This window comes from Peromyscus leucopus, chromosome 7 (assembly GCF_004664715.2).
Source record: "Peromyscus leucopus breed LL Stock chromosome 7, UCI_PerLeu_2.1, whole genome shotgun sequence".
NCBI lineage: Eukaryota > Metazoa > Chordata > Mammalia > Rodentia > Cricetidae > Peromyscus > Peromyscus leucopus.
The window spans coordinates 98,548,296-98,691,512 of NC_051069.1; the positions used below are offsets into that span (position 1 = coordinate 98,548,296).

A 143,217-nucleotide genomic window follows, 5' to 3' on the forward strand; every position below is an offset into this window, starting at 1 on the left:
TGGACCACTGGGACCTGAGCCACAGACAGCTATGGGTCACCATGTGGGTGCTGGGAATTGAACCTGAGTCCTCATGAAGAGCAGTTAGTGCTCTTAACTACTGAATCATCCCTCTACCCCACCCTACCCCCTTTAAAGACAAGGTCTTTCTATATAGTTCTGGCTATCTTGGAAACTCACTGTGTAGACCAGGCTGCTTCTGCTTCTTGGGTGCCAGGAACAGGTGTGGACCTCCATGCCTAGCTCACACTTGATTCTGCGTGAGTGCTAGGGGTCCAACTTAGGTCCTCATTCTTTTTTTTTTTTTTTGGTTTTTTTCGAGACAGGGTTTCTCTGTGTAGCTTTGCACCTTTCCTGGAACTCACTTGGTAGCCCAGGCTGGCCTCGAACTCACAAAGATCCGCCTGCCTCTGCCTCCCGAGTGCTGGGATTAAAGGCGTGCGCCACCACCGCCCAGCTTAGGTCCTCATTCTTTCACAAGGAGCACTTTACCTACTTTCACCAGCCACTGTGTTTTAGTTTTTAGTAGTCCCTGGGAATTGAACTCAGGACCTTGTACATGCTGAACGTGTGCTAAATTAAGCTGCACCTGTAATCCCAACCTGTCAGTTTTTACCCCCATATGGTGCCAAGGTCAAATCTAGGGCTTCAAGCATACTAGGTAAGTACTCTACCACTGAACTATATACCTCAAAACTGTCACTTTTTGTTGGGGTAGACCCTCTATTTCTGTTTGGCTAATTTTGCTTAGCCATCAGGACTCCGGTCACGTGTCCTTCCTGTCTCCCCTGTGAGATCTCCCTACCCTATGTCTTTTCTTGCTGGTCTTGTCTCCCTAGATTTTCAGCATCTTTCTATCTCCAGGGCTCTTTTCCATCCTGTATTAGCTGGTCTACAGTGAGTTCTTGGGAACTGTGGACTGACTGAACTGCTTGGCAGAATAGTGGCAATTAAGTGAAGTCTTTAAAAATAATAATTTGGCTGAGTGGTGGTGGCAGCGGTGGCAGCGGCTGCGCATGCCTTTATTCCCAGCACTCAGGAGGCAGAGGTAGGTGGATCCCTGAGTTCGAGGTCAGCCTGGTCTACAGAGCAAGTTCCAGGACAGTCAGGCCTACACTGAGAAACCCTGTCTCAAACACCCACCAAACAAATGGGATGAGGAGAATACATCCTGCTGAGTGGTCTGAGTCATCAAAGCCACCTAATCCTGTGAGCTGAGGGCCTGGCCACTGGATTCTGCAACAACTTAGTCGGCAGCAACTTAATCTGGTAGTGGGGGCATGAACATGCCCCAGACAACTTTCAGGAGTCCTTTCTCTCTTTCCACCACTTGGGGTCTGAGGGTTGAACTCAGACCATCGGGATTGATGGCAAGTGTTTTTACCTGCTGAGCCATCTTGCCAGCTGGCGGCGGCAGCGGCAGCATAATATTCAGGAAGAGAATGAGCTCCTAGGATGAGCTTGCTTTCAGATGAGTTGAGTTGGAAGGGTAGGTTGGACTTGCTGGTGAAAGTGTCCGGTAGATGATTAGGGTCCTGGAGCCCCTTAGGGGTCCTTCTTAGGAAGAAGCTGTTGTAGCAGGACAGGGGGCGTGAGCTGAGAGAGGATAAGCAGAGACTGGGTGTGAAGAAGCTGAAAGCCTGGCCCCCATTGGGTAAGGAACACGTTTCCATCTTGTGTCTGATGCAGGGAAATGTGGTGGCGCTCGTGCATGACAGCGAGAATGCTGGGGATGAGGAGAATGACGTCCTGCTGAGTGGCCTCAGTCATCAAAGCCACCTAATCCTGCGAGCTGAGGGCCTGGCCACTGGATTCTGCAAGGATGTGCATGGACAGGTACACAGGCTGAGCCGTGGGCTGCTTTGGGTAGAAGGGAAACCTTGGGAGTCCTGAGGTTTTTTTGTTTGTTTGTTTGTTTGGTTTTTGGGTTTTTTTTTTTTTGTTTTTGTTTTTTGGTTTTTTTTGAGACAGGGTTTCTCTGTGTAGCTTTGCGCCTTTCCTGGGACTCACTTGGTAGTCCAGGCTGGCCTCGAACTCACAGAGATCCGCCTGGCTCTGCCTCCCGAGAGCTGGGATTAAAGGTGTGCACCACCACCGCCCGGCTACTTTACTGCTTTTCTTTGGAGGACTTTTCCCTTTTCTATGGGAAGCAAGCAAACACAGCTGCTGTAATGGAGAGGCAGGCCTTGATTTTCTGTTGGCTGGTAATGTTTATTGTAGAAGTTGGTCCCATTACATATGACATGTCTGCCTGAGCTGTGCCTCAGTGGAAGGTAACCAGGAGTCCTTGGATTCCCAGCAGAGCAGGGACTTGGTGGTGCCCTTCATTCTTCTCCCTCTCTGCAGCTGAGGATCCTCTGGAGGAGGCCGTCACAGCCCACAACCCAGCGGGATCGAAGCCTCACTTACCAGTACAAGATACAGGACAAGAATGTGTCCTTTTTTGCCAAGGGAATGTCTCCTGCTATTCTGTGACCTGATTTGAAGACAACTGAAGTGACTCTGGGTGGTTTTGGGTGTGGAAGACAAAGCAGCTGGGCAGGAATGGACCTTCAGACCTTTGGCACACTCTTCAGGCTGGCCTGCAGCTCCACCGGGACCGGGAGGATGGAATGGTGCTGTGAGGGTGTGGGTGCCTTAGTTCCCCAGGTCTCTGCGCAGGAAACACAGTGAGGAGTCTGCATGTGGCTTCTGCTGAGAGGCTGCGTGGTGAACCCAGCAGAATGGTCCTTTGGAGCATCCCGTGTAACTCACCTGCCTGTTTTTGGTGGCTGTGCCTTTAAGAGCCACTGCAGGTAGAATGAAGCAGCCAGGAAGTTGTCATGAATGGCAGCCTTCCTGACTGACAACTAGGATAATGACTGGAATAAAGAAGATTCCCACACCGGCCTTCCTGGCGGTTATCTCTTTTATGTTTCCTTTCCATCTTGCAAAGGGGCTTTTCCTCGAAGTCCAGTGAGAAAATGGGCTTGGAGAGGAGGTAAGGACATTGGAGGCCTGGAGCAGGCTGTGGATAATTGAACTGAACTCCACACTTTCTGGCCTGCATTTCTGGAGACCAGGGGCGGGTATCCCTACCCCCATCCACTGAAGGTGTAAACCTCCTGCTTTTGCCCGTATGCTGGGTCTTAGCCATCAAGAGCACAGCACCAGGGCCTTGGTCATGTGGGACTCTGTAGGGCACAGGTGAGTATGGCTTGAGAAGGGTAAGGAAGTGTCTTGGGACCAGGCTGGAAAGGCCTTGGTGAGTAACTAGCAACTTTCCTTTGAAGATTGTGGGGACAAGAGGAGGGAGTTCTTGGAACCAATGTGTGTGTGTGTGTGTGTGTGTGTGTGTGTGTGTGTGTGTGTGTGTGTGTGTGTGGATGTGGGAGGGGAGAGGTGTTTGGGGGGGGTAGTTTGAAACAAGGTCTCTCTGTGTAGCTCTGGCTGGCCTGGAACTTGCTGTAGCCCAGGCTGGCCTCAAGCTCACAGAGATCCCCCTGCCTCTGCCTCCGAGTGCTGGGTTACAGATGTGTGCACGGGCTAAGAGGAGGGAGCTCTTATCCCAGCATCCTGCAATGGCCACTGGTGCCACCTAGCTTCTTAGTAAAGGTCACCTCGGAGGAAGCACAAGGGACATTCCCTAAATGAAAGCATTGTTTTTACATGTAAATTATTTAGTGGCAACTAGTATAATTAAAAACTGCAGATTGTGTGTGTGTACATATATATGCACCATGTCACACACAGTGTGGTGGTCAGAGAACAATGTTCAGGAGTTTTCTCCCTCCACCATGTGGGTTTCAGGGATCAAACGTGGGTCATCAAGCTTGGTAGAAAGCACCCGGAGCTGTCGACGGCCCTGTTGGTTGTGGTTCACAGTGTTCAGGCTGGTGCCTCAGTCCCTGTTTTGTTGTTGTGAAGAGACACCATGACCACGGCAGCTCTTAGAAAAGAAAGCATTTAACTGGGGGCTGGCTTTCAGTTTCAGAGGCTTATTCCACGGTCATCACGGAGGGTCCGCGGTGGCATGCTTGTTGCTGGAGCTGAGGGCAGAAAGAGTGAGAGGGAAGGAGGGAGGAGGGGAAGGGAGATGGGGGAAGAGGGGGAAGGAGAGAGAGAAATTGAGCTTTTGAAACCTCAAAGCTCACCCCAGCAACACACTTCCTTCCTTCAACAAGGCCTTAACTCCTAATCCTTCTAAAGCTTTAACAGTTCCACTCCCTGGTGACCAAACCACCACAGGAGGGGAGCAGCAGGGGACCTATGTCTCTACCCGCAAGATCACCTGAGCTGCGCCTGAGATTACCAAAGCTCCTCAAGCACATAATAGGTGATAATGAGTGAAGGCATTGCTCTCCAACACAAACTCTATTGTCCCTGCCAAATGCTGGGCCTTGCCAGCAGGAAAAACCTGGAGAAATTCAGGGGTGCGGTTGGCTTGGCTCAAGTGGCAGTGGACTTCTGTGGAGCGCACGTGGATCCCACTGGACTAATCAGTGATGAGGTCTTGAAGATGCTCCACTTTTCAGGGAAAATGTGCAGGGTCTGGCTGCCAAAGAGAAAGCTGTTTTCTTTTCTAAACAGAGTCTAACTATAGCCTAGGCTGGCCTTAAACTCATAGCAATACTCTTGTCCCAACCTCTTGAATCTTGAGGTTAAAGATTTATGGCATCACATCTGGCTATTTATTTTTACTTTTTACTTATTTTGGATTTGAGACAGGTTCTTTCCATGTAGTTGTGGCTGCCTTCAAAGCACTATGTAACCCATGTTGGTCTCGAACTCCTGTCCAGCCTCTTAAATGCTAGGCTTAAAGGCTCTGTCACTCATCTCTGATCCCATTTATTTACTTGTTTTAGTTTTTGGTTTTTTTTTTTTAAGACAGGGTTTCTCTGTGTAGCCCTGGATGTCCTGGAACTTGATCTGTAGCCCAGGTTGGCCTCAAACTCACAGAGATCTGTCTGTCTCTGCCTCCTGAGTGCTGGGGTTAAAGGTGTGCGCACCACACTGCCTGGCACTTGTTTATTTATTTATTTATATTTATTTATTTGTTGGCAGAGTCTCACTATGTCACCACTGCTAGTCTGGGACTCTCTATTTAGACTAGCCTGGTCTCGAACTCACAGAGAACCATCTGCCTCTGCTACCATGCCCAACTATTTAATTTGATGTGAATCCCTAGTGCTGGCAGAGCCGGAAAAGGGGATTGAATCCCCATCAGCTGGAGTTGCAGGTGCTCATCAGCTGCCACGTAGGTACTAGGATCCAAACCTGGGTCCTCAGCAAGAGCAGCTAGTGCCTTTTAACCACTCAGCTACCTCTGTAGCCCATTTGATTATTTTAAAATAGTTTATTTCAAGCTGGGCATGGTGGCCCAATCCCTGGGGGGAACAGAGGCAGGAAAATCTATTAGTTCTAGGTCAACATGGTCTGTCTACATGGTGAGTTCCAGGCCAGCCAGGGCTACACAGTGAGATCCTGTGTGAGAAAACCAAAACATTATAATCTCAAACAAATAAACAAAAACCCAAAGATTTCATTTTTGGTCATAATTATCTATATGCATGTGTTGCTGTGTGAGGGTATATATACATGAGTGCAGGTGTCTGCTGAAGCCATCTCGTCCCCCAGAGCTGGAGTTACAGTTGTGAGCAGCAGCCTGGTATAGATATTCTGAACGAAACTCAGGTCCTCTGCAAGAGCAGTATGAGCTCTCAACTGGTGGGCATCTTCTACCCCTGATTCCATCTATTTGAAATCTCCAGAAAGAGCAGATATTTAACCTCTCTGGACCTCAGTTTCATCATTTAAAAAGTGAGAAGATGGGGCTGGAGAGATGGCTCAGTAAGAGCACTGTCTGCTCTTCCTGAGGACCTGGGTTCAATTCCTGGCACCCACATGACAGCTCACAACTGTCTGTAACTCTAGTTCCAGGGGATCTGACACCCTCACACAGATATACATGTAGGCAAAACACTAATGCACATAAAATAAAAATACATTTAAAAAAAGTGGGAAGATAATAGTTCTTATTTCATGGTTTTATTTTTATTAAAAATTTTTATTACATTTACTTATTTTTACTTATTTATTTTGTGTGTGTATGTGTGTGGGTTTGTATGTGCCACAGCACACATGTGGAGTTCAGATGACAACCTGTGGGAGTTGGTTCTCCCCTTCTGTGCACCCCAGGAATCTAACTCAGGTCTTCAGGCTTGACAGCAAGTACCTCTACCTGCTGAGCCGTCTCAGTGGCCCAGTACTTTTTAAATTTATCTTATTTTATGTGTATAGATATTTTGCTGCATGTATATTTGTACACCATATGTGTGCTTGATGCCTGCAGAGGCCGGAAGAGGGCCTTGGGTCCCTTGGAACTGGAGTTACTGGACAGTTGTGTGTGTAGCAAGTCTTTCTCCGTCCCACCTGCCAGCTCCCAAATAACCACACAGACTTATTAATTAGGAAAGCTTAGCTTAGGCTTGTTTCCAGCTAGCTCTTACAGCTTAAATTAGCCCGTATCTTTTAATCTTCCACGTGGCTTGGTTACCTTTACTCCCCATGCTGCCTCCTCTCCGTTTGGCTGGCGACAATGCCTTTCTTCTTCTCAGGGCTCTCTGTCCAGAAGTCCCAACTACACCTCCCTCCTGCCTAGCCATTGGCCATTTAGCTTTTTATCAAACCAGTCACAGTGACACATCTTCACACAGTGTAAAGGAATATTCCACAACAGTTGTGAGCTACCACGTGGGTGCTAGGGAACCTGGGTTTTCTGGAAGAGCAGTGTTCTTAAATACTGAGCCATCTCTCTAGTTCAACCCACCCCACCCCAGTCTTTTATTTACTTATTTTTGCAGTACTGGGGACTGAACCTAGGGCTTCACACATGCTAGGCAGAACTCTACCAAGGAGCTATATCCCCAGACCATATTTTTTTGTTTTCTTGAGAAAGGCTAGTCTAGTCTGAATGGCCTTGAACTTACAGTGATCCCCCTGCCTCTACTGACTGAGTGCTGGGATTATAGGCTGGAAATTGTCTTGTTGTATCCTTGGTATACAACAGATGGTGAAATCCTGCTAGGAAATACAGACGCTGAATGAACATCAATGCAGCATTGAGAGTTGGAATATTTTTAAGTGACTGTGTAACAGTAGTTACAGTGACTGCCACTTACCGGAATCAAGGCATTGTTGCATTCATGTTCTGTTTTAATTTCTTTCAAAAGCCTCAGAGGGTGGTGTTCTTGATAATGTCCTGGGCCTTGGCTTGTAGATTAGTTTCCTGAGGTTAAATAGATTCTCTCAGCCACAGAGCTGTGGCTTCTCTCTGAACTGGATTTGAAACCAAGGAGCCTTGTCCTGCAGCAGCCATTTTTGCTCATTTATGTTGCCAATTGCTATCACCTTTTTTGGCGGCGGCGGCGGCGGCGGCGGTGGTGGTGGTGGTATGCTTTTCAAGACAGGATTTCTCTGTGTAGCCCTGGCTGTCCTGGAACTCGCTGTAGTCCAGACTGGCCTTAAAATCACAGATCTGTCTACCTCTGCCTTCTGAGTGCTGGGATCATAGGTGTGCATCCTCATGCCCAGCAAATGTTCTCTTTAGATCCGTGGTTCTCAACCTTCCTAATGCTGTGACCCTTTGATATAGTTCCTCATGTTGTGGTAATCCCCACCCATAAAATTATTTTGTTGCTACTTCATAACTGTAATTTTACTTACTGTTATGAATTGTTATGTAAATATCTGATATGTAGGGTATCTGACATGCTGACCCCAAAGGGGTTGTGACCCACAGATGAGAACCACTGCATTAGAGGTAGTTTCTAGATAGTACAATCTTCAAGTACAGAGAAGGAGTCTAAGGATTGAGATCAAATGTAACACTAGGCACAGGATGGAAATGTAACTACTGGGATTAGTAAGTGTTTGGGGACTTCCTGTTCCATTTAGTTTGTTTGGTTTGGTTTGATTTTGGTTTTTCAAGACAAGGTTTCTCTCTATAGCCCTGGAACTCACTCTGTGGACCAGGATGACTTTGAACTCAGAAATTCACCTGCCTCTGCCTCCCAAGTGCTGGGATTAAAGATGTGCACCACCACTGCTGGGAAATTTTTTTTTTTCTTTTTGAGACAGGGTTTCTCTGTGTAGTCTTGGCCATTCTGGAACTTGCTCTGTAGACTAGGCTGGCTTTGAACTCAGAGACCCTAGTGCTGGCATTAAATGTGTATGCCACCACTGCCTGACTATATGTGTAATTTTTAATAAAAACTTTAAAAAAGCTGAGCCAGGCGGTGGTGGCACACACTTTTAATCCCAGCTCTCGGGAAGCAGAACCAGGTGGATCTCTGTGAGTTTGAGGTCAGCCTGGTCTACAGAGTGAGATCCAGGACAGGTACCCCCCCCCCAAAAAAAAGACACAGAGAAACCTTGTCTTGAAACCCTGCCCCCACCCCCCAAAAAAATAAAATAGAATGTATATAAAGGAAATTAAGAAAATGGGGAAGGAGTTGTCTGTTTTAGATCAACACATTCAAGGAATACTTGTGTGTGTGTGTGTGTGTGTGTGTGTGTGTGTGTGTGTGTGTGTGTTGAAAATAATACTTTTACCAGGTGGAGGGGATTAAAAGATTTTAATAATTTTCTTTCCTTTTCTTTTTTTGAGACAGGGTTTCTCTGTAGCCCTGGATGTCCTGGAACTCGCTCTGTAGACCAGGCTGGCCTGGAACTCACAGAGATCCGCCTGGCTCTGCCTCCCGAGTGCTGGGATTAAAGATGTTTGCCACTGCCACCTGGCTAAGATTTTAATTTTCTACATAAAAGTTTTACAATGTAGGGGAGGGGGAGATTTATGGAATATTGGCCCTTGGAGGGCAAGCTACCTTTGATAAAATGAAAACAAACGAACAAGCTGTTTCTCACAGTTGAGGCCCTGGCTTGGATTCTCAGACCTGCAAACAAACATAGATACAAACGGGTGCTCAGTCATAGATCCTATCACATGGCTTGGGCTCAAGTCCAAGTCCGAGCACTCAAAACAAAACAACACCCCACAAATAAAAGCAGAAAGATTTTACATAAACCAACAGGACAGAGATGTTGGTGAGAGCAGGAGAAAGCGCGGCAGGGAAGTGAGTCCTTCACCCCCAGGGCTTCTGAGAGGGCAGAAGTGGTATCTGAAGGGAAAAGCCTTGGAGGGAGCGAGCTAAGGATGGGACAGGCCTGAAGACAAGGCCTCCTACCATGCTTTCTGCTCATTTCTGTTGCTTCTAATTTAAAAACAAATAAAATAAAAATGTTTTTTCCTTTGGTTTTTAAGACAAGGTAGTCCTTGAACTACATAGCTCTGGAACTCATGATGAACTTGCAACACGAATTACTTAATGGTCTTTGTATAAAAAACCTGGAGCCTGATATTGGGGTGAATGCTGAAAGATCAGAGAAGCAGAGCAGCCGGCCACTAGAGTTCTTACCTCTACCAAATCCTCAGCCTGAAAGACTTCAGCCGATAGGCCTCTAGCTGAAAGAGCTTCCTCAGCCCAAAAGCCTTAGTTCCTGTCTCCTCACGCCTTATATAGCTTTCTCTGCCCACCATATCACTTCTGGTTTTAGTGCTGGGATTAAAGGTGTGTGCCACCACTGCCAGGCCTCTATGTTTAATCTAGTGGCTTGCTCTGTCCTCTGACTTCAGGCAAATTTTATTAGGGTACACAATAAATCAATCACCACATGAACTCACATCAGTTTGGCCTCAAACTCTTCAATGCCAGGATTGCAGGCACTTGCCCCCAGTCCTGGTGTTTCAGTTCGCTTCTCTGTTGCTACGATAAAGCACTAACCCAAAGTAACTGGGGATGGGGGTTGGGGTTGGAGAGATGGCTCAGTGGTTAAAAGCACTTGTTGCTCTTACAGGGGACCTGGGTTCTATTTCCAGCAACTACATGGTGACTCACAACCATCTCTAACTCCAGTTCCAGGGTGAGCTGAAGCCCTCCTTTGGGCCAGGCACACACGTGATGCAAATAAATACCAGCGGGCAAAACGCTTGTACACATTAAACAATAAGTCTTTTACAAATTCAACTTGGGGAGCAAAGGGTTTCTTTGGCTTACATTTCCATGTCGCAATCCATCACCAAGGGAAGTCAGGGCAAGCACAACAGATAACTATTTTTTTTCTCAGTATGGAAGTTCGAGCTCAAGGCAAGTGCCCTATCGCTGGGCTGCATGGTGGGGGAGTGGGGGATGAGAGTGTTCCAAGGGTTAACTGGTAGCCTTGGACTTCTGTTCCTCCTGCCTGCACCTCCTCAGGGCTGAGATTATACATGTGAGCTACCACCCCCAGTTTATTTGGTGCCGGGGATCAAACCCGGGGCTTTGTGCTTGCCAGGCAAGCAGTCTATCGACTCAGCTACATCCCTACTGAAAACCTGCTTTCTAGAACAACGCTAATCTTACTCCAAAGTCTAACCCGATACAAGCTAGAATCCCAAAGGTCACTTAGGGCCATAGACATTGAATTTTGAGACAGGGTCTCACTGTGTAGCCCTGGCTGCCCTGGAACTTACTGTGTGAACCAGGCTGGCCTGGAACTCACAGAGGTCCATTTGCTTCCTTCTCTTGAGTGCTGGGCTAAGACCTTGGTTCTTGATACTGTTATTGTCACAGTAGAACAGGAAGGAAGGCCAGTCGGACACTTGGAAAGAAAATTCATTCTGGTGTAAAGGGGCTGAGAGACCACACACACACACACACACACACACACACACACACACACACTACTTTTGAAGAAGGTCTAGGAGGATCATTGGGGCTGAAGTGGCCAGAAGGCCATCCCTGGTTTCTGTCTTGCATGGTAACTCTAATTGTGTTTTCTGTGGTGCCTGTGAGTGAAGGAACAGCGTCTGTTTTACCTAGGTAGGCCCTGGCGGGGCGGTGAGTGAGAGTGAAGTGAGTGACAGAAGAATGTTTAGGACAGCAAGATGGGGGTGGGGATGGGGTTCTGACCTTTGACACTCAGAGAGCCAAGAGCTGAGCGTTGGGAGTGTGGTCAAGATCTCTCCACAGGTGGACATATGGAAACCTAGCAACCAGGGTTAGGGCTATTGCTGGGTGCCTGAGACCTGCCTCACCTCCTCCTTCTGTGACATTCACCTCTATTTTCCAGGTCAAATGAGAGAGAGCACATGCTTAATTCAGCACTTGAGCAGGGTAATCACTCAGCATAACTGTTGCTGTTATATTACCTGTTGCACGTGCAAGTTGACTGACCGCAAGTCAGCAGGTGGAAGAGACTCATAATCCTTCCACCTAGGAATAAACACCACGCATCACTATCGCCTTCCAGAGCCCATACATTGTATTTTTAACAAAAATGGACTCATACTCCAGCTTGTTTTTGAGTCACCTTTCATTTTCAGTAAATGCTCATTAAGCATCCTGGATGTGGGAGGCTTCTGTACCTAGTTCATTAACTACATGCATTTGCTACTTAACTCAGTTGCTTCTAATTCCTTTTTTTTTTTTTTTTTTTTTTTTTTTTTTGGTAATGCCGTGGCTCAAACCCAGGGCCCCAGGGTCCAAGGCAATTGCTCTACCATCGAACCACACGCACAGCCCCGCTTCTAATTCTCCGGTACTATAAAGCATGGAACATGAGCCTCTTGTGCATTTACTTGGTGACTTTCTGGGAGTGCGCTGTCAAAACTCTGAAGGGACACTTGCCACCCTATTCCCTTTTCAGGCCACAGGCGGCTCCCGTTCTTCCTCCCGCGGTTGTGTGGCAGGGGACCGCTAGGGGGCGGACCCGAGCCGCTGGCAAAGCCAGATCACGCATGCGCACGCCGCTGGGAGCGCGTGTGGAGGGCGGCGGAGCGGGAGGGGAAAGGTAGGAGTTGAGAGGTGAAGGGGCGGGGAGCTGCGCGGGCGCCGGGCGGCCGGGAGGGAGGGGGCGGGCTGCAAACACCGGACCGCGGGCCAGGAGCCCGCAGGCCGCCCTCCGCCGCTCCGCCGCCGCTGCCCCGGAGCTGCCTCGCTGCCACAGGTACCTCAGCGCGCGTCTCCACGGCGCGGCAGGGCCCCGGCTCCGGCCTCGCGCCGCTCGTGCCCGGGAGTTCCGGGATGGGGGCGAGCCCGGGCAGGGACGCGCGGGCGTGGGCGCTGTCCAGCAGCCCGAGGGCGGCTCCGGAGACCGCAGTCTGGCGCGGGGGCCGGACGGTCGCACGTCCCCTTCCCGACCGCGCTCCCGCCCAGGCCGAGCTACCGGGGTCGCCCTGGGTCTCAGGAGCCTGCCTTGGGGTTGTCTAGGGTTTCCGGAGTGCGGGCTAGACCCTGTGACTCAGTCCTGCGACTCAGTCCTGCCTCTTCCAAGATCCGATAGCGAGGCAACATGTAGATTCTTCGCTGGGCGTGCTCGGTTTCTGGTTTTCTGCGTTGCTTAAACCTAAACTTTGCTCTCATGTTGCTCGTGTTTTCTTCCAGGTGGGTTTGCTGCATCGGGGTTGTGATGCGATAGTGATGGCTGCAGGGAGCCCTGGGTCCACACCGCATCACAGAAAGTTGTTCAGAGGAAGGCATTGAAGAGGGCAGTGAGCCTCTGGCGGGGGGTGGGGTGGGGGGGGGGTGGGGTGGAGGGGGGCGGTTCTGGCAGGAATCTCCCCTAGTTCTGCTAATTCACTTCATCTCTTCTGGTGATGGAGCCGATGCTTAAACTCTCTCTGGTGATCTTGCAATAATTTTTGGGAAGACGTAGGAACAGCCTTGACTGTTATCTTTGTGTGCATTTGTAGAGTTCTCGTGCGTAGTGTGCTGCCCTCGCAGGGTGCTGTGCTGCCGACTGAAGCTTTTATTATAGTCAGGATCAAGTCTGGTTAGTACTGAATGCTTTTTAGGTGTATGCAGAGTGATGCTTAATTGAAGATTGTATCTTTTTAAGTCTGTGTTAATGTATTTCAGATCTAAAGTGTTTTATATATATTTGCAGTGTTTCTGCTTGGCACATGGTCTTTAAAAACAACCAACAGTATATACAAGTATAAACATTATAGTGATTATTCATTTTTTGGAGATGTGGGACTAGGGCGCTGGTTTACCACTGAGCAACAGCAGTGGCTCTTTATTTTGAGTCGGGCTTCGTTGCCCGGGCTGACCGCAAAGTTTCATCCTCCTGCCTCAGTTTCCTGAATATGTGGGATAACAGATTGTGTGCCACTACTCCTGCTTATCACTCATTCTGTTGATCATAAATTGAAATGGAAGAGCTGGCTTGACTTGGAATTCATTTGTTGTTGAATACTCTCTCTTTTGCTACTGTGGCAAAGGAGAGAGAGAGAGAGAGAGAGAGAGAGAGAGAGAGAGAGAGAGAGAGAGAACATCTCCAGAAGTTTCCATGTGCTTTAGAGTCACTGGCTTGGGTACCCCCTCCCCAATTTTAGATTACTGTCCTGAGGTGGGTAAAAAACTTCATCCTTAGCCGGGTGGTGGTGGCACACACCCTTTATCCCAGCACTCCAGGGGCAGAGGCAAGTGGAAATCTATGAATTCAAGGTCAGCCTGGTTTACAAAGCAAGTTCCAGGACAGCCAGAACTGTTATACAGAGAAACTCTGTCTTGAAAAACCAAACCAAACCAAACAAAAAAATTTTATTCTTGCCGGGCGGTGGTGGCGCATGCTTTTTAATCCCAGCACTCGGGAGGCAGAGGCAGAGGCAGGCGGATCTTTGTGAGTTCCAGGCCAGCCTGGTCTACAGAGCGAGTTCCAAGAGAATCCTTGTCTCGGAACTGCCCCCCTCCAAGAAAAAAAAAAAAAATCACAAACCAAAAGAAGAAAAAAACAAACAAACACTTTATTCTTAGTTTGTAGCTAAGAATAAGTAAACACAGAGCCATAAAAATTGTGATTTTCTTGTCATATATAAGCTGCTTAACTGTCCTGTCGGTGAAAGAACTATGCCTGCTGTACATATGTATTTGTTAACGTAGGTGGTAAACTTTAGGGTGTCCATAGTTCAGGATCCCCTCAGATGAATGTGTCTCAGGGAGCCTAGGAGACTCTTAGGTAGAATCATGTGCTGTTTGCTTACTCTGACGACAGGCATCCATTGGTCGGCTGTGACAAGTACTGGATGTGTGGTTTTTGTTCTCTCTCCCATTGAACCAGTTTCCAGCTTGTACGTGGAGGATCAGGCCTTCAAACCACGGCTTCCAGCCTTTGCCACATGAGCTCCTGCCCCCTGTAACTTAACTACCATCTTGGGTTTGCTAAAGAAACAAGATCAGGTGACTTTTGCCACCTAACGTGATACGTCTGGGCACTCTTTATGGAGTTTTTTGAGTGCTGGTGCAGTTGGGCACTGTGCTAGGGGCTCCAGTGTTTGCCTCTCACGTCCCATAGTGAACAGATGGGATAGTAGTGTTAACTCTTTTATCGGTGAATCTCAGGCAAGTTTTCTCACTGGCCATGGTGGGTCGCCAGCCACTTAGGGACTGAGTCTGTGTGCAAACTTGTTTACCTGACCACAGTCTGTGTTTTCCTGTTGATGTGCCCACTGATTTCACAGTCTCCCTGCTGTCCTGTTGGCAGATGGGAGGTAGTCGGAGGTGGTGGGAGTGGAGTAAGCAGCCTGTGCATGGAGTTGAATCTGAGATGGCAAGTTTCAGTGAGACAGGCCTCTCATCTCATCCCTCTTCCCCACTCTACTTGGTACACTTTTCTAATTATTTTTTTATTTTTAATTTGTGGAAAATAACACATAGCATAAAATTTACAATTTTAATGATTAAATGTAGTAGTCAGGGATATTAAATGTACTCACAATATTGTATAGCTGTAATTGCTGTCAGTTTCTAGAACTTTTAAATTATTCTACACAGAAACTGTCCCCATTAAACAATCCCACATTTCCCTGTCTTCCAGTCTTGGCAACCTCTGTTCCATTTTCTGTTTCTATGAGCTTGCTTATGATAAATTCTCTCATCTAAGGGAAATTGTATACTTTTTAGATTTTTTTTTAATTTTATGTGCATGAGTATTTTAATTGCATGTATGTACGTGTACCATATGTATGCCTGGTGCCCACAGAGATCAGAAGAATGTGTTAGAGCCCCTGGAACTGGAGCTAGGGATGGTTGTTAGTGAACAACCATGTGGGTGCTGGAAACCAAACCCTGATCCTCTGCAAGAACAGTTGCCTTTAACTGCTGAGCCATCTCTTCAGCCTCATGTATTTCTTTTGTGTTGGCTCCTTTCACCTTGTTTTCAAGGTTCATGCATGTGTTGTTTATTATATTTCATTCATTTTTCAGATTGAGTTATAGTATTTTGATGTATATCCACTTTTTTTTTTTTTAAGACAACATTTCTCTGCATAATCTGGGCTGTTCTGGAACTCATAGACCAGCCTGGATTTGAACTCAGAGATCCATCTGCCTCGCTTCCTGAGTGCTAGGATTAAAAACAATACTATAAACCCACATTTTAAAAGAACTCTATTTATCTTTCAGTGAACATTGGTGCTATTTCTACCCTTTGGTTATTGGGAATGATGATGTTAGAAACATGAGTGTACAGTTAATCATAGTCAAAAGGCTGAGAATATATAGTAATACTAGTATACAGATATACCTTTGAAATTTTGTCTTTAGTTCATTGTATATTTTCTTCTTCTTTTTTTTTTTTTTTTTTTTTTTTTAAAGATTTATTTATTTACTATATATACAGGAGAGGGTGCCAGATCTCATTACAGATGGTTGTGAGCCACCATGTGGGTGCTGGGAATTGAACTCAGGACCTCTGGAAGAGCAGTCAGTGCTCTTAACCTCTGAACTATCTCTCCAGCCCCTCATTGTATATTTTCTGCATGTTCATTTGGATATACAGTTGTCTCTCAGTATCCATGGAGGATTGATTCCAGAATCCTCTTTAGGCACTAAAATCTGTGGGTTTTGACAGTTTTTTTTTTATAACATAGCATAAAATTCATATATGACCTGCCCAAATCCTTTCTTATCTTATACTTTTTTTTTTTAAAGATTTATTTATTTATTATGTATACAGCATATATGACTGCAGGCCAGAAGAGGGCACCAGATCTCATTATAGGTGGTTGTGAGCCACCATGTGGTTGCTGGGAATTGAACTCAGAACCTCTGGAAGAGCAGTCAGTGCTCTTAACCTCTGAGCCATCTCTCCAGCCCCTTATCTTATACTTTAAATGATCTGTAGGTTATTTGTCACACTTAACATAAGCAGTATTTAAGTTCTTTGCACATTTTTAGATTTATTAAGTTTATTTATTTTTATGTATATGGGTGTTTTGCCTGTATGGATGTCTGTGCACCGCATACATGCAGTGCCCAAGGAGACAGAGGGGTTACAGATCCTTAGAATTGGAGTTACAGATGTCTGTGAGTTGCCATGTGAGTGCTGGAAACAAATCCAGATCCTCTGGTAGAGTAGCCCTGCTTTTTTTTTTTTTTTTTTGAGACAGAGTTTCTCTGTGTAGTTTTGGTGCCTGTCCTGGAACTCACTCTGTAGACCAGGCTGGTCTCGAACTCACAGAGACCCGCCTGGCTCTGCTTCCCAAGTGCTGGGATTAAAGGCATGCGCCAACCCCATCCGGCCTCGTCAGTGCTTTTAACTGCTGAACCATGTCTCCATATTCTTTCTGATTACATGTAGGTATGTGGGTATGTTCTCATGAGTGCAGAGGCTCAAGGAGACGAAAAGCTGGAGTTAGAGTTATAGGCATTTGTAAGTGTCTTATGTGAGGCCTGGGCACTCAGCTCAGATCCTCTGCAATAGCAGTACACACTCCTAACTATTGAGATCGCTCTCCAACCCTCTTTGTGTGTTTTTGAATTGTGTTGAGTTCTCTTGTTGGGTTATAAAAGTTCTTTATATACTCTAGATGTTAATCCTTTGTTAGATAAATGATTTGCAGATATTTTCTCCCATTTTTCTGCCTGTCCTGTGTTCTTGCAGAGCACCTGAGTTTGGTCCTAGCACTCACATAGTGGCTCATAACTGCCTATAACTCCAGCTCCAGGGGATCCAGTGCCCTCTTCTAGATTCCACAGGTTCATGTGTACTCTCCTTATATATTCACAATTAAAAATAAAAACAATTTTTTTTGTTTTGTTTTGTTTGTTTTGTTTTTCGAGACGGGGTTTCCCTGTATAGTTTTGGTGCCTGTCCTGGATCTCGCTCTGTAGACCAGGCTGGCCTCAAACTCACAGAGATCCTCCTGGCTCTGCCTCCTGAGTGCTGGGATTAAAGGCATGCACCACCACTGCCTGACATTGTTTTGTCTTTTTGATACAGGCTTTCTCTGTGTATCCCTGGCTGTCCTGGAATTCATTCTGTAGGCCAGGCTGGTCTTGAATTCAGGGATCTGCCTGTCTCTGCCTCCTGAGATCTGGGATTAAAGGCATGTGCCACCATACTCAGCTTAAAAACAAACAAACAAACAAAAAACCCAAATTAAAAAAAAAAAAAATGAAGGGGCTAGAAGAGGGCTCAGAGAATAAAAGTATTTGCCCCACAAATCTGGTGACCTGAGTTTGACCCCAGAATCCACATCAAAGTAAAGTGAGATAATTGACCCACAAAGTTGTTCTCTGACCTCCACATGGGTGCCATTACATGCACATACACCCCCCATGTAAATCTTGTACATACAATAATAGCACATTAAAAAAAATGTAAGCTGGGCAGTAGTGCATGGCGTGGTTATATCATGTGGAATAGAGATAATTTTACTTTTGAATTCAGATGCCTAAGGAGAAGGCTAGATGAGATGGGGGAGAAGAATTTTGCCTAATGGTTTTGTGTAGTTGTTTTTTTTTTTACTCTTTGCTTTTTGGGGGTTCACCATCCAGCTCCCAAATAAGTACACAGATACTTTTTTCCTTCTTACTCTGTGGGTGGATGTGTGGCTGGCCCCTGGTGTCCTCTCCTTGTTTTTGTCCTTCTCCTTGCTCTTCCCTACCACTTCCTGTCAGCTAATTGCTAACTCAGCCTCCTGACCCCAGGTTAATTTTATTTAATCCAACAAATGTATCATGTCTTTGCATCGTTAACAAAAGCAGCAGAAACAAATGTAACACACCTTTACACAGTTAAAATGATACTCCGTAACAGTTTTGACTAGCACCTTCAATATGATATAAAATAAAAGTGGCAGAAATGGATATCTTTGTTTTGATTTTAGGAAAAGGTTCAAGTCTTTGTTCTATTCACCTGCCAAGTATGATGTGTTTTTTGTTTGGTTCGTTTTTTTGTTTTTTGTTTTTTTCTTCGAGACAGGGTCTCACTATGTATGTCCTGGAACTCACTGTGTAGACTAGGCTGGCCTTGAACTCTCAGATCTGCCTGCTTCTACTTCCTGAGTCTTGGGATTAAAGATGTGGGCCACCAGGCCGGGCAGCTGTGCATTTTTCCCATGTAGCTTTTATGTGTGTGTTGAAGCTTCCTTCTGTTTAGTTTTTAATCAAGAGAGTATTGATTTTTTTTTTTTTTTTTTTTTTTTGGTTTTTCCAGACAGGGTTCCTCTGTGTAGCTTTGCTCCTTTCCTGGAACTCACTTGGTAGCCCAGGCTGGCCTCGAACTCACAGAGATCCGCCTGGCTCTGCCTCCCGAGTGCTGGGATTAAAGGCGTGCGCCACCACCGCCCGGCGAGAGTATTGATTTTTGACACATTTTTTATACTAGTTGAGATGATCATTGTGATTTTTATTTGTTTAGTCTTTGGTGACTTCATACATGCATACAATGAATTTAGATCGTATCTACCCTCACCCCCTCCAGCTTCTCCTAGACCTCCCCCACATCATCCTCCCAACTTCACGTTCTCCTCCTCCTCTTTATGTAACCGTCTAAGTCAGGTTGACTATGCCTCTGTGCTCACGTGTGGGGCATCCACTGGAGCATGGGCAGCTGACCACGGGTCACACCCCTAAGGAAAACCGACTCTTCTTACCCCAGCAGCCACCACCTGTCAGTAGCTCCCCAACTAGTGTTGGGGCCTCCTGAGGCCCTTTCCTGTCCATGCTGGAGTGTTGACCGCTTGATCTTGTCCAGGTCCTGTGCAGTCTGCTGCAGCTGCTGTGAGGTCATTTGTGCAATGGTCATGCCATGTCCAAAAGACCCGTTTTACCACAGTCTTCCTCAGCCTCTGGCTCTTAAAGTCTTCCCAGTCTTTCTTCCTGATGTTCTCTGAGTATGGGGTGGGGTGTTGTTGAGGTGCCCATTTAGGACATCGCACTTAGTTAATTTTGTTTGTTTGTTTGGTTTTTGAGACAGGGTTTCACTGTGTAGCCCCTGGCTGTCCTGGAACTCACTCTGTAGACTAGTCACCGCACATAATTTTTTTCTTAATCTTATTTTTGTTTTGAGACAGAGTCACAGGATAGTCTTGAACTTGCTGTATAATTGAGGGTGACCTTGAACATATGATCTTCCTGCCTTTACCTCCCAAGAACTGACATCACAGGTGCTTGTTGACACATGATTTTATGTGATGGTGGTGGTTTTTGGATTGAGGGTTTCATACATACTAGGCAGGCACTATTCTGAGTTATATTCCAGCTCTTTTCTGTTAATGTGATATATTAATTATATTGTTTATTGAACCAACCTTATATTCTGAGAATAAATCCTAGTTGGGTAATGGAGACAAATATTTTTTGTTTTTGTTTTTCCAGACAGGGTTTCTCTGTGTACCCTTGCCTGTCTTGGAACTCACTATGTAAACCAGGCTGACCTCAAACTCAGAGAACCACTTGCCTCTGCCTTCCAAGTGCTGGGATTAAAGGTGTGCGCCACCACTGCCTGGCTGAGACAAATTTTTATTTTTATTGTCTATTTGATCTATGTGTAAGTGTGGGCTTGTGTGTGGCATATGCATTGTTCTTTTGCTGTGAGTATGGAGGCCTTAGGTTGATGTCAGATATCTTCCTTTCTCATTATTTATCTTCTTACTATTTTTTTAAAGATTTATTTATTGGGCTGAAGAGATGGATCAGTGGTTAAGATCACGTGTTCTTGCAGAGGACCCAGGTTCAAATCCCAGCACTCAGATGGTGGCTCACAACCATCTATAACTCCAGTTCTAGGGATCCAATATGGTTTTCTGATCTCTGAGGGCACCAGACATGCTTGTGATGCACAGACATACATTTGAGCAGAACACTCACACACATACAATAAATCTAATTTTAAAAAACTTTAAAGATTTATTATTTTATGTGTTTGTACCTGGGTGTATGTATCTCTGCAATCCCATTAGAGTTATTAATATTACTTAAAAACAAATTTGCCAGGTGGTGGCGGCCCGCACCTTTAATTCTAGCACTGGGAGGCAGAGGCAGGTAGGTCTCCAAGTTCAAGGCCAACCTGGTCTACAGAGTTCCAGGGCAGCCAGGGCTACTCAGAGAAACCAAACAAAAAACAAATTCACAGGCTGGAGAGATAGAGTGGTTAAGAGTGCTTGCTGCTGTATCATGAGAACCAGAATTTGAAATTCAACTCTACATTGCAGGGGCTTACAAACTTCTATAACTGCAACTCCAAGGGATCCAATGTCCTCTTCCAGTATCTGTGGGCACCCTGGGCACCCCACCCACCCACACGCTCACACCTTCACATAGGCACCCATGAGATACCGACATACACATAAGGAATAAAAGTAAATCTTTTTAAAAAAATTTACGCTGGGCGGTGGTGGCACACGCCTTTTAATCCCAGCACTCGGGAGGCAGAGCCAGCCTGGTCTACAGGGCGAGATCCAGGGACAGGCACCAAAACTACACAGAGAAACCCTGTTTTGGGGAAAAAAAAAATTACAAGCCAGGTGATGTTTATGTGTTGGGGAAATGGAGAGTAGAAAATAACAAATTATAGATGTATTTGCATTTTGGGATATGTCTTCATAGTTAGCCCACCAACACACCACTCATTACTTCTCAGTGTATAGAAGAGTGGGTGGAGATACAGCTCAGCAGTTAAGATACGGCCACTGACTGTAATTCCAGCCTTGGAATAGCCCTGTTGGCAAGCTCTCCGTTTGATTAAAGGACCCTGATTCAGTGAATAAGGCGGAAAAATTTGAGGATGATGGGTAACTGTGGGGATTTTGGAGGCTGATTTGGACTTAGTGACTAGGATGGGAAGCTTGGGGCAGATGGGCAAGAAAGAGCTGTAGGGATGGAGAGTCTCCTCTGATAGAGTTTATTGGGAGGGGCCGCTGTACTCTGCAGCTGTTGTGTTGAGAACATTGAGGGTCCCCAGACTCTGGCCCCTAGAAAAAGGACCCCAGGTGAGCTGCTTCTTCATGGCTTGCTTCTGTTACTCCACTCAGGGATTCATCGTGGGTAGAATGGAGCTGTCTACCATACAGCCTTTATAGTAAGGAATCTTGAAGTGGTAGTGATAGAGCAAAGACTCATCTATTAGTTCTGTTTTGGAGATTAGGTCATATAAATTGTCTAGAGTCTTGGTGTCTTCCATCAGAGCACATTACCAGCAGGACATCAGGCAAGAGTGTGTCCTGACTGTCACACTCTCTGGCTAGTGTGACCTGATGGTGCTGCAGTGTGGCTGGCATCAGGAGTGCAGGTCCTGGCCTTGCTTCTGCACCTCTGGAAGCTGAGAGCACCTTCTTGGGTCAAGGGCTTTATCTGTTGTAATGAAGCCCCTCCAGCTGGGCTGGGTGATTTTAGTTCAAGGGCAGCCTGGCTTGCAGCACTAGTTCCAGGACAGCCAAGGCTGTTACATCGAGAAACCTTGTCTTGAAAAACAAAACAAAACAAAAAAACCCAAACAAAATAGATTCTTTGGGAGCTGGAGAGAGAGTTCAGTGCTTAAGAGTACTTGCTGCTCTTGTAGAGGACCTGGGTTCGGTTCTCAGCATCCACATCAGACAGTTTACAGTTACCTGTGACTCCATTTCAGGGTGCTGGACACCCTGCCTCCTTCTTTGCTCCTTGGGCACCTGAATACATTTCCTCATACACATGTGCAGATGCATATATACATTTAAGTAAACATTTAAAAAATGAAATTAAAATAGGTTCTTTCCTCATATTAGCAGTGAAGAGTCAGTTCAGTCATTTTGCTAGTAATTCCTGGCTAGGTCACAAAGGAATAAAAATAGACCCTTTATTTGTTGATTCTAGATTGTGAAGATCATGCAGATGGCTCTGACAACCATCCCAGTGAGTCCAATTAGGTCTTCCTTGAATGGAGGTGTCGCTGTGCCATCCCAGCGATGACTAAGATGTGTCAAAAGTCGTCCTCGTTAGTGCTTGTGCTTCAGAGTCTCTGAAAGCCACTCACTCATTTTCTGTTTTCAGTGCAGGTAGCTTGGTCTGCTGAAAATTCCTCCAGTTGATTTGGCTAGTTTTGATGCTTAGAGAAGCTAAGTTTCCTGCCCTGAGCATTATTACTTTGCAAAACAACAAAGAAACAACTTTCTTTCCCCGTATGATGAATTGTTTTCACTAGTGGATTAGTTTAACTCAGTGGACCGAACTGCAGTGACTTTCCGACCTGGTCCACTTGAGGCACCAGGTGCACCCGGGGAACACAAGGCAACTCAGCCATGACTCCTCCCTGGAGGGACTGCAGTCAGTGAAGGGCGCTGAGAGTATCCAAATGACCACAGAGCCAGAAATACAGCCACAGAGGCCAGAAGGAGGCTGCTGCATCTACAAGAAGGCGTCCTTCATTGTTTGTGGATTTTTGCCTTTTTTTTTTTTTTTTTTTTTATTTTTTTTTAAGATTTATTTACTTTTATGTGCTTTGGTGTTTTGCTTGCATGTATACCTGTGTGAGGGTGTCACATCCTCTAGTACTGGAGGTACAGACAGTTGTGAACTGCCATGTGGGTGCTGGGAACTGAACCTGGGTCCTCTGGAAGAACAGACATGGCTCTTAACCACTGAGTCATCTCACCAGCCCTGAATTTTAGCTTTTAAAATGCAAAAATTAATTAATAGAGAACAAAACTCAAAAGTTCTAACAGTGTACACAGGAAACTGTCCCTTCTATCCTGCTCTTGTTACAGATCTTCTCCCTAGCGACAGAATGTCCTTGTGTGTCTATTCAGGGGTATTTTATGCATGTACAGTCAAATACAGAGAACTCTTTCTCTTTCTTTTTTGGAGACATCTCTTTGTGTAGCCCTGGTTGGACTGGAACTCACTATGTAGACCAGGCTGGCCTCAAACTCACAGAAATCACCTTCCTCTGCCTCCCAGCTGCTGGAATTAAAGTTGTGTGCCACCATGGCCTGGCTTCCTTCTATCTTTTTTTTTTTTTTCTTCGAGACAGGGTTTCTCTGTGTAGCTTTGTGCCTTTCCTGGATCTCGCTCTGTAGACCAGGCTGGCCTCAAACTCACAAAGGTCTGCCTGGCTCTGCCTCTGGAGTGCTGGGATTAAAGGCATGCGCCACCACTGCCCGGCTCCTTCTATCTTAAAGGTATGTTCTGGGATCAAACGCAGGTCATCAGGCATGTGCAACAAGTACCTTTACCACTGAGCCATCTTGCTGACCTATCTTGTAATTTTATCTTTAAATTTATATTAAGATTATCTTATGTATGTTACATATTTTTACCGTTATGTCTTATGCATTCGGGGTTTATTTTAGTGTGAAATATAGTTTGAACTTAATTCTTTCCAGTGTGTAACTATTTGTGGAATACCTGTTGTTGAATAAGTCATTTTTTCTCTCAATTGTTTAAAATGTCTCTTTATTTTTTTTAATATTTGAAGGCCTTTTTAAAAAAATTTATTTACTTTTATGTGCATTGGTATTTTGCCTGCACATGTTTGTGTGAGGGTGTCAGATGTTGGAGTTACAGACAGTTGTGAGCTGCCATGTGGGTGCTGGGAATTGAACCCAGGTCCTCTGAAAGAGCAGCCAGTACTCTTAACCACTGAGCCATCTCTCCAGGCCTCCTTTGTTTTCTGTATGTGGTATACTTTGCCATATGTACTTGTGGGTCTGTTGGTGGGGTTTTTATTTTGTTAAGTTTAACTATTTTACAATATGTTTTGGCATTGGTAAATGTAGTTGCACATACATACATGCAGACAAAGCACTCACATAAAATTAATTGAGTGAATCTTTTTTTTTCCCCTTTGGATTTTTGAGACAGGGTTCCTCTGTGTAGTTTTAGAGCCTGTCCCAGAACTTGCTCTGTAGACCGGGCTGGCCTCGAACTCACAGAGACTCACCTGTCTTGCCTCCTGAGTGGTAGGACTAAAGGTGAGTGCCACCACCCGACTTGAGTGAATCTTAAAAAATGTTTAAAAAATTTAGTCCTATATGTTTTTCTTGTTTTTTTTTTGTTTGTTTGTTTGTTGTTTTGTTTTGAGACATGGTTTTGCTCTGTAGCCCTGGCTGGCCTGGAACTCACTCTGTAGACCAGGCTGACTTTGAAATGAGAGATCCACCTGCCTCTGCCGCCTGTGGGTGTGTGCCACCATTGCCAGGCTAAGTCCTGTATGGTTTTATTAGGACAATGCTATAGTTTTAGATTAATGTACGAAGAATGACTTCTTCTGAGATTGTGTTTCACTCTGAAGTGCTGGTTGGCTGGAACTCTGTGTAGACTAGGCTGGCCTCCATCCCACTCATCGGTCTGCTGAACTGGGACTAAAAGTGTGCAACACTACACCCAGTATATGGTATTCTTGTGATACTAATCCTTACTGAGAACAGGTGATGACTTTTCTCTTTATTCACATTGTTTGTGTTTCTTAGAGTTTGAAAGAACTTTTGAAGTATTTCTCAGATCTTTGTTTTGCTTATTAGTATTTTGAATTATTTACATCTTCTACTTATTCATGATAGACATGAAGGCATTGATTCCTTTTTAAAATTTGCTGATTTTTCTTATATGTGTGCACTTACATACACTACCATTGCTGTATGTAGGTCAGAGGACCATTTATCTCTTTCCATCTGGTGAGTCCTGGATGCCAACTCAGGTCATCTGGCTTGGTGGCAAGCTCCCTTACCTGCTGAACCATCCTGCCATCTCTGGCGTGGATTTCCTACATGTCTGTTTTCACTAACTTATGTGATTCTTTTATCAACTGTGAAAGATTTTCAGTTGATTTTATTGGATTTTCTAGGGATATAATAATATCTGCAAAAGTTAATTTCCCCTTTCCTTTTCAGTTACATAATTAGGTATGGGTTAATTTTGTTAATTTCATGGGAGTGAGGCAGGTATCTAGATTAGTGACACACCTCTGTCTGTGTCTGTGAAGCTTATTTCCAGAGAGGATTAACATGGGGCCACCCTGCTTAGGTAGCTCCATCGAATAGAAAGCTCCCATACTGAGTAAAAGGAGGAAAAAGAGAATGCCTGCTACTGCTCTGCTTCCTGGTCACCATGATGAAGCTACATTGTTCCACCATTCCCTCTCTGCCATACCAGACTAAACCTCTGACACTCAGCCAGAATAAATAATGTCTAAGTAACAATGTCTAAGTAACGCGGAAAATTGGTCCCAGAGAAATGAGGTTGTTGCTGTGGCTACCACACCTTCTGGTTTGGAAGCCTTGGGAACTGGCATGCAGGAGCTGTAAAGAGTTTGGAGAGCTGGAAGTGGTGGTGCATGCCTTTGGTCCTAGATGCAGGTGGATCTCTGAGTTTGAGGCCAGACTGGTCTACATAGTGAGTTCCAGGACAGCCAGGGCTTTGTAGAGAGACTGTCTCAAAAACAAAACAGTTTAGAGCTGTGGGCTAGGGCAGCCTCTACAGAACCTAGGTGATTCAGGTAGGAGCGCAGATGAGGATGCTGATAAAATGTGGGTGGTAAGGACTGTGCTGAGAGGCTTTGGGTGGGAACAAGGACTCTGTTGGAATTAGATGGAAGACATACATGCTGCATTCTAGCAGGAAAATTGTCTGCATTTGGCCAGGCTTGGTGGAGGTTTATAATCCCACCTCCAGTAAGGAGGTGGAGGCAGAAGGATGGCAAGATCATTGCCTCTAACTAGGTAATGTACTGAGACCATCTCAGATTTTTTAAAAAGTAAAAAGAGGACTGGGGATTGACTTAGTGGTCTAGTGCTGTAAGCTCAGGTTCCACCCTGAGTACCAGAAGAAAAGATAAATTATCTGTGTTTTGTCTGGGTCTGAGATTTTGTGTGAGGCTAAGTTAAGCATGATAGATTAGTGGTGGGAGATGTAACTACACTTGTAGCATGCTTGCCTAGCATGCACAAAGTCCCGTCTACCTTTTGCCTCTGGACTTTTACCTTTCTCTATTCTATATACCTTTCTTTCTTCTTACTCCATGGCTGACGGGATGGCTGAGTGGCTGGACCCTGGCATCCTCCTCTCCTCCTTTTCTCAATTCTTTCCTTTCTTGCTCCTATTTATTCTCTCTACTTGCCAGCCCCATCTATTTCTCTCCCCTGCCCAGCTCTTTATTAGACCAATCAAGTGTTTTAGGCAGGCAAAGTGGCACAGCTTTACAGAGTTAAACAAATGCTATGTAAAAGAATGCAACATATCTTTGCATCATTGAACAAACATTCCACAGCATAAACAAGTGTAACACATCTTAAACTAATATCCACAACAGCAAAGCTTAGCTCATGATGAGCTGGTGGCTCAAGCCCAGAGGCTGCGCCGGGAGATGCGTCTTTGTACCAGGACCTGCATGAGAGACTGTGGGACTGCTAAGCCGTGTTTGGCTCCATTTTTGTGTGTTTGGAACATTTTTTTTTTAAAGCTTTTTCAGGTCTTATGTGGAAATATGTGCCTGGACGTGCGGTGCCATATGTAGGCAGATTTTCTGTCCTGCTATCCAGCTCCCAAATCATGACACAGAGACTTATTGTTAAGACTAATTGAAAGCTGAGCCAGTAGCTTAGGCTTGTTTCAAACTAGCTCTTATAACTTAAATTAACCCCTATCTTTTAATCTATATTAAGTGGCTCAGTTTCCTTTACTTTGTAATGCCCATAGTGTATGTTCTGTGTCCCTGGCATCTCTTCTTTACTCTGCCCTTTTTCTTCCCAGTGTCCTCTCTGTCATGAAAATTCTGCCTAGCTATTTGCCATTCAGCTTTTTATTAAACCAATCACAGTGACATATCTTTACAGTGTAATCAAATATCTCACAACAGGTAGGTTTGTGGTGACCAGTGTATTGTTAATCAGTATTTGATTTGCTCATTTACTTATACTTATCCAGAAAATTGTTAAGGCTTTGTTTTGTTTGAGACGTTGTCTTGTGTAACCCACCAGACTGGCCTGGAACTGACTACATAGCTGAGACTGACTGTGAATTCCTGATCCTCCTGCTCCAACCTCCCAGGTGCTGGGATTTATAGGTCTTCATCACTCTGTCACTCTTGTCACACTTTTTTGGGTGTGGGGGTTATTTGTTTTGCTTTTTTTTTTTCCTGTGGAATAATCCTGTACACTGTGAATATGTATTACTCTCATTGGTTAATAAAAAGCTGACAGGCTGGTAGCCAGGCAGGAAGTTAGGCAAGAAAGCAAAACTGAGAATTATGGGAAGAAGGAGGGCAGAGTCAGGGAGAGACACCAGCCAGCCACTCAGGAAGCAAGACATGCTAGAGGACAGGTAAAGCCACAAGCCACATGGGAATACATAGATTAATAGAAATGGGTTAATTTAAATGTAAGAGTTAGCTAGTAACAAGCCTGAGCTATTGGCTGAGCATTTGTAATTAATAAAGCCTCTGAGTGATAGTTTGGAAGCAGCTATTGGAACAGGGAGCAGGCAGTCAGGACAAGAAAACTTCTGACTACACTTTTTTGTTTCTGTTTTTTGAGACAGTTTCTTCATGTAGCCTTGGCTGTTCTGGAACTTGCTCTGTAGACCAGGCTGTCCTGGAACTCAGAGAGATCCACTTGCCTCTGCCTCCGAAACGTTGGGATCAAAGGCATGCGCCACCACTCCCTTACTTGTGTGTTTTTTTGTTTTTTTTTTTTGACAGGTTCCCATATAGCCCAAGGCTGACTTTAAACTCAGCATGTAACTGAGGCTGGCTTTGGATTTAGGCCTTGAACTTCTGATCTTCTTTCTACCCCCAAAATGCTGGGATTATGGGTGTGTACCACTTAGGTCTCTAAGGTTTTATTGTACCAAGACCTGTTCTAGGCACTGGTGTACAGTCATGGACAAGGAATTTGTTTATAGTCTTGTCAGGGTACAGACCACTCATAATCACAGAGTTTTAAATGCTCTGAAAGAGAATAGGCTCTTTGAGAACAGTAGAGAGAACTACTAGAGAACATACAGTCAGGAGAGCTATTTTTGTATAATGACCTGAGACCTGATAGATGCAAAAGAGCCAGCCTATAAAGAGACAAAGCTTCTGAGAGAACAGGATGTGCCAGGGCCTCGATGGGAACGGGGCTGGCATCTGGATTGGAAGAGGACAGAATTAGGGAGGGGATAGGAGGTGAGGTTGGGGAGGACCAGGACGGGCTGTGCAGAGCTCTTGCAGACAGGGACAGACATCTGGATTTTGTTTTAAGTGTAGAAGGATCTGGCCAGGGGCTAAGATATAATCTAGGCTCTTTGACCACCGAGAGAGGGAGATCAGAAGGCAGGAAAGGTAGCAAAGGGAACAGCTCAGCTGAGAATTGTGTGGGCTCCGGGAAGGGAAAGAGAGGCTGAGGAAAACTACCAAATTTCTGTCTTGGGGTCTGTGCAGATTGAAAACGGGGTGAGGAGTGAGATTAGAAAGTGTGTTTGTAGTCTGTGAGGAAGAGAGGAGAGTGAAATTCAGATAAGGGATCCAAGTGATGCATCACATCTGTTGGTAAACTCATGACTTGTCCAAAGTGAATCAGCTCAGTCACAGTCGTATACTGAGGGCCAGTTTCAGTGACATGGTGACTGGTAACCAGCTGTCTCGTGAGCTGTAGCAACATAGAGAGAGTTGGTTTTTTTTTTTTTTCTTTTTTAATTTTATAATGATCCAGGAAAGGCTCATAGCTACACAGAGAAACCCTGTCTCCAAAAACCAAAAAAAAAAAATTTTATAATGAATTTAATTTTACATATCAGCCACAGATACCCCTGTCCTTCCCCCAATCCACCCCCCAATCCCACTCTACGGAAGGAAATTTCTCTAGTACAGGGAATAGTAAGTGTAGTGACACTGTCCAGATCAGGGCTGTTAGGAAGCTGAGTAGGTGGAGATCCATATCTGTTTGTCTCTGTCTTTTTATTTTATTTTTATCTATTTATTTATTTTTGAGACAGGGTTTTTCTATGTAGCCCTGGTTGTCCTAGACTCACTATGTAGACTAGACTGGCCTCAAATCACGAGATCCACCTGCTTCTGTCTCTCAATTGCTGGGATTAAAGGCGTGTGCCAGCACTGCCTGGCTCTCTCTCCCTTTTACATTTGTACTTTTTTTGGTTTGTGTTTGTGTTTGTGTATGGACAGGTGTGCATGTGGAAGTCAGAGGACGACTTCCATAGTTGGCTGTCTCCTTCCACCTGGAGTCACCATGCTTACAGCAAGCGCTTACGCCGGTTGGGCCATGCCCTGGGTCCCAATCACATTTTCCTAGGGAAATGTGTTAGTGAGCTTTCTGTCGGTATAACAAAATACCTTAAATAGCTTGTTTTATAAAGAGCCAAGTGTTTCTCCTCTCTCCTTTCTTTTTCTTCTGGTTCAGCCTCTTTGAGTACTGGGGTTACAGTCAGCAGCCACCCCTACCCCCCATTTTACACGTCCCATTCCACAGTTGAGTTGCTTTAGGGCCAGTAGAGAGGTAGCATATCACAGTGGAAGCCAATGGAAGAGCACACCTGTTTCCTTCACTACCAGGAAGCAGACGGAAACAGGGAGGCCAGGGTCCCACACGCCTTCCAGAGCCTGCCCCAGTGACTGTTATTTTTAATGGTTGATTTTGCAGCATGTAAATTTTTCTCAGGAATGTGTGCGGTTACACAACTGAAATTCTGTAGATCGTGAAATAAATGGTATTCAAACTAGGGGAGGGGACTAGGAAGATGGGTCAGTTGGTAAAGTACTTGTGTAAGCAAGTGCTAGAGACTGAGTTTGCTCTCTAGCCCCCATGTAAAAAGCTGGGCATGTAGCTGTGCTTGTAGTCCCACCACTGGGGAGGCAGGGTCACGTGGATCTCTGGGACTTAACCCCATCTTGGTTCTGTTTTGACCTAGTTTATGGGATGAAACAAGAGCACTAGTGTGTGTAAAGTGCTTATGATTGCATTTGGTACAAGATAATAACCAAATAAACAATGATGGCCCTGGAACTGCAGCTGTTGTTTTTATTTATTTATTTATTTATTATTAATTAATTAATTAATTTTTATAGCCCAACCGCAGTTTCCCCTCCCTCCTCTCCTCCCAGCCCCTCTCCCCCACCTCCCACCTGCCTCTGTCATCCACTCCTCCTGTTCTATTCAGAAAAGGGCAGGCCTCCCATGGATATCAATAAACCATGATATACCAAGCTACAGTTAGACTAAGCACCTCTCCCGTATTAAGGTATTATTATTTTGACTTTACTATTTACTGTTACTATGCTACTGTTGCTACTTTGTATTAAGTTATTTTGGGAGAAAATTGGACACAAAAGCAAAGTAAAAATTACTCATAATTCCACTACCCAGGAATAAATTCCTCTATATTTTGATAAATTTTTTTTTAGTAATATTGTGAACATATGTTTATACATTTAAATAATGTTTTCCTCCCTCCCTTGTTTCCTTCCCTCCTACCATTTTTCATCTTATGTCGACGAGGCTGGCCTCCAAATCAGTGTGCAGCTAGAAATGACCTTGGTCTCATCTCCTGGCATCATCTTCCCAAGTGCTAGGGCTATTGGCATGAGCCATCATGCTCAACATTATTTTCTAAAATATTGAATGGGTGTGCGTGTGCATGTCCAAGCACTTTATCAGGCCTGGCAAGTACTTTGCCCTCTGAGCCATCTTGTCAGCTCTTTTATAATAATAAGATTATTTTAAAATTTTTTTTATTATGGAAGATTTCATATTGAGAACTATATAAAAATCCCAAGTATCTGTCACACAGTCTTGACAATTACTACAGCTGTGGTCAAGGCTTCTTTTTATTCATCTCATATTTTATTCATAAATATTTTCAGAGGTATGGTCACTTTAATATTCTGAAGTTTATGTATTTTCCCCATTAATCTATGGCATATAACTGTGGATTCAGTTTTCAGTTTTTGATTTTTTTTTCTTTTGAGATAGAATATTGCTGTTGTACCCTGGTTGGCCTGTAACTTGCTATGTAGATCAGGCTGGCCTCAAACTTGCTGTGATCTTGGCCATTTGTTTTGTTCTGTTAATTTTGCTCTTTTTCCATTTCTGTTTCCTTATTTGTTGTTTGAGACAGGGTCTCTCTATGTAGACCAGGCTTGCCTGGAACTATTAAGACCAGGCTAGCTGCAAGCTCACAGAGATATGCCTGCCTCTGCCTTTTGAGTGCTAGGATTAAAGGCTTGTACTGTAAAACCTGATCATAATTATTTTTTTTCTTTATTTATTTTATTTTACAATACTATTCAGTTCTACATAACAGCCACAGATTCCTTTGTTCTCCCCCTTCCTGACCCCTCCCCTCCCTCCCAGCCCACCCCCCATTCCCACCACCTCCAGATCAAGGCCACCCCCAGGACTGAGATCGACCTGATAGACTCAGTCAGGCAGGTCCAGCCCCCTCCTCCAGATTGAGCCAAGCATCCCTGTATAAGTCCCAGGTTTCAAACAGCTATCTCATGCAGCGCAAGGTTGGATAAAGCACAGGGACAAATAGCCAAACGAATGGAAACACATGAACTATGAACCAAAGGCTGAGAGGCCCCCAACTGGATCAGGCCCTCTGAATAGGTGAGACAGTTGATTGGCTTGATCTGTTTGGGAGGCATCTAGGCAGTGGTACCAGGTCCTGATCATAATTATATATAAATATTCTTTGAGAATTTCATACATGTATATATGTATTATGATCATATTCACCACCACTTATTCAATTCTTCCAATAATCCCCCCATGGCCTCTCTCAACTTTGTATTTTTATTTACTTATTTATTTTTTGTTCTTTCTTTGAGTAACTCACTGAGTTTGACTCATGCTGCTCATGTGTGTATTGGTTGGGCCATCCACTGGAGCATGGTCAACCTACTAGGGGTCAAACCCCAAAGATAACTAACTCTTCCTCCCTTAACAACCAGCAGCTGTCCTCAGTAGATCCTCAGGTGGGGTGGGGGATCGTGTGCCCCTCCCTCATCCATGCTGGAATGTTGGCTGGCTTGATCTTCCGCAGATCTTGTGCAGTCAGCCATTTCTGTTTTAAGTTCCTAGGTGCAATGGTCCTGTAATGTCCAGAAGATACTGTTTCATCCTAGATTTACCTGACTTCTGGCGCTTAGAATCTTTCTGCTCCTACTTCCAAGATGTTCCCTGAGCCTTGGGGAATGTGGGGGATCAGGGTATGTGATGCAGATATTCCATTTATGGCTGAGCACCTTGACCAGTTGTGAGTCTCTGTATTAACCACTATTCACTGTACAGAGAAGCTTCTCTGATGAGGACTGAGAGTTGCACTAACCTGTGGGATAGCGATGCTCACTTGAAGGTAATGTGACACATTTAGCAAAATAACACTTGTAGGTTCTCCTGTAGGGCAGTTCCCCTGCCACAGGTTCTTAACCAGATTTATAATTTTAAAATATCAGGCATGAATTCCCTCCTTGTGGAGTAGGCCTTAAATCAGCCAGAAAATGGTTGATTACACCCATAATATTCACCTGTTTGCACCCACAGGCATATCTTGCTAGGTCACTGTTGTTGTGGCTCACAGGGCTCACAGCTGTCTGGAACTGTTGATGACCCCCACTCCCCAGCAGTCTACAAAGTACCTTCTGGTACTATGAAAGTTGGCTACCAGGGAGGAAGCTCCCAGGTCAGTACCAGCTTGATTTCTCCATGTCCTGTGACCCAAATATGTGATGGCTTCCAGAGGAGGGTTTGACATCAAGTTCTGATGAGCAGCCAAGAGCAATGGCAATAGCCTGTGTTGTTTTGGGGTCTCTGGCACAAGGGGAAGCATCCCATACCTGGGACTGAGCTTTTTAAAATTTTTATTATTTTTTTGGTTTTTTGAGAGGGAATATAATAATAACTGAGAAAATGGAAAATACATGCACACAACTTTAGAAAATCTTTTTTTTTTTTTTTTTTGTTCTGAAGCCTGAATTTTATTTTATTTTATTATTTTTTGGTCATTATTTTTTGATTATTATTTTATTATATTTTATTTTACAATATAATTTAATTCTACATATCAACTACGGATTCCCTTGTTCTCCCCCTCCTGCCCCCCTCCCTTTGCCCCCAGCCCACCACCCATTCTCATCTCCTCCAGGGCAAAGACTTCCCTGAGTATTGAGATCAACCTGGTAGACTCAGTCCAGGCAGGTCCAGTCCCCTCCTCCCAGGCTGAGCCAAGTGTCCCTGTATAAGCCCCAGGTTTCAAACAGCCAACTCATGCACTGAGCACAGGACTCGGTCCCACTGCCTGGATGCCTCCCAAACAGATCAAGCCAATCAACTGTCTCACCTATTCAGAGGGCCTGATCTAGTTGGGGGCCCCTCAGCCATTGGTTCATAGTTCATGTTTTTCCATTCGTTTGGCTATTTGTCCCTGTGCTTTATCCAACCTTGTTCTCAACAATTCTTGCTCATATAAACCCTCCTCTTTCTCGCCAATTGGACTCCCAGAGTTCCACCTGGGGCCTGGCCATGGATCTCTTCATCCAGTTCCCTCAGTCATTGGATGGGGTTTCTAGCACGACAATTAGGGTGTTTGGCCATCCCATCACCAGAGTAGGTTAGTTCGGGCTGTCTCTCGACCATTGCCAGCAGTCTATTGTGGGGGCATCTTTGTGGATTTCTGTGGGCCTTTCTAGCACTTTGCTTCTTCCTATTCTCATGTGGTCTTCATTTACCATGGTCTCCTATTCCTTGTTCTCCCTCTCTGTTCTTGATCCAGTTGGGATCTCCCGCTCCCCCAAACTCTCTTTCCCTCGACCCTCGTCCTTCATTACCCCCACTCATGTCCAGGCTGTTCATGTAGATCTCATCCATTTCTCTGTCATTGGGCAATCCCTGTGTCTTTCTTGGGGTCCTGTTTTCCAGGTAGCCTCCCTGGTGTTGTGAGTAGCAGTCCAGTCATCCTTGTTCCACGTCTAGTATCCTCCTATGAGTGAGTACATACCATGTTTGTCTTTCTGAGTCTGGGTTACCTCACCCAGGATGAATTTTTCTAGATCCATCCATTTGCCTGCAAACCTCATGATGTCATTGTTTTTTTCTGCTGAGTACTATAGACAGAGACAACTGGCAGCCTGGACAGTCACCTAAAGTTTCTCAGCACTGTTAGGGCATCCAATTTGTCTATAGGCCTAGAATATCTGACAGACCATTTTCAGAAGCAGGGATTTTGAAAGACCATCTTACTCTGTTTTGGCAGAGTTCTGTAGTCACTTTTCCTAGTGTCCTGCTCATCTGGAAAGGACAGCACTCGTACTGTCAGCAGTAGAGGCAAGGGCAGTTCTTTGCCCAGTAGGCCATTTTTTGCCAAGAAGAAGACAAACTTCCAAATGGAAATGTCTTAGAAGCCCAACATTCTCTCGGGATCAGATGGGTGCTGCCAGGAGCAATCATGTCTCACATCAACAGAATTCTAAGTTATTTAAATGCCATATTCTCTACTTCTATGAAGTGTTTGAAGATTACCTATCCATCTGACCTATATATCTGTAAATCTGGACAACCTAACATAACTATAGAAATGACAAGCATAGGTAACTATAAATCTGTAAGTCTTATCTATCTAAATAATGTAAGGACTAAGCCTTCACAAAAACAAGGTAAACAGTCTGTAAACAAATGTACAGTAAAAGGACAATGACCTCAAACTTTTGACAATGCACAAAATATTTTAAACAGAGGTAGAAATGTATAGTGTAACTTGCAATTTGACAACAATCCTAAATATTTATCAATATACAAAATATCTTAAACAGAGGTAGAACATACATAAAGTATGACAAATACAATTTTACATTTGTATCAATATACAAGAATCCATGCAAGGCGGTGGTGGCGCACACCTTTAATCCCAGCACTTGGGAGGCAGAGGCAGGTGGATCTCTGTGAGTTCGAGGCCAGCCTGGTCTACAGAGTGAGTTCCAGGACAGGCTCCAAAACTGCACAGAGAAACCCTGTCTCAAAACAAAACAAAACAAATCCATAACAGTACAAATTAGCTAAGGCTTATTTTTCTAAATTAGTTTACTAGTATATACAATAATCTAATATCCTATACCTATCCATTCCCTTTTTTCTTTTCTTAAGGAGAATACTGAGTCTAATTTTTATTGTTCTGTCCCTAACCCTATAACCATTATCTATAACCCAGAGAAAAATGAAACCTTTGGGAGGGGGGGCATCATTTTTTTTTAGAATTGCTTCCTGCTGTTTAGGGAGTGACAGTATCTCTGTGGGGTCCTGTAAGAAAGCTCAGATAGTTAGGTCTCAATAGGACTAGCTATAGATTCTGCAGCCAGTCTCAGAGTAACGGGTAAAGTTGTCTGAGATTCTGCCTAGAAGGTAGTATGAAGGACCATCTCATCTTGGAACTATCTTATAGTTTTCAGTCTAAAGTTGATCATTGAGTAATGTTCATGGGTACCATGGCATCATTCTGGATTTGTTGAGTTGTTGTTGTGGGGCCATCTTCCTTCTGGAGACTTCAGAGATTGCTGTTGGAAAGACTTATTTTTTACTGTAGAAAATTTGTTGAACATTATTAATACCAAAGTGGAAAGTTTGGATTTATTTTGGATAGAGAAAGGATTCTCTAAAAGCAAGGACAAGCATAGAAAGAAATAGAATCTTGACAAGAGTGGTCCCTAGATTTTTTGTTTTCTTGTGTCTCACACCAGTTGGCTCTTGCGATATGAGACGGAATCCCCTAATTTTTCTTTTAGCAATATGCTTAGGTTTAGAGAAGGAAAGAGCTACATTCCAACTCCAAAGCTAGCTTGATTTATAATTGAATTGGGACCACAACTATTCTAGAGTTAAAGAAATAATGATGTTAGGCAGTGAGATATTACCTTGTAGTGTATATTGGTACTAATAAGTCTTTTTTTTTTTCTGCTGTAGACGTCTAGGTATCCAAGGTCTTATGGTTTTCAGAAGATAGGTATTTCAACTATCCTGTAAAGACAAAATTCTGTATTATTAGGAATAAATTCAGCAGTTTCAATATGTAAAGCAACTCTCTGCATATTGAGACTCAGTGACTATATTGAGGGGTTCTGTGAAGTCCATTAGTACCATAAGAATGGCATACAGTTCTACCTTTTGTACAGAATTGTAGGGGCTTTGAACCACTTTGCTTAAGTCTCCTGATTTATATCCTGCCTTTCCTGATTTATGTACATCAGTATAGAATGTGGGGACTCCAGAGATTGACTTTTGCCATACAACGTGAGGAAGGACCCATTCAGTTCTTTCTATGAATTGTATTCTCTTGCTTTTGGGGTAACAGTTGTTAATCTCTCCCAAAAAGTTACTGCAGGCTCTTGGCCTGTATTCATTATCTTTCCATAAAGAGGAAATCTCATTAGTTTAAAAGCACTACAGTTTCTGCTGATTCCATTCCTGTCAATTGAGGAAGTCTTTTCCTTTTAGAATCAAATCAGAGATCTTTTCCACATAAGTTTTTAATTTCTTACTTGATTCACATGGTAGAAATATGCATTCCAATATAATATCTTCCCTCTGCATCAAAATTACTGTGGGGGATAGTCTAGAAGGGAATATGACTAGAATGCAGTTAAGTTCTGGATTCACATGATCCACATATGCTTCTTGTATTTTTCTTTACTAGTGCCAGTTCCTTCTCAGCTTTATCTGATAACTCTCTTAGACTATTTAAGTCCTTGTCCCCTTTTAGGGTATTGGCCAAATTTACTAGTCCATCTTTAAGTATTCCAATGATGGCCTGTAAGTTGGAAATGTTTCCTAACAATTTTTGAAAATCATTGAGAGTCCGTAATCAATCTCTCTTGAGTTGTAACTTTTGGGGTCTAATTTTTTTGGAGATCTGTCTTATATCCTAAGTAATTAATAGAATTTCCTCTTTGTATCTTTTCAGAAGCAATTTGTAGTTCCAGTGAGGCAAAACTTTCTTTACTTCTTCATACATACTTTCTAAGGTACCTAACTTTGGATCAGCTAATAAGATATCATCCATATAATGATAAATTATGGATTGTGGAAATTTCACATGAATTATTTCCAATGGTTTTTTCACAAAATATTGGCACAGGGTGGGGCTATTTAGCATTCCCTGTGGGAGGACCTTCCATTGATATCTCTTGGCTGGCTGGGAATTATTATAATTAGGTACTGTGTTCTGCATGTATCCCTGCAGACCAGAAGAGGGCATAAGATCTCATTACAGATGGTTGTGAGCCACCATGTGGTTGCTGGGATTTGAACTCAGGACCTCCGGAAGAACAGCCAGTGCTTCCAACCTCTGAGCCATATCTCCAGCCCCTATAATTAGGTACTGTGAAAGCAATTTTTTCTCAACCCTTTTCTTGTAAAGGTATGGTAAAGAATCAGTCTTTTAAGTCAATAACTATAATAGGCCATTCTTTGGGTAATGGAGAGGACAAGAGCATCCCATTCTGTAGGGAGCCCATAGGCTGAATTACTTTATTAATGGCTCTTAGATCTGTCAGCATTCTACATTTACCAGATTTCTTTCTTTCCTTCTTTCTTTCTTTCCTTCCTTCCTTCTTCTTTCCTTCTTCCTTCCTCCCTTCCTCCCTCCCTCACTCTCCTCCTTCTCCTCCTTCTTCCTTCCTTCCTTCCTTCCTTCTTTCCTTCTTTTTTTCCCCCCAAGACAGAGTTTCTCTGTGTAGCTTTGCGCCTTTCCTGGATCTCACTCTGTAGACCAGGTTGGCCTCGAACTCACAAAGATCCGCCTGGCTCTGCCTCCCAAGTGCTGGGATTAAAGGTGTGCTCCACCACCACCTGGCCAGAGTTCTTTTTAATAACAAATAAAGGAGAATTCCAAGGGATGATAGATTCTTCAATGTGTTGAGCATTTAACTGCTTCTGAACCAGCTGTTCTAAAGCTTGTAGTTTCTCTTGTATCATAGGCCATTGTCCAACCCAGACAGGTTTATCAGGGCTGTTGGTATTTCTGAGAGTTTAACAGCAGCTGTGCTCTGTTTATGTACAGCCTGAATGGTTGATGGCTATTTTTTTAATAGTAGCTTATAATATTATTCTCAGAAACATGAATTGGTCTGTATTCCACTTCTGAGATGGTAGGATTTTAATCTGAGTATTCCACTGTTTTAACAGATCTCAACCCCAAAGATTTACTGCTACATTTGCCACATATGGCTTCAGCCTTCCTCTCTGTCCTTCTGCCCTATGCATTCAACCCATATTGAACTTTGTTTTACTTGAGAGAGGGTTCCAGTCCCTAGAAATTGGACATCTACCCCTTGAAGAGGCCAATTTGAATGCCATGATTTTGGTGTAATTAGAGTCACATCTGCACCTGTGTTTACCAGGCCTTCTAGAACAACACTATTAATTCGTACTCTAAGCTTTGGTCTTTGTTCATTTATGGAAGTCTGCCAAAATATTTGTTTTATGGTGTTTTTTTGGAATTTTTGATCCATCTGTCAGAGCTGTTCTATCATCCAGTGCAATATTGTTCTTTACATTAGATACTGGTTTATTTAATTGTCCTGGAGAGGAATTTCCTCCACAGTGGCTGGAAATGTTTGGACCATGTTGATCTGCATTCATTGATCCAGTGTTGGCCTTTGCCACATCTTCTGCATAATCCACAGGGTTAGGGTCTCCCGTTTGGGTTGTTTCTATAAGAAGCATTGTTTCGCCGGGCGTGGTGGCGCACGCCTTTAATCCCAGCACTCGGGAGGCAGAGCCAGGCGGATCTTTGTGAGTTCGAGGCCAGCCTGGGCTACCAAGTGAGCTCCAGGAAAGGCGCAAAGCTACACAGAGAAACCCTGTCTCGAAAAAACAAAAAAAAAAAAAAAAAAAGAAGCATTGTTTCTAGGAGCACCCTGTGTACAATTTCTTCTCATCTGACCTGGTGTACCACAGTTAAAACATTTGGTACCTTGAGGCCTCCTTCTACCTCTGGAAATTGCCTCTGCTATCCAAGCCTCAGTAACGTGGTTAAGAGACTCAACACCATTTATATATTGAATCCATTCCTCCAGAGATGCTGACCTGACCTTTAAAGGTGTAAGTATTCTTTTGCATTCTGTGTTAGCATTATCAAAAGCTAAGGATTGAGTTAATACTTGAGTTAATCCTTGGTCTGATACGGCATTGTTTACAGCTGTGGTCAGCTTTTGTAAAAAAAAAAAAAAAAAAAAAAAAAAATCAGTAAACTGTTTTTTGGCCTTTGGAAAACCTTCATATATAGCTCAGTTGGTTTCCCTGGTTCTGGAATTTTTCCCCAAGCATTTAAAGCTGCTGTATGGCATAGGGATACTGTATGCTCATCAAAGGTAGCTTGTACATTTGTATCAGTGAAATAACACAAAGAATTTGATCTTGTGAGATCCCAAAACCTCTGATCTTACCTTGTTGTTCAAGGATTTTAGCTTCTTCTCTCAACCATCTTTTCCATTGTAACTGTTGACTGTATTCTAAGACAGCTGAGATTCATGGGTTATAGGCATCTGGTATGATTCTGTTTGTAGAAGACCACGTATTTAACATCTGTTTTACATACGTTGAATGTATAACATAGATGACCATTGCTTCCTTAATGTTTTTTTTTTTTTAAAGATTTATTTATTTATTATGTATACAGAAGAGGGTGTCAGATCTCATTACAGATGGTTGTGAGCCACCATGTGGTTGCTGGGAATTGAACTCAGGACCTCTGGAAGAGCAGTCGGTGCTCTTAACCTCTGAGCCATCTCTCCAGCCTCCCCTTAATGTTTTTTAAATCTCTCATATGAATAGGTTGCCAGATATATTGCACGATGCCTCAGTATGTTTATCACCGGCTGGCTTCTCATGGATGGTGACAGGAGAAGCCATGGTATAAGAACCACCTGGCAATGTTATGACTTGTATGTCCATGCCCTTCTGCTTATTACTTTCTTTGTTATCTTTACAGAGCTTGAAATTGATTAACTACCACCTTTTGCAGCATTTGAACCTCCTCTATTAAAAAGAATTCCAGAGACTTTATGGAATCATACAATTTTTTATGTTCATCTGAAACATATGATTCCATAGACTTTATTCTATCAATTAGTGATGACCTTTCTTCTTTATAAATTATCTGAATGGCTTTAACGTTGCTCTGAGAGTTATTGTTTTACCCATTAATATTCATATTTATTATCAATAGAATTAAATCTGGTTGTCCACTTATTAATGGACTGAAGTTCTTGTGGTAAGTTAGCAGATTCCATAGGAAAAAAAATCTGTTTTCTTTTTTTTTTTTTTTTTTTTTTTTTTTTTTTTTTTTTTTTTTTGGTTTTTCAAGACAGGGTTTCTCTGTGTAGCTTTGTGCCTTTCCTGGGACTCACTTGGTAGCCCAGGCTGGCCTCGAACTCACAGAGATCCGCCTGGCTCTGCCTCCCGAGTGCTGGGATTAAAGGCGTGCGCCACCAACGCCCGGCTAAAAAATCTGTTTTCTTAAATCCTCATTAGTACTCTGCAAAGCCTGAAGTTCTTGTGGCAAATTAGCAGATTCCATACAAAGAATCCTTCTATTTAAGTCCTCATTACCAGTTTGTAAAGCCTGAAATGTCTTATTTTTGCTGTTATTATTAACCCAATTTTTCATTGATACAATGTGAATCACTGTGCTAATTGTCATTATAGTGAACATCGTATATGTCCCAGGAAGGTTGTATATGTCCTGTAAAATTTCATTCATAGTATAAACAAAACAGTTTTTAAACTCCTGAGATGTGATACTGTCTTCCATTTTTTAGAAATATTTAAAATTTGTAAAGAAAAATTTTTTTATTAATCAGTTTAAGGTGTAAATTTATCAAGTAATTTTACTTTAGATGAAATCCTTGAGAGCTGGTGTCCCTGTTCTCGCAATGTTTTTTGGGTATAGTAGTGATGTTCAGCCAGCAGGTTATGCAGGTGTAGCGCCAAAGCAGGTCCTGAAGTGTGTTCTGAAGACCTTGACCTGTATTGAGCTTAACCAGCTACCAAACAAGTTTTAACAAAGGAGTAGCTGCCTGTTGGTGATGGTGCTATGGGGCCAGCTGTGTGCATATGGTGCGTGTGAAATGGTGGGGGCATGCGGCGGTGAAAGCTGACAGGTGGTGGAACCGTGGGTGGGTGGGTGGGCAGTCACCTACAGTGTGTCTGGTAAGGCTGCATGGTGAAAAGGGGGGCAGACCTGAGGTGCCGCCCAAGGGGGTAGGTCTGCCGTGGAGGTGCACTCACTCACTGTCACACTCACATGCACTAGACATAAGCAGTGGCACCATTCAGGTACTCTGTGTTCGGGACCTAGCAGGGGCGGGTCTGAAAGCAGGGATCTATGGTGGTGGGGTAGGGATGGGGTGTGGGGAGTGGGGGTTCGTGGCGTAAGCCTTTAATCCCAGCACTTGGGAGGCAGAGCCAGGCAGATCTCTATGAGTTCGAGGCCAGCCTGGTCTACAGAGCAAGATCCAGGACAGGCACCAAAGCTACACAGAGAAACCCTGTCTAAAAAAAAAAAGAAAGAAAGAAAAAAGAAAAGAAAAGAAAGCAGGGATCTGAGCTATAGCTAGTTCTTGGCAGATCACATGAGCTGCTCACAGTCTGTGGGCAGGGATCCCTGGAAGCTATCTGTGTGGGTAAAAGGCTGTGGATTGTAGTAACCAACAACAGTTTGCTGAAAAAAGTAGAGATTCCATAAGTAGATGACTAGCCAATTTTGGGGGTGGTATGGCATATTGCTATGTTGCTCAGGCTGGTCTTGAACTTACAAACTCAAGAAATCTTGCATCTGCCTCCCAAAAACTGAGATTCCAGATCTGTGTGTATACACCCAACTAACCAGTTGCTTTTTTAAAATCAGAGGTGCCAAGTCAATTCAATGAAAGAAGGAAGTCTAACATTTGGTACTAAAGCAAATTGCTGTCTGTGGTGGTCAGGGGGCGGTTAAAGAGGTAGGGGAGAGAAAACGAATGAATGAACCTAGACTTAAACTGTACATTTTATCCAAAATGAACTCAGATGGACCACAGATTTAATGTAAAATAGTACAAATTTTAGGAGAAAATTACATTATAACCAAGTAGTACCACTTCTAAAAATTAATATACCCCAAAGAATTAAATTCAGTTTTTAAAAAGCATATAAGAGCCAGGCAGTGGTGACATACACCTTTAATCCCAGCATTCTGGCAGGTAGGGGCAGGCAGATCTCTGTGAGTTTGAGGCCAGCCTGGTCTACAAAGCGAGTTCCAGAACAGCCAGGGCTACACAGAGAAACCCTGTCTCGAAAAACCAAAAAAAAAAAAAAAAAAAAAAAGCATACAAGAATGTTTATTAGTAGTGCTATTCACATACCTGGGGGTGGAGGAGGCAGACACTTCATTATTTGTCAACTGATGAATGAATAAGCAAAATGTGACATAACACATTTAGTGATTCAACTGTAAAACTGGAATACTGATAATACCATCCGTCAGCCTTGAAAACACCGTGGAAGAAGCCATTCACAAAGAGGCAGTGTATGTTTCCATTGTATGAAATGTCCAGAATAACAAATCCGTGGAGACTCGAAGTGGATGGGTGGATGTCAGGATGGAAGTGTGACGGCAGCCGGGAACGATAGTTAAGTGGGCATCCAGTTTTTCTGAGGAGTGATGCCGTGCTCTGGACATACACAGTGGTAATGGTTGGCAGGTAGGCCAGCAAAGTTTATTTCTGTCAGCACTTTAAATGGTGAGTGATTTTTTATGGTGTATGAATTTATTTTATTTTTTGGGGTGGGGCAGGTTCTTGATGTATAGCTCTAGTTAGAACTTGATGTATGGACCAACCTAATCTTGAATTTATAGCAATCCTCTTGCCTCTTCCCAAGTTCTGGGATTACAGATATGAGCCATTGTGCCTGACTTGGTATTTTATTTATTTATTTATTTATTTATTTATTTATTTATTTATTTATTTATTTATTTTGGTTTTTCGAGACAGGGTTTCTCTGTGCAGTTTTGTGCCTTTCCTGGAACTCACTCTGTAGACCAGGCTGGCCTTGAACTCACAGAGATCCACCTGCCTCTGCCTCCCAAGTGCTGGGACTAAAGGCATGCGCCACCACCTCCCGGTAATATTTTATTTTTTTAAAAAAATACTCAACAATTTAAAATTAATAATACGATAGGAAATGAGACATTTCTGGCTGGAGAGACACTCAGCAGTTAAGAGCACACATTGCTCTTGCAGAGGATTCGGCTTCAGTCCCCAGCACTCACATGGCAGCTCATGAGTGCTGGTAACTCCAGATCCAGGGATCTGAAGCCTCTGGCCTCACGTGTGCATACCCTCAGACACACATATACACATGATTAAAAATAAGTCTTTACCGTCCCCAAAAAATAGAAAAAGAAAAAATAGAAGAAGAAAATGGACATTTCCTAGAAGAAGGCATACTGGTGGGGAGTTAAATGCAGGAAGAATTGGTCAGTGTTGCCTAAGATGTGCTGTGCATCTTTAATTATAGTTTGGAGAATATTTTGGCCATTTCTTCTGTTTTTTTGGCCTGGGGCTTGAGACAAGGTCTCAGTCTTGGTCTTGAGCTTGCTGTGTAGCCAAGGCTAGTCTTGAAGTCCTGGTCCTGCTGCCTCTGTGCCGGTGCCGCCATGTCGGTTTACTGTCCCCCTTTTGGCAGGCCTGGTGATAGAGCCTACAGCATCATGCATAGGGGGTGAGTGCTCTACCACAGAGCTACAGTCCTGGTCCTCGTTTGGGTTTCTTAGAAATCTCATACTATACATCTGAGCATTCTTACTTCTAGGCATTTATTCCAGAAATGGTCAAAGGAAATGAGACATTCTAGAAGAGGACAGCAAATGAACTGCTTACTGTGTTAGTAGACTGTGTGTATGAATTTCCCCCAAACTTCTATATTTGCAGTCTCGTTTGGGATGAGTTAGGGTCATGGGCACTTAAACTATAGTATTCCTGTCTCTCCCCTCTGTTCACACACTTGCTCCTTTCCTTAATGCCTTTTATCTTATGAGCTCCCTGGTGTGACTGGGTCTGGGCTCATGCTCTCCCAGCCTCCTGAGCAGTTCTGTGCTAGCAGTGTTTTTCTTTGCACGAAAAACTCTAATTTGGGCTCCGAATAGCAGCCTCTTGTTTTTGTTTGTATATACGGTCTTCCCCAAAGGCAGGGCAGAATTGCTTATGGTTTTTTGCTCCTGTTTTGTTTTGTTTCAAAATAGGGTTTCTCTGTGTGACCCTGGCCTTTCTGGAGCTTGCTCTGTAGACCAGGCTGGCTCATCTGCCTCCGCCTCCTGAGTGCTGGGATTAAAGGCTTGTGCCACCATGCCCAGCTTTTTTTTTTTTTTTTTTTTTTTTTGGTTATATTTTTATGTAATAGGTCTATTTGGGCCTCCAGGGCAAGACTGTCTCTTTAAATACAGGGAGAAGGGCTGTAGATTTTGATCTGAAGCAACCTGTAACTCTGGGGCAATGTAGGAAAAACAGGTTATTGGTTCAGGTTGGGTAAATTTTGCTTTGGAATAGCTTTGTATTAAAATTTCTACTGTGTACTAGAGATGTGTAGTGTCTCTTCTTCCTAGGATCAGGTAGGTGAACTGTGTCATGAGCTAAAGTTTGAACTTGTTTCAGATGCTTTGCAGATGAACAGTTAGTGTAAGTGATATCAGTGAAAGTTGAGAGAGTTGGAATGGAAGTGAATGCTAGCTTTGGTGTTTACCTCATGTTATTCTAAATGAAAGAGCTGGACTGCAGAGATGGGTCCCTTTCCTGTGTAGCTGATCTGTATATGAGAGAGGCCAGGAAAGGAGATAAGGATTAGAAGTAGAATTTTCTGGAGGGTTTGGCCTTGGAAAACATTTAAGGGAAGATTTTTGGGCAGCTGGTGAAGGTAGCCCGTCTCCAGGGAACCTCTTGCTATTGTGTCTCTGGCAGGAGTACTTTGTGTTGCTTTGCCTTGGGGAAAGGAGGGAGGGGTAGAGGGATGCTGGAGCAAGAAGTTGCTTCCTCGGGGTCTCTGTATATGCCCCACCGTTGAACAAGTCCTCTGCTGGAGACTTTGTTGACAGTCTTTTGAGGATGAGCACTTGAAAAGTGGAGCTGTTGTGAGCCCTTTCGCTCCCTGTATCAGCAGCAGTCACCTGCTGCCTCTGCTCACTACCTAGGAAAGAGACCCACAGAGACTTCTTTGTGCCCCCTTAGGCTCCGAGACTGGAAAATTGCATGTGTGCCTTTAGTCTAGTACTTGTAGGAAGGTGAATGGAGTGGTGGCCATTCCTTTTGATTTGTCAGTTAGTTAAGATATGACTCCTTTTGCTTCTGATTTCTGGACTTGACACTTGAGGAGGCATCTTTATAGCCTGGGTTGTCATCAGTGAGCTTAATCAAGCCAAGACACATGTCTGAGCAAGTTCCCCATAGCACAGACCAAGGAAACAGCAACATGGAACAGAAGTGAATTTAAACTTGAATACCACTAGAAAACTATATCAAGAAGAAATTCTAGATACTTTAGCTTCTGTAAGAACAACTTATTTTTATTTGATTGGTTTAAGATTAATAGTAAATAACATAAATTAACTTAAACTAAGTTAGGACAAGAAAAAGGATTTATTGGAAGGTTATGGGACGGCTTCTAGACTAGGAAAAAAAAGTTGATGAGCCAGTCTTCAGAAAGGACTGGAGCCAAAACAACCTGGGGATCTTGGGAGCCAACCTCTGTGGGGTTCATAGGCAGTTCTTCTCCATTCTGTTCAGAAACCAGTGAGGCCCAGCTGCTATGGCCTGACTCAAGGCGGTACACTTTGACTGATAACCGGGACTGTGGACCTAGTAGGAGCCTGTGAGTCCCAATGGGCTGCTTTTGCTGCTGTTACTTTACAAAGGAAATAGGCTGCTGAGGCAGGAGCAGTAGGACTCAGCTGCCTTCGGCTCCTAAGGAACGACTGTGGGGCCAGGAACAGAGGCTGTGACCGAACACTGTTGCCTTGGAGGAGTGGAGTTTGATGACTCTCATTTCAAGGTCCTAAGCTTTTGGGTGTTTTTTGTTTTGTTTTGTTTTATTGAGGACAGATCATGCTGAGCAGTCTTTATTATAATCACTTTGTTCAAGGATGTATTTGGGGGCTGTGCATTTCTTTGCCAAGGTTTCTCTCAGTCTGGCTTGTGCGCAGAAGAGGACAGGGAGGATGTTCAAAATACCCACTTGGCAGAGCAACTGAAGGCGATGCCTGTTATACAGGCATGCTTGCTTATGCCCTCTGGGGCTGGGGTGTGTGTAGCTCGGTAGTAGAGCATTTGTGAGGTCCTGGGTTTGATTCTTAGCAGCTGCAAAAACAAAAACGAACAAAAATCCTAATATGGAAAAAGGCTGAGCTAGAAAGGAAGGTCTTTGGCTTGTTTGGTTAGACTGATGGGAGGATTCAGTGTCTAGAGTGATAGGACCTTTCACAGCCCTGTTGTTTGTTTATGAGCCAGTGGCCTGTGATGCCAGACATTCAACAGCCAAAAAACATCCACTTGAAACAGTTGCTCCAATTTCATTGTCTCATGCCAGTGAAAATTAAAGAGGTAGACTCTTGTGGGAGTTTGAAAGTAGACACAAGCTTTATTAGCAGTTATTACAAAAAAAGTTATTACAAAAAAAAGTTGATGAAAATGTGAGAAATCAAAAGCTATAGAAACTCTTGAAAGAGAGAAGGATTTTCAAGAGAGGAAGAAGCCGCTGAATTTTGTTGTTTATAAGTTTTATATAGGATTATGGCAAAGACTAGATGAAGACCAAGGTAACTGCTGTGAGACTGGTTAGTTCTCTGGGTACTATGGGTGGAACCAGTGGAGGGGCCACAGGATCTGTGCACGTCCACCTGGCCCAGCCAGGGCGATGCACTGCTGTACACCGTTCCTGTGCAGCTCACTTAGGAGTGGTTGAAGCCCCACCCCACCCATCTCCAGGTTATTAGTTATTGACCTTAACTGTTTACTTACTGTTAGTCACTTGGCCAGTTCTACCACCCTCCAGCCTTGCAAGTGTCCAAGTGCTGTTATTACAGTACGCTGTGTTTGCACATTTAGATGATCAGCCTGGAGCTTTACCATGACAGAGTGTGACCTCCGTCACAGCCACCATTTGTAGCTACAGTCTTTCTTTGTTGCTTCGTGTATAGCTCCTTTTCTGTGGGGTGCTCTGAGGTGATCTTCCAGGCAGGAGCTTATTAGAAGCCATCCTTACTTAGAGTTTTCTGTTATGATTAGCTGTGTTAGAAGCAAGACTATGTGAAAGGATAATGGTGTCTTACACATGTTTCTCAGTTGCTTCTGAAGGGTGTGGGTGGAGCTGGCCAGGAGCCCCACCCCTCCTCTCATCTGACTAGCTTGGTATCTCAGACCCTGCTTCCTCAGGGTTCTAGACCATGCTGTGCTAACCCTTGATCTTCTCTTAAACCCTAGCCCTGTTCTTACTGCAACATAGATGAACAACTTGCAGTTTTTACCATGGGCTCTCTCTCTCCCCTTAGTAACTGCAGAGAGCTAGCTCTTGTATCAAGAGAGCAGCTTATAGCCACTTACAAAGGTACCAAGGTTGTGTGTGTGCATTTGCCTATATTGACACTTTCTTCAGACTCTACATATCCTGAAACCAGTCCCTAGTCACATAACTGCCACCTCCCATTGGCAGTCCTGGTGTGCAGAACCAAGTAGTTAATGTTTTATTTTACTTTATTGTATGTTTATTGGTGTTTTGCTTGCATGTGTGTCTGTGTGAGGGTGCTGGATCCCCTGGAACTGGAATTATAGACAGTTGTGAGCTGCTATATGGGTCCTGGGGATTGAACCCATGTCCTCTGGAAGAGCAGTCAGTGCTCTTAACCGCTAAGCCATCTCTCATACTTAAGCCCCCAAATATTTAATGTTAATTTACTTTTATCTCTTCTGGTTAGGTACCTGCAGATGATGTCCATTGTAATCGGTATCCAGCATCTTCCAGGCTGATCCATGGTCACTGGTCACTTTCCGGGATGGCAACAAGGTGACTTAGCTGAGGATGACCCTGACTGAAAGGCTTCGTGAGAAGATATCTCAGGCCTTCTACAACCATGGGCTGCTCTGTGCATCCTACCCCATCCCCATCATCCTCTTCACAGGACTCTGCATCTTAGCTTGCTGGTATGTTTCTGATTTGCCCTCTATGTGGTAGAGCTGTACCGTGTGACAATAGACTTCACCTAACCTAACTGTGATGGAGCCTTGGGCACTGTATGTTCTTATTAGTGGGGAGTTAATAAGGATACTCATTGGAGCTGCATACTAGAGAATTCTGGGAGAAATCTATAAAAGTGAATAAGAGAATATTGTTTAAAGAAAAAGGAAACTAGTTCATGTTGGTCTAACAGAGTGATACAACAGATTTGTTCACAGCACCAGTGATGATTTCCTCCTTCTGAGAAACTTCAAGGTCATTGAAAGGCATAATCTTTTCTTTTTCTTTCCATTTCCCTTTAGTGTTAGTTAACAGCAAGAGCCTTCAAGTACTGCGAAGTGAAGTGCATGTAAGCAGCTCACTGGGTACTGTCTGCAGGCTGACTTCAGAGACGTGCTTCTCTATATGCTTGCCATTTCTCCTGTTCACATGGAGCCTTCCTCCCACCCCTCGGGGCTGCTGTGGTGGCAGGGTCTGTAGTAAAAGCCATGGACGCTTGTGGGGTTGCCTGTTTTTCACAGGCCTCGTAGAAGCCTGAAGACTGACTGATCATGACTTTGTAGAATTAAGGGCTTGATGCAAAGTGTTCTCTTAAGCCATAAGACACTGTCAGCCATGTAAAGAGCCCATCTTAATATCGTTTTCTCTAGAAAGAATTCTGTTTTCGACCACAACTCATAGAACCATAGAGGCTATATATATAGCATGGAGGTCCCTAGGACGACTGTGGCATATAATAAATTTCAGTTTTACTCAATTATTGAAAAAAAATAGCCAAATGAATGGAAACACATGAACTATGAACCAAAGGCTGAGGGGCTCCCAGCTGGATCAGGCCCTCTGAATAGGTGAGACAGTTGATTGGCTTGATCAGTTTGGGAGGCATCTAGGCAGTGGGACCAAGTCCTGTGCTCATTCCATGAGTTGGCTGTTTGAAACCAGGAACTTATGCAGGGACACTTGGCTTAGTCTGGGAGGAAGGGACTGGACCTCCTTGGACTGAGTCTACCAAGTTGATCACAATCCTCGGGGGAGGACGTGTCCTGGAGGAGGTGGGAATGGAGGGTGGGCTGGGGTAAGGGGAGGGCGTGGGAGGGGGGAGAATAGGGGAACCCATGGCTGATATGTAGAACTGAATGGTATTGTAAAATAAAAAAATATATATCAAAAAAAAAAAAAAAAAAAAAAAAAGAATTCTGTTTTCCAGGTTAGGGTGTAGCTCAGTGGTAGAGCTTGGTTTGGCATGCTCAAAGCTCTAGGTGCAACTGCTAGCACCAAAAGAGGAAAGGTTTTCCAGATTCACTGTGTACAAGGCTGTGTTAGAACTAGCCTGGCTCAGGACTGAACCTCCTGCTCAGATCTGTTGTCAATGATCCCAGACTGTTCTAATTCACAGTGAGAAAGATGAGTATCATTCATTGAGAGTTTCCTGCCTGGTGCCATGTTGGTGATTCAGGAATATAACGAAATTTCTCGTTTGTCCTCACAGTACTAGGAAATGGTCCACTTATACCTCCAGTCCACAAAGTGGGTAGGAATTTGGTGACGTGCCTGGTTCATACCACTGCTAAAGATGAAAACTGGGCCACGAGAACTCTGGTGCTCACTCTTGTGGCCTCTCTTACCTGCCTCTTCATTCTGACTCAGTGTATATTGGTGTTTAAAATCAATAAAAAACCGAACTGTACTGCATTTGATGAAATACGTACAGTGACACACTCTACATGATGAATTAGGAATGCAGTGAGAACCTAGCTATATTAAAAAAAAAAATTCTGTTAACTAGCCTGTCTCTTTCTCTTTAGTGTTTTACTTTCCTAGGCCTGGTTTATAGGATGAGGCAGGGGTTCTCAAGCATGAAGTAGCATCAGAACCATATGGAAGGCAGGTTCAACACAGACTTGTGGGCTTTCTTTCATCAGGCTTTTTTGAAACTAAAAATTTTCTGCCATGACAGTTCCTAAGCCTGGGGATCACACACTGGGAAGCATTGAGCTGTTTCCATTTCTACCTGGAACTCACTGTGAGTGCCAGGCTGGCCTGGAACTCACTGAGATCCACCTGCCTCTGCCTCCCAAGTACTGAGATTAAAGGTGTGTGTCGTCCCCCCCCAATTTTTTAAAAATAATTAATTTAATTTATGTACATTGGCGTGAGGGTTTCATATCTCCTGGAACTGGAGTTACAGACAGTTGTGAGCTGCCATGTGGGTGCTAGGAATTGAACCTAGCCAGTGAGTGCTTCTAACTGCTGAGCACTCCAGCACCCCAAAAATGTTTTTGAGGATGAACTACTTCCCACCATAGGTTTTTTTTTTTTTTTTTCCCATAGCAGCTTCCCTGATTATATGGCAGGCTAACTGGATTTCTTTAAAAATTGTTCCCTACATTTTTATTTATTCATTTTGTGTGCTTGTGTGGAAATCAAAAGAAAATGTTCTGTCCACTGTGTGGGTCTAGTAGATGGAACTCAAGTTCATCTTTTCAGCAGGTGCCTTTACCCACTGCGCCATCTCAGCAGCTTTAACTGAATGTCTTTTGGCATATTAGTTAATGCATTTGGCGTGAATAGCACAGACTACTACCATTCAAAGGCTAACCAGATGACCTTCTGAAAACGCTAGTCTCTTTACTCTGGAAGCACAGATCTGTTTTGAAGTCCTGAGCAGTTTCTCACAGAAGAGGAGCTTGAGATTCCAAAGTTGAGTGGACTAATTTTACAGAGTGGCACACTGTCAGGCCTGTAGGAGTGTGGTTTCTTCGCCCTTATAGTTCAGGATGCACTCTTGGGAGTGTCTTTTGTGGTCACTGTTTCCAGGGTGCTTTGTCTGAGCCATGCTATAGAGATGTCCATACTTATTTCTTCTCCTCTGATTGGAGCTCACTGAGATCTTAGACCTAGGCATACAAACCTCAGTCTCATGTTCTATTCTATTCTGGGAAGTTTTTCAGTTGGAACAACTCCCTTTCTGTCAGAGTCTTGAGTTGTCTAGAAAAACAAAGCATGGGTAGCACCAGCCTTTAGTAATTGTGTTAGATATTTAGGTTCCATTTAATTGCTGGTTTTTATTCCGTAGATATGATTTGTTAGACGTAGACCCAAAGGACCTCTGCACTTAATATCCTTACTCAGATCCAACAGCTACCCAAGCTATAGCAATAGAGCTGTGTTTACCCCGCTTCATCACCAAGTCCCCTCCAAAAAGAACAGAGCCCAACTAGAGGGGCTGGTAACTGACGATGGCTTAGGAGTGCACCTTTCTCCATCAGACTGAACAACCGGGGATGGAGAAGCTGTGTATGTAGGACTCAGACTCCCCTCAGACAGCACCAGCGGTCTGATTTTCTTTTCTAAGCTGGCGCTGAGGCTCTGGGGTCAGTGACTGAGACCTGAGGATACTCCTTCCAGTAGCCTGAGTGCTGAGCCTGGTAAATGGGCCTTGGCAAATTCTCTCCTGCCTGCTTCTAAGTGCAGTAGCTATTTATTCCCCCCTCTGGGAAAATCTGATGAAACCTGTAGCAAATAGGCATCGTAGCAAAGGGTGTGTTTATATTTCCTAGAGCTTAGGCTACTGGGACCCAAGGGGTGGCCCAGCAAGGAAGGAGACTTTGCCCGAGACTTTCCCTGGTAAGGTATGTATGTGGGGGTGCACTATGAGGTCAGGGAAAAGGGTATATAGGAAGGTAGACTTGGCCAGAGAGGAAATTGCTAACACAATGAGGTCATACTAAGCCTTCTGAGATGACAGGCCTGCAAGAGTGAGAACAGATTTGGTCCCTTTCCCTCCTGCTTGTGGTTTTTTTTTTTTTTTTTTTTTTTTTTTTTTTTTTTTTTTTGTGTGTGTGTGTGTGTGTGTGTGTGTGTGTGTTATTTTGAAACAGTTTCTCTGTGTAGCCCTGAATGTCCTGGAACTCACTCTGTAGACCAGGCTGGCCTTGAACTCCTGCCTCTATCTCCTGAGTGCTGGGATTAAAGGCGTGTGCCCAGCCCCTCTTACTTTTCTTTTCGGGAGTGACTGACACCTTCAGCTGAGGCTGTGTATCTCAGCTCTAGTGATCTGTATTTCTCAACTCCCTTTCTGCCTACACCTCAGGTTGTTCTGTGATTGTCTTTGGGGTCACACAGTGGTCTGTGTAATAGCTTATCTTTGTCTTTTTACACACATTTATATGTTCTTTTCACAAATAAAAAAAAGTCAGAGTAACTTAAGCCCATCTATGCTTATAGTTAGGTGGGCCAGACTGGCAGAAATTGAAGTTTGAAAGTACCTCTGACCTCTGCTCTAAAGCCTAGACTCTGGAGAGGCCCAGTGGCTAGCTCTGCACCTGTTCCATGACACTGGCTAGTTGAACATTCAAAACCAGAGCCTCTTCTGGTCTCACATACAACCCTGTAAAAACTCTCAAAACTTGTAGGAAATAAAAGACTACTTTATCTCCTAAGATTTACTCAAGTAGAAGGTAAAACCCTCCAGTCTTTCACTACCCTATTCTCCTGGTTTTGTATTGTTCACCCCTGGGAAGTGGGGAACAAGTGAATGTGTTGCTCTGATTGATTGATAAATAAAAAGCTGTTTGGCCAGTAGCCAAGCAGGGCATATAGGCGGGACAAGAAGAGAGGAGAACTCTGAGAAATGGAAGGCTGAGTCAGTAGATGCCAGCCCGCCGTCCAGGGAGCAGCATGTAAAGCACACAGATAAAGTCACATTTGTATTCCCAGCACTTGGGAGGCAGAGGTAGGCAGATCTCTGTAAGTTCAAGGCCAGCATGCAAGTTCCAGGCCATCCCAGGGCTGTGCAGTGAGACCTTGTCTTAAACAAAAACAAATGGCTGGAGAGATGTGTAGATGATGTTTTCTCGGGTCCTACCCAGCCCCACGGACCCCATAGCTGCTTATAAAATAATCACTCAGAAGCTTATATTGATTAAAACTACTCGGCCTTCAGCTCAGGCTTACCACTGACTAGCTCTTATATTTAAACTCAGCCCATTTCTGTTAATCTATATGTTGCCATGTGTTCCATGACTTTATCTGTATGCTTTACATACTGCTCCCTGGACGGCGGGCTGGTGTCTACTGACTCAGCCTTCCACTTTTCAGAGTTCTCCTCTCTGCTTGTCCTGCCTATATGTACTGCCTGGCTACTGGCCAATCAGCTTTTTATTTATCAAACAACCAGAGCAACACATTCACAGCATACAGAACATCTCACAGCACCTCCCCTTTTCTGTCTAATCAAAAAGGAAGGGTTTAACTTTAACATAGTACAATTACATATAACAAAACAGTAATCAAGCAAGAATTACAGTTATAATATCTTGTAGCTTGAGTTTTCCTGCCTTGCCCACAGTCAGGACAAATCTCTCTCACCTGTCAGTCCCACAGCCACTCAGACCCAACCAAGTAAACACAGAGGCTTATATTGCATACAAACTGTATGGCCGTGGCAGGCTTCTTGCTAACTGTTCTTATATCTTTTTTTTTTTTTTTTTTTTTGGTTTTTCGAGACAGGGTTTCTCTATGTAGCTTTGCGCCTTTCCTGGAGCTCACTTGGTAGCCCAGGCTGGCCTTGAACTCACAGAGATCCGCCAGCCTCTGCCTCTCGAGTGCTGGGATTAAAGGCATGTGCCACCAACGCCCGGCTGTTCTTATATCTTAAATTAGTCCATTTCTATAAATCTAACCTTGCCACGTGGCTCGTGGCTTACCGGTACTTTACGTCTTCCTTGTCCTGGCGGCAGCTCCAGGCAGTCTCCTTCTGCCTTCCTGTTCTTTCATTGCTCCTCTCTGTTAGTCCCGCCTATGCTTCCTGCCTAGCCATGGCCAATCAGGTTTTATTTATTGACCAATCAGAGCAATTTGACATACAGACCATCCCCCAGCACAGCCAAGTGCAGACCATCTCAGATATCTGCACTCAGGCCCATGGTCCTAGTCATCCTCTATGCGGACCTGCTGGGTAAAGCCACGAGGAACCCAAGAACAGGCTCCCACAGGACATACAGAACATCCCACAGCAATATCTAGTCTATTTGTATTTGGCAAAATTAAAGAAAATATTCCATCTATCCTATATTTGTGAATCTAAAGTTTTATATCTAATTTATCTTTTATCATAACGAAGGAAAATTATAACTATCTAGTCTTCAACTACATCAAAGACCTCAGAAGGATATAATATTACCTAAGTAAACAGGAAATGCATTGTAAGGAACTTCCAAAATTCTGGAAATGACAGAGACAGCTACCTGCCTGGACAGTCATCCAAAGTTCCTTTGCAATGTTGGGGCATCCATCATTGGCCCATAGGCCTAGAGTCTCTCAGTCATTTCTCTCTGTGTCCTGTAGAAGTCTGGCAGTTTTTTCTACAAAGCAGGAACCTGAAGAACCGTCTTGCCTTGCAAAGTTCAGTGGTCACCTTCCTATGGGTCCAGCATGTCCAGTTGATACAACATTTAGTCAAGCAGTCCAGGCAAGAACAGTTTCTTGCCCAAATGGCTATTTTTGCCAAAAAGAAGATAAACTCCATATGGAATGTCTTCTACGCCCATCTTTCTCTTTGAATCAGTGCTGCCAGAAGCAGATGTGTCTCATTGTCCAGAAAGTCTAAGTTTGACTGTCATAGATGAGTAACTATTAATCAATTTCTTAATGATACATTACAATTTTAAATGAGTTGTATACACATATCTTAAACAGAGTAGAAATATACATATAGTACAACAAAATTAACTTTAAATTTGTATTAGTAAACTAAAATTTATACCAAATGTAAAACATTTTAAACAAGTTGTTGCTCTTTAAAAGTAGGTTCAGTAATCTACCCTTTCATCCTATCATATCTATATTTCTATATCATATTCCTTTCTTCTTCTTTTAGAAAGAGATTGACTATGACCAATAACAACTTGTAACCAACAAACTAAACAAAAACAAACATCTGTAATCTATTTTTTTGGAATGTAGGCAGAGTATTCTAGGCTACTTTCTGATGATAAAGGGCGCTGTATTCTTATGGGGATTCTGAGAAAATTAAGAATTATGGTCAAGTCCTGACTGGAATAGTCTGTGAGGCTGCATTGTCTGAGCCAGTTGCCTTGAAACCGTTCTGGATGTTGGATCATCTGGGCCATGCTGTCATCAGAGACCTTTCAGGGGGTCATGGCTGGTCAAACCTGATGTGTCTTAATCTGGAACAAATCCATAGCCTCTTGCTTCCAATGGAAACAAAAGCAGAGCCTCCTTTCCAAAGCAACATATCCTTAGATCCAAATTTTGAAGTCAAGATACCTTTAAAATATATATATTTTGGCTTTATTTAGCAACCTTTACAATCAAATGTCTATCTGCAGTTAAAAATACCAAAGACAACATAATCCAGATTCTCTGTGTAATACCATCTTTACTTATTTTTTATACTACCTTTACTGTCTCTTTAAAGACTTTATTTTTTTAAAACTATTTATTTATATAACTGTCTATTTTCTTCTCTCTTCCAAGCCTACGTACATTAAACACACACTGTAAACCATTTAATTCTTGTTCCATCTGAATCTGCCTTATTGTGAATCTGTTGCTTTAAACTGCAGTGGTTAGTACTGAAGCAGAAGCCTTGGCTGATGGCTGCATCCAACTCAGCTTTTCAACATGGCAGAACTATTTACTGCCAGCTTTTGGAGGAACCATGCTCACTGCCAGACTCTGCGAGGCAGTGGGTCTATGCCTCTATCAAAGCAGCATGTAGCTCAAAATTTATTTTATTTTTTTTAATTTTAATTTTTATTTATTTATTTTTACTAGCAAAAACTATATCCATCACACAGCATAGCACGCAGCTTGGAGACACCTCTGTGCAACATGGCATAGGTCAGGTGTGCATGCCATGAACCCACCATAGAGTAGCTCAAGTCCGCGTATTGTGGTGTCTCGTTGCCCACAAGAGACATGAAGCAGGAACCTGTTTTTGGCTCCATTTAGAATTGCTTATTAAGTATTCTCAGGTTTCAGGTGGAAACTTGAGCCGTTGGACGCCATTTGTAACTGAAGTTTTCTGGTCCTGCGGTCCCGCAGCTGCTCAGACCCAAGTAAACACACAGAGGCTTATATTAATTAAAACTGCTTGGCCATTAGGTCAGGCTTATTACTGACGAGCTATTACACTTACATTAACCCATAATTCTTATTTATGTCTAACCACATGGCTTGGTACCTTTCCTCAGTTCTGCCATCACATCTTCCATGTCTGGCTGACGACTCCTGACTCACTCAATCTTCTACTTCAATAATGGATGTGGCATCCAGACAGGAGCCAGGCATGGTAGTACATGCCTGTAATCCCAACATTTACAGGGTAAAGGTAGGAGGATCAAGAGTTTAAGGCAGCTTCAGCTATGTCGTAAGTTCAAGGCCAGCCTAGCCTACATGAGACTTACCTCAAAATAAACAAAAACCCGCCAAAACATGAAAAACAAGAAGCTGAGGTCAGTAAGGAAACAAGCTCAACACTGCTGTAAACAGCTAGAACAGTAAATGTAAAATAAACAGAGCACTTCACCCAGCAGCCAGAGTACACTGAACTGAATGCATATACTCCACAGAGCAAACCAAGTGTTAGGCTACAAACAGATGTTAATTTTAAAACTTCCAAAATGTGCCTCTTTTGATCACAGTGGAATAAAACCAAAATAAGATCAGTAACAGAAAGAAAACAGAGTTCACAAATATATAGAAACCAAAACCAATGCGTCAAAGAAATAAGGAGTTAGAAAATGCCTTGAGATGGTGAAAATAAAAGTCACAGCCCACCAAAGTATAGTGTACTGTAAGCAGGTCCTTGGGTCAAGGTCCTTCCCTCGGGCACTCCTGACCCCAGTGACCTTATGCTGGTAGGAAAACACCTAGAACTGAGAGGAAGCAGTATTTGGAAAACCTGTTCTGAGGACCTACAGGCAGTGACAGAGCATGTGTTTACCATGCATGAGATAGCGAAGTGTAGCATTCAGGCTGGAGGGACGCAGCACTGAAGCGCCCTGACTGCTGGGGTGCCTAAGGGTGCTGGCGCCACGAGAAACCAACAGGTGACAGACTAATGGGTTCAGGTGCTTCTGGAAGAAAGACTCTGGGTCTAGGATGACCATTAGATTGGTGCCTGGGTGCCCTAGCCCCAAGGACTGGTGGTTAGGTGACAGATGGGCATAAACGGAGAGTATAGGAATGTAATTAACAGGAAGTTGCTTGGGCAGTCCATAGCATGCAGTGACCTGGCCCTAATTCTCAGCTCTGAATTGCGGAACATAAACCCTCTGGTGTGGCTTGAGGTCTTCTCTACTTCCCGAGTTAAGTTTCTTTCTCCCTTGCTTAATGTGCTCTAAAGCCTCTCTGGCCTGTTTTTGCTCCCACTGGAATGCTACTTTTGAGAGCAGAGCTCTTGTCTGTCTCGTGCACCTCTGTGCCTTGCACAATGTCTGGCTGAGTTGATGCTCAAATATTTGTTGAAAGCGTGACCACTGAGAAAAAGTACCAGGCAACTGGCTGCCTGTCACTGGTGACCCGGCTGCCCGGATTGGGCTGTCAGGAAGCATGTCCAGAAAGGAGGCAGAAGCAGACGACACCCAGAGTTCTCTGCCGAGGAAAGCTCTCTCTAGCCAGCCACATCCCCCAGGCTAGACATGGCTTGGATTGTAAGATAACAGCTATAGAGGAAGGAGACCTGCCTTCTCTCAAAGATGCTCTCCTCCTCTTTAGTCTTTTGACAGAAGGTTGTGCTATGTAGCCCAAGATGGCTTGGAACTCACTTTGTGGCCTAGGCTGGCCTCAGACCTAGGATCCTCTTCCCAGGTCTGGGATCACAAGCATGTGCTAGCACACTCAGCCCCAAAGATGCTTTCATGTTGTGTTAGTCTCTGGTTCCATTTGAATTATCATTTGGAAGCTCGCTACTTGGGTTGGGTTTGGTTGACTTAGCTGGGCGACCGTCATTCAGCCAGATACTTGATCATTCTTTCTTATCAATAAATAGAGGGATGGATGATGGCGCTTACCTCCTGTGGAGAAGTTTTCACATGGCTAAAACACTTAAAATGCTTAGAGTGATTCCTGGCAGAAGGGCTGGAGAGATGGCTCTACAGTTAGAACTTGCTGCTCTTCCAGAGGATCCAGGTTCGGTTCCCACACACATGTGGCAGATAAGCATCACCTATAACTCTAGTTCCAGAAGCTCCAATGCCTTCTTTTGGCTTCTGCAGGCACTGTGTTTGTTTGGTACATAGACATACATGATGGCAAAACCTGCATATACATAAAATAAAAATAAATCTTTTGAAAAAAATGTTCCAGCCGGGCGGCAGTGGCGCACACCTTTAATCCCAGCACTCGGGAGGCAGAGGCAGAAGGATCTCTGTGAGTCCGAGGCCAGCCAGTCTACAGAGCGAAATCCAGGACAGGCACCAAAGCTACACAGAGAAACCCTGTCTTGAAAAACCAAAAATAAAAAAATAGTTCCTAGCACATATTAAAAATCTTATGTAAGAGATTCCATCCTCCTCCTCCTCCTCCTCCTCATTATTATTATTGCTATTATTATTAATTTACCTTTTCCCTGGGCTTCTGCTTTTATGACCTAAAATTAAAAGCAGATCATGAAATACATACGTGTAAACCAAAACTCAAGAACCACAAATAACATCAACACTGCACGCTCGCGCGCGCGCGCACACGCACACACGCACAAACACACAAAACAAAAAAACAAAAACAAAAAACAAAACGTAGCCGGCCAGACATGGTAGTATAAATCCTATCATCCAGGAGGCTAAAGGATAGTGAGTTCAGGGCCAGCGTGGGCACATAGGAAGATTTTTATCACAAAACAATCAGTGATTGTAATAACCTTGTTTTGGTTTGGGGTTTTTTTGTTGTTGTTGTTTTGTTTTTTGTTTTTTGTTTTTTTTTTTGGGGGGGGGGAACAAGGAGTCTCCATGTAGTTTTGGTGCCTGTCCTGGATCTTGCTCTGTAGACCAAGCTGGCCTCAAACTCACAGAGATCCACCTGCCTCTGCCTCCCGAGTGCTGGGATTAAAACTGCGCACCACCACCGCCAGACATTTGTTTTTCTTTTTAAAGCTGTAGTTAACAAGGTTACTTCTCGATTTTTTTATTTATAAAACTTTTATTTTTATATATATGTCTGCATTAATGTATGCCACTTGTTTGGGTGCCAGACTAAGCCAGAAAGTCCCCTGGAGTTGAAGTTACAGATGATGTGAGCCACCCAAAAGAATGCTGGGAACGGAGCTCAGTTCCTCTGGAAGAGTAGAACTCTTACTGTTGAGTCAGACCTCCAGTCTCCACAACTCTGTTCTCAGTGGTTTCCACTAAAAACAGCCAAGTGTGCCTTGACAGTGAAGGAGACTAATGCACTATAATATATTTATTTATTCAGTGGATTAGTACATAGCTATGATGTCAGGAATTTTGTGGTAGTGCTAGAGGTTGAACATAAGGCCTTAGGCATGCAAGGTAAGCACTCTACCACTGACTTACTCCCCAGCTCTAATATGTATCCATAAAAATGAGTGGCTCTGCATGCGCCAACATAGATGATAAAAAGATATATATTGAGCCATTCACGAAAGAGTACATACATAGGTATTATTATTATTATTATTATTATTATTATTATTATTATTATTATTTTGTGTGCTTTGGTGTTTTTGCCTGCATGTATGCCTGTGTGAGGATGTCAGATCCTTTGGAACTGGAGTTTCAGACAGTTGTAAGCTGCCATGTGAGTGCTGGGAATTTAACCTGGGTCCTCTGGAAGAGCAGTCAGTGTTCTTAACTGCTGAGCCATCTCTCCAGCCCAGGATAATTTATTTTATATGATATTCAAAAATAGGCAAAACTAGGCTGACAAGGTGGCTCAGTGGATAAAGAGTATTTGCTGCTAAACCTGATGACTTGAGGTCAATCTCTGAAATCTACTTGATGGAAGGGACGAAAGAACCTCCTGTTGTTGCTAATGTTGGGCTTTCTTGCAGGCTTTGTGGCTAAAATAAGTTTGAAACATTCTGATCTGGGTGACTTCTGGCTTTCGTCTCTGAAACTCACGTTAGTAAACGCTGTTTCTTACACAGCCTTAGCAAAGAGAATGCCGGTGGGGCTGCAGCGGCTCCTGTGGCCATCTCAGAGACTGCTTCTCAGACGTCCTCACTCTTCCCTGCTCTCCCTTCTCCCCAGCTACCCGCTGCTGAAGCTCCCCTTGCCTGGAACAGGACCTGTGGAATTCTCTACTCCTGTGAAAGATTATTCACCCCCGCCTGTGGACTCTGACCGCAAACAAGGAGAGTCCAGTGAGCAGCCAGAGTGGGTAGGTGCTCAGCTTGTCACTGAGGAGAGCCCTAGCAGAGAGCTGATTGGTGGAGGCAGACTCTGCAAGAGGCGGCAAGAGTGGTCAGCTTCGAGTTAGTGAGTTTGTGGACTCGCCTGCTTTACGAAGGCACCGGAAGTGTTTAGTTACACAAGTAATGAGCAGCCTTTATTGGAAGAAAACCTTGAATGCTGCCAAGTGTGAATGCCCTAGACAGACGAGGATGTTCAGTTGTCCTCGCAGTCAGCTCAACCTGGGGTCATGCCTGGCCTGTCCACACACCGTGTGCAGGGACCAGATGACATGCCGGCTGCTCCTTGATCCTAGATAGTCATGAGAACAGCGGAGCACCCCCAGGGTGTTCTATCATCAGAACCCCAACACTGCCTGAGGATTGCAAAGTTCGCCTAATTTCCTCAGATCAGTTAGGTGTTCTTTATCTTCATAATCCAATCAGGTGGTTTAAAAAGTACAGGTTTTATTTATTTATTTTTTTAAACAGGAAGGAAGGTTGGGGCCCAAAGTAATTAAGTGCCTCGGTTACTTAATTTATGAGGGTCAACACGGGATTAGAATTCTTTGTTCTCCTAGTCCTAGCCGACTGGACTGGACTGTTATCACTTGGATGAGCTCTGGGCTGAGCACTGATAGGAATGGGGGAAAAATAGTCTCCCTAGTCGAAGGGCTCGAACTTGGGACCCCACTGACTGATTTCTCTGCTCACTGTTCGAAGCTCATGAGCTTGAGCAGCTCATCTCTGGACATCTTACCTACCATGTAAGGACATGGTAGTCCTTACGTGCCTGTCTTTCATGTGTTGTGCTTTGGCCCCATAGGTTGGTGCTGGGCTTGCTGAGTGTTTGGAGGAAAAGCAAATCTTGGGACAGAGCTCCTCTCCTCCACCCCTTGACCGTACAGCGCCATTTTCCCATTTCCTTTCTGGTTAAAGTCAGCTCACTACTTAGGAGTCTGACTCCCCGGTTGCTGAACTAGGATCCCTGGTAAGAGAGGTGTGTTACAGGTACACATTTTGTCCATGAGAAGTTTGCATCTGTGCTCACCAGGGCTGTGCTGTGATGGTCAGGGGACACCTATTCACCAGGACTGTGCTGTGATGGTCAGGGGACACCTATTCACCAGGACTGTGCCTGTGATGGTCAGGGGACACCTATTCACCAGGGCTCTGCTCTGATGGTCAGGGGACACATGGTCTGAGACCATCTAGCTCTGGGCTAGAGAGAGAGCTCAGTGGTCAAAGAGTTCCTAACAGGTTTGGTTCCTAGACGCGCATCAGGTGGCTTTACAACCGACTGTAACTCTAGTTCTAGAGGATCTGATGCTTTCTGGCCTCTGAGGGAACCTTCGCACGTGGTGCACATAAACTCATGCAGACACACACACACACACACACACACACACACACACACACACACACACACACATAGAAGTTTTTTGAAGCCAGGTGGAGGTGGTGAACTCCTTTAATCCCAGTACAGAGGCAGGAGGATCTCTGTGAGTTTGAGGTCAGTCTGGTCTACAGAGAGAGTGCCAGGATACCAGGGCTACACAGAGAAACTCCGTCTTGAAAAACAAAACAAACAAACAAACAAAAACCAGTTTTTTCTTTGTTTTTTGTTTTTAAAGAAACTATTTTGTGTTCTATGTCCCAAATTGGCCATTGGTTCACAATGGAATCATCTTGATGCAAATATTTTACCATCATTAACTGCTTAATGTAGTTCTACTGTGTATTGAACTGATGATATCTAGGTCCCAATCACGTAGTCTTGGTTTATGGATGTTTCTTGACTAGTAGAATTCAGTGGGCCTGTTTATACAGGATAGATGCATTTGTGGGTTTCCCTTCATAACGTTCACTGTCCTTGGGTGCTGACAATGAATACGTGTACAGAGCAGTTTAAGATCTAAACAGTCAGGTAGTTATTTAGTTCTTTCTGTTACAAGCTCTATCCCTGAGTGATGGAGGAGACTCAGGCTTGGTGCTATGGCCCAATGTCATGTAACTCAGTGATAAGTTACTACACTCACATTGGCTACATATGATAAAAAGTGAAGCCCACAGTAGTGTGAGAACCATTTCAGTTACAAAGAACAAAAAATTCACCTCAAAGCAGAGTAAGAAAAGAAGAAAGACTTCCCTTCGCATAATTCATAGGCAGGGGCGGAAATGTCTTCTGTGCTACGTGGCCAGGTGCAGGCACCCATCGCTCACGTCTGTTCTCTTTGGACCAGCTCATCTCCATCTTCCTAACAGTGACTGGAGGAGCCCTGAGTCTGTGCAGCAGCAAATGTAGTGGGTGAGAAGTCCACTCCCAGACCCTGGCCCAGGGCACCTGCTTTGTTGCTGATGTTATCACCTGGCCAAGCAGGACAGATGATGGTTTCTGGAGAAAAAGCTGAGGCCTGGGCACTGGGAGGGACGCAGCAGCTCCACCCATCCATATCACAGAACTTCAGCCTCTGTCTTCTTTCCTTTGCTCTGTTCTTGCTTTGGGGGCGTCTTAGTTAGGGTTACTATTGCTGTGAAGGATACCATGATCACGGCACCTCTTACAAAGTAGAACATTTAATTGGGATGATTCAGTTACAGTTTCAGAGCTTCAGTCCATTGTCATCATGGTGGGGAGCTTGGTGTGCAGGCAGATTTGATGGAGCTGAGAATGCTACATCTTGCAGGCAACAGGAAGTCAACTGACTGTCACACTGAGGGAAGCTTGAGATAAAGAGACCTCAAAGCCCGCCCCACAGTGACACACTTTCTTCAAGGCCTCCTAATGGTGCCCCTCCCTTTGGGAGCCATTTTCTTTTAAACCACCGCACGGTGTAAACCAGGAAGCCTTGGGGACAGCTCAGGGTGCTAGTCCTTGAAGAGGCCGCACCCTGGTTGTAGAGGTAAGACAAAGGGTTTTTGTTGTTTTGTTTTCTTATTTTCCAGACAGGGTTTCTCCGTGTAACAGCTTTGGTTGTCCTAGAACTTACTATGTTGACCAGGTTGGCCTCGAACTCACAGAGATCTGCCTGCCTCTGCCTCCCAAGTGCTGGGACTAAAGGCATACACCATCACCACAAAGCAAGACAAAGATTTTTAAGGTTTGAAGTATATATTTAAATGATATGGTGGAGGTGGGACTCTGGGGGATGGCTCAGTGGTTAAGGGTGCTTATTGTTCTTTAAAGAGGACCTGAGGTCTGTTCCAACGCCCACACCAGGCAGTGCACAGCCATATCTAACTCCAGTCCCAGGATCAGCACCCTCTGGCCTCTGCGGGCACCTTCACACACCTAGAGCACATAAGCTCACACAGTCACGTGCATGCGCACACACAGACAGAGGCCAAGAGCTTTCAGTGGTCAGTGTGGAGCAGTTGTTGCAATACAGTGAAGGATATTGAATTATATACACATGTTAGTATCCTCCAGGAAATGGTAAATACCTGTAAGTCTGTCCTGAATCTGCTTGATTAACTGATTAAATAAATACGTAGGGACAATAGGCAAATTTCTGGGCAGAAAAATTCTGAATAATTTATGCAGATAGTCCTCTCTCAAGAAGTTAGCATATAATTCCTTTCTCTTTTTGTTTTTTGAAACAAGGTTTAATGTTGCCTAGGCTGTGTAGCTGAGGCTGGTCTTGAACTCCTGATTCTTCTGCCTCTCAAGTACTGGAATACAGGCATGTTCCACAATACTCAACTTCTCTGCTTCTTAAGTGTCTAGAGACTTCCTTCCACAGAGCACAGGCAGAGAGGAGTGTGTGCAGCAGAGAACTTGGCAGGCAAGGCCTCAAGCAAGTGATGGAGGTGGAAGAGAGCTGCAGACACTTCTAGATTCTTCTTCCTGGGTGCACGGCTCCAGTCTACTTGAGTAAAACATCCATCAAGTCCAGTTGAAGGACACCCTACGAAATACCTGACCAGCACTCCACAAAACTTTCAAGGCCACCCAAACAAGACAAGTCTGAAAACTAAGAGAAGCGCTTGGTGGCATGGCATGGTCCGTGTTTTCAGAAGTTTCAGTCCAAGTTTAGATGGCTCTGTTGCTTTGGGTCTGAGATGAGGCAGAACATCATGGTAGAAGCAGAGTGGTGGAGGAGCCTATTCTTCTCATGTGACAGGAAGCAGAGGAAGAGGTAGAGAGGCAGGAGCATTTGTGTCTGTCTGCCTGCCTGCCTGCCTGCATCACCAGAGGAAGGTGTCAGATCTCCCAGAGCTAGAGTTATAGGAGTTTGTGAGCTGAAAGAGCAGCAAGTGCCCGTAACCACTAAGCCATCTCTCCAGCCCCCACACAGAACCTAATCATCCTTGCCAGGTCCTTGCTCTGAGTTCAGGCCACTCTGTATTAGACTTAGTGTGACCTATGGCTTTGTAGGATTGGCAAGGGCCAGTTCCTTCTGGGCAGAGGGCTGTGGTTACAGAGAAAGAAAAACAAAGCAGAAACAGTAGAGACTTGTATTTCCCAGTGCGCGGCCTTAGCCCGATGACTTGTGTGCCTTTGTTCCCATATTCATGAAACAAGGGTGATAATTTTCCCGTGTTATACATTGTCAAGGATCAAATGAGAGGATGCAGACTTGGTGCAGTACCTGGCCCACTGTTAATATTCAGCAGATGTTTGTGGCTGTCAGACTAGATCAGTCTGGCTAGCCTGTGCAGAGAGGAGGAAAGGGAAGGTTTGTATGCTTGGACTGCTTGTAAGGCTTGCTCTCAGCTCAGTGGCTTTCTTCAGGAAGCCTGTTGTTTGCACTCGTGGATCCTGCTGCCCCTCTGTGTGCTTGCCCCGCCATACTCTTGAAGTTGCGTTCACTCCGATTCACATAAATACCAGTGTTTTACACACCACAGACGAGCGCTCAAGAAAGAGCTCTTGTTGAGTGAGTGAAGAGCAGGATTATTTCACAGACAATGAATGTGCCTGTTACTTTATTTTGAGCATTGTAAGTGAGAAGGTTGGTGGGCCCAAGTTGTTTCTGGGCTCTTGAGTTTAAGAGTGGATAGTGGAAGCCATTAATGCCCTTAGAGAATAACATGGACCAGATAGTGGAAGCCATTAATTCCCTTAGAGGGACTAACATGGACTAGATAGTGGAAGCTGTTAATTCCCTTAGAGGGACTAACATGGACTAGATAGTGGAAGCCGTTAATGCCCTTAGAGAATAACATGGACCAGATAGTGGAAGCTGTTCCCTTAAGAGGAATAGCATGGGCTAGAGAGATAGCTCAGCAATTAAGAGCACTTACCACTCTTAGGGAAGGCTCAGGTTTGGATTCTAGAACTTCAGTTCCAGGGGATCAGATGCCCTCTTTTGACCTCCAAGGGCATTAGGCTTGTATGTGGTACACACACCTACATGCAGACAAAACATTCATACATGTACTTAAACACTGTTTGCTTTTAAAAAGAATGACAGTGAAAATGGTGGGAATGAAATCAATCCTAATGAACTTGTAGGGACTAGTAGGCTGAGCTGAAATTACCTGGGATGCCAAATCCAGTTTTCATAATTCTGATGCTTTGCTAGATTTGATTCACATCTGTTATTTTGATTGGCCTTCTCAGGGACCTGATTTGGGCTGGGTGGTTTATTCCCATTTCCCTAAGCAGTAAGGAAGACCTGGAGTCTTGGAGAGCCTGTGGGCCCTCACCGGTGGCACACAGCCATGGGTGGTGGCACTGAAATTTGAGTCTAGGTAGCTCTATTTATTTAGGAAGGAAGAACTAAATTTAAAATAGAAAATGAGTTTTAAAGAAGAAGAAACCTGAGGATTTCAGGACTTGAATGCCTACCACAGAGCAGCTTTCTTGGTAATCTGAACTTACTGCTTAGGGCAATGGGATTGCCTTCACTACAGTCCTCTCCAGTCCCTTAGACAGACCAATCTAGCAGGTTCCCAGAGGCGTATAGTCTTGTTCCATGCTGGGCTCCCAAGGCTAATATTGTCGAGTTTGTGGTGGCTGCCTAAGCCTGGACACAGAGAAGATCTAGGCAGAGACCTCATGCTAGGAACAGTGGTGGCCAGAGATGCCATTGGTCCCCAGGACCCCAGCTCTTCTCCCATACTGCTTATGGCTTTTTCTCCCATGTCAAGATTGTATGGCATTATCTGAGCAGGTTGGCTGTAGAGGAGGAAATAAACTTGGGGGTCAGGCAGCTGGGAGCTTACTCTGGATCAGCTCCCTATCAGCTGTGTGACCTTAGACTTGTCCATTAGCTATCCTGACCTTGGTTCTCTTATCTAGGTATTTAGCTCAGGGTCTTTCACAACACTGCAGTCCAGCTGTCAGTCCAGTCTTCCAGACCTCAGAATTCAACTCAGAGGAATCTGTTTCCACACTCGCTCACATGGCTGACTGGCTGCAGATTTCTTGCAGGCCTCTTAGTTGCTTTCTGAGTGTTGCCTAAATGCCCTTTCCAGAATGGCTAACATGATGTCTTGTTTCAACAGGTGTTGGTACCAAAAGATGGGGAATTGTTGTAGTGTTCAGTAACCTAAATTCAAAGATAGCATCACTTTGTCTGTACTCCCTGTCAGAAATAAATCAGTAGATCTAGCATTCTCTTAAGGGGGCAGGATTGCACAAGGTCATGAGCCTTAGAAGACATGGCTTATTGGGGGTCATGTTAGAAGGCTACCTGCCAGTGTCTCCATCTAGTCAAGAGTCTTTATTTGTTCAGGGAGATCTGGGTCCCTTGAATACTTTTGCATCTGCTGTCACACATGTAGGGTACTATTCTTTATCTGCTTCCATACCTGTTTCTCACTTGGACATCAAGTAGGGTTATTAAGAGAACTCATCTCCACTGAATGGGCGCACTATACAATGGATGGGCCACACCTCATCTTCACTAATATGTTACTGCCTGCCTTCTCACCAACACTGCATCTCCCTGCTCAGGATCTCTGGTCCAGAGGCCTGTGGTGCTGGAGAATCCCTGACCTCAGAACAGCCCTTTACTCAGTGTCTGTGGGGGCAGAATGGAGTCTCAGCTCTCCCTGCTCAGGCTCTGTGAGGTCACTTGCTCAATACACCCTTGGCTGGCTGCCTCCCTCCCTGTCTCTTGTACCATCCAGATGAACTAATGGTTTCCAGGTCTGCTTCTGGAAGTTTCCAAATCAGTCTAGGGATTGTGGACAGCTGCCACTATGAGAGAATATTGATGTCCAGAGAGAGAACTTAAGGTCACATTAGATGATGACTTGATATATTTAGTGACTGGGCCAAAATCTTGGAAAAACTAGAAGAATGTGGAACACCTTCTTGGAAGGTTCAGATAGGAGTTGGTAGACATGAGTCAAGAGCCGTCCAGCTGAGGGGACCCAGGTAAACTGAAGAATGAGTCTATACCGGGGGCCATCAGCTTGGTTTGCCTGCAGAGGCTGCCAGCCAGTGAAGGAAAGTCCAGGAGCTGTGGGTTACCCAGAGTTGGTGGAGCGTCAAAGGAGAAAGTTGTCTGGGGCAAATGGGATAACAACATATTCCTAAAGAAATGTGGTGGGGGCTGGAGAGATGGCTCAGAGGTTAAGAACACCAACTGCTCTTCCAAAGGTCCTGAGTTCAATTCCCAGCAACCACATGGTGGCTCACAGCCATCTGTAATGAGATCTGGTGCCCTCTTCTATATACATAATAAATAAATAAATCTTTAAAAAAAATGTGGTGGAAGGCTGGGCATGGTGCCACACCCATGTAATACCAGCACTCAGGAGGCTAAGGCAGGAGAATTACAGATCTGAGGCCAGCCAAAGCTACATAGTAAGAACCTCTCCTACAGAACAGATACACGTCACCCACATAGAAAACCATGTTACTACCTTCCCATGAAAAGAATGATGTTATAGCAATACACTTGCAAGAAGAAAAGTGGAGAAGCTTGGGGAATGGGGCGCTACTAAAACTGATGATGGAACCTGACCCTATATCCCAGATTGTAAATTGTAGTTCCTGGTCTTTTGCCGAAATACTGGCCCAAGGCCAGGGGGTGGTGGTGGGAGCGGCGCATGCCAACATCCCAGCACTCAGGAGGCAGAGGCAGGCGGATCTCTGAATGTGAGGACAGCCTGGTTTACACAGTGAGTTCCAGGACAGCCAGGGCTATACAGAGAAACCTTGTCTCGAAAAACAGAAAAAAAAAAAAGAAAGAAATGAAAAAGGAGAACAGACCCACATGATTCAGGGTGGGAAGAAGCTGGAAGAGTACTAGAAGGGTGTGAGCTCTTAGCCTGGAGATTGACTGAAGGGTCAGCAGTTCAGATCCTTTGGAGTGCGGGCAGAGGGCAGAGTGGTGTGCTCAGGGTCATGGCTGTCTGACATCAGTAGGATTAAGCCTGGGGCTAGAAGCCCCATGGTGCCATGAGGGTGCTGTGTCCGTCGCAAATACGGAGATGCTCTTCAAAATGAGCCTCCTTCCAGAGCTCTTGGTCTCTGGGAGGAAACTTCCTTCACTCAGACAGATGTGTGCTGAGTCAGTGAAATGCTTTCCGAGCAGAGCCCGGGGTAGCCAGTTCCAGCAGGCGCAGAAGTAATGCTTAGTGGCCACTTCGAGTGAGCTCTGTGGGTCAGAGTCCACACCAAACTGCATCATAAATGACTTCCCAGCTAGCTCAGGAGCACATACCTGTAATCCCAACGCTTGGGAAACAGAGGCAGGAGGATTGCTACAAGTTCCAGGCCAGCTAGGACTAAGCCTAAGACCCTGTCTCAACCAAAAAATAAGTAAACTGAGCTTCATGAACTTTGCTTTTTAGTTGTTCCTTGGAGCCTAGGAGGTGGCTTGGTGGCCTTCTCTCTGTCCACCGCCTGTGGAGTCCCTGAATAAGGCAAGCTTTGGCTTCAGAACAGCTGCCGCAGCCACTCAGGCCTGCCTAGCTCCCTCTAACCTGCCTGTCTCTCTGCCCCTAGATGCCATTCAACCTCCAGGGCAGTCTCTCCAAAACCTTGCTCTCATTAGGCATCCCCTCCACCTCAGGGACATTTGGGCTTCTCTCTGTCATCAATTTAAAGTCCAGAAGGTTCAACCAGGTTTCTAGCTTGGCCTTTCACTTGTCCTGACGACCTTCCAGGGTTCCTTTGTCCGTCTGTCCAGGCTTTCTTTCTCTCGTGTCCCTTAGTCCTCAGATGTGATCCCTGCCCTTCTGCCACCGACCCATTCACACAGCCGTTCAGTTAGGGCTGACACAGTGACACTTGAGGAGTGGTCCATGGCACTTCTGTCACGGGAATTGCACGTGTGAGTGCTCTCATCTGCAGATTGGGCTTGGTCCCAGTGACGTCAGCATCAGGATGGAAGCGCTCATTGTCGTTCTGCCAGGAGTTTATGGAACCACGATCCAGTTTGCTCTGGGAGTTAGACAGGCGTGCACCAGGTTCTAGTGAGAAAAACGTGCAACACTAGTGCAAGAGTTGAGTCTGAGACGCTGTATAGCGAGAAATCCAAGGGAGTCTGCTTAAGAGGCATTATAAGGAATTCATTAGGAGATAAATCAGAAAAGACAGCTCACTCAGCAGAAACGTCTCAGGGTTCTGGAAGGCTGAAGTCCTGCCCCACGCTGCTCCTGCCGCCTCAGCCAGTCCCACCTCCAAGCCCACGAGGGAGAGGAGAGAGCAGCATCTGTGCTATGGAAAGGTATCCACTGCAACATTGTGGTACCCTGTTGAGCATGGTCCCATGCTTCCTTTCTGTCCTGTCCTGTTTCCTCTACAGTATGTGGGTGCCCCGGTGGCATACATCCAACAGATATTTGTGAAGTCATCAGTGTCTCCCTGGCACAAAAACCTTCTGGCGGTAGATGTGTTTCGTTCACCTCTGTCCCGGGCATTCCAGCTGGTGGAGGAAATCCGGAACCACGTGCTGAGAGACAGGTACTCCTCTCAGGGACCCCAGACTCTCAAGTACCAAGGGGAGTTACATTCCTCAGTCTTAACCTCTGCAAGCCAGTCAGCTTTGCAGTTCTCAGGGTCTTTGTGACCTCTTTGTGGCTGTATCCTCACAGCTTACAGAGGGAGTATGAATGAACGGGCCCTACCATAGGGAGGTAACTGAGAAACAGCTGACCCATGGCTCCTGCCTTTGGGCTTTGCTAAGATTAGCAAGCTCTCCCTGGGGGTGCCTTCTGGAACATGTTGGCTTAACAGATTGTCACCATCAGGTTTTAGTAAACTAATGGCTTTGACCAGAATTTTGGTGAACTAAAACCCTAAAGTTTCTTCCTCTCCTGCTTGTCCACTAAAATTGGCCGAGGTGTTTAGTGGGAGAGTTTGCACGCTCTTACACACTTGCTTTTCCTGGAAGGAGATGCGCTTTAGGGATCCAGTGCATTCTGAGGGCTGGACAGATGCATGGTCCTGTTGAGCACTTGGAAGTATTTCCCATTGCCCTAGGCATCAGGCTCTTCTGGATCCAGCGGGGAAATAAGGCATTTAGGAGCCTGATGACAGATGATGCCCCGTAAGTGCAGTGGGTTGGCTCTGTCTTGCAAGAAACATCAGAGGCTTCTCCCATCTTCTGCATAGCTCGGGGACCAAGAGCCTGGAGGAAGTTTGCCTTCAGGTAACAGACTTGCTGCCAGGCCTCAAGAAACTCCGGAGCCTACTACCCGAACATGGCTGCCTGCTGCTGTCCCCTGGGAACTTCTGGCAGAACGACTGGGAACGATTTCATGCCGACCCTGACATCATTGGGACCATCCATCAGCACGAGCCCAAGACTCTGCAGACTTCAGCCACACTCAAAGGTGCCCTAAGCCCTCAGGGTCTGGAGCGAGCCTGTGTGTGGTCGCGCTCTCCTTCAGTGGGTAGGGAAGGGGTCCTGGGTAGCCCTGCCTCCAGCCCATCCCGTGACTCTCCTGCTGTGTCAGTGCTGCCGGTTTCTCCCACAGACCTGCTGTTCGGTGTTCCTGGGAAGTACAGCGGGGTGAGCCTCTATACAAGGAAGAGGATGGTCTCCTATACCATCACCCTGGTCTTCCAGCGCTACCATGCCAAGTAAGGTGCTCAGGTCCCGACTGCCCTGTGGGACGTAGGCTTGAGTGGTTGCTTCTCTGACCAGCATGGCCCCAGGCTTCCTGTTGAAATGTTTCTGTTCTTTATACCAAAGAACTAATCTGGTCATTTGAATGAGGATGGCCCTCAGGACAGCTCTGACAATTTCTGTGGCCTGGTGTTTCCTCTGGTTTCTTCCTAAGCCCTGGGTGGGTGCCTCAGCTGACTGCTGAGCTCAGTGGGGCCTGTGTCTTGTCTGAACCACTGCACAGCTCTCCACAATCGGCGAGGGTGCTTGTGGTGCCTCTGACGTGCTCTTCTGAGCCTTTGGCACCTGGAGTTGTATAAGTCAGGAAGGAGGTCTGCTAGCTTTGCCGTCCTGGTGTCCATGGAGACTAGAGATGTTGAAACACCCCAGAGTAGCTCCCTTTCACAAAGAGGAGGAGGAGACCTGCTGGCCCCTCTAGGGACTTTTTGTCCACAGGTTTCTGAACAGCCTGCGTGCCCGGCTCATGCTCCTGCACCCCAGCCCCAACTGCAGCCTGCGAGCAGAGAACCTGGTCCATGTGCACTTCAAAGAGGAGATCGGCATCGCAGAGCTCATCCCCCTGGTGACCACCTACATCATCCTGTTTGCCTACATCTACTTCTCCACACGTAGGTCTCCAAATGAGCTTTCCATGACTGTGACCCACTTCCCGGCTGTCAGAGATGGCTTGGAGCCAAGATGTAGAATGTATCTGGTGGTCTCTAAAACCAGGGCTTCATTCCCCCAGAGATTCTCAGGGGCTTCTGAGGCAGACTGTGGGTCAGAGCTCCCAAAAGGTATGCTGTGTTCATGAGACCAGAGGCGTCCACACTTGTCCTTTCCTTCCTCGATTGTCGGCATAGTCGGCTCCCAGGAGCTCAGTCAGGGAGGGCCCCGGCTGGGGGAGGTGCTGCCCTGATGCGCCCTCTCTGCTCTGCAGGCAAGATCGACATGGTCAAGTCCAAGTGGGGACTCGCCCTGGCGGCTGTGGTCACAGTGCTTAGCTCCCTGCTCATGTCTGTGGGGCTCTGCACCCTCTTCGGCCTGACACCCACACTCAATGGCGGGTAGGTCTCACAGGGCCAGAGTGAGTCATCAGGCCCTTGCACACCTGGGCCTGATGGTGACCACTGGTGACCGTTGGACTAGATGTTTGTTGTTACCCCATGTCTTTGCCTTATTATTTTTGACATTGAAGAGGTATACTTTCTTTTTAAGCATATGTGTATGTATATGGCATATATGTGTGTGTGTATATAGAAAACGTGGTTATATGCATGCATATGTATATATATACACATACATTATGTTTTATGTATAGAATATTTGTGTTTGTATGTATATGGTATCTGTGTATACATAGATGTTGGTGTTTAGATTTTAAATCCATATGCACATTGCTTTTATTTATTTTTTGGTTTTGTTTGTTTGTTTATTTGTTTCTGAGACAAGGTTTTTCTGTATAACAATCCTGGCTGTCCTGGAACTTGCTCTGTAGACCAGGCTGGCCTTGAACTCACAGAGATCCACCTGCCTCTGCCTCCCAAGTTTTTAGATTTACTTTTATTGTTTTTAATATGTTGGGGGATAGAAAAATGTGCACATGAGTATGGGTGCCCACAGAGGCCAGAAGAGGGCATCAGAGCTGGAGTTATGGGGGTTGTGAGTTGCTGGATGTGAGTGCTGGGAACTGAGCTCATTAAGCAAGGGCAGGAAGCACTCTTCACTGCTGAGCCATCTCCCAGCCCCTCACACCGCTTTCTAATGGCTTGTGTCCAGGGAGTGTGTGAGGTACAGAAGCGTAGGTGTCTTCTTCACTATTGAAAGAGGACTGGCAATGTGGCTCTGTAGGGAAGGCACTTCCCACCAAGCCTGATTACCTGAGCTCAGTCTCTAGAATCCTCATTCTAGAAGGAGAGAATGTGTGTGCATTCTTGCATGCACACATACATGTGTAAATGAACATCATGAAAGAGTTTCCTTTTAAAGATTGAAATGCCCACAGTAAGTGTCAGTTCCTGTTGGCAGTGGATGGGGACGTCTTGTTTGCCGCCTCCATCACTGACGTTACTTTCCCTCCTTCCTCTGAAAATCTTAGTCCAGAGCCTTCCCTGCCTTTGTCCTTAGGCTCTGGTCTCTGTGGCTGGCCTGCCTGCTTACCAGCCCACTGACTGGCCTGGCCCTGACCTTGGCTTCTCAGGCCACTTTCTCCCCTGTGCTAGATATCAGAGCCAAGGCCTAGGACACTAGTTAGCAGCAGCTGGCGGTACAGAAAAGCTACTTTGTGTCTCTCATGTTCGGCTCCTTGTCCTGGACTGCCTGCTTCCTTCTCTGAGCCACTTTCAGAACTTCACGTGGGTGGGTGAGGCTCAGCCAGATGCCCTGTGGGAGCGTTCCTCTTCCCCGGACAGCATCTCAGCAAAGCTTAGGGGTGAGACCAGGTTATCCCTCCCGTTTAGTTCAGTGTCTTGGCCTGGAGTAGCCAGTGTAGGGTCCTAGAAACGGTCATTCCATCAGCCACTGGAGTCCAGTGTAGGAGGGGTTAAGAAAGCTGTGTCTGGCAGTGGGGCAGGGGCGTTCCCAGGGGGCCTCTCCCAGCCCCCGTCTCCACTGGGTAGAGAGAGGAGACAGGGATGGTAACTGGCTCCTTGGCAAAGCCTTGGAACCTGCCTCAGAGCTAAAGGCTGTGTTGACGGAAGCCCTGCTGGATGTGGAGGTACATTGGGGCCTCCGCCCTGCGCTGCAGGGGCCACTTGGCGGCCTCTGCTACAGGCTGGAAGCCCCACAGCCTTGCAGGGCTCAAGTCTGGTAAGAGCCAACCCCTTCCTGTCCCCTCTGTCCCCAGTGAGATCTTCCCATACCTGGTGGTGGTTATTGGGCTAGAGAATGTGCTGGTGCTCACCAAGTCAGTGGTGTCGACCCCAGTGGACCTGGAGGTGAAGCTTCGGATCGCACAAGGTAACGCTGGGTGGTGGGCTGGTCTCTGTGTACACCCAGGGAGAGAAGGAGCTCTCCAAGCCTGCCGTTCAGGGCTGTGCTGATGGCTCAGCACAGCGCTTGCTGCCCAGGTGTGAGGCCCCGAGTTCAACCCCCTGTAGGTGTAACAGTCTCATTAAATAAGAAACACAGAGCCAAATGCAGAGTTAAAGCCCAAGAGGTCAGAGCAGTAGCTGAGCGCTGAGACTAAAGAACCTTTCTTACCCTTCGCTGCCGCTGCTGTCCTTCCCCTCAGAAAGAGACCTACTTCCTGTCTTTTTATTGACTTTCTGTTCTGCTTTCTCATTGGTTGTAAACCCAACCACATGACCTCCTCGTCACTGCCTATCTATACAGACCTTCAGGTCTTCTATGGTTGGTATTGAGATTAAAGGTGTTGTGTCTCCATGCTGGCTGTATCCTTGAACACACAGAGATCTGTCTGTCATGTGATCTGGATTAAAGGTGTGCGCCACCACTGCCCGGCTTCTGCTATGGCTTGCTATTAGCTCTGACCCCCAGGCAACTCTATTAACATACAAATAAAATCACATTTCAGTACAAATAAAATATCACCATAACCCCTAGACCCATGTGAAAAGCCGGGACAAAGTGGTACACAATTGTAATCCCAGCACTGGAGAGACAGAGAGTGGATCCTCAGAGCTCGCTGGCCAGCCAGCTAACCTCTTCAGTGAGTCTTGGGCCAGTGAGACTCTGTCTCAAAATACAAAGTAGATAGCTCCTGCAGAACAATACCTGGTGTGCTCTGACCTCTACACATGCTTGTATACATATGCATCACACAACCCTACTAAAAAAACCTGCCCTGCTTTGGCCTTCAGCCTAGTATGTAACTGGCCAGCCTGTTAGTGTTCCTTATGTGTCCCAAGGAACCATCTAGTCCTTACAGTGTACTTGGTCCTGGCCTATGTGTCAGTAAGAAAGCCGTCCAGCCAGTAGCAGCCTCCCCACCCATCCCCCGACAGAGTCTCACTGTGTAGCCTTGGCTGGCCTGGAACTTGCTATGTAGACCAGGCTGGCCTCACAGAGATCCTCCTGCCCCTGCCTCTTGAGTGCTGGGATTAAAGGTGTGTGCCACCAAGCCCTGCTAAGAGGAGGTCAATCTCAAGGCACTTTATCCTGGGCCCATTCTGTGAGGAACACAGAACTGGCTGTGCGTTCATTCCGCCACCTCTGATGGACTTGTGTGCCTTGTCCCATCCTGTGCTGGGTGTGGGGTTGTAAAGAGATGAGGCAGAGTCTCTCGTAAATGCAGAGACTTGTTCCTAAGAAGCTATAGTAGCGTGACCCTGGGGACAGCATGAGGCAGAGCCAGTTACGTCCTCCATTGCTCTGGCCTGTGCCTGGATGGTCAGGAGTGGATGTGGTTACAGTGGGTGGCGCTGGCCTTTCTTCCTGGGTTTTCTCACCTCATCACCCTGGCTGTCCTTTGTTCTGATGGCCAGAGCATTCTGCTGCACTCCACCCTTCCTCTGTAGCAACTATGTGATGGTAGTGACTCCTAGAGTCTGGCCACTGAGTGGAGTGACGTCCAGAGGCTGGACCCCTCTTCATGCTTGGGTCCTTCTGAGGACTGCAAGGTCAGGTACAGACTTTAAAGCAGGTAGGTCCTCACTGATGCTTGCTCGGCTTTTTCCCTGCAGGCTTAAGCAGTGAGAGCTGGTCCATCATGAAAAACATGGCAACTGAATTGGGCATCATCCTTATTGGCTACTTCACCCTTGTGCCTGCCATCCAGGTAAGGCCCTAGGGCTTTACCTCTTGTCAGCCAGCTGTGTGTGTCTGTGTGTCTGTGTCTGTGTGTGTGTCTGTGTCTGTGTGTGTGTCTGTGTCTGTGTGTCTGTGTGTCTCAAACAAGGGCAGGACAAGAAAACCTAACTCTGAGCAAGTTCTGCCCCTTAGCTAGGCCTAGGATGCAAATCACTTCTTTGCCATGTTAGGGTAGAATTCACCTCTGATTTCAGTGGTAACTGGACAGAAAGGCACGTGAACAGGCCAAGGCCTGTGGAGAAGGGCTTTTAGGGAGCATGCTAGTGGGCTTAGAGTTTTCTGGGTGGGATCAGGCCCTTATGCCTTTCTCAAGGGACTGGAATTTTCTAGAACAGCACCGGCTCAGTCCACTGTGGAGAAAGGCAGCAGCTCCGTGCTGCCCCCTAGTGAGCGGCTAGCCTGCCCGCCTAGTCTCCAGACTTGCTGAAGAATATTTTCCTTTGTCTTTGCTAATCCTGAGGGATCTGCTCTCTGCAGCCATGTAGCCACAGTGGCTCTTGTGTGTTGTCATTCCAGGAGTTCTGCCTCTTTGCTGTTGTGGGCCTGGTGTCTGACTTCTTCCTCCAGATGCTGTTCTTCACCACTGTCCTGTCAATCGACATTCGGCGGATGGAGGTAAGAGCGGCTGAGTGGGCGGGGCCTACCCACTCTTACTTGGTGGCTGCTCTCGTGAGACGGCTTCTGAGCGAGAGTGTGGCCCCAGGCAGAGGCAGCTCTGATGCAGGCAGCCTCTGAACAGCTTGGGGCCTGATCACTGTCCCTCGACAGCTAGCAGACCTGAACAAGCGCCTGCCCCCCGAATCCTGCCTGCCCTCAGCCAAGCCCGTGGGGAGGCCAGCACGCTATGAGAGACAGCTAGCTGTACGGCCGGCCACACCACACACCATCACACTGCAGCCATCTTCCTTCCGAAACCTGCGGCTCCCCAAAAGACTGCGAGTCATCTACTTCCTGGCCCGTACTCGCCTGGCACAGCGTCTCATCATGGTACCCATCACCCCTGCGCTGTCTTGCAGAGGACAGCATTCAGATCCCAGGGTGGCCAGTAATGCCTGACCTGTCGGTTGAGGAAGTAGCTCCAGGATAGGGAGGAGCTGCCTCCGCAGAGGGACCCGGGACGGGGATCCTGGGGATCCTCTAGGATGAAGCCACTTTGCATGGTCAATGTTTTCCCGGATTGTGGTTTTTAATCAGCCCCCATGAAGCATGCAAGCCCCAGAGAATCGTGGAATGTGCTGGTTGCCAGGAGGGGGGTTAACACTGAGGCCCTCTGGAAGGTTTTCAGTCGGTCAAGCAGCTGGTCCCTCTGTCCATGCTGACCTGGGAATGGCGTCAGCTTTCTGGGCCCAGCTCAGGAGAGGAGGGGAAGTTCTGACAAACTAAAGCGGTTCCAGTGATTGCGAGCCTTGAAAACCTAATCCTTAGCCATGGAAAGGGAGCCAGGCCCCTATGGCAGTTGTCAGCAGATGGTAGAGAGAGGACTTGGGGGGGGGGTGTAAAGAACACACGGATTGGGGGCCACGTCCTGCCTGCACATCTAGGTCCTTCCAGTGTGAGGGCCAAGATTGCTTGGGGCCTGGGCTGCCCGATGCCTACAGGACCCTCCTGAGCACTTGACATCCCACTGCAGGCTGGCACCGTTGTTTGGATTGGCATCCTGGTATACACAGACCCGGCAGGGCTGCGCACCTACCTCGCTGCCCAGGTGACAGAACAGAGCCCACTGGGTGAGGGTTCCCTGGGCCCCATGCCTGTGCCTAGTGGAGTCCTGCCTGCCAGCCACCCGGACCCTGCCTTCTCCATCTTCCCACCTGATGCTCCTAAAGTGCCAGAGAACCAGACACTGCCAGGTGAGCTGCCTGAGCATGCCGTTCCAGCAGAGGGTGTCCATGACAGCCGAGCCCCAGAGGTAACTTGGGGGCCTGAGGATGAGGAGCTGTGGAGGAAATTGTCCTTCCGCCACTGGCCCACACTCTTCAACTACTACAACATCACACTGGCCAAGAGGTGAGTGGAGCTCTGCCGCTGTCAGCCTCCCCTTGGTATCCGCTCACCATCCCCAGAGCATCTCCTCCACTAGGTGAGAGAAAACTAGTCTCAGTTCTGCACTGGATTTGAAATAGTTGGAAACAATTCATGGGACAGGGATGCAGGAACTGGTGGCGCTCCCACAGACACCTGGGAGGTGTCCCTGAGTCCTTCTTCCTTGGCAGAATGAAGCCCATTGATGGTTGTTAGGGTGCTAGTGTTGGAAAATAGCAAGATTGGGGTGCCAGAGCTGGTTTTGGGAGGGGGCTACGGGCCGTGAGAAGACCACGTCAGGAGGGCAGCATCCCTTCTGAGGCCGGCCATCACTGCCTGCTCATAGGTACATCAGCCTGCTGCCTGTCATACCTGTCACGCTGCGCCTGAATCCACGGGAGGCGCTGGAGGGGCGGCACCCTCAGGACGGACGCAGTGCCTGGGCCCCACCCGAGTCTCTGCCTGCAGACCTCTGGGAGGCCGGACCCAAGGGGCCAGGAGGAACACAGGCCCATGGCGACGTTACCCTGTACAAGTAAGGCCCCAGCGAGGCAAGAAGAGGGTCAGCGCGGAGCCAGTGTTGGGCGCAGCCTGCTCACACTTGTGCTGTCCCGCGCAGGGTGGCCGCGCTGGGCCTGGCGGCGGGCATGGTCCTCGTGCTGCTGTTGCTCTGCCTCTACCGGGTGCTCTGCCCGCGGAACTACGGGCAGCCCGGGGGTGGCCCCGGCAGGCGGAGGCGCGGAGAGCTGCCCTGCGACGACTACGGCTACGCGCCGCCCGAGACGGAGATCGTGCCGCTGGTGCTGCGCGGGCACCTCATGGTGAGTGGGCGGCTTCCGCGGACGGCAGACCTCACGCGGCCTTGGCCCGTGCCAACACAGCCCCCTCCCGCAGGACATCGAGTGTCTGGCTAGCGACGGGATGCTGCTAGTGAGCTGCTGCCTGGCAGGCCAAGTCTGCGTGTGGGACGCACAGACCGGGGACTGCCTCATGCGCATCCCGCGCCCAGGGTAAGCGCAGGTTGGCCCTGCCCCTCGCTTGCCCAGGGTAAGCGCAGGTTGGCCCTGCCCCTTGCTTGCCCAGGGGAAGCGCAGGTTGGCCCTGCCCCTTGCTTGCTCTCGCTGCTCTCCGCTCATTCTTGCGGCCCCTCAACCTGGGCAGGCCACGCCGGGACAGCTGCGGAGGCGGAGCTTTTGAAGCTCAGGAGAACTGGGAAAAGCTGTCGGATGGCGGCAAAACTAGCCCCGAGGAGCCTGGGGACAGCCCTCCGCTGCGACACCGCCCCCGAGGGCCTCCACCGCCTTCCCTCTTCGGGGACCAGCCAGACCTCACCTGCTTAATCGACACCAACTTCTCGGTGCAGCTGCCCCCAGAGCCCGCTCAGCCCGAGCCTCGGCACCGGGCGGGCTGTGGCCGCTCTAGGGACTCTGGCTATGACTTCAGCCGCCTGGTGCAGCGTGTGTACCAGGAGGAGGGCCTGGCTGCGGTGCGCATGCCGGCCCTGCGTCCACCCTCTCCCGGATCCCCGCTGCCCCAGGCTTCTCAGGAAGAGGGGACTGCACCCGAGAAGAGCTCCCCTCCTCTAGCCTGGGCCCCCAGCACAGCCGGCTCTATCTGGAGCTTGGAGCTGCAAGGCAACCTCATCGTGGTTGGGCGGAGCAGCGGCCGGCTGGAGGTGAGCCGAGGGCTGCTCGCATCCAGCTGGGGGGGGGGTTTCCCGCAAGAGTGGGTGCTCACAGCCTCTGTGCTTGCAGGTGTGGGACGCCATTGAAGGGGTGCTCTGCTGCAGCAACGAGGAGGTCTCCTCAGGCATCACAGCCCTTGTCTTCCTGGACAGAAGGTCAGAGTCCTTCACTTGCTGTGGGATTTGACCTTTTCCCACTCAGTCTCTAGCACCTGCCAGTGGGGGCTGGTTCAGGTGGTGACCACTTAAAAGAAGTGAAGTGGGGCTGGAGAGATGGCTCAGAGGTTAAGAGCACCATCTGCTCTTCCAGAGGACCTGAGTTCAAGTCCCAGCAACTACATGGTGCCCTCTTCTGGCATGCACATAGGCATAACAAAATAAATCTTAAAAAAGTGAAGTGTTTGCGGCAGGGCCAGGCAGAAGGTAAGCTCCCAGAGAGTCCACTGGGGTTTCTTTCTGCCCTTCCAAGTCTCTTACTGGATTGTGACCACCGACGCCTCTGGATATTTCACACTTTCACTGTTTGCAGAATGTTTTTTGTATTTGAAACACGGCCTTATTTGGGTATTTTGTTTTGAAAAAGGTATTTTGCCTACATATATGTGTCTGTGCACTACATGTGTGTCTGGTGCCAGGTCTTGGAACTGTACCTAGACTGTTGTGAGCTGCCATGTGGGTATTAGGAATCAAACCCAGGTTCTCTGGAAGAGCAGCCAGTGTCCTTTACCTCGGAGGCATCTCTCCAAAGCTCTCATTTGGGTACACGTAAGCTGCATGGAAACTCACTATACAGCCCAGACTGACCTTAAAGCAGTCCTCATGCCTCAGCCTTTCAAGGGTTAGAGTTACATGTATGTACCTCACCTGGCCTCAGAGCATCTTTGTTCAAAGTCTGCCTTGGCTTCCTGTTGTCTGCTCCTCTCTTTCTGTGCTGCTGGCCCTCACACCATCTTGGACTTGTGCATATCAACTCTGGGTTGGAGGAGGGGTGTCCTAGTTCTGGAGCTTTGACCCTCAACTGAGTTTACAAGCTCAGTTACCTGCCTGCTCCACGTTAGCTCTTTCAAGGGTTCCTGGCTATTAGTGATTTCACCATCCAAGCTAGAGCAGGAGCGCGCGCACGTGTGTGTGTGTGTGTGTGTGTGTGTGTGTGTGGCGCGGCGGTTGGGGGGTAGGGGTGGTGTCAGGGGAACTCTGGTCTTCTCCATTTTGACTACTGCCATCTCTTCCTGCCATCACTGGGACGTGCACAGGCATTTATTTCATGTTATTTGCAGTCTGGCTGACCTTATTAGGTCCCTCATGCTTATTGGAAATCCTTCCTCTGCTTGTTCTCTTCAACTTTTGGAAGAGCTCACATCTCTGACCTTCAAAGTTCTTCATGACCATGCTCTCTCCTCACTCCCTTCCTGTACATCATGGATTCCAGATGAGCCTTTTTTGATGATCATGGGCACAAGTTGTAATATTCACTGCCTTTTGCTGGAACAAGATTTCAGAGCCTTCCTGACTTGTGATTGTACAAGCCTTTGGCAAAAAGACCTGCAGCCCATGCCTAAGAATTCTTGAGAGCACGAAAATCGTCTTGTGGTTAAAGGAAACTCAAAGTTGACTTATGTCGTGGCTATTGCAGCCCCGTATCGGGGCTCCATGGTACATGTTCCCCGGGGGTCCTTTCCTCCTTCCTCAGAATTGACCCAATTCTCCTGACCTTAAACTCCAGGCTGCAGGAGGTCAGAAGAAGGCATCAGATCCCCTGGAACTGAAGTTCCAGATGGTCATGAGTTGCCATGTAGGTGCTAGGAACTGAACCTGGGTCCTCTGTAAGAGCAGATGTTCTTAAAGTGCTGAGTCATCTCTCCAGCCTATTTTTGTATTGATTTGCAGATGCATATGACACTTAAGAGGTACCACATTATACATATTAACTCATTTAACCTACACAACCACTTTGAGGTGGGGGCTGTTACAATCTCCATTTTACAAAAAGATAAGGCTTAAAGAGGCTGAGTAGTAACAGCCACCCTCCAGCTCTAACATTTTTTGTTTGTTTTTGTTTTTAAAGACAAGGTTTCTCTGTGTAGTTTTGGAGCCTGTCCTGGAACTCCCTCTGTAGACCAGGTGGCCTCGAACTCACAGAGGTCCACCTGGCTCTGCCTCCCGAGTGCTGGGATTAAAGGTGTGCGCCACCACCACCACCACCACCACCTGGCCTAACATTGTGTTTTTTTTTTTTTTTTTTAATGGCACTTTGTGTATTCCTTATGGTCGTAGTCTTTCCTGTCTTCCTCTTCTAGGATTGTAGCTGCTCGGCTTAATGGTTCCCTTGATTTCTTTTCCTTGGAGACGCACACTTCCCTCAGCCCCCTGCAGTTCAGAGGTCAGTGGCCTAGGAGCAGCAGGCATCACGCATGGTGGTGAGGGTGTCTGCAAGATGAGACGCCTTTTCAGAACCCGCTCATTGCGCCCCTTCTCCTTAGGGACCCCAGGGCGAGGCAGTTCTCCTTCCTCATCTGTGTACAGCAGCAGCAGCAGCAGCACAGTGGCCTGTCATCTGACCCACACAGTACCCTGTGCACACCAAAAACCCATCACAGCCCTGAGAGCTGCTGCCGGGCGCCTGGTGACAGGGAGCCAAGACCATACTCTAAGAGTGTGTATTGTTTATCTCTGGGCACTGGTGAGCTGGAAAGGGGTGGGGAGCAGAAGGAGTTGAGCTGGAGGAGTCCTAGAGGAATGATGGAAGGCCTTTCCTAGCTAAAACATGTAACTTGGAAGGTCCCAGCGACCAGAGCCTACTCATCCCTGTCCTAGGTCTTCCGACTGGAGGATTCGTGTTGCCTTTTTACCCTGCAGGGCCACTCGGGGGCAATCACAACTGTGTACATTGATCAGGTGAGGACCTGTTGTGGGGCTGTGGGGGTGAGATGCACCAACTCAGTCCGGCCCTTGGAAGCAGGAATGGGGTGGGGACGACACCCTTGTTGACAAAGGCACTCAACCCATGATCCAGTTCCCTTGGGCTTCTTTCCCCAGACCATGGTACTGGCCAGTGGAGGACAAGATGGAGCCATCTGCCTGTGGGATGTACTAACAGGTAGCCGGGTCAGCCATACATTTGCTCACCGTGGAGATGTCACCTCCCTCACCTGTACCACCTCCTGTGTCATTAGTAGTGGCTTGGATGACCTTATCAATATCTGGGACCGCAGCACAGGCATCAAGCTTTACTCCATCCAGCAGGTAAGCAGGTCGAGTATAGGCTTGTTGGTGTTTGGGGGATGAACGCACACTGAAGCCCTCCTCTGGCCTTGCCTCCAGGACCTGGGCTGTGGTGCAAGCTTAGGTGTCATCTCAGATAACCTTCTGGTGACCGGCGGCCAGGGCTGCGTCTCCTTTTGGGACCTAAACTACGGGGACCTGTTACAGACAGTCTACTTGGGCAAGAACAGTGAGGCCCAGCCTGCCCGGCAGATTCTGGTGCTGGACAACGCTGCCATTGTCTGCAACTTTGGCAGTGAGCTCAGCCTAGTGTATGTGCCCTCTGTGCTGGAGAAACTGGACTGAGGGCAGGCCGGCTACGCAACCCCTTGCCCCCACCCAAAGTGGGGCACTGGGGGCAGCAACTCTTTGGACCTAGACTGGAGGCGAGAGCTAGGCATCTTCTCTGCAGCTGACCCAACTGTTGTCTCCTGACTGTAATATTAAACTTTTTTAAAAACCACATTGACCAGGGGCCTGAGCTGCTTGTTTCAATCTACTCTACTCCTAGACCCTTCTCACAGAGGTTCAAGAAATGTGATGGCTGGGCAGTGGTGGCGCACACCTTTTAATCCCAGCCTCGGCAGGCAGATTTCTGCGAGTTCAAGGACAGCTAAGACTACACAGAGAAACCCTGTCTCAAAAAAAAAAAAAAAAAAAAAAATGTGGTAAGGGAGAGAGACGTGTCTGTCACAGTCTTGAGGCGGCAGTGGGTGAACTCAGACATTGGCCACAGAGTAGGTTTATTATTTCAGTAGCCCAGAGCTGAAAGATGTCAGGTTCCACAAAGGAGCAGAGCCTGACCTGAGGCCTGCAGTGCACCTCCATCTGGCAGAGCTGAGGGCAGCAGGGATGGGAGACGTAGTGTAAGGACCAGGGAAGCAAAGCCCATTCAGGTCTTGTTAAGTGTCCAGAGTGGATCCAGGAGGCTTAGGGGGTCATCCGTAGGCTGGGCAGCCCTCAGACCCTGTCCATTGTGGGCCTGTAGAAAGTTCTGCTTGCTCATCCGTTGCTTTCCCCGCAAAGAGCTGTCCAGTGAAAATGCCTCTGGAGTCAGAGAGGCCAACAGCTCCAGGGATGAGGAGGGGGGCCCTAAGCTGGGGGCTTCAGGCACTGGTGGCTCCTCCTCTGGCTGTGGGGCTTCAGGCAGAGGCGAAGAGAGAGGGGGAGGAGGGGAGGATGGGACAGGGGTAGGTTCTGGAAGGCTGGCTGGTGGAAGACCTGGGGTTTCTACAAGGCCGGGGAGGCTGGCAGCTGGGGAATCCAAGCCACCTAGGGGCCGGATGCTGAGCTTGGCAATGGTAGCCTGGATGGAACTGATGGGTACATCTCCACCGAGGACCAGATCCTGGGAGTCCTGAGGCAGGTGATTCTGACAAGGTAGAGCTAGTAAGAAGACCGTTTCACCAGGCTGTGACTGTCCCAGCAGAGCCCTCAAGGAACTACCCTTACCTTCTGACTGATGCTCATGCTGGCCACGGGCTTGCCTGGAGGGGGCACACCATGGCGCTGTAGAACCTGCTCCACATGCCTCACCAGTGCCTCATGGCAGAACCTGAGGTGCAGCTAGAGAGACACATTTGGTCTAGTCAGCTGCACAGGGGCCATCCTCAATGGGGAAGACCCAGCTCAACCCAATCCACCCACTCACTTTTTCCTGCAGCATGTGTTTTCTCTGCTGCCTCATCCGCCTCACCAGCTGAGGCAGCTCAGGAATCCCGTTCCCAGCCTCTACCTCCTGCACCGCTGCATACAGCAGTGCAAAGGCTCCTGTGCGGCCCACTCCAGAGCTGTGGCAAGAAGGAAAGCATAAGGCCAGGCTAAGAGCCCATGGGGTAGCAACCCTCCTTCAGGATGGTGCCAGCTCCCTACCTGCAGTGTACAACAACAGGTGTGTGCAGAGGTCGCTGGTGCAAATAATGTGCATGTACCTCCTGGATGAAGCGCAGCAGGTTGCCAGGACTGTCTGGCAGGCCTCTGCAGGGAAAGGACAGGTATGAACCAGGCCTGATGTGAGAGGCCCGCACCCCCAAGCACCCAAGGAGTTTGCCCTAACTCCCACCATCCAGAACAGTGAACGCACAACTCAGGCCAAGTAGGGAAGTGGAGGTGCACAAGAGAGCGCTTGAGGCTCTGATCACGGAACTGCAGACTCAGCACCCGCTCCACATGGGTTTCGGTAGTGCGAACACTGCTCAGTGCCACGCTCAGGGCTCCGTGCACCATGGGCTGGCCCCTCTCAGTGGGGAAGTAACGTGCCACCTTTTGCTGAAGAACAGACAAGATAGTTAAGGCTAGCTTTCCCGGACTCCCTGCCTCCCCACTCCATAATCTCCTGAATACCCATCTAGGCTCTTACCTTTTCCATTTCTGCCTCAGACACCAGCATGACAATGACTGATACTTTCTGTTCATGCACCATGAGCCAGAAATCAGCAGCAGTGCCAGGCAGTGGGGCCTGGGTGGCCACTAAGGGTGGACAGTACGGCGAGAGCCCCTCCACACAACTAGCATTGATGTAGTCGTCTTTGCCTGAGCGCAACACGACACGGTTACTGTCATAGGGCATGACATCCTGGTGCCGGTTCTTCAGCGAGTAGCAGCGGGCAATGGCAATGGATCGACCTCGGGCATCTTGTTCCTGTGCCTCTTGCAACTCTCTCCAGATTGCATCCAGTGCTCCTACATCCCCCAGCTGTCCCCGAAAGGTCTCCAGCTCCTGCTGCAGCTGCCGCAGCCTCTCAGGATGTTCATAGGGGTCCTGCTCAATCAGCCGCAGGGCCTGTGGCCGACGGCCTTCAGCTGCATCTACCTTGGTAGGCTGCAGCAGGGGCTGTCCACCCCCAGGAGGCTGAGTACCTCCATGCTGGCTCTCAGGGCTAGAAGACAGCAGGTCTGCAGCTGCAGCACCTCGGCGCAAGCATGGTGGTGGCTCTGCTGTTGGAGGCCGTGAAGGTACTGGACCAGGCCCTGGCGATGGGGCAGGTGAAGGCACCAAGTGGGGACTAGGGGTGGGCTGACTGGCTGGTGGGGGGCCTCGAATAGAAACAGGAGTTGCCGGAGGACCCAGGGGTCTAGGGGAAGGGGCAGGGCCATATGCCAGGGTGGGGTGAGGATGAGGAGGCCCAGGGTTAGGGAAAGGCAGAGCCCCCGAGTGTGGGGGAAGAGGGTCTTGAGATGGGCCTGGATAGAGCTGGCTGTGCAGGGTGGGTGATGGCTGCCCCAAGACACCAGGCTGAGGGGTAAAAGGGTAGGGGAGTGGAGGAAGGATCCTTGGGGCCTGAGATGGGAAGAGATGTGGATGCTGGAATGGAAGGGGTTGCTGTGGGGGTTGTGGCCCAAATGATGGTTGTGGGGGTGGGGGCGGGGGTGGGGGCTGAGGCTGAGGCTGAGCTTGGGGCCCAATCCTAGGGGCTGGAAAGCCTGTGGGGATCCCAGGAGGGAAGTGGTGCTGTGGCGGAGGGCCTGTGAGGTGCTGTTTGGTCCCTATAGAAAAAGTATAGGGTGTGGGCAGAGGCTGCGGTTGGGGAACAGGCTGGGACACAGGCTGAGGCACTGGAAAGCAGGGCTGGGGAAGAGCTGGGGTAGGGTTTGGCCGTGGTGCTGTATGGCTAGAGATAGGGGCCTGGACACTATCTACGGTGGTGGTAGCTGGCCGAACTGCCATGGCTAACTCAGGTCCTGAGAACTGGGGAGGTGGAGCCGAGGGAAGACCTACAACTGGTGGAGGTGGCCCTACCCCCACAAAGGGACTGCTTACAACTCCATGCTGGGGAGAGGATCTGGGTACAAACTCCGATGTGTAGGCGGGGGCTGGGTAGAGGACTGTCCCAGATGCCATGGGCACTGCGGCCCTAGGCTGCATCAGCTGAGTGGGGCCTGAATAGGTTCCAGGGGGTAAGGGTCCTGAGAGATAGTGGGCTGCCGGGCCTGTGGGGCTAGGGTAGGGGCCAGGAGAAAAGTGGAGCGGGGCAGCAGTGCCTAGGAATGGGTCAGGCAGCCGGGAGCCAACCACCATATCAGGGGGTAGGCTGCGCAGCTCGTCAGGTGGGTCTCCAGTCTCTACTGCCTCGCCTCCTCGCGGCGGGAGAGCAATGGTTTGGGGGCTGTGGGCCGAGGTGGTGGTGCCTTCTTCTTCAGCTCCCTAAGGGACAGGCAGGGAAGTAAGACCAGCTCCCATAAACCAGGCTGGCCTGGGCTGGGTCCACAAGGAGCCTAATGCGCACACCCACCTGTCCAGGAGCTGCTGGCGGGCAGCCTCTTGGGCACGACAGATGGACTGTGTCCGTTCCAGCAGGGTGGCTACCTTGCTTTCCAGGTCTGCATAAAAGTCCTTGCCTTCCTGGGACTTCTTCATCAGGTCCTCATAGGCTTCATAGGAAGCCACCAGGGTCTGTAGTGTGGAATTCCACCTTGGTGGGCAAAAGGAAAAGCCAGGATAAGGCTATTTGTAGGGACAGAGCTCCAGATGGGGCTTGGGGTAAGAACAGCGGCAGACACTGACTTCTGGTCCAGTTCACTAAGCACCCGCCGCACAGCTGCGTACTGTACATTGGCCTCAGTCAGTGCCCGGAGGACATTGTCCTGGGCAGCCAGGTTCTGCTCCAGGTACACCTTCAGCTGATCGTACTTCTTCAGCTGTTCCTCAAACAGTTTCTGTGGGAAGAGGGGACAAAAGAACTAAGAAAGAAGCCCAGAGACAGAGCCCTTTCTCGACACTCGTCCAACCCACCTTCATCTCTGAGTGGTCAGTGGTGACCAGGGAGGCAGTGATGTCATCCTTCTGGATCAGCTCTCGGAGCTGCTGTTCCAGGGACACACGCTGGTCCCGCATCTCCTGTACCTTGGCTAGGATGCGCTTCAGGTTTTGCAGCACAGCTTTGTCCTCTGAGGGCAGCAGCAATCAGTGAGGCCAAAGAAAACCCAGCTCCAAGCCTCTCCTGCTAGCAATGGGCGGGGCTTACCTGAGGTAAGGGCTGGCGTGGGTAGGGCAGCCCGCACCTGGTCCAGTGGTCCACTGAGCAGCCGCAAGTTACCAATGTGCAGATTCATAGCGCGGTGCAGCTCGCTGTTGGTGAAGGAAGCCTTTTCATGGACTTCCATGTACTTGGCCCACTCTCGCCTCACCTCTACGAGCTCAGCCTTGGCCGCGGAGGCGCCAGGGGTGGCCCCAGCCTGACCCAGGGTCTCCTGCAGTTTCTGCTCCTGCAGCTCATCTTCCTCCAGCAGATCCCTGATGTCCTTGAGGGAGGCCTCCACATCCGTGAACACACCTGACAGCACTGAAGGGTATGGGGGGGGGGCACTGAGGTAGGCAAACCAGGCACCACTCAGCCCTCTGCCCACAAGACACAGAAATGTCCACTTGGGTCAGAGCTTGTTTCCCAGCACTTGCTAAACTCCACAAATACAAGAAGCCCATGGTTCATGGATCTACAGAAGCATCTGGATGGTGCATGCCTGGGCCAGGGCTTCCCCAGCATCCTCAGTGGAGGAGGCCACGGCAGATGACTTGCATGCTACTCACTACACCTGTCTGCTTCGTGCTTTGCTCACCCTGCATAGACTGGACAAGGTTCTTGACGGTGTCAGGCCGGACACTGAGTGCCGCACATTTCTCCATGAGCTGGGGTGGAATATGGTTGTAGGCATCTAGGTTGTCTACTGTCTCAGGGTCAAGCTGCATTGAATCCATGAACTGACTAGGGAAGGGAGAGGGGATGACAGCAGGATCAGATGACAATTGGCTTTGACCCAATTCCTTCCACATAAAGCCTGCTAGTTGACCCCTCCACTGGAACAAGACTGAAACATTGACTGGCAGGCTATGCCCAGACAATGATAGCGACGGTGAGGCAGGACACTCTTCACAGCACATCAACACTCAAAATCTCAATCTAGACTCTGGGCAGGGAGGCAAGAAATCTGGTGTGTACCCTACCCCCACCGCTTGTCCCACACTTACTCTAGGACCTCATTCTTGTCTTCAATCTTAGCCAGCATTTCCCGAAGTAGCTTGGCCTTCTCCTCGCTAAGGAATAAACAGACCAGTTGCTGGAGACCTATATGCTTGAAGGACCTCAAGGACTTCTGTATCAAGCAAAGGAGCTGGTACCTTCTACACACCTGTACAGTGATGAGGCCTCATGGGCAGCCATAGGTACCAATTTGGCGAAGATATCGGGACCTGTAACAGCTGGATCTGTGGGGTTTACTGGCAAGGGCTTCACCAAGGGGGCTCCTAAGAGCAGGGAGTATCACAGAGATCAGGTCCATATGACTCAAGGCAGCTCCTCCCTATTCCATCTTCCTTTGCCAACCCCACTCCTCAGCTTCCCCTCAGCTATCAGACCTTTCACAGGCTGAAGGGTATCCAGGGCTGGCACAGCCTCGTGGTAGATAAAGTCATTATCCTTCTTGGCAGAATTGTATCTGTGAGTGGCGGGGGGAGAGAAATCACAGATTACCAAGGATCCACACACTAGACTCCCACATAGGCCACTGCTCCCTGGCACTGTTAGCTTCCTCCCAAGGGTGCAGAAGAACAAGATATTTAATAAGAAAAACCTGACAACCCTAGTCCCACACACTTACTTTCCCCCAATGACATCCATAGCAAATCGAAGTGCATCCTGCACAGTGTCAGGCTGGCCCTGGAGAGACAGAAGAGATAACCAAGGCCAGTGCTGAGATCAGTTAGCTCAGCTAGCCTTGCCATCTGCCTTCAGAGCTCTGAAAGGCAGTCACACTCATTCATTCAGCTTTACCTTGGCCAACTTGATAGCTTCATTAAGCTTGTCCAGGGCACTCTGGAAGTAGGCCACCTGTGGAGGGCAAAGCCTGGTCTGTCCTATCCTCTTGGACCCTAATGTTCCATCTCCCCATTATGTCCTACTTGATGATCGGATCACTGGTCCTAAGACCAGCAGCTCAGGCAGCAGATGCCAGCCAAGCCAATAGCCCCAAACAGCTCCACCCTGTAGCTTATACCTCCAAAGAGTCATCCTCCCTATAGGGAGCCCATCCTGATTCCTCAGACCCCTAGAATGAGGGGTACAAGGTGGGAAGACGCAAAGCCTACAGAAAGGTTCTGATGGCCTGGCACATGGTGAGGAAGATGAGGGGTCAGGGGAGCAAAGAGGACCACCTACAGTACGCTGTAGAGACAGACTCTTAGAATCCTGGAGCATGTCCTGAGGGTCCCCCTTACCCACAGTCCACTCACCCGTTCCCCAAATTTCTGTTGCTCCTCAGCCTGCTTCCCCATGTGCAGCTAGGAAAGAAGAGGAGGCATCCTGACTTGCTGCCTGAGCTACAGCCACCTGGCCCAGGCCACAACCAGTAACTGCTTGCCTTACATGAGCCACAGCTGCAAAGTAGTAGATCTTCATCTGGACCAACTTCTTCCAGTCTTTCTGGATTCGGCCCAGCAGGGAAGCAGTTTCAGGGTTTTCCAAGGCCCGGCATGCCTCCTTGTAGTAATCTACCACCTAGGAATTGGGATCAGTTCAGTCATCAAGGATCAGGAGCAGAGAGCAAATGCCCATCCTCAGCCCTGTTCCTACCTGTGCACTGATGCGGGCCACCAGAAAGCTCTTCCGGTTGTCCAACATGGACTTCTCCAACAAGCACTCCTGAGCCTGGCCCTAGAGCAACAAGTGCAGGTCAATGCCCTGTTTACCTGAAGGTCCTTCTCTTGGGCGCCAAGGGATGGACCAAAATAGTCCATCCTGGCTGCTCTCTGCTCTAGTCTCCTCAACTCCCAGAATTACCACCCTGTGCCTGATCTACCTGGAACTCAAAAGACCCAATGCCAAGGCCTCCTTCCTGCCTCTCCCTTACTACCTGCAACATGACTGGCCCAGAATCTAGATGAACTGCCTCCTCCCTTAGCCATTTCTTCTCCAATTCAACCTAAAGTTAGGGGTGGTGGCTAACTTCATGACTAACCCCAGAAAGACTGAGGCAGGAGGATTGGCCATGAATCTGAAGCAAGCCTGGGCTACACAGTGAGTTTCAGACCAGCCTGAGCTACAAAATGTGACCTCATCTCAAAACAGAAAAACAATTTGGCTCACCAGCATGAGGTTAACATTGAGAGTGAGGATCTGGCGACTCATGTCTACACTGAAGGCCTGTGGGAAGTGCTCACGCAAGTAGGCAAAGGCACCCGCTGCGCACTGGAAGTGGGTGCAGGAGACTTTCATGCCCTAGGAGGGAGGAGGTAAAAGATGGCTACTTCCGTAAGGCAGGAATCCTTCAACTTCTGGGAGCTGAGGACACTTGGTGTCCTCCATAGCACACCCACATGTCCACACTGCCCCTCCCCAGTCCTTACCTCCTCAGACACCCGCTTGTCCATAGCCCCCAGCATGGAGTGCAATGCACCTAGAGAGGCAGGGACATTGTTAGGAGAGCCTGGAGATGCTTCCCAGGCTGCCCACACCTGTGTTACAGAGACTGAAGCAGAGGGGCACCTGTTGTCATCCCGTCAGAAAAACAAGTCCGAGAACTGGGCCAAATCCTTTCTCCTATTATGCACCTGGCTGGGGGTAGAAGAGGGAGGAGCCCCCATGCTTTTCCCTCAGCCAACAGCCACACTGACTTGAGGGGCAATCTAAGGCCAGCCTTATCCTTTCAATCTGAAGCCTTAATAGGGGAGTGAGTGATACTGTCCAGGCAAAGAAAGGCCATGACTCCCCGTTGGAGTGCACAGGGACAAATCTGTGGTAGTCAGACTGGCAGAATAGCTCTTCTAAACAGTGACTTCCCAGGGGCCCAGAAAACAGCAGAAGTGCCAGTGTAGCTGTGGTAGAGGCAGAGGAAGGGTCAGATCGCAGGCATCTTCCTTTCATTCAGCCATAGACTTTTTGGCCATCTGACCTGATTGAGCTGAGACCCAGGGCTGGCAGGGCTTGGCGTAGGTCCCATGGAAGGATCAAGCAGCTTACCAAGGTTGTAGAGAATACAGGCCTGCTCGTACTTGATGTCTTCATGGGCCACAGACTTTCCTGAGAAGATCTCAGTCCTGCAGACATGCATCTCAGTCATCTAGAGGGAAGGGCCTGGGCCCAAGGGTCAGGGAAGGGGACCAACCACTCCAGTATGAGACAGAGGTCTATGGGAGACCACACTAACACTCCCCATCCTGTGCAAGGAGAGAGGAGAGGGAAAGGGATCATGCCTACCACCCAAGTATCCCGGCTGTCCAAGTACCTTCTAAGTTCTCAACTTCCCAGCCCAGCCTACCAGCTCTCACCAGGTGACAGCTACAGCGGCCTCCTGGCCTGAGCCCATGGGCACCCGACTCTGCAGGTAGTGTAGCTGGCCAAGATACTTTCGAAGGACACTGCAGCCCTCAAAGTCCCGTGCAACACGAATAGCATTCTGGGAATTAGGATGGAAGGAACAGGCTCACTATCATTAGAGATTTCAAAGAAAGCTCTATCTACACCTACAGTTGTTGGACATACCATACTGCCAGCCAAGGCTGGTAGATGCAGTCTGTCCACATTTCTAGAAGATACTCTACAATATGCCTTAAAATTTTGACTATATTCGACGTTAAAAAATATTATTTTATGCATGTGTGCATCACATGTGTGCCTGGTGTCTGTGGAGGTCAGAAGAAGGAACTGGATCCCCTGGAACTTGAGTTACAGACAGTTGTGAACTGCCATGTAGGTGCTGGGAACTGAACCTGAATCCTCTAGAAGAGCAGCCAGTGCTCTTAACTGCTGAGCCATCTCTCCAGTTCCTATGTTTAACCTTTTCCCTTCCACCTATGTTTAACTTTTGACCCACAGTTCTATATCTAAAACTGTTCAGTAAGAGACATCCAGGAAATCCAGACAAGATGATGCACAGCTGTAATCCCAGAGCCCAGGAGGATCAATCATTCGAGGTCATTCTTGACTAGAAAGCAAGTTTGAAGTCAGCCTGAGTTACATGAGACCTTGCCTCAGAAAAATGATTCATGGAGGGCAGATATCCAAGAGGGGGAAAAATCCCTGACTGCATTCTCAGATTAAAAACTGGACGCCACTAGACTTTCCATTAAAGAGGACTGTTTACATGAATTATGTCAAGGCTACTTACACAAGAAAATATTCCTCAGCCAAACTAAAGACAGATTATTATGGATATACTTTGACTTCTATGACATACAGACAAAAAAATAATCTAACAGATGAATCTATGATCTCACTTCTGTACAAGCATAGGCTATGCAAATAAATATACAGACCAAAAAGGGGGAAAAAAAATCCAGATGACTATACCTCAAAATGCTGACAGTGATTATCTACGAATAATACTGAAGTGATTTCTCTCTGTATGTATAGTGTGTGCAGGTGCACATACCAGAGGTTGACATCAACTATCTATAACTCGCCACCTTATCTTTTGAGAAACCCAGAGCTCTCCAACTGGCTACCTATCTCCACTCCCCTGACCTTTCACCCCTCTGCCAAGCACTAGGGTTACAAATGCACATGACCACACCTGGTATTTTATATGGATTTGGGGGATCTAAACCCAAGTTCTCATGCTTGCATGCCTGGCACTTTACCAAATGAGCTATCTATCTCCCCAGCCCCAGTTTATTGTATACATACATACATACGCACACACACACAAATACATACATGCATATTTATACAGAGAGAAGGGGGGCAGATACATGTCTGATACAGGCATAAATATTCCTTTGCTCATATATTCTGGATATTTACCATTTTCAATATTTATGGTAACAAACCTTTCTATTTGGGTGGAAAAAGAAACAGAACAAAGGAATCCTCTGTTCACATTTTTGAAAAGCAGACCATATAACTATCAAGAAGCAGGTGCCCAGTGAGGAACTGAGCTTGAAACACCATAAACTTTCCCTTGTCCCACCCCGAAGGAGGGACAAGAGACCCTCACCAGGATGCTAATAGCCGATTTGGAGCCCTTAGCAAGGGTGCTCTCAGCATGCCTCCTCCGTGTGCCTGACACGCCTCATCCTTTAACCGACACTGATTAGGATGATTATTAGTAATTAAAAAAATAAAATAAGCCAGGCCTGGTAGTTCATGACTGTATTCCTAACACCTGGAAGGTAGAGGCAGGAAGATCAGGATCAAGTCATATTTCACTACAGAATAAGTTAAAGGCCAGCTTGGACTACATAAGACCCTGCTCGGGGTGGGGGGCAACACTTCCCAAAACACAGTCAGCAAGGCTGATTGCATACTTGTAAACCAAGGAGGCTGGAGGATCACAAGTTCCAGGCCAGCCTGGGCTACGTGGTGAGACTCTCAAAAACAACTAAGAAAATAGCAAACACTGAGAGAATGGAGAAATTAGGATGCTTGTGTACTGCTAGTGGAGTTGTAAAATGGTGAGCCACTGTGCAAAATTACAGTGTGGTGATTCTTCAAAAATCCCATCTATTACATAATTCAGTAATTCCACTTCTGAGTATATACCCAAAAGAACCAAAAGCAGGTAGCGATAATTCCTACCCACGTTAACAGCAGTTTTGTTTTGGCTTTTGTTTGTTTGTTTGTTTGTTTTTTGAGACAGGGTTTCTCTGTGTAACAGCTCCAGCTGTTCTGGAACTCGATTTGTAGATCTGCATCTGTGATTAAAGGTGTGCGCCACCATCACCTGGGACTTTTTTAAAAAACGTGGGCTCAAAGCTGAGCAGTGGTGGCACACAACTTTAACCCCAGCACTCGGGGCAGAAGCCAGTCTGGTCTACATAGCCATCTCCAAGACAGCCAGAACTACATAGGGACCCATCTCAAAAAAACAAAAATAAAAACAAACAACAACAGAAAGAGTTACTTAATAAACACAGCACTGAATTGTAGGGATGGCTCAGTGGGCACAAGCTTGCTGTGAACCCTGTCCATCTGAGTTCAGTCCCTGGAACCCATGGCAGAAGGGCGAGCAGACTTTTTTCCAAGTTGTGCTGTGATCACCACACAATGTGCAAACATGGCCCCACTCTTGTGTGTGCAAACACACACAAAAATTTAAACAAGGTATCATGAGATTTCATTCACTAAGCAAAGCAACAATGAACATTCCAGGTGGGATAAGACAGAGCAGGATGGCATGAGATTTAGTTATACTACTCAGAACTGCAAGCAACTTCAACTTCTAAATTACTTATTCGGGAATTTTCCATTTAGTATTCTGGAATACAAGTGACTGAAAGTAAGTGAAATTTCAGAAGGTGAAACAACAGATAATGAAAAAGCTGCCATATCTGAGATCTTATGGGCCTGACAAAAGACAATGTAGAAAAAGAACAACAAAAAAAACCCAACAGACTGAAAATATCCTGAATTCTTATATATGAATGTTTCAAAATGGTTGAAAATATGGGGAAAGGGGAAATTAAAACTGTTTTAAGTTTTTAAAAAAAAAATCACCTTAGAGCCGGTGTATGGCGCACGCCTTTAATCCAGCACTTGGGAGGCAGAGGCAGGTGGATCTCTGTGAGTTTGAGGCCAGCCTGGGCTACACAGTGAATTCCAGGATAACCAGAGCTACACAGAGAGACTTTGTCTCAAACAAATAAACAAACCAACAACAACAAAAAAACCAATGGAGTCTGTGGATATTCAGCTGGTGGAATCCTTGTCTGGCATGAATAAAGCCCTGGTGTGATCCAGGATCACATAAACTGGAGACGGTGGTTACACCTGTAACCTCAGCACTGAAGATGAGGAGGAAGGATCAAAACTTCAAGATCATCCTTGGCTACAGGAAGTTGGAGACCTCTGTGGGTTACATGAAGCCATGGCTCAGAAATAGCTAGATGGCGCAACAAGTAAGAACACTTGGTATCAAGCCTGAAGACATGAGTTCAATCCCTATTACAGCAAAATAACTAAGACTTAAACATAAAGGGACAATGCCTACAGTCCCAGAACTTTCAGGATCGAAGGCCAGCCTGAGCTACACTGAGACCCATAGGGAAAGAAAAAGTAAGTAAAATAAAATCCTTTTTCACCTATCAGACTGTCGTAGTTAACACAAAAACTTTTCTACCAGCATTTTGTTGCTTTAACAGACTAAATAAAGTGAAAATTAGTAAATTAAAATATTGACCACAGTAGATGGTAGAGTTGTGTGTGTGTGTGTGATTTAAATACTTTTTTTAGCAAACCAATTCCATTTGTACCAACATAAAAATACTCCTACCTGTCTGAGTAACTCCAGCTTCTTCAGTTCCTCATTGTAGGCTTCTGGGTTCTCTCCGTAATTCTTCAGGACAAACTAGAGGAAGGGGGTTAAAAAAGAAGTGGTAAGGAAGATCTGCAGATGTGCCCCAAGTCTGAGGCAGTGGCCAAAGCTCAGCCTCAGCTATCAACAGCACACAGGAGCTGACCAGGACAGCCTCCTCCTCCTCCAAGCCCATAAAAATGAAGACTAAATACCCTGTGCAAACACCTCAACAGGTCCCTCACATTAGAGCCTTCTCAAAAGACACCAGCATTCTACCAGCTCAAGGAGCAAGGGGTCTTAACTAGCTGAAATAGAGCCCTATGAAGATCTCAAAGGGTCACTAACTTAAACCTCCTTCAAGAATCCTTTGTTCTAAAATCACAGGTATAACCCTAAACTCAAAGCACACATAGGCAAGAGGCTCCAAACAAGCATGGGTGCAAACCCCACCCCCACCCACCTACATGGCAGGGAAGGGCCCCAAACTCTCAGGAAAGGCCTGAGGGAGTGTGATGAGAAATGAGCCAGAGTGGAGTGGGGTATCATTCAAATAAAAACAACAGAACTGGGGAGGTGATTCAGCAGTTCAGAGAATAGGCTGCCCTTCCAGAGGATGCGGGTTCAGTTCCCAGCACCCACAAGACAGCTAACAATCATTTGTAACTTCAGTATCAGGGAATCCAGGGCCCTCTTTGGGTCTCCCTTCACAATGTGGTGCATAGACTTGTACATGTAAATTAAAAATAAATTAATAAATCCTCAAAAAATACCTAAAAACCAACAGGGCTGGAGTTGGCTCGGCTGGTACAGTGCCTCCCTAGGACTCAGGGCTTGCTGCTCTTGCTTAAGACCTAGGTTTAGCCTCCTGCTAGCAACTACATGGTGGACCACAGCTATTACTCCAATTTCAGAGGATCCAATGTCTTCTCACCTACACATGGTGCACATACGTACATCCAGACAAAACATTCATAAACATGAAACAAAAATAAACCTTGCTGGGCCATGGTGGCACACACCTTTAATCCCAGCACTCAGGAGGCAGAAGCAGGCGGATCTCTCTGAGTTCGAGGCCCGCCTGGGCTACAGAGTAAGTTCCAGGAAAGGTGCAAAGCTACAAAGAAACCAAAAACCAAACCAAACCAAACCAAAAAACCCAAACAAACAAACAAACCTTAAGCCAGGTGGTGGTGGTGGTGGTGGTGGTGGTGGTGGTGGTGGTGGTGCACACACCTTTAATCTCAGCACTCAGTAGGCAGAGGCAGGTGAATCTCTGTGAGAGCCAGCCTGGTCTACAGAGAGTGTTCCAGGACAGCCAGTACTACACAGAGAAATCCTGTCTCAAAAAAACCAAACCAACCAAACAATAAATAAATCTTGAAAAGAAAACAACTAAAAATGGGATCAGCAAGTTGGCTGAGTTGGTGACATCAGGTTCTTGCCATAAAAGCCAGTGACGGAGTTCAATCCTCAGAACACAAATAAAGGTGGGGGGGGGGATGGACACTACAGCTGTCATCTGACCCCTGGCGTGTGTACCCCACAGCACACCCCACATACCTAGTTTTAAAAAATAAATAAATGTGGGTATCGAAGGTGTGGATGACTTTCAATTTTTTCAATATTTGAAATTTGGGAAACAAATGACTCAAAGAGTCGCTGAGGAACTAAGGTATCTGAGAAGATCTATTCTCTCAGTAGCCTCCTAAAAAGAGAAAAGCTATGAAAGAAATCTACCAAACAAATATTCAACTCTGCTAACATAAAACCAATATTTAGAAGGTTCCCGACCAATCTAAAGCTGATTTACTGATTCCCAGGTAACTTCACTCTGATCTATTCAACTCCTATCTACAAATATAATATGTGGCCTAAGTCAACTCCTGTGTAGTGAGAAGTGTCAGGGCTTGCCCACCCTTAGGTTAAAAGGAGGAGGAAGTGCGGTCTCAGAGGCTCTGTGGGACACAGCTGAAGGAATCAGACACCACAGTTCTAAAAACAAGAATACTGTTCTTGCCTTTCACACAACCGTGAAGGGGAAAGAGCCACCTTCCCTCACTCCCAGAAAACTGACTCACTGTTCCTCCAAGAATGAAAAGCAGCAGACATTCACCAAGCTCCTATGATAGGCCAGCAAGGTCCTCAGCACCTCAGTCTTTCCAGGTCCTTACCACAAGGCAAGAGATGGGTCTAGTCTCCTCATCATTGATGAGGGGACAAGGGACTGAGGCAAAGAGGTCAGGACATTTGCCAAGATCACAGCATTAGTGTCGTATATTGGGGAAAATTATAAAGGCCACTCCACGTAGTTAAAAGATTTATTTAGTGGATGACTTACAAATGAAGGAATAGATAGGTTGCGGGGGCCTGGGGAAGGTGTATCGCAATCCAGCAATGTTCTCTAGAGCTCTGCTCGATCAACCTCCACCGACCAGGGTCCAGGCACAGAGAGCTCGCAGAGAGCGCTGGCCCATCCAGCTCTGGGTTTCCAGCGCCTCCCCTCACCCCGCCTCATAGGCATGACACCAGTTGCCAGAGTCTCAATGGGGGTTGGAACTTCCAGATCCAAGCTGGAATGGCTACCCACTACAGTCGTAGCTTTCATTTCTGTGGCTGTGATAAAAACTGACCAAAAGCACTTGGGAGGAAAGGGTTTCCTTGGCTCCCACTCTCACATCACTGTCCGAGGGGAAGTCAGGCAAGAACTCAAGGCAGGAACGTGGAGGCAGAACTGAAGCAAAGATTATGGAGGAACACCACTTACTGGTTAGATGCCCCTCACTTGCTCAGCCCAGGTCCACCTGCCCAAGGATGGCACTGCCTAGAGTAGCTGGACCCTCCTACATCAATTATCAACCAGGAAAATGCCCCACAGATGTGCTCTCAGACCAATTCCTCAAATGAGAACTCCTTTCCCCCAGTGGTCAAGTTGACAGAACTAACCAGCAGTTAGTGACTGATGCAGCAACAACCAGAATCCAAACATTTGGCCCCACTGAAAAAGAGGACAGAAGGCAGGCAAGTCTTAATGGGACCCACATGGTGGAAGGAGAAACCCAACTCCTGTGGGTTGGCCTCTGACCTCCACATGCACTGTGGTGCAAGCATCCACACACAAATTAACACATATACACACTAAATAAGACAATAACATTTTAAATTTTATTTGGGTTTTTTAAATTTTATTTTATTTGTATTGGCACCAGAGCCCCTGGAATTGGAGTTACAGACAGTTGCAAGCTGCCATGTGGGTGCTAGAAATTGAACCTGGGTCCTCGGAAGTAGCCAGGGCTCTTAACTGCTGAGCCATTTCTCCAGCCCCCTTATTTGGTTTTTCAAGACAGAGTTTCTCTGTGTAGCTTTGGAGCCTGTCCTGGATCTTGCTCTGTAGACCAGGCTGGCCTCAAACTCAGAGAGATCCATGTGCCTCTGCCTCCCAAGTGTTGGGATTAATAGCATGCACCACCACTGCCCAGCCAACATTTTTTTTTTTTCAGAAGAGTAAAGAAACTTGCTGAAATTCTCAAGTATATGGGATCTTTCAGAGAACCTGGGTTTTATTCCCAGCATCTACATGATGGCTCATAACCAACTCTAGTTCTAGAGGACTGGAAGCTCTCTTCTGGCCTTCGCAGATTAGGCATGCATATGGTGTGCATGTACACATGCACATGGAATAAAATAAGTAAATAAAAAAGAAACAGATCTCAAAGTGAAAATATGTTGAGAGATCAAATCTACTGAAGAAGGAAATGAAAAGAAGGCATTGTAGGAAACAAATTCTTCTTCTTTTTTTTTTTTTTTTAAATCATAAGAGTCTTTCCATTTCCAGCTTGGTGTGGTAGATAATACCTATAATCTCAGTACTTGGGAGGCAAAGATCAGGAGTTCAAGGTCATCCTTAAATCTGAGGCCACCAGCTATATGAGACCCTGAAACAAACACACACACACACACACACACACACACACACACACACACACACACACGGGTGATGGGAGGGAAGAAGAGTGTAGTGGCTGGTTTTGTGTGTCAACTTGACACAAGCTAGAGTTATCAGAGAGGAAGGAGCCTCAGTTGAGAGAATGACTCAACTTACTTTTTGGTCAAAATCTTTTACTGTAGCACTAGAAATCTTAACTAAGACAGAGATTAAGAGGGAAATAAAAAGAGACAATTTTTGTTTCAAGGCTACTTCACATCCAGAAAGTCCTATACTGCTTCACAGAGCTGTCATAAAGACTTGAGCTAGGTCCTAAACAGAAAGAGTATGCTCAGTTGAAAATATCCTTTATGGTATGGCAGACCTGTACTGTACTAAGATTCAAAATCATGGACTCTTCTCATGTGTTAATCTTCTCAAAATGATAAGATTCCCTACCACAGCTGGTTGTGGAGAACAGCCTTTAGTCCTAGCACTACTGATTTGGAGGCAGGGGGGTCTGAGTCTGAGGCCAACCTGGCCGACATAAGTTCAGAGACACCCTTTCTCAAAAATAATGTAAACCACAAATGAGAGATGGGTTATTAGTATCTGACCATTCACAGTCCTGAAGGTCACTCAACTCTGAGGGGACAGGGGAAGAGGTCAGCTTCTACTGGCAACACTTGTTCTGTGCTGTTACTCTTCTAGTAACAAATGACACAAAACTATGCCACTAATGATCACTAGAAACACGAATTCTGAATCATGCCACTACCTGCAGACTAGAGAAATGGAAAATCAGCAACCAACAGTGGGGCAGTAGGACCCTGTCTCAGTTGGGGTTCTGTTGCTGTGAAGACACCATGACCATGGCAGCTCTGATAAAGGAGAACAGTTAACTGGGCTGACTGACAGTTCAGAGGTTTACCCTATTATCACCATGGTGCAGACAGATGCAGGCAGACATGATTCTGAGAAGAGCTGAGAGTTCTCCATCTGGATCTGCAGGCAGCAGGAAGAGACAGTGAGCCAGTAGCCCTGGCGTGAGCTTCTGAAACCTCAAAGCCATGCCCTAGTGACACACTTCCTCCGACAAGGCCACACCTACTCCGACAAGGCCACACCTACTTCAACAAGGCCACACCTAATAGTGCCACTCCCTATGGGCCGATGGAGGCCATTTTATATTCAAACCACACACCCCAAGCCAGATTTCCTGACTCCTGATCTTAGGAACAGTCCCTCTACCTCAGACTCTTCTACTAGCATGTTCTCATTCTGCATTACTCTTAATTTGACATAATGCCTTCAAATTTCACTGCACTAATTAAAGCAATATACAAATAAGGCATTAAAAGGTTATCACATGGATTTTTTTTTTTCCTAAGACAGGGTTTCTTTGTATAGCCTTGACTGTCCTGGAACTCACTCTGTAGACCAGGCTGGCCTCACACTCACAGAACTCAAGAGATTCGCCTACCTCAGCCTCCTGAGTGCTGGGATTAACGGCATGGGCCACCACCACCTAGCTCAAATGGAACTTTTTAAAAGCCAGTGTCTCACTGTTGTCTAGGCTGGATGTGGACTCCTAGGTCCAAGTGATCCTCCCACTTCAGCACAGATATGGCTGGGACTGCAGGTGTGTACCAAAATCACATCATGGATATTTGGTTCATCACATACACTGTTCTTTTTCTTTTTTCTTTTCTTTTTTTTTTTTTTTTAACTCCCCTTCCATTTCCAGTTGAATCAAATCTAGGTCACTCCTTGGGCTGTACTACAAAAATGCACACAAAATTAAGTCTATATATACTATTGTTACTTTATATATGTTCAGTTGCTGAATTTCAAATGAAACAAGACTTTATTCAGACAAAGGAGTGTTGTCAAGGAAAGCTTTCAGCCCCTTGGTCCATGTCAGCAAATCTGATAATTACAGGCCAAAGGAACAGGGTATGAGGACAAACTTTTTAAGTCCTCTCCTAGTCTGACCACCCACAACACTCAAAGCCTCCCTCCATGTGGCTTCTCAATGGCCCCTTGGTCTGAACAGCACCAGGGAGAAGATTCAAGTTACAACTCCCTAAGGGTGCTAGAACTCAACTGGTTATTCAGCCAACACTCAAAAGGCACTCCTTGCACACAATAATTGATTACTTCTCAAACTGGGTGTGCTGGCTTACTCCTATAGAATCCTAGCAGGAGGCAAGTGGTGACAGGTGTCAAAGCCACCCCTTGGCTACCGAGCAATTTAAAGCCTACCTATACTACAAGACCCTGTCTCAAAAAACCAGGAGGGTTGGGAGGCGAGGTAGGTGGAGAAAGTTCAGTTAGTAAAGTGCTTGTCACACAAGCAAGCATGAAGTCTTGTGTTCAATTCCTAGCACCCACATAAACAACTGTACATAGTGCCCCGAGTCAGTAACTGCAGTGCTGAAGAGGTGATAGAGATCCCTGGGGTTTGCTGGTCAGCTAACCTAATCCACAAACCCCAGGTACCAGTGAAAGACCTATCTCAAAAACTAAGGTAGACAGTTAGCCTAAGGAACTATACATGAGGTTAGCCTCTGGCCATCACATGCACACATGTGCACCTGCAAACAAACAAACATGGACATGCTAAAGAATTTTACTTTCTGAGAAAAGAATCTGTTCTACACCAGGTGGTGGTGGCAGTTCACACCTTTAATCCCAGCACTCAGGAGGCAGAGGCAGGTAGCCAGCCTAGTTCATAGTGTGAGTTCCAGGATAGCCAAGGCTATACAAAGAAACCCTGTCTTGAAAAAAACAGCACTCCCCCCCACCCCAAATCTGGTCTAAACCCTGAGTGAAATGTATACAGACTTCTGGTGTTTGAAATTAGGTCAGGAAAAACCATAGACCATTCAGTTCATCTGTGCTGGGGGCCATTCTGCATAACACAAGAAGACAGACAGGTTCAGGCAGACCAACTGAGTCTTTCCATCTGTGACAAGAGATAAAGACAGATCAACACCACAGATAACTGATTTCATGTCCTCCACTGGTGGGCATCCAGAGAAGGGGTTTTTTTAGGCTTCTGTTCTTCACATTTACCTGTTCTGTGGGAAATCTAGAAGAGAGAAAAATTCCACAAAGCTGAAAAACCAGATGTGAACAAGATGAGCAGTGGGAAGAAGCAATGAACATGTGCTTTCCCAAGTCAACTGGCAGGACCAAAGACCTGTCTGAATCAGGAAGCCAGGCAGATGAAGGGATTCTAAAGAAGCATGGCTTAACTGGGGTTAAGGGGCAAGAGGAGAGGACTCAACAATGACCTAAACAAGGCAATAATAGGAGTAAAGTTACAGGGGCAGGCTGCAGTGAGCTGGTGACAGGCCTCAGCAGCAGTTTTCCAGAGGACTCTGACAGGAAAAGGGGCAGAATGAAAGGAGAAACCAAACGTCAGGCATAGCGACTACCTACCTAGCACCGGCAGTAGATGAGTAACTACATGAATCATTAGAAGGTAAGTGCTCTAAAAGCAGGAATTTTCAAAACCTTCCTAATGCTGTGACAATTTAATATAGCTCCTCATGTTGTGGTGACCCCAACCATATGTAATAGGCACTCAATGAAAGAACAAGGAGGGATGCAGCACGCAGCCTAAGTGAGCCTGACTTCTGCTCCAGTATGGCTGGTTAAGGGTTGGTATTTGGAAAGAAATGACTTTCAATATTAACTAACACACATGGCCAAATCATTCACTAGTCAACAGCTCAAGAGTCAGGGCTGGAGAGATGGTTCAGCGGTTAAGAGCATTGGCTGCTCTTCCAGAGGACTCAGGTTCAATTCCCAGCAACCACATAGTAGCTCCCAACTATCTGTAACTCCAGTTCCAGGGGATCCAACACCCTCACACAAATAATGTACATGCAGGCAAAACACCAATGCACATGAAATAAATACATAAATCTTAAAAGAAAAAAAACCACAAGAGTCATCTTTAATTCATTTTCAGTGAGTCAGCCCTCTGGGCCCCCAAGAGAGTAATATGGTACACAGGGGTTGGTGATGCAGCCCACTGATAAAGTGTTTGCCTCATCTGAACCCCTGGGTTCAACTCTTAGTACTAAAAAGTGGGTGTGGGGTGGGGGTGCACAGCTCAAGGTCAGTGCTTGTCCACTGAATTCTTACGTGAGCCCAAGTGTGCCAACCCAGTTTGGCACTGCAGTTCAAAACCAGCTTACAATTCTCTTGGCTTCCATTTCACATAAAATACTGTTAAAAGAAAAGCTAAATTTAAATTTAATGGAGTTTATTTGAGCAAAAGGATAGACACAATGATTTGTGAACAGGGCATTCCTCCAAACAGCTGCTGCCACATTTGAAAAGACACTGAAGCACAGAAAACAACTTAGTTACAGTGTAATCAACCAGCCAACAGTTACACCTTAACTACTTATATGTCTGCAGTTTAGTTAATTGGCTACAGGGCTTCCTGCCAACAATCAAAGCTAATGTCACTTGTACCTGCTAATGTCACAGTGTACACTGGGCCTGGGGATGGTAGAGTACACAAGGCCCAGGGTTCAACCTCACCAAACACCAAAAGCCTGTACTGGTGGGGTCTTTTGGGTCCAGTGCAAGTGTCTAACACAAATCTCCTTGTGTTGGTGCTCTCAGCACCCTACAGCTATTTCTACTCTTATACTAAATTGCTCAAACTTTGAAATTTCCTCTACTAGACTATGGACTCCTTGTGTTAGTGATGGTGGGGGGGGGCTGTATTACAGGGATGTAGTTCAGTGACAAAGCACTCGCCTAGCATGCACAAGGCCCTGGGTTCAATCCCCAGCACCACTAAAAATAAATAAATGAATAAATAAATAAGGCTGTGGAAGACTGTCTTAATTAATTAAGACCTATATTGCCAGGTCTCAGCATAGTTTCACAGGCCAATGAAAACAGAACCAATTTTTATTCCATTTCCCTCTGAGATTAAATTCAACCAGTTACCACAAAGTCAACAGTAGAATGTCTGCAATTTAGAGCACGGATAGAGAATGACAATCAGACCAGAGGCAAAAAGTAGGATGGGGACACTGCAGTTAGGGAGGGAGAGTCCGAGGCTCTAGAGCAGTGGTTCTCACCCTTCCTAACGCTGCGACCCTTTAACACAGCTCCTCATGTTGTGCTGACCCCAACCATAAAATTATTTTTCTTGCTACTTCATAACTATAATTTTGCTAGTTATGAATCATAATGTATATTAATGAGAGCAGCTGGTAGCAAAATCCATGGGAGTATACAGCAGTGACAATTAAGAGTTCAGAAGGTCAACCTATCAGAACTAAGGGTTCTGTTAGAGGAAATCATCACACAAGGCGTTATGGAATTATTGCCTTTTGAATGAACTGGCTGTTTCTTGTAAACTTCTTGTGCAATAAGAGCTATGCTTCTCCCCATTTACCATGCATTTCCAGGTTATGTATACACATGAGCTCATGACTGCATCTCAATATCGGCACAACTTTCCCTATACATTTGGGGTAATTGGATAACTTTCCCCAGCTGTATTTACTTTTCATTAACATAAATCTGGCCAGGGCCATTCTCTGGACAAAAGTATTTCAACAAAGATACCTTTTTATCTAAGTACAAGTGCAGATAGATAAACATTAGCTCATCTCACTCACAGATAGAGAAAATAACCACTAGCTATTAAATCCTCAACTCATAAGCCAGGCAGTGGTGGTGCATGCCTTTAATCCCAGCACTCAGGAGGCAGAGGCAGGCGTATCTCTGTGAGTTCGAGGCCAGCCTGGGCTACAAAGTGAGTTCCAGGGAAGGTTCCAAAGCTACATGGAGAAACCTGTCTCAACAAAACAAAACAAATCCTTAACTCTGACCGTCATCCGGATTTATTTACTCAAGACCTTTTACAATTCACTAATTGATCTTAGCCTTTAGTTGACTCTATCGGAGAACTCCCCTTTGGGTTGTAATTGGAAGCTGACAATTATTGCTTTATATTTGGATCCTTATCACCTTCCTCTGCAACCCTGAAAACTTCAAATCTCACATTGCACTGCCAAAGAATTACTGCTTGTGTATATATACGGCTCCCCCACAGCACTTGGAGGGAATTGATTTAGAAGAACAGAGATGAGAACAAAGATGGAAAGAACTAGGTAGAATAATGAGAGCAGCAGCAGAAGGGACAGAGAGGAGCTAAGTGTGAAAAAGGAAAAGAAACTGTGTAGACAGCACTGACTGAGAAGAATACAGTGAACGGACTAAAGAACTCAGTGTGCTTAGATTCATTTGATATCCCTCAGATTAGAATCCCCAGCTGGTTGTTAGACTCTTCCATGGACCCTGGAAGAAAACAATAAAGGCTGGACCTTTACTGTTTTCAATAGTAAATATCTGTGTTTTCTGATGCTCTTAGGTGACCCCTGTGAAAGGATTATTCAATCCCCAAAAGGATCATGACCCACAGGCTGAGATGGTCTAGTGACTTCTGCAGAATCTTCTCTGACGTCTAGGTAAATGTGTTTTTTGGTTTTTGTTTTGACACAGAATCTTACTACATAGATCTGGCTGTCTTGGAACTCACTCTGTAGACCAGGTTGCTCCTGAACTCACAGAGATCCACCTGCCTCTACTTCCCAAGTGTTGGAACTAAAGATGTATATGGCCATGCCCAGTAGGAATTGTATTTATGGAGCAACACCTCTCACTGAAGGCAAGGTGCTCTCAGGGTTTTGGGTACATGAATGACCACAACAAGAAAGGCTACATTCAAACAAAAATCTCCTAGGCCTTAGTGTGGTGGCACTTGCCTGTAATCCTAGCACTAGGAAGGCAGAGGCAAAAGAATCAGGAATTCAAGCCTAGCCTCTGCTATATAGCAAGTGTGAGGCCACAACTGCCTGTAACACCGTAAGACCCTGTCTTAACTAATGTCCCCTACCTGCCTTCCCCCGCAAAAAATCTAGTTTTGGAACTGAGGTTATGTTTTGAGACAGTGTTTACTATGTAGCCCAGGTAAGTCTTGAATTCAGTCTTCCTGACTCATCTTCCAAATTTTAAGATTACAGATATGTAACCAACATATTTGACTAGGCTGAGATTTTCTTTTTCATTATTAAGGTGTATGTGGGTGTGGGTATGTGCATGTAAATGCAGGTGCCCTCAGAGGCCAGAAGAGGGAGTCTGATCCCGTGGAACTGGAGTTATAGGCAGTTTTGAGCTGGCCACCAATATGGGTCCTGGGAACCAAACTCCAGACTTCTGCAAGAGCATGATGTTCTATTTTTTCTGGCCATCTTTCTGGCCCCTGGGCTGAAATTTTTCCATTTAGGGTCAACATAATCTAAATCTAATTGAAATTCCCTCTAGACTGTTTTTCAGTCATTTGAGAAACATGTTCCTATGTAGTGGGTATTAAGCTAAAGGAACACAGAGATGCCCTTCTGGTAGCCCAGCTGAATATGGGGTTAAAACATAGCACATATAGAAGCAGTGTATTGTGGCGAATGCCTTTAATCCCAGCACTTGAGAGGCAAAGGAAGGTGGATCTCTGTGAGTTCAAAGCTAGCCTGGTCTACATAATGAGTTCCAGAACAGACAGAGATACACAGTGAAACCCTGTCTCAAAACAAACAAAACAAACAAACAGCATATTAGGGCCAGAGAGATGGCTAGGCAGGGTCAGGGGGCAAAGGCACTTGCTGCCAAGTCTGGCTACCTGAGTTTAATTCCCTGGACCTGATAGTGGAAGGAGAGCACTAACTCCTGCAAGTTGTCCTCTGACCTCCACACAAATGCACTGCCATGCCTGAACACAGACATCTACACACACAGAGATAAATATTAAAAATAGCACATAGCAGTGGTGGTGCACACCTTTAATCTCAGCACTTGGGAAGCAGAGGCAGGCGCATCTCTATGAGTTCAAGGCCACCCTGGTCTACAGAGTGAGTTCTAGGACAGCCAGGGCTGTTATACAAAGAAACCTTGTCTTGAGGGAGGAAAAAAAGTACATATAACTATTGTCAAAGAAAGGATGAAGGGAGAGAAATTCAGAAAAGGGAAAGGCTAATCCAGATAAAAGGATTAAGGAAAGCTTTGTGGAAGACAGAGCTTCAACTGGACCTTGAAAGCTGGATGGAACCCATTCACAGAGATTAAAGAACAGCCCTATAACCGAAGAGGCAAAAATGAGAGCTCTTTTAGGTAGAACAGAGGTTCTCACATGTGGGTCACAACCCCTTTAGGGTTTGCATATCAGATCTCCTGAATCTCATATATTTACATTACGAGTCATTTGAGCAGAAGGAATTCCACAATCACAGGCACATTAAGGAGAAACAGCCTGTTAAGGAAACAGGAAATGATAATTATGAACAGAGTGTGGAATACCTGTATCAGAAACACACAGATCATACATCTGTAACAGGACGGTGACAAATGCTCAAAGAGTCGGGCTATGTCAGGGGACTCCTGACGGGAAACTGAAAACACTGGCCTGACTCTGTATTCCCAGGGGCCAGCATACTGAGTCTCTATCTTTCTCCCAAGGCTCTGGCACATTTTAGAAAAATTCACCTCGTATTTGCATGAAAAAGAAGATGAGTAGAAATTAACCAAATTCTGTAAATTTAGATCAATTGATTTAATATGCTGGTCTTACAGATGTTAAAGGGGTCTGGGCTTGGGGGTGGTGTACCTCTGTAGAGCACTTGCCTAGCTTCTTGTGCCAGGCCCTGGGTTTGATGATACACCCCCACACAACACACACCTGAACTCATCCCATCCCACGCCCACACATACAAGCAGTTAGCGCAGGTGGTGATGTGAGAGAAACTACTTCCAAGCCCGTTTTCTTTCCCAAGCACCACAGAGTGGTGAGAGATCACAGACTAACAGCTGCGGTGCTACACCCAAGGCCCCTCACCTGGAACAGCTTCCCACCTGCCCATTTCTACGATGGCCCTCAGTGCTCTTTTAGGACCCTTCCTAACGCAGTGGCTCTCTTGGGGGGTACCCAATTCCCCATCGCCACACCTGATCCTGCCACACCAACTCCTTGCCTCAGTGAACTCCAAACGACTACTATCCACCCAGCACAATGACTAACAGGAGGCCTCCAAGAGCTAGAGCGTGACTCAAGCCTTCTTATCAACAAAAAACTGTGTCTTTTGGTTCAAAGGAACTTTGGGACAGAAATTTTGTAAAGAGAATTGGAAGGTCAGACAGACCGACTACACAGACAGACAGACAGACAGACAGACACACACACTCACTCACTCACTCTCTAGGGGCCCGGCATTCCTACAGGCCACTGGGGTCCCGTCTTAAAACACACATTCTTTCCTAGTCCAGCCGTGAACTGGGAGCCCACCAATGCTCGGGCCTAGCGTGGACTCTGCACAACCCGGACCGCCATACTGCCTGCCCATGGGGGCTTCCTGGCCATGAAGGGACAGGGCCGGGCCGGGTCCAGAGCGTCACGGCAAGGAAACACGGAGCCTCGGCAGAAAGGCAGGTGGTCTGGGACCCAAGTCGGAAAGCAGGCTCCCACCAGGGTGCAGCGCCAGCCGGAGATAGGGATGGGGTGCGGGCCCGGGAGGAGAGGGCCAGCCTAAGGGAAACGCCTGGCCCGACTTGCGACGGAGCCCCGGGAGGGACAGGCGCGCCGGGGGCGTCACGCGCGGGCAGACGACGGAGATACGCGGCAGAGGTGGGCTCACCTTCTTCACCGCTGACTGGAAGTGGAAGTCACCGGCCTCCTTCAGGTCCAGCCAGATCATGGGCATCCGGGGCACGGCCTCCATGGCGGAGAGCGCCTAGCGGCCACTGGGCCGCTCCCCTCCCAGCCCCAGCTGCTGCCTCAGCCGCGCGCGCAACCCCGCCCCTCCACGCCGGAAGCTGCTCGTCACGCGGCGCTGACGCATGCCCCCACAGCCTGCTGGGAAATGAAGTCCTCGGCCGTGTAGTCTTTTGCACAGGCGCAGTCATCTTCGCACATGCTCAGTCTTCTCCGCGCTGAGGGTCTTGGGTGGGGGAGAGAGCCAATCCCAGAGTGGCTTCTGGGAATCGTGGTCTCCTCCACTAGACTCGAAGCTTCCCTGGGATTTTCTGTCTTTCGTAAACGCTGTTCTCCCTCTTGTGAGGACCTTTCAAAAATTCACCCGTGAATTTGTAATCCCAAATCATCTTGAGATTGGTGAAGGACGGGGGACAGGTGCTGCAGTAGATAATATGGCGAGTGGGATGCTGGGGAGGGGGACAGGCATTCAGCCTTGAGTGAAGAGTGCAGATGGCATAGCGGCTGGAACCTGGTCTAAGCGTGGGGATTTATTTCTCAGCGACGAGGAGGCAGGGACATCGCTCCACAACACCACCCTCTGCTGCCTGAGGAGTCCCGTGGATTTTTAGTAGGGTGGATGATGAGGTGAACATAGAACAGCCAAGTTAGCGCCTAAGGAAGGAACTAGACAACAACGAACATTTGTCTCTAGACACATATAAAACAGGAATTTTAAAAGCGCGCGCGCGCGTGTGTGTGTGTGTGTGTTGCTCAGTTTTAGACATAAATAGTGGTGTATTTGTGGTGGCCCATTTTTTAATCCCAACTCCCTGGAGGCGGAGGGAGGAGGCTAGGTCATTTTTGAGAATGGGCTGCGTATCAATACATTATCTCAAACAGTAAATTTTAAAATAAGGAAACAGAAAGCAGTGAATGGCTTTTTGTAGTCTTCTAGGAGATCTATGATAGTGGCTTTGGGTGAAAGGAGGTTTTTTTTTTTGTTGTTGTTGTTTTTAAAGTGGGCAGGTAACTCACTTTGAGCAACATCTGAGAAATATTTTGAAAGCAAAAGTATCCAGAATTGGGCGAGTGGGTGTTAGGGAATGAGATCAAAGTTGATTTCCAAGTTTCTGCTTGGTGTAAATGGATGGTTGCCAGTCTGTCTGTTAACTGATATGGGGAAATTGGGAGGAGCACTTTAAAAGGGAAAGCAAAGATTCAGGTCTAGTCTGTGTGAAAGTGGAGACAGATATATTTAGAGACAATGTAGAGATCAAGAATATGGAACCTGGATTCATAAGACAGGTTTCCCCAACCCAGGCAGGGCCCAGATCCTCTTAGCACAGAAATACCAAAACTTTTCCATACTCAGTAAAGGGCTTACCTTCATGCCAAGAGTACATTAGGGACTAGACAGCTGGTTCAGTGGTTAAGAACACTGGCTGCTCTTCCAGAGGACCTGGATTTGATTTTCAGCATCCATGTGGCAGCTCACAATAGTCTGTAACTCCAGTTCCAGATCTGATGCCTTTTTCAGGCCTCTGTGTGCCTTGCGCAGACATACATGCAGGCAAAGAACCTATACACATACAATAATAATAAAATAAAATTTAAAGATTACGTTAGGCTGGGGAGATGATTCAATGTGTAAGGTGCTTACCCCACAAACATGAGAACTGGAGTTTAATCCTGGGATTCCAGCTAAAGGTAGAAAGATTGAGAACTGACTCCACAGTCGTCCTCTGACTTCAACATGTGCACCACGGCCTGTGTGCACCCCCCCCATACATTATGGACATACATAATAAAAATGACTTTTTGAAAGTAGAAAGCCAATTGCTGCAGGTATTCATTCTCTTTCTCTTCTTCGTGGATACTATGAGGCAGACTGCTCTGCCATCATGGTCCTCCCTACTATAATTTGTTGAAACCTTTGAAACCAGCAGGCAAAATAAACCTTCCTTTAAACTTTTTCAGGTATTTTATCCCAGCAGTTAGAAGGGCCGAGAACAGAGGGAGTTATTGCTTAATGAGAAGAGTTTCGTTATGAATTATGGAAATGTTCTGGAGATGGATGATGGTGATGGTGGTGACTGTGCTTAATACTGATGAGCTGTATACTTCAAATGGTTAAAACTGTAACGTTTACATTAGATATGCTTTGCTACAAAAATAAGAAAAATGCAAGATCTTGCACTAAGCCAGGAGTGGGTAACATACACTTAGAATCCCAGCATGTGAGCAGTGAAAGGATCACTGAAGCTCAAGCCAGGGCTGCTTGAGCTACATGAGAACTTGCCTTCAAACAAATAATATTGCACATACTTTTTCTGCAAAACTTAGGAACAGCAGTTGAGTCCAGGCTGAGAAGAAGCCTAGTGAACAGAGTGCTGCTGAGCAAAGAGAGGCAGCAACCTAGATCCCAAAAATGAGGCCAAAAAGGGATCAGTATGAGCTGGAACAGGCAGGGGGTGGGGTGGGGGTGGTGGTGGTGGTGGTGGCAGGAAGTCTAATCCTTGTAAGATGGACCATCTAATGAAGGGGCATTCCGGCTGGGTCACACTGCAGGAAAGGCTCTAAGATTCAGAAGAGCAAGGTAGCTGGGTCTGCATCTTGAGCATCCTAGCCCTGCTGTCTGCCCTTCCAGTGCCAGGGCTTGAACCCAGGGTGTTGTATGTGCTTGTAACCAGTCTTTCTCTGCCCCACCTGCCAGCTCCCAAATAACCACACAGAGACTTCTTACTAATTAGGAAAGCTTGGCCTTAGCTTAGGCTTGTTTCTAACTAGCTCTTGTAATTTCTAGGTTTTTACCTCTCCCCCTACATGTCCTGCTTCCTCTGAGTCCAGCTGGAGACTCCACCTTTCTTCCTCTCCAAGTCCTCTCTGTCCCCAGAGGTCCTGCCTAGCTATTGGCCACTCAGATCTTTATCAAGCCAATCGCAGTGGTACATCTTCACACAGTGTAAAGGGACATTCTGTAATGTGTGCTGGCCAGCACTCTTACCACTGGACTCCCTCTCTAGCTCTCTCTCCTCTGTAGAATGGCACCTCCGGCCACACATGGCACTTCTCAGGTTAAACTCCTACACACACAGGTGTGAATTCTAGGGCACATTGATTTTCCACGATTGCGATCACAGAGTGCCATAGACTGAACGAGGTCAAGCAGCAGGAAATTAGGGTTGGGGATGAGGTACAACGTAGCATACTTTCCTAGCAAGTGTGAAGCCATGAGTTCAAGCCTCAGCTCTAGACAAGGGGGTGAGGTTGGAGGGTCAATACTTTGTCACATGTCTGTAAAAGCCCAAGGCCAAGGTAATGGTAGGGATGGTTTCTTCTTTGTCTTCCTTGACTTCTCAATGGCCATCTTTTCCCTCCATCTTCAAATAATCACTTTGTTTATTTTGAGACAGAGTTTCTCTGTGTAGCTCTGGCTGTCCTGTAATTCGATTTGTAGACCAGGCTGGCCTCCAGCTCACAGAGATCCACCTGCCTCTGCCTCCTGAGTGCTGGGATTAAAGGCATGTGCTACCAGGGCCTGGACAAATGATTACTTTTACCTCCAAATATAGTCACATCCTTGGCAAGGATTTGTGGGAATGGCAAACAATTCACCTACGACGGTTACAGTGATTGGTGTGAAAGTATTAAAGAGCAAGGGATTTTTCATAGATATCAAATTCTGAGGTGGGGGTAGGATGGGCTGGGGAACGGGAAGCAGTAGAAAGGATGCCATCCCTGCAGAGGATGTCCTGTCCCTTCCTCCCCTCCCACGTACCCATTTCCCCAGCAAGGCAGGAAGTTAGAGGGGCATAAGCCTCAGTGGTACTAGGGAAGAGTCGGCCCCATCACACCAAAGGGGGCAGCAAACAGTACTGTTGAGCCTGGTCAGTTTGCCTTCCTATGACCCTGAGTCCAGTAAGCTGCATGGCCCCTCCAAGACACACAGATATCCTTCCTCATCTTACCAACGTGGAAGCTTGAGTCTGGCCTTGTGGGGTTTACCACCCAAACTTCCCTAGCAAGTGAATGCAAGAGCCTGGGCTGGAGGTGGGTCTTGGGACTTGTAATTCACTTATTCAACCAATTTTACTCGACCCCCTCAGGGTCCCACAAATTGTTCTAGGTGCAATTGAACAAAACAGATGAACATCTCTGCCCTCAAGAAAGACAGCATGCTGGGAAGTGGTGGCACATGCCATTAATCCCAGTACTCAGGAGGCAGGGGCAGGCAGAGCTCTGTGTAGCCTGGGCTACAAATCAAGTTCCAGGACAGCCAGAGCTACACAGAGAAACCCTGTCTCAAAGTAAACCAGGGGAAAAAAATAGAAAGTGGGCTGAAGGTGAGGTGTGGCACAAGACGGTGACTCAGGGTTTGGAAGGCCGTGCTAGTGGTTTGTGAGGGCGAGGCCAGCTGGGGACACTTAGGAAAACTGTCTAAAAGAAGCAAGAGAGGAGGGAGAGAAAGAGGGTGAAAAAAGTAGAAAGGGCAAAAAGGAGGAGGTAGAAGAAAAGCAAGGGAGACACACACACGGACACACACATGCACACAGACACACATACACACAGACACACAACACAGACACACACACAGACACATACACACACACAGACACACAGAACACACATACACACAGACACAACACACAGACACACACACAGACACACATACACAGACACACAGACACACAGACACAACAACAAAACACACAAAAAACAAAAACACAACACACAACACACACAAACACAGACACACACACACAGACACACAACACACACAGACACACACACATACACACAGACACACATACACAGACACACAGACACACACACACACACACACAACACACAAACACACAGACACAAACACACAACAGCACACACACCACACAACACAGACATACACACACACAGACACACAACACAACAACACACAGACACACAGACACAGAACACACAAACAACACACAACACACAGACACAACACACACAGACACAACAACAACAAACACAAACAGAACACACACAAACAAGAACAAACAAGACAACAACACAACAAAAACAGACACAACAAAACACACAGACACACAGACACAACACACACAGACACACACACACAAGACACACACACACACACACACACACATAGACACACACACACAAAGAATAAAAACACATATACAGCATGGATAGAAACTTACATGGACAGTCAAAACCATGTGTAAAGATGCCATCTCATCAGTAACCAGGGAAATGCAAAACAAATTAACGACTGGTGACTGTGAGCCAGTTCATAACACATACAGTCCTTGACAGGTATGAGTCACTTTCATAGTACAGATAAACTAAACTTTTTTGTTTCTTTGTTGTTTTGAGACAGGTCTCTGTGTAACAGCCTTGGCTGTCCTGGACTCGCTCTATAGACCAGGCTGGCCTCAAATTTACAGAGAAGTTAAATGAAGTCCTCCAACAAGAAAATAATAAGAGTTGTTGGGGCTGTGGGAGGACAGGATTGTGTGGCAGATGGAGCTGTAAATAAATGCCACCTCTTTAGAAAACTTCATTATCTAGTCAAATTGGCACTTTTCCCCTTCTGAGACAAGGTTTCCGTGTAGCTCTGTCTGTCCTGGAACTTGTGCTTGTAGACCAGGCTGGCCTTGAACTCTGCCTCCCAAGTGCAGAGACTAAAGAAATGCACCACCACTGCCTGACTCAAACTGGCACACTTGACTCCCTGGTCCAGAACAGTTGTCTGTGGCTCTGGAAAGGGTCAGGAACCACCACACGTTTGGAAACTGCAAGATTTCTCCTTGCTGATTCCATTGGCTCCAAATCCTGAGTCATTTCTTTACAGGTTGGGGAAACAGAGGCACAGAACTGGAAAGGGGCTTCTGAAAACACTGAGAGTAGGACCACGGAAGAGAGATGAAGCTGTGTGTGTGTGTGTGTGTGTGTGCTGTGTGTGTGTGTCTGTGTGTCTGTGTGTCTGTGTGTGTGTTTTGTGTGTATGTGTGTGTGTGTCTGTGTGTGTGTGTCTGTGTGTCTGTGTGTGTGTATGTGTGTGTCTGTGTCTGTGTTTGTGTGTGTGTATGTGTGTCTGTCTGTGTGTGTGTGTCTATGTGTGTGTGTATGTGTGTGTGTATGTGTGTCTGTGCGTGTGTGTGTGTGTGTGTGTGTGTTGTGTGTGTGTGTGTGTGTGTGTGTATGTGTGTGTGTGTGTGTCTGTGTGTTGTGTGTGTGTGTGTGTGTGTGTGTGTGCCTGGTCTCAGACTTGACAAAGGGGGGGGGTGGAGCAGGAGCATCCATCCTGCACTGCTTCCCAACCACCATCCAGGCTGGTGACACTTAGGAGAAAGACTTCTTTCTTACACCTAAAAAGAGGGGGGCTTGCCTCAGCAGGGTGGAAAGAAGGGCCTGCTCCCTGCTCCTCTTCCTTCCAGACAGTTCTGGGCCTTTGACAAACTAAAGAATGTGGGCACTTTCTCCTGGAAAAGACTGCAACCTGGATTTTCAAGGACCTTTGAGACCTAGCCAGGGGAAATCACAACACTGTCCTGGTGCCTGGGGTCACCTGGCCAGCAGATGGCGCGGAGGCCACTGTGTTGCTGTAACTACAGGCTCAAACCCTGTGCAAAAGCCCCAGCAGATTCCAAAATATGCCTAATTGGGTTCCTTTGTGTTTTTAGCTTATATTTTGAATTACATTTTCTGAGTGGGGGTGGGGGGATTCACGGGTGTCACAGCCTGGGTGAGGAGGTCAGATCACAGCTGGGGAAGTGCTTCTCTTCCACCATATGGGTCCCAGAGACAAAAAGAACTCAGAGCTGCAGACTTGACAAGCAAGTGCCTCTTTGTTTTTCATTTTGAAACTCTGATCCTCCTGCCTGCCTCCACCTCCCAAGAGCTGGGACTACAGGAACTGCTTTGCTTAGCTTATCAGTGGGATTCCTAAAACATCATTATTTACTTAAGGGAGGGCATGCATGCCATGTCCTGTGTGTGCAGGTCAGAGGACAACTTGAAGGACTCAGTTCTCTCCTTTGACTGTGTGGGTCCTGGGGATCAAACTCGGGTTGTCAGATTTGACATGAAGTGTCCTTACCCACTTAACCATCCCACCAACCTAACATCCTCCCCCCCAACTCAGCCCAGCCCCAGCCAGGACAGTTTTATTCGGTATAAGGGGTGCTTTTGTACTAATCTCTGCATGGAAAGAAAACAATGGGGTTTATCCCTCCCCTGCCTAGAACACAGTCACAATTTAAACCACTAACAGAGAGGACCTCCAGGTTCCAGAACCATACAGTCTGTACTCACCTCTACGCACACACACCTCTGCCTGGTGCCAGACAACAAACAATAACTCAGTCAAACACTGCAGAACCTCAAGACATCCTGGACTTTGCAGGGAGTGCCTACAGCTTGAATAGTACCCCGTGGGGGTGCCAAAGCTACTGGGTCTGGGCTAGGGTCAGCCTGGGGACCTCTAAAATTTAACCAAGGTCTATGCCTGTTGATCGTGGCACAACTTATGCCCATACACTGGTTTAGAACACCAGGTGTGTCTGGTGGAAGGAGAGAATTCACTCCCACCAGTAATTCTGTGATCTCCATAGACATGCTATGTCAAGTGTGCACCTAACACATAGTACACACACACACACACACACACACACACACACACACACACACACACCACATACAGAAAGTAAAATGTGAGGAGAGGGAAAAAAAGGAACATCAGGTGTATGTCTTCATGGGAGCAGTGTGGCCATACTCGCTTTCCCCACCCCACTCACCTTGCTCAGACCACTTGGGCAACGGTTCCAGAATCTGTGTCTACCTCCTGACCACCCCTTCCAGCAATGGGAAAGGAAGACCTGAGAAGGCAAAGTGCTTTCTCAAGGGCCCACAGGAGCTGAGATGGGTCTTTCTTCACAATTCACCAGCCCTTATGAAATCTTTTGGCTGGGTCTGTCATTGTGTGCTATGTGAAATAGATGGACATATGGAATTTTGGAGTGGGACCACCCCCCTGAACCTGATCTTTTGAAGTTCATAGGTGGCTGACTTTTTACCCAGGTGGATGACTTCCTTCTGGAGGTGGGGGTTGACTTCCTGCAAGTGCCCATAACCGCTGAGGCTCTCTTCAGTCCGATAGGCCTTATTTTCTTTGTCAATTTTGAGGACCATAAGCATGTCTCAAACTTGTGGACAGTCATGTCTTAGGAATCTGCAGACACCAAGGAGTCTGAAGCCTTGACTTTTTCTGTCAGTGCTGGAGATTGGAACCCAGCATCCACACATGCTAGGCAAATGCTCTACCACTGAGCTGCACCCCTGCCCCCTAAAGCTTTAATTTTACTGAATTCTTTACCCCCTGATGGCAATATTATAATTTTTAATTAATTTTTAGAAGATGTATTTTATGTGTATGCCTGAGTATATGGATGCCTTTGGAAGATGGAGAGGACGTCAAATGTGTTGTGAGCCGCCATGTGGGTGCTGGGCATGAACCTGGGTCCTCTGCAAGGGCAGCAAATGCTCTTAACCACCGAGCCATCTCGCCAGCCCCTTTTTTAAAATTTTTATACAATATATTCTGCTCATATTTTCCTTGCTCCCAAGTCCTTCCAAGCCCTCCACACCTCTCTACCCATTCAACTTAATGTTCTCTCTCTCTCTCTCTCTCTGTCTCTCTCTCTCTCTCTCTCTCAAACAAAACCAAAACCAGGGTCTCTTGTTCACCCCATAGCTGTGGATGTCATTGAACTACTGATCCTCCTGCCTCCATCTTGCAAGGGCTGGGATGACAGATGTCTGCCGCCACTCCAAGTCTGAAATAAAAACATGTTAGTGTTAAAACCATTGTGGACCCATAGAACCATAGAGGCTATATATATAGCATGGAGGTCCCTAGGACGACTGTGGCTTATAATAAATTTCAGTTTTACTCAATTATTGAAAAAAAAATAGCCAAATGAATGGAAACACATGAACTATGAACCAAAGGCTGAGGGGCCCCCAGCTGGATCAGACCCTCTGAATAGGTGAGACAGTTGATTGGCTTGATCTATTTGGGAGTTAACTAGGCAGTGGGACCAAGTCCTGTGCTCATTGCATGAGTTGGCTGTTTGAAACCTGGAGCTTATGCAGGGACACTTGGCTCAGTCTGGGAGGAAGGGACTGGACCTGCCTGGACTGAGTCTACCAGGTTGATTGCAGTCCTCGGGGGAGGACTTGTCCTGGAGGAGGTGGGAATGGAGGGTGGGCTGGGGATAAGGGGAGGGAGTGGGAGGGGGGAGAATAGGGGAACCCATGGCTGATATGTAGAACTGAATGGTATTGTAAAATAAAATATATATTAAAAAAAAACCACTGTGGACAGTTCATAAAGCTGCGTTTTAAAATGTGCAAGGTGAGTGTGGTGGAACTCTTTGACAGCCCAGCTACTTAGGAGATAGAAGCAGGAAAATCACCCGAGCCCAGAGATTAAAGCCCTGCTTGGGCCACACAGCAAGACTCCATATCTTCACATATATATGAAAAAAGAAAAAATTAAAAAGAAGGAAGGAAGGAGGGAGGGCAGGCAATTGTTTACAGACATGGACTAAGCCTGCTTCCATTTTCTTCTCTTCTTCTTCTTCTTCTCCTCCTCCTCTTCCGCCTCCTTCTCCTCCTCCTTCTCTTCCTTCTCCTTTCTTCCTTCTCTTCTTGCTCTTCCTTCTTCTTCCCCTCCTCCTTCTTGAGACAGGGCTTTTCCTGTTTAACAGCCAAATCTGTCCTGGAACTCTCTTTGTAGATCAGGCTGGCCTTGGAGACCAGGCCTGCCTCTCCCTCCTAAGTGCTGGGATTAAAGGTACGTGCTGCCACTGCCTGGCTGCTTCCCTTTTCTTAATGTCTTCTTAAACTATTATTTTGTTTTATATGTGAATGTTTTACCTACATGTATGACTGTATGTCTGTATGACATGTGTTCCTGGTGCCTGAGAGGTCAGAAGAGGGTGCTGGTTTTCCTGGAACTGGAGTTACAGGGAATCCAAGCCTTCTACCCATGAGAGCAGCCAGGGATTTTAACCACTGAACCATTTCTCCAGCCTCAACCTGTTCACTTTTCTAAACTCTAACTGAAAAGCAGAACTTTCCTCTTTCCATCTCTTCTTTGGATACCAAGCAAATCTTAAGCATGTTTGCCCTGACCCCCTGGATTTCTCAGTGCTTTCTGAAGGCTCTCTCCAACAACACACACTTTTCTACAGCTGCTTACAGACAGAACTCAAAAGACATGCTTTCCTTGCCTCAGCCTCCCTTCTCCTGACAGTTGCTGGGCTTTAAAACTTGCCTGCCTTGTTCTTCTCCCTCTCAAACTTCAGCTGTGAGAAATTGATTGATTAATTAATTAAAGAAAAATAGAAAAGAAACTTTATAAGGATTTGGATAAGCATTGCACTAAATAAGATCTACAGTTGGGTAGTGGTGGCACATGCCTTTAATCTCAGCACTCAGGAAGCAGAGGAGCCCAGATTTCAGTGAGTTCAAGGCCAGCCTGGTCTACAGAGGGAATTCCAGGACAGTCAGGGCTACAGAGGGAAACTCTGTGTGGTGGTTTGAAAGAAAATAGCCCCCCAAAGGAGTGGCACTAATGGGAGGGTGTCCTTGTAGGAGGAAGTGTGTCACTGTGGGGGAGGGCTTTGAGGTCTCCTATGTTCAAGCTACACCCAGGGACACAGACCACTTTCCGATGCCTCCGCAAGATGTAGAACTCTCAGCTACAACTCCAAGCACCATGTTTGCCTACACACTACCATGTCCTACCGTGATGATAATGAACTAAACCTTTGAAACTGTAAGCTACCTCAGCTAAATGTTTCACAATGTCTCTTCACATAAATAGAAACCCTAAGACACCTTGTCTCAAAAAACCAAAAAAAAGATCTGCAAACAGATACTAAGTGCAAAAAAAGACACTAAAATTATTAACCAATAGGAAAATCAAAATCAAAATCACAATGAAATAACATCCTATTGCCAATGCTCCACTCACGAAGCTGAGGCAAAAAGTTCTTGAATTAGAGGTCAAAATAACCTTCTGAAACACAGGTAGGGATGCAAGGTGGTTATTATACTTTTTGGAACAAATACATGGTTGCCATTCCCTGGAACAGGCAGTACAGAACCATCTGTAGGTAAGGTTACAGGTGGGAACCAATCCTTGAGAAACAGGTTTAATCATAAACAGCAAAGAATCAAGTTGGTCTTTACTATATGATGGCTTGTAAGCCTAGCATGGAGGCAAGCTGTTCATCTCCTGCTTTCTGATCTCTTTTAGGAGAATAGCTCCTTAGCCATGGGCTGGTTGAAAAGCTGAGGGCCATTCCCACTAGCAAGGGAGTCTCCAGAAGAAAGGCAAGGCCTGTTTAGGTCTACTTTCAAGCTGCTTCCTGGAACTGCCTGTACCCCCAAACAGGAATGTATGTCCATTTGGTCTGTGAACTGCTAGGGGCAAACACAGGGAAGCTGATGTCAAAGCTGTGAGGGGCTGGAGGGCCATGGATTATCAGGTCTTCATTTTTCAATTTTGTTTTGTTTTGTTTTTCGAGACAGGGTTTCTCTGTGTAGCTTTGGTGCCTGTCCTGGATCTCACTCTGTAGACCAGGCTGGCCTTGAACTCACAGAGATCTGCCTGGCTCTGCCTCCCGAGTGCTGGGGTTAAAGACGTGCGCCACCACTGCCCGGCCAATTTTTCAAACTTTATACTTGATCTTAGCAAAAAACCAAGAATGGCTGACAAGATGGCTCAGCGGGGAAGGGACGTGCTGTACAGACCAGTATCTGACTTTTATCCTGGGAGCCACATGGTAGAAAAAGAGAACCAATTCCACAAAGTTGTTCTCTGACTTCCACACTCCTGCCATGGCTCTGTGTGTATGGACACATACTGAGCAATAACATTTAATACGTAAATATGTTTTATTTTGTTTTACTGATTTATTTATTGACACAGGGTCTCACTTGTAGTTTTGGTGCCTGTCCTGGATCTCACTCTGTAGACCAGGCTGGCCTTGAACTCACGGATACAAATGACCAGGCCATACCCAGACTGCGCTGACAGCCAGGCCCAGTCCCTTGAAGCACAAGTGGCCCTGACTGATGGGGCCACAGGATCCCACCAATCCCAGGCCACCCTGGAAAGCTCTGAGCCTGCCAAGAAGCTCTATATAAAGCTTGCCTCCTCCTCAGATTACAGCGAGAAATCCAAGGCAGTCCGCTTAAGGAGTATAGGGAGTTTGTTATGATATAAATTGAGAACCACTCAGGGGCCACGACCTAGGGGTTGGTACCTCAAGGTCATAGGTGGAAAGGGACCCACGACATCAGATCTTTGCTGCCTTTTCCTTCCCTCCCCCAACAGAGGCAGCCATTCTCTTGTCTCTTCCCCAATAAATCTCTTGTGTGACTTGCTCCCTACTCCAGGACACCTTTCCCTTCAGAGCTGGAACACTAATACCCTCCTGCCTCTGCCTCCACATGCTGGGATTAAAGCTGTGCACTACCATACCTTCATTTGATTCTTAAAGACAGGGTCTCACTGTGTAGCCCTAGCTGGCCTGAAACTCACTTTGCAGACCAGACTGGCCTTGAATTTACAGAGATCTACCTGGCTCTGTCTCCCAAGTACCGGGATTAGAGGAGTGTTGCCACATGCCCAGTCCATAAACAATTTGAAAGACCAAGAAGTGATAGCGTTCAGAGTGTGACAGGGATGTATTTTTCTTTTTTCTTTTTGGATTTTCTAGACGGGGTTCTCTGTATAGGGTTTGTGGGTGTGTGTGTGTGTGTGTGTGTGTGTGTGTGTGTGTGTGTGTGTGTGCCTCTCCTGGATCTTGCTCTGTAGACCAGGCTGGCCTTGAACTCACAGAGATCCGCCTGGCTCTGCCTCCCGAGTGCTGGGATTAAAAGTATGAGCCATCACCTCCTTTTTCAAAATCACATTTTTGGGGTCCTGAGATGGTTTAGTGCATAAAGAAACCCTGGAACTGACATGGTAAAGACAGCTGACTCCCACAGGTTGTCCTCTGACCTCTACAGGCATGCACTCTCACACACCCCAAATAATTGTTAGAAAAAAACAAAGCCAGACTTTCTCTAATACCTTTTCTTACTTTAAGTTATTGCAATTACTTTCTAAAACAGCAATATGTAGCTCCGTGGTAGAGTCTTGCTTAGCATGTTCAAGGCCCTGGGTTTGATTCCCAGTGCCACACAAGGTGGGTGTGGGGGGAGGTACTGCCTGCTAAAACCTACTAAATATAAAAAAGAGCAGGATGGCCAAGTGTGTCTAATCCACTAGAGAGGTTGCTTTTTTAAAACAGAACCAGAAAGTAACGTACTTCAAATGTTCTTTTACCATTCACACTGAAAGCAATGGTTACATTTCCTGACTCACAACCTCATTTCCCAGGGACAGGCTCAGCTGTTGATGTGTCTTCACCCAGGACCTTCAACAAACACGGTTTTCTCTGGGCATGATAATTTACAGGTGCCTTCTCCTCTATAATGTATATGGATGTCCTGTCGTTACATGAATGGGTGTGCATCTGTCCTTCCCATCCACTGTCTCTCTTTGCTGGCTCTGGCTTGCATCTCTGGTTTGAGGACAGTGCCTGCCTCTCTCCAGAAATGTGACAAGATGCCTCTAGCTCCTGTCCTGTTCCCCCCGCCCCTGCCCCTTACAGGAGGATCGAAACTGCACAGGTCAATTCATCAGAAGACGGCTCTCAACCTCCTTGACCTTGAGCTGCGACAGGGATTGCAGTAGAGAGGTGAGCAGCTTGCTGCCCCGCGTCTCCTCCGGGTTTCTCACTGCGGAGGTCCAATCCTGAGGTCACCCATCCCCCTTGCTGGGCTCTCTTGGGCTCTGGAGTCACTGCCTGTGTATGTGCTGCATACACAGGGTCTTCATCTGCAAACAGAGCCAAGCCCTTTGCAGCAAGTGTCTGGAAAGGTGTGGCGTGTGCTGTGTCTGACGGCTTAGACCTTCCCACTGTTTGCAGAGGAGGGGCCTGGAAGAGTTCCAGAGGGGACTCTGGTGCCCTGTAACACCAACTCTCTGGTGGCCAGTGGGAGCCCACCTCCTCCTCCTCCAGATCTGCCCAGGCCCTCTGGGTTCTGGTGGATGGAGGTTAGGCTTCCATGTCCCATCATGCCCTTGTAGCTGATGCCTCTGTCGCCTCACTCTCTCCTTGAGGGGAAGACCACAGGCAGGTTGGGCACCATCTAGTGTGCTGGTGGTGACTGTCTGGCATCTCTCCTAGCACCCTTAACATGTTCCCATCCCCACTTCATGTTTTCTCCTTTTTTATGTGTCAATAACTCAGAGTCCAGTTAATGCTGCCTGGTGGAATGTTGATGATCTCGGTGACTTTTTTTTTTTTGAGAGAGAGGGTTTCTCTGTGTAACAGTCCTGGTTGTCCTGGAACTTGCTTTGTAGACAAGGCTGGCCTGGAACTCAACTCAGAGATTCACTTGCCTCTGCCTCCCAAGTGCTGGGATTAAAGGCGTGTGCCACCACTGCCTGGCTGATCTTGTAGACTTGACCTTGTACAGGTAATCATAGATGCAGTGAGTTCATGGGTGAAGTGGTCATGTCATATAAAGACAGAATTTCACATCATTCCGTCCCATCCTGCAGCTCTTACATTCATTCCATTGTTTTCAGTGATGTTCCCTGTCCTAGTTAGGGTTTCTATTGCTATGAAGAGACACCATTACCATGGCAACTCTTAAATAAGGGGAAACATTTAACTGGGGCTTGCTTACAGTTTCAGAGGTTTAGTCTATTATTATTACTATTATTATTATTATTATTTTTTTTTTGGTTTTTCGAGACAGGGTTTCTCTGTGTAGCTTTGCGCCTTTCCTGGAACTCACTTGGTAGCCCAGGCTGGCCTCGAACTCACTGAGATCCGCCTGGCTCTGCCTCCCGAGTGCTGGGATTAAAAGCGTGCGCCACCACTGCCCGGCGGTTTAGTCTATTATTGTCAAGATGGCATGCAGGCAAACATGGTGCTGGAGAGACAGCTGAGAGTTTTACATCTTGATCCACAGGCAACAGGAAGTGGACTGTCTCACTGGGCGCGGTTTGGGCATATATGAGACCTCAAAGCCCACCGCCACAGTAGCACACTTCATTCAAGAAGGCCACTGCTCCTAACAGTGTCGCTCTTACGGGTCAAGCATTCAAATACACGCGTCTATGGAGGCCATACCTATCCAAACCGCCACACCCCACTCCTTGGCTCCCGTAGGTTTGTAGTCATAACTTAAATGTATCCAGTCCAACTTCGAAAATCCCCATAGTCTACCACAGCCTCAACAATGTTTAAAAGTCCAACGTTCAAAGTCTCTTCTGAGATTCATGCAATCTCTTAACTGTAATCCCCTATGAAATTAAAATCAAAATAAACAGATCACAGCTGGGTGGTGGTGGTGCACACCTTTAATTCCAGTACTCAGGAGGCAGAGGCCAGCCTGATTTATAGAGCTAGTTCCAGGACAGCCAAGGCTACACAAAGAAATCCTGTCTCAAAAACAAAACAAAACAACAACAAAAACCCCAAAACACCCAGATCACATACTTCCCACATAGAATGGTACAGTATATACATTACCATCCCAAAATGGAGGAAAGGTTAGATAGTGAGGAAATATTGGACCAAAGCAAGACCAAAAACCAGCTGGGCAAACTCCAAACTCTGCATCTCCATGCCTGGAGTTAAACTCCTCTTCAGATCTCTAACTCCTTTCAGCTTTGTTGACTGCAACACACTTCTTTCTCTTGGGCTGGTTCCAATCCCTGTTAGCAACTTGCCTTGGCAGGTATCCCATGGCTCTGGCATCTCCAACATCTTGGGGTCTCCAAGGCAATCCAGGATTCACCTTCACAGCTTCACAAAATGACCTCTCTAGGCCTCCATGCAGGGATACCCCTGCCACACATCTGGCCTCAGCAGCTTTCCTTAGTCACGAGGGAGATTCCACAACCCCTTTCTTCCATCCTTGACTCTAAAAGCAGAACCATGTGGCTGAAGCTGTCAAGTTCTGCTGTTTTCTGGGCTGGAACATGACCCCCTTGTTCAATCACAGCTTCACTACTTTTCGGTTTTCCATAGTTTCCTTTACTGCCTAAACTTAGCTGTCCTGGAACTGGATCTGTAGACCAGGCTGGCCTCAAACTGAGAGATCTGCAAGCCTCTGCTTTCTGAGTGCTGGGAATAAAGGTATGTGCACCATGCCTGGACCTAAGCTGTTCTTTTAATTCTTTTTCACGAGCTGGAAGCTTAACTGTGTGGGATCTTGCCCTGAGGTCTCCACTCCCTTTATTCCATTTAACATCAGGCTTTCTTTTAATCTGTTTATCTCTTTGAACACAGGATTTAGCTCCATTCTACTTTCTGGTGCCTTTTCTCTTAAAATGGTACATTTAGTATTTTTCCTTGCTCAGCTTGCTCTTTTCATTATAGATCTTTGTAAGAGTGAATGATAATAACCATACAACAGAGTCAATACTAGGCTGTTTTGAATTTCCTCTGCCAATGGAATTAATCCAAAACTCTTCATGTTAGTCTCAGGCAGACTTTTCAGACAAGGGCAAAAAGCAGCCACATTCTTCACCAAAATATCACAAGAACATTCTATAGGCCATATACTAAAATTCTTCTCCTAAAACCTTTTAGCTGGGCTCCCAAAGTTCAAATCACCCTTAGCTCTACGGTTTTCCATGCTCCTACTAGTATGGCCCGTTAAGCAGCACTTAAAGCATTCCACTGCTTTCCTAACTCAAAATACCAAAGTCTGATTTCCTCCAAATAAAAACACAGCCCAGCCTATCACAGCAATACCAGAGACCCTGGTACCAACTTCTGTTTTATTTAGGGTTTCTACTGCTGTGAAGATACACCATGACCATGGCAACTCTTATAAAGGAAAACATTTAATTAGGGCTGACTTGCTTACAGTTTCAGAGGTTTAGTTCATTATCATCATGGCAGGAAGCAAGGCAGCATGCAGGCAGACATGGTGCTGGTGAGGGAGCTGAGAGTTCTACATCTTGATCTGCAGGCAACAGGAGGTGAACTGTCTCACTGGGCGTGGCTTGAGCATATATGAGACTTCAAAGCCCATCTCCACAGTGACACACTTCCTCCAACAAGGCCACACCTCCTAATAGTGCCACTCTCTACGGGCCAAGCATTCACTAAGACTTGGGTGGGGTGTGTGCTATAGATTATCCATTTAGGGCCGAGCACTCAATAGACACTTATTCTCAGCACTTTGTCCAATTATAAATATCTATATTAACTGCTGACCGTTGCAGAGAGGACCCTTTGGCCAAGGCTGACAGCAGCACTGGTCTACGAGTATATGCATAAATATTTAGAAGGCAGTTTGACAAAACATCTTTTAGGAAAACAACAGTAGAAAGTTCCTCAGCAGGGCCTGTGAACTACTGAGCCACAGGCTTTTGACCAGGTTTATAGTACCAGGCCCAAATTCCTGTGGATCAGGCCTCAAACCTAATTCAAAAGCATCTGGTTACACCCATACCCTTTATGCTACTAATGCACTAGAGGGCAGATCTTGCCTGGTGGGTCAGTACTGCAGCATGCAGGGTTGGATGCAAGGATGCTATTGATGTTTTTGTCTCCCTCAGTGTTCTGCACAGCACCTTCCGGCACTAGGGGAGGAAGTTTTAAGGTCAGATCCAACTTTATTTCTCTATGTCCTGCAACCAAAGGGTACTGTGTCTACAGCAATGGGGGACTCTGGGGCCTCCCTGACGAGTAACTTGTACAGAGTTGGTACTCAGATTTTCATTTAATAACCCATGTCTTTCATGGGGATAATTATCCATCCATTGAAGGCCATCTGTGTTCAAATTACTTCAATTTAAAAAAAAAAATTCTAACTTTAGATTGGCTTACAAAGTAGTGAGTTTCCATAGGGGTTTTTCATACATTTTTCATATTGGTTAACCCATCCCTACCATCTCCTTGCCTCTTGCCTCTTAACACATACCCAATGCCTGTTTAAACTGTCTATCTCATTATTTCCTCCCCACACCACATCTTTATATCATGTGCTCTACTATCCTCTTCTCATTTTTTTGAAGTATTCATTTGGTTTTGATGGCAAATGAGCCTCAAGAAAACTGGTTTCTGTCAAACTCTAAGACCCCTGCCCCCTAAATCCTGTCACGTTTGTAAAGCACATGCTTTAACTGCTCAGCCATCTCCTCAGCCCAGGGTTGTTGTGCTACATGTGTGTGATGCCCTCGGAGGCCAGCAGAGGGTGCTGGGTCCTCTGCAGCTGGAGTTAAAGGCAGTTTTGAGCTGCCTCATGAGGTTGCTTGGAACCAAACTGCTGAGCCATCTTCCCAGCTTTTTCTTTTTCTTTTTTTTTCTTTCTTCCTTCATTTTATAATTTATTTAAATTCATTTTATGTGCACTGGTGTGAAGGGATCAGATCCCCTGGAACTGGAGTTTCAGACAGTTGTGAACTGCCATGTGGGTGCTGGGAATTGAACTTGGGTCCTCTGGAAGAGCAGCTGGTGCTCTTAACTGCTGAGCCGTCTCTCCAGCCCTTCTTTCTTTCCTTTCTTTCTTTCTTTTTTTTTTTTTTTTAAGCAGGGTTTCTCGGTGTAGCTTTGGTGCCTGGAACTTGCTTTGTAGACCAGGCTGGCCTCGAACTCACAGAGATCCACCTGCCTCTGCCTCCTATGTGCTGGGATCAAAGGTGTGCGCCACCACCGCCAGGCCGAGAGCTCACATCTTGATCTGATCCAAAAGCAAGAAGCAGAGATCAAATGCAAAAATTCTGAAGCCTCAAAGCCTGTCCACAGTGATGCACTTCCTCCGGCAATGCTACACCTCCTAATCCTCTCCAACAGCCACCACTGGGGAACCAAGGATTCAAATGTCTGACACTTATGGGGAACATCGCATTCAAACCCCATCTTTCATAGATTGCTTTTGCTATAGGTTTATTTGGCTTTCCCCTTATAATCATGGAAATATTTGTAATTTCTCCAATATACTTTTCTTTTAAACCAAAACAAATAAAATGTACTTATAATATTTAAATAAGTCAGGAAAGGGCTGACTCATTTGGCTAAGCGCTTGCTGCACAAACTTGAGGACCTGAGTTTGGTCCCCAGCACCCACGTTAAAAAGAAACAAAACTAGCCAGGCGGCTGTGGCGCACGCCTTTAATCCCAGCACTTGGGAGGCAGAGCCAGGTGCACCTCTGTGAGTTAGAGGTCAACCTGGTCTACAGAGTGAGATACAGGACAGGATCACAAGCTACAAAGAGAAACCCTGTCTGGAAAACAAACAAACAAGAAAAGAAACAAAACTGGATATGGCAATGCACAACCCGCAACCCTAGAACCTGCTGGCCAGCCAGGCAAGTCGAACTGGTGAGCTTCAAGCTCAGTAAGAGACCCTGCCTCAAAAAGGTGGAAATCAATCAAGAAAGACGCCAATGTTGCTGTGGGGTAATCCTGCTATACACTGTGAAGACATGTTGCTGTCATTGTTAATAAAAAGCTGACTGGCTGAAGGTGAGGCATGATTTTCATGGCAGAGAGAATGCTGGGGAGAAGAAGGGTGGAGTCAGAGGAGATGCCACGAAACACAGAGCAAGCAGGATGGGAAGTATGTACATGAGGTAAATGAGCCTTGGGGCAGCACACAGATTATAAAATTGGGTTAATTTAAGTTATAAGAGCTAGCTAAAAACAAGCCTAAGCTATTGGCCAAGAATTTATAATTAAGTCTCTGTGGTTATTTGGGGAGAGGCTGGCATCAGCAATCTCGACAGAAAAGTCCACCTACAAATGGCATTCTAACATGGGCACCTACATCTACATAAGACCTGAGAAAGCTTTAAAAAGGTTCTAGGGTGCTGGAGAGATAGCTCAGTGTTGGAAGCACTGATTGCTCTTCCAGAGGTCCTGGGTTCAATTCCCAGCACCCACATGGCAGCTCACAACTGTCTGTAACTCCAGTTTCTGGGGATCTGACACCCTCACATAGACATACATGCAGGCAAAACACAAATGCACATAAAATAAAAATAAATAAATTATTTTTTCAAAAAGGTTCTAAACACACAAAAATGGAGCCAAACGCGGCTTCCTAGTCTCATGTTTCTCATGCCAGCCACAGTACAGAGGAGCATCTCCTGGCAGCTGCCTACAGGATGCAGCAAGCTGCTAACCACCATGTGCTACCGCCACACACTAAGCTGAGCAGTACCAGCAGTTGACACAACAGTCGAAGATTCATCTCATGATCAGAGAACAATATGTAAAGACAGATCCACCTACACAATGTTAACTCCTGGCCTCCACACACATACAAAGGAATGGACACACCCACACCCGCACACACACAGGAATGGACACACATTCACACCCACACAGGAATGGACACACACACACACACACACACACACACACTCACAATTAGGGAAAGGCAAGAGTATTAAGAGTGTTCTCTTTATTTCTCTTTGGTTTCTTAACACAAAAGACATGCGTTCTATAAATAAAAAGTTTCCTGTGAAACAACTGTGGGTGAAGAGGGACAACATTTCTACTTATTTCCATCATTATGTTTCATCAAGAGGCTGGTCTTCAGTTCTCTTCTGCTTGTGGTCTCTGGTGAAAGCCAAAAGAACCAAGAATGGGAAACAAAAAAGGACAGTGGCCAGACCCCATGGTCCACCAGGCATGTCTGAACTATCTCATCTCCTTGTTACATTCTTTCCACAATGTCCTTTGGTGATGTCTGTTTTCCCATGACCCTGCTGTTCCAACACTAAAGAGTCAGACCAGCCACCTGCCCTCAGACTGGGGAGTAGGAAAATGTTCCTGTTTGCTCAAGTGTGCTCAGAGCCCAGATGAAAACACTGACTTGCTCTTTCATGGAAACACTGTCTCTGTGTGCACAGTGAAAGCTCCACACTAGGAGGGGAGAGGAGACTCAGGAAGGCTAATCCAACAGCAGCAGACAGGGGATGAGGATGTATCATCTCCAGTGATGCAGTCTGCTAGCATCATAAGGATCCAGGAGATCTACCTGGGAGCTCACTGACTGGTTCTCAGCACCTTCACAGTCGAGGCCGGGCAGTACATTCACTGAAGGAAGGACTTAATAAGATGAGCACGGGTACACCCCTCCTGACAGGACTAACAGAAAATCGAGACCCCTGGTTTCCCAAGAGTCTATTTCAGCAGGCAAACTGAGGGGCAGGAAGAAATGCTGGCATTCCACTGGGAGCCTAGTTAAAATGTATCTTTCAGTTATCAGATTGTTCAGTCTTTTAAAATAAAAATATTATTTTCAAGTGCTCATAGCAGAGGCCCAGCTCTTAAGTGGCAGGGAACGAAAGTCCTTCCTCCTAAATCCATGGCAATTGCACACACTGGTCAACCTGACCATCTGGAGTAAGGGACACCCCCAGGCTTCACATTGTGCCTTTCTGAACTGGCTTCTAGGCTGCTCCAGGCAGGCAGCAATGGGCAAGAAACCAACCAGGTGGAGAGTGGGACCCTTAGGCCCAGTTTGGGGCTAAAGTAATTGTCTCCTTCTAGTCTCTCCTGGAAGAAGTTTAGAAAAAGAGATTTTGGCAGCATCAGGTGAAGGTCAGCCCCACCGCCCAGTGCACTGGTAATAGAAAAATCCCCTCTCTGGGTCCTTCTGTGCTACGGTAAGGTCCCATCCAGAGGAGGAAGGAGCATGGAGTCTCTTCACGAGGTCATTTGCCAAGATTAGAGGAAGAAATATAAAATCTCTTCTTTGCAGCAGCGAAAGACGTTTTTAGTCTTTAGGTCTTTATATCATGGAACCAGCGTTGCTTGATGTAAAGGCCCACCTTGCTGGTCAGTCTGCAAGGGCTGGAGGAAGGTAGACACCCCCCACCCCCCGGGTTGGTGAGCGGATGGAAAAGCTGGGGAATGGCAGGGCAAACAAGTCACCTGACCAAGCTAGTCCATGGCTGGTAGGAGCAAGCCCCTGGTTAGGTCCTAGAGGTACAAATGGCCAGTGTGCCCCAGAAGCGTCATGGTGAGAAGTTACTCAAGGATGGGAGATGGATAAGTGCAAACCTGGCCAGACACGCTGTTTCCTGCTGGCCAAAGAGGGAAGGAATGTATGTGGGAGAGGTGATCTGAAGGAGCGCTGGGTGGCAGTAAGAGGTAACCACGGGGACACCTGAGTCCCAGTGATGCTGGGAGCTCCTGCAGAGATGAGTGGCAGTACTTCAGCCAGCTCCCTAAGCCCATGATTTAAAAAGTCCTCTGATGGTAGCTGAGGAGACTAACCCCATGAGCACCTTGCTACAGGTCCAGTCAAGAATGCCCTGATTTCAGACACACTGAGGCTCAGAGGGAACCCCAACTGCTTTAGGAGGGCTCGGGACCCTGGGATCCGAATGTGGGAGTGGATACACTGTTGTCATGTTTGATGGTTTTCCATTTAAATGTGCATTTGCTTTTAGTATCTTTTGCTTTCTTCCTGTGAAAATGTTCTCTTAAAGAAGTCTGTTTCTTCCAGTTTCTCTCAAGCATCTTCTTGTTTCCATTTCCTCCAGTTTCTTTCAAGCATCTCTAGTCCCCTTCTGGTTCTCTGGGACAAGCAGAGAAAGACCTCACTCAATTCCCAAAACATCAGGCATGGGGAAGACTTCTGCCTTCCTGCTTGCTGCAGACAGGGATGAAATCGTCTGCGCCCATCAGGAAGAGCCCGTGTGCACGCAGCAAGCACGCTGTTGTAACTGCCCCATGATGGAAGGAAGAGCACGCTGCTGTAGCTGCTCCACCACAGGCAGTCAGGACACCAGGGCGTCCTTTCTCTCCAGCTTTACCCCACAGTTTCCAATAGGCTAGGACACTGCCGCTTCCCATGGCAAACTGGCCACAACATGGCTGCGCACAAGCAGGTAAGGAGGAGCGTCGGCTGGAAGGCCTCCTGCACTGGGCAGTCAGCACTGTGGCAAGTGGGAGCTGGGCCAGCACTGTAGCAGGTGCAGCTGGGCTTGGATGGAGCCTGTGTACACACGGCCCAGCAAAGCACTTCCATGTTACTGGCTGTGGGACCAGAGAGGCTTCTTCTGTCCTGTGCTGTGCGTCTTGATAACCTAAGGTCTCAAGGGCAGCACAGTGAGGGAGGACTTGAGCACCTGGAAACACTGTCCCTCTGGCAGGCTCACACTTGACCCCGTCTTCTGCTCCACCACTGCCTCTTCTGAGAGGACTTTCCTCTGGAAGGAAGCGCCTGTGCTTGTACCAGATCCCTAACCCACCACATCCCACCCTCTCCTTAGATGGTGAGGAGAGGGATGCAGCCCACACCAACCCCTCCCTCATGGCATGCCATGGGGGCCATAAATGTCCAGCGGTCCGTTTCTGGGTCATACATCTCCACCGAGCTTAGGTTTGACTGTCCATCATAACCTCCCACTGCATACAGGCGCCCACAGCTGGCCACAAGCGAGACCCGGCTCCGGCGTGTGTGCATGGGTACGATGAGGCACCACTGGTCTGCCACAGAGCTGTACATCTCGGCAATGCTGAGGAAACCAGAGCCATCATAGCCCCCGCAAACAAACATCTTGCTTCCCAGGGAGGCAGCACCATGTCGGCAGCGCTTGTTGAGCATGCTGGCCGCGGGTGCCAGGTGGCCGTGTGGTGGTTGTAGTGTTCCACCTGCAGCAGGGAGAGAGGTGCAGGGACAAGGTGGTCAGAGACAAGGCCTGGCCCATGGGGTGACCCTGCAGGTCTCAGAAGCCCACGTGGTGCCAGCGTGGGAGAGGTGAGGGGGAGGGAGCTCCGTTAGCATGTGCCGGAGCTTGGTTAGCATGTGCCAGAGCTCGGTTAGCATGTGCCCGAGCTCTGATGCTGCCACTTCACAGCTGTGGACCTGCTACTTGAACCTTATACTAAGCGGATGCCTTCTGGACGTGTGTATGTAAGGAAAGGAAGGCAGATTTTCCAAAGGAAGGGCTTCTAGGTGACGGCAGAGCTGGAAGGAGAGTACTGTCTCATGTGACCGTCCCAAGTCTTCCATCTCAGTACCGCCTAACTCTGGAACCACTGCTGCATGGCTGAGAGCCTTTTAAAAGAATAAATGTAGCTTCTGGCAGAGTGTCCAGAACACAGTTGCTGGTGTTCACGTCTGGCATGCCCGGGCTTACTTTGGTAGGAGTTTCAAAAGGCTTTTCAGCATTCCATGGACACCCGAATGGGGCAAGTTCAGAATGACTACACTCAACACTTCCTTGTGCCATGGGCTCTCTAGAAGTGAATTTTAGATGATGCGGGAGACACCCTGGAACTTCAGTAGCAAAGGCAGGGTTGAAACTTTTTTTGTTTGTGTAGTGCTGGGAATTGAACCCAGGGTCTTGTGTACGCTAGACAAGCAATACATAACTAGGCTATGCCCCCAGCCCAGGGATGAATTTGGGGGGGAAAATCCAAGAATGGAAGAAGTCCCCCTGGAGGGGCCAAACTCACACTGCTGAAGATCTGCAAACCGTCATGGCCACCCGACACATATATCCTGCCCTCGAAGATTGTAACCCCAGCCGCACTGCGGTTTGAACTCATTGGAGTCACCACAGTCCACCTGCAGAAGAAATAAAAACAGCAGGGGTGTGAGTCAGTGTCCATGACCTTCTGAGACAGCCTGGCCAGGCCCAGGAGACCTCTTCTAAGCCTATCATGTCCTGACAATTTCTTAGCATCTTATCACCTCTCCCGCCACCTCTGCAGGATACTGGCTGCTGCCGCCTCTCACCCAAGCTTCAGATCCATAGTCAGTCACTATGGGTAGCAAAATCAGCACATTTCAAACAAGGCCTGTCATACAGACATATCTGCAACTGTTCTGCATTCCTTGGCCTTGTTAATGAGACATCAGCTACCTAGTTACTCTACTTATAAAACCTAAGTGCTCATTTGACTTCTCCCTCTCCCAGCGTTTTTTTTTTTTTTTTTTTAAATTTACATGTTTTGTCTTCATGTGTGAAGGTGTCAGAACCCTGGAACTGGTGTTACAGACAGGTGTGAGCTGCCATGTAGGTGCTGGGAATTGAACCCAGGTCCTCTGGAAGAGCATTCAGTGCTCTTAACCACTGAGCCATCTCTCCAGCTCCAAAGATGATCTATTTGTTTGTTTAGTTTATTTATTGAGACTGGGTTTCTTTGTGTAGTCCTGGCTGTCCTAGAATTCACTCTGTAGAACAAGCTGGTCTTTAACTCAGAGAGCTGCCTGCCTCTGCCTCCTGAGTGCTAGGATTAAAGGTGTGTGCCATCACCACGGGGTATGTATGTATGTATGCATGCATGTATGTATGCATGTATGTATTATGCATGCATGTATGTATGTATGTATGTATGTATGTAGTATGTATGCATGCATGTATTTATTTATTTATTTGTTGGCAGAGTCTCACTATGTCACCACTGCTAGTCTGAGACTCTCTATTTAGACCAGGCTGGTCTCGAACTCACAGAGATCCGCCTGCCTCTGCCTCCTGAGTGCTGGGATTAAAGGTGTGCGACACACCTCTCTTGGTATTCTTGTGGTCCACAAGTACTTGGTTTACTTCCTAGTCATTACTTGTTCCGGCTCCCAATACCACTTGTCTAGCTCTGGCTTCCCACCTGGACCACTGTAGGGCCTCCTTACATGTGGCCCTGCTTTCAGGCTGTCTTGACCCCAAACCCACACAGCCAGAGGAACTGAGTTGCTCTTCCAGCGGCTGTACCATGTCCCTCAAGTGGCTCCTCACTGCCTTTCCTAAGGCAGTGTACAAGTACAAGTACCTCGGTGTGATTTGTTTGTTTTTTGAGACAGGTCTCACTCTGTGGCTCAGGCTGGCTTTGAACTAGAGGCAATCCTCCTGTCTTAGCTCTCGAGTGCTGAGGTTTCAGGATGAACTACCATGCCTGGCTCTTGGTGCGCTTCTTTATCATGAGGCTTTTATCTGTCTTCTAGCATTACCCACAGCGCACAGTGAGGAATTTCTTCCTTGAACCCTCCCTGCCTGCTGTCTCCTGGTCTAGGATAAGCATTTACCACTGTTTAACCTTGCTTATGTGTATGGGTGCACATGCATGTGCGAATGTACATGTGGAAGCAGAGGAATCTTGGGTATTATCTCCAGGACTACATCTACCTCCTTTTTTTTTTGAGATAGGCTATCTCATTGCCCAGAGCTCATCTATTAGGCTAGATGATTGACTGGCCAGCAAGCTCTGAGGAATCCTCCTGTCTCCACCTTCTCAGCTAGGATTCTAAGTGTGAGCCACCATGCCTGGCATTTTTACATGGGTTCTGGAGATTGAACTCATGCTTACAAGGTAAATACTTTATAAATTGAGCCATCCCCCAGTCTCACTTTCTGTCCTTGAAGAGTCTCATCTCGTACCCCTGCCCCAGGGAGGTAAGTGCTCCCTACGCTGTGCCAAGAGAACCGGACACAGGGCCTCCAGGGCAAGGTGAGCACAATGCACTCACAGCCTGTCAACCTGGGCACTAGGGAGGACCAGCCTCCTTCCTACCTTGGAATAACCAGTCAGTTGGTTAGGTAACAGAATACCAGCTTTAGAGCATCCTGCTGGGCCGTTCTAGCCATTGTTCACATCCTGCTGTCTAAGATGGGATGATTCAAACACTGAATGAGTGGTCCAGCCTGGCACTGCCAGTGTTCTCTAGGGTTCCACAAAAGCATCTTACACGATTGCAATGGGGGTTACAGAGGCCTATGTTCAACAGTGCCAGCTTTTCTAGAATTTCTGCAACGTCATCTCTGATGGAAAGACAGCACTCTGAAGGACAGATGTCAACACTCCCCAAGCTTTCTGACCACACATTTGATTTCTTTCAAACTAGGCCTCACTGCCTTGGAATATGCTGTCTGTCCATCTACTTCTTACACACTGTGCTTGTACTTACATTACAATGGACTGATTTAGTGAGGAGACACAGACCAATAAATAAATGTTCCTAAGTATCCGTGCCTCTTGTTTGAAATGGGTTCATATAGTCTTGAACTCCTGAGCCTCCCACCTCTACTTCAAGTGCTGGAACTATAGGCATGAACCACCATGCCTGGCTTTAGTTCTGTTGAAGTTTAACCAAAAGATTCATTTAACCAAGGACTTTTAATTATTTTTTTTTAACTTTTTTGTTTTGTTTTGAGACAAGGTCTTACTTTGTAGCCCTGGCTGGCCTAGAATAAACTATATAGACCAGGCTGGTTTTGAACTCACAGAGATGGTCTTGCCTCTGCCTCCAAGTGAAAGGATTAAAGGTATGCACCACCATGACTGGCCTTTAACCAAAGATTTTAAAATCTATTACATGCTAAGTATTGTTAAGTCACCTCCTACCCAGAAGAAGCTTTAAGCTGGGTCACAGCATGTCTCTATGGCTGAGGTGACATATTAGAGTCCTTGAGTTTAAGACCTCTTTTCCCACAAAGCAAAGCAAAACTAAACAAAAGCTGGGAGTTGGGAGTCTAGCATGCATAAGGCCAGGTAGTGGGGAACAGTTTAGCTGAGTATAGTGGTTTATGTCTGCAGTCCCAGCACTCAAGAAGCTAAGGCAGGAGGATTGCTGAGAGTTTGAGGCCAGCTTAGACTACATTATGAGATTCCATCTCAGAAAAACCAAAACAAACTCAGCTTAAAGAACACATTGCAGCTCTAATTTTTTCTTTGTTTTTTTTCAAGACAGGGTTTCTCTGTGTAGCCCTGGCTGTCCTAGATCTCACTCTGTAGACCAGGCTGGCCTCGAACTCACAGAGATCCACCTGGCTCTGCCTCCCGAGTGCTGGGATCAAGGGTGTGCACCCTGGCTTGCAGCTCTAATTTTCATGCTGTGAAACAGTCGCCCTTACTTGTCTGTCTCAGGTGAGTAGGTCTCCACAGAGTTGAGGGAAGAGTTGCCATCATAGCCTCCACAGACGTAGATCTGTCCATCCAGCACGACTGTCCCCATGGCACTGAAACAGAGAGAATGGTCATCCCAGCAGCCGGTCATACACGGTGACAAGTTAACCTGTCAACTACAATGGTCATCCCAGCAGCCGGTCATACCCACTGACAAGTTAACCTATCAGCTGCCTCTGTCTACAGTAGACCCAATCCCAGCAGTCGGTCATACCCACTGACAAGTTAACCTGTCAACTACAATGGTCATCCCAGCAGCCGGTCATACACACTGACAAGTTGACCTGTCATACCCACGGTGACAAGTTAACCTATCAACTAGAATGGTCATCCCAGCAGCCGGTCATACCCACTGACAAGTTAACCGGTCAGCTGCCTCTGTCTACAGTAGACCCAACCCCACGCGCACAACCAGCTAAGGGCAGAAAATTGGGAAGCTCTTCCGAGGTTCATCTGCACTGCTCCCCGCCAGTCTCAGGCGCGGCGGCAGGTGACCGCCACTGCAGGATTTGGTCCTCGATCTGCCCGAAACCCTCAACTCCAATCTCAGTGAAGGGAGTTAATTTACTTTTTTGTTTATGTGGCAGAGGATGACTCTGAACTCCTATCCTTTTGCCTCTACTTTTCAACCGCTGAGATTATAGGTATGACCATCACAACCAGCCTGATTTACTCAAAATATTTTTAGGGCTGGAGAGACGGCTCAGATTTAAGAGCACTGGTTGCTCTTCCAGGGGACTGGGTTCAATTTCCAGCACTCACAACCATTTAGAACTCTAGTTCCAGGGAATCTGATAATCTTTTCTGGCCTCCATGAGGACAACGGAGGCATGCGGTGCACAGGCACACATGCAGGCAAAACACTCACACATGTAAAAATAAATAATAAAAAATTTAAAATTGTATTATCTTTATTTGTTGTGTGTGTGTGTATACACATGTGTACTGGCACACATGCATACCATGGCATGCATGTGGAGGTCAGAGGAAAACATTTGGGAGTTGGCGTTCTCCTACCATTGTGGGTTCTTAGGACTGAACGCAAATTGTCAGGACTGCACAAGAAGCATTTTTACATGCTGAGCAAACTCAGGGCCTAGGCTAATTCAATTTGAGGGTCTCGTCACACTCAAGAAAGGTCCCACATGCTGCAGAATTACCGTCCTCTAACTCCATGCCCCAGGAGTGGCTTCTTTATTAGGACACATGTCCCATTCATTCATTTCCCAGATTTTCATCAGCCATGTGCAAGGCATGCTGTCCTAGATACTAGGTTAGGAGGAGAGAACAGAGGATGGGCGTGGTGGTGCACACTTGCAGTTCCAGTACTGAGGAGGCTGAGGCAGGAGACCTCAAGTTAGAGGCAGCCTGAGAACTAAACAACACGAATCCAGAGTCTCCTGTTCTACTACACATAAGCTTTCCTAAAATCCCGACTATCCAGGGGTCTAGATAATCATATAACCTCCATCCTATTAAAGCCTTATGAGAAATTAAGCAGGAATGCCAAGCTGCCTGACTCAGTGTTTTCACATCTGATGCTACAGAAGACTAAACATGAAGCTGGGGTTGAACAGGAAAGAAATATACCAGACAACTGCCCCTTTTCCAGTACATACAGCAAATCAAACTACAGTAACAGACCCTCTGAACCTGCCTGAAGAGGAGACAGCCTTGTCTGAAGCAAGGTCAGTAAGAAGCAAGGCCACTAAAGGTATCGATACCTTTCTAGACATGGACATGAAACACACACGAAGGAACTAGATTTCCTTTTCCTTGGTAGTACTGGGGATGGAACCTAGGGCCTTACTCTTGCTAGGGCAAGCATCCTACCACTGAGCTGCAGCCTTAGTCCCAAACCCGAGGTTGTTAAGTCGGGGGTTGAGTATCGATGTGAGAATGAATCAAGAGGTGCTCCCAAACTGTAAGCAACAGTCAAATCAGAAGTAAGGACAGCGCCGAGAGAAGGGGAAGTGTGGACTAGTGTGGGCTGGAGCAAGACGGTGGAGAACCCGGAAGAAGGTTCCTGGCCCACAAGCCAGACAAGACGGAAAGAGGCAGAAAGGAAGCTGTCACTCACTGGCAGGGTGGAGAGCTACGTGGAACGTTAGGAGAGAAGTGACTAAGAACATTTTAAGGTAACCTGTAATTGAAAAGGGACAAATGGAACGGGGCCCATGCTGCTAATACCAGGGCATTAACCACAGCGAAGGACAGGAACACCCGAAGGATTCTCCTCCCATGTAACACACCAAACCCACTGACATCCAAAGCAGGGCATTCTCCCAGAGCAGACAGACACGCAAGGAAAGCCACTGACTACAGTCCAAGAAAAAGAGCTGCTTGTGGCTGGGAATATTGGGAAACGAGTCCCTCAGTCACAAAAGCTGCAAAATGTCCAAGAGGTGGTGGCAGTGGGGGACACAGCAAGGTGGGGAGGGAAGAAGAGAGAACTCTGAGAGCATCCTTGGAAGAGGCACATCTCATGCGCACACTGTTTCCTCCAAAAGGAATGTGCGGGGACTTTCCTCCGTGACTCTGGTCTCGGAGTCTGGCACAGCAGATTCCTCCTGGCTCATGGCCTCACACTAATACTGCTGGATGTGGAAGGCGTGTGTCACTTTTGTTCAGCGAAGCCCTCTACACTAACTACTCCCTTACCACACACTCATCACTTGGCCTCTTTTCCCCATTCTCAGTCATGTGATCTTCCAAGTAGAGACCCAGAAGTATGGCAAGGAGAATGGATTTGTGAGGCAAAAGTCAGATCACAGAATTATACAGAAAAACCATTGAAGATCAACTGGCTGGTAGGTTTCAAACTATTCTTTAAAAACTGCACATAATTCTCCTTCCTAAAATTGGGCCATGTCATAGAAGCTCAAACTGCAGGCAAATCTGTTCTGGTTATATGTGCAAGGGCCTTGGGCCTTGGGCCCCTTTCCTTCTCGGTCCCTATGAGGAGAGCCAGAACAGTGACACCTGCCAGCCTGACAGGGCACAAGCGTGGAAGAGCCTGTCCAGTGACACCCTGTGGCATGAACTGCCACCACCTCGGCACATGCCTGATGTGAGCAATGGGGCTGTCTGTCCTCTCTGGACTAAGAAGGTTAAACATGGCACTACCATGATGGTCTCCAACCACACTTCTCAGTCTGGAAATGTGAGCAGGCAAGTGGTGGAGGACACAAATAGCTGGACCAAGTTCGATGATGTACTAGTTCAGTCCACCTTGCAAATACATATGTGCTCACATTGGAGAACGTGTGTGACTCTGCCTAATTCATACACTTCCCGGGTAGTGAGAGCGTAAGTATAGAAAGAAAGCACAGAGAAAATGCTTTGGGTTTCCTTCCATTACTAATGAGGTTAAATCTCCTTATCCTTCAGGTTTCAACTTCAATCCCACCTCTTCCCTGAGATCTTCCAGATGGTCCAGTCCAGTTTCTTGCCCTCCTGGAATCTTCCATAACACTCATTTCCAGTCCTTAGCTGGCACTTACATAACAATACAACTTCCACATGTCCACGTCTTGGCTCCCCAAGTTCCTCAAAGGACAAGGCAGGTATTTTATGTTTAAGCAGATGGGGGCTTGCTCCCAGGAGGTGCTGGCAGTGTGGCTGGCCTGGCAGCAGGATTTCCCCAGGCCAAAGCTTGCATTTTACTTTATTATGTGCCCCTACATGGGGCTCCCCAGATGCTCAGTGTGTGTGTTCAGCCTGCACGTGGCTTCCAGAATACCTTCGCTTGCTATTCATGCTCCCCACTCTGGTCCATGTGTCCGTCTCCGGATTGTAGGCCTCCACAGTGCTCAGCCGCAGCTGACCGTCGTAGCCCCCGATAGCATAGAGAAGCCCATTCACCACAGCCACACCCACACGGCTGCGGGCTGTCGTCATGGGATGGCACTTTTCCCAGCGATTGGCGATCGGGTCGAACACTTCCACCACATTCAGGGAATCACCTGCATAAAAATTTGCTACTCAAATTAAAACAAATGAGACCACTTGTTTAGATCACAGCTACTGGGTATTGATTACATGGATATTTGACTGGATTCTATTAGCTTTTCTCATAAATTACTCAGGGTAACTGGGACCACTACAAACTCTGGCTAGGACAAAGATTTTAGAATCAAATGGGAAGCATTTGCTCTTCAGTAGTTTTCAGTTATAATCAGGTAAGCCTCTTGCTTGAAGTTGGCAATAAAGGGAAATGCATAGAATGCTTGCCCAATGCAGGAAACATGCTAGAGCGAAGGGCATGGCTCCCAATGCCAACGCCACTAATTCTAATGACCAGAAGAGCTGCTCTGTGGCCTTGTCTTGTTTCCAATGGGAAATTAAAGGCTAACAGAGCTGCCGTGAGGATTAAATGGCATAATGGATACAGCACCCAACGTGGTTCTAGAATATGCTGAGAACTCAGTAAACAGTAGTCCCAGAGGCCAGGAATGGTAATTTGAACCATCTCCTTCTCCTCAGACTGTGATTAGCAACTCAAACTATCCTCCTTCCCGTTGCTTGGGAGCCTGAGCACTCGCTACCCTCTTGTGTCTGTCACTGAAGACTTTTACCTTTTCTAGGTCATGCTGTTAACAAGCAGAAGGCTGCTAGTTACCTTTC

At 46.7% G+C, this 143,217-nt stretch overlaps 4 protein-coding genes across 7 annotated transcripts in view; 2 read left to right on the plus strand and 2 right to left on the minus strand.

Annotated features, from left to right (window-relative positions):
• Nucleotides 1-2,889, plus strand: part of Elp6 (elongator acetyltransferase complex subunit 6) — a 13,737-nt gene extending 10,848 nt beyond the window's left edge. The window contains exons 7-8 of the mRNA XM_028886875.2: nt 1,690-1,836; nt 2,347-2,889. Coding sequence (XP_028742708.1) covers nt 1,690-1,836; nt 2,347-2,475 — 276 coding nt within the window. The 3' untranslated portion in view covers nt 2,476-2,889. The remainder of the gene's footprint in view (nt 1-1,689; nt 1,837-2,346) is intronic.
• Nucleotides 2,890-11,806: 8,917 nt separating this feature from the next.
• On the plus strand, nt 11,807-84,114 carry LOC114705179 (SREBF chaperone). Of its 4 annotated transcripts, none has more exons than XM_037207959.1 (23): nt 11,807-11,868; nt 48,258-48,483; nt 60,754-60,883; nt 70,604-70,761; nt 71,413-71,633; nt 71,778-71,883; nt 72,365-72,537; nt 72,849-72,975; nt 74,754-74,866; nt 76,552-76,646; nt 77,195-77,293; nt 77,447-77,665; nt 78,309-78,685; nt 79,047-79,235; nt 79,320-79,521; nt 79,595-79,710; nt 79,862-80,375; nt 80,455-80,540; nt 82,682-82,764; nt 82,865-83,037; nt 83,199-83,279; nt 83,421-83,627; nt 83,706-84,114. In XM_037207959.1, the coding sequence occupies exons 2-23, from the start codon at nt 48,362-48,364 to the stop codon at nt 83,949-83,951; spliced, it is 3,837 nt and encodes a 1,278-aa protein (XP_037063854.1). In that variant the 5' UTR covers nt 11,807-11,868; nt 48,258-48,361; the 3' UTR covers nt 83,952-84,114. The 4 variants fall into 4 exon arrangements, with proteins under 4 accessions (XP_037063854.1, XP_028742707.1, XP_037063856.1 ...); XM_028886874.1 differs by lacking the exon at nt 11,807-11,868 and adding an exon at nt 11,875-12,024; XM_037207961.1 differs by lacking the exons at nt 11,807-11,868; nt 60,754-60,883 and having other exon boundaries at nt 48,408-48,483.
• Nucleotides 84,115-84,369: 255 nt separating this feature from the next.
• On the minus strand, nt 84,370-110,676 carry Ptpn23 (protein tyrosine phosphatase non-receptor type 23). Its single transcript, XM_028886873.2, is given in 26 exon segments — nt 84,370-85,017; nt 85,098-85,211; nt 85,297-85,435; nt 85,518-85,622; nt 85,729-85,913; nt 86,005-87,719; nt 87,722-87,789; nt 87,878-88,057; nt 88,150-88,301; nt 88,378-88,532; nt 88,610-88,927; nt 89,202-89,347; nt 89,611-89,676; nt 89,772-89,886; nt 89,998-90,077; nt 90,240-90,298; nt 90,413-90,469; nt 90,871-90,918; nt 91,004-91,135; nt 91,211-91,291; nt 91,724-91,855; nt 91,984-92,033; nt 92,597-92,673; nt 92,905-93,032; nt 96,846-96,920; nt 110,514-110,676. Coding segments are annotated over 26 exon segments (4,941 nt in total). The 5' UTR covers nt 110,598-110,676; the 3' UTR covers nt 84,370-84,537.
• A 20,441-nt stretch (nt 110,677-131,117) lies between these two features.
• Klhl18 (kelch like family member 18) overlaps nt 131,118-143,217 on the minus strand; it is a 57,952-nt gene continuing 45,852 nt past the window's right edge. Inside the window, 5 exon segments of the mRNA XM_028886871.2 lie at nt 131,118-134,301; nt 134,304-134,340; nt 135,148-135,259; nt 138,540-138,644; nt 142,334-142,556. Of these exon segments, the coding sequence (XP_028742704.1) occupies nt 133,955-134,301; nt 134,304-134,340; nt 135,148-135,259; nt 138,540-138,644; nt 142,334-142,556 (824 nt within the window). The 3' untranslated portion in view covers nt 131,118-133,954.

Coding starts and splice junctions, on each gene's coding strand:
- LOC114705179 (XM_037207959.1), top strand. CDS start 48,362: ATGACCCTGACTGAAAGGCTTCGTGAGAAGATATCTCAGGCCTTCTAC. Junction 48,484..60,753: donor CTCTGCATCTTAGCTTGCTG/GTATGTTTCTGA, acceptor CCTTCTCCCCAG/CTACCCGCTGCTGAAGCTCC. Junction 79,522..79,594: donor TGCTGCGCGGGCACCTCATG/GTGAGTGGGCGG, acceptor CCCCTCCCGCAG/GACATCGAGTGTCTGGCTAG.